Source organism: Macaca thibetana, chromosome 7 (genome assembly GCF_024542745.1).
Source record: "Macaca thibetana thibetana isolate TM-01 chromosome 7, ASM2454274v1, whole genome shotgun sequence".
Classification (NCBI taxonomy): Eukaryota; Metazoa; Chordata; class Mammalia; order Primates; family Cercopithecidae; genus Macaca; species Macaca thibetana.
In genome coordinates, this window is record NC_065584.1 from 159052810 (window position 1) to 159164674 (window position 111865).

The 111865-nt window shown below is 51.9% G+C and overlaps 2 protein-coding genes across 6 annotated transcripts; both read right to left on the reverse strand.

The window, feature by feature from the left end:
* Window positions 1-40888: 40888 nt before the first annotated feature.
* Window positions 40889-65577, reverse strand: SEMA7A (semaphorin 7A (John Milton Hagen blood group)). Of its 2 annotated transcripts, none has more exons than XM_050799843.1 (14): window positions 65333-65577; window positions 50358-50509; window positions 49829-49870; window positions 49438-49530; window positions 49152-49236; window positions 48896-49006; window positions 48136-48275; window positions 47370-47554; window positions 46406-46514; window positions 46117-46315; window positions 43462-43589; window positions 43133-43287; window positions 42872-42933; window positions 40889-42563 (listed from the first exon to the last, which is right to left on the reverse strand). In XM_050799843.1, the coding sequence occupies exons 1-14, from the start codon at window positions 65502-65504 to the stop codon at window positions 42202-42204; spliced, it is 1995 nt and encodes a 664-aa protein (XP_050655800.1). In that variant the 5' UTR covers window positions 65505-65577; the 3' UTR covers window positions 40889-42201. The 2 variants fall into 2 exon arrangements, with proteins under 2 accessions (XP_050655800.1, XP_050655801.1); XM_050799844.1 differs by lacking the exon at window positions 65333-65577 and adding an exon at window positions 65182-65313.
* An 11991-nt stretch (window positions 65578-77568) lies between these two features.
* Window positions 77569-92014, reverse strand: UBL7 (ubiquitin like 7). 4 transcript variants are annotated; one of them, XM_050799884.1, is made up of 12 exons: window positions 91514-91612; window positions 90852-90863; window positions 89810-90022; window positions 87816-87935; window positions 83863-83945; window positions 82991-83075; window positions 82357-82414; window positions 81505-81638; window positions 81195-81244; window positions 80763-80930; window positions 80063-80185; window positions 77569-77823 (listed from the first exon to the last, which is right to left on the reverse strand). In XM_050799884.1, exons 1-12 carry the CDS (start codon window positions 91590-91592, stop codon window positions 77686-77688), a joined length of 1263 nt encoding a protein of 420 aa, XP_050655841.1. In that variant the 5' UTR covers window positions 91593-91612; the 3' UTR covers window positions 77569-77685. The 4 variants fall into 4 exon arrangements, with proteins under 4 accessions (XP_050655841.1, XP_050655838.1, XP_050655839.1 ...); XM_050799881.1 differs by lacking the exons at window positions 90852-90863; window positions 91514-91612 and adding an exon at window positions 91942-92014; XM_050799882.1 differs by lacking the exons at window positions 90852-90863; window positions 91514-91612 and adding an exon at window positions 91871-92012.
* Window positions 92015-111865: the final 19851 nt, after the last annotated feature.

The window sequence follows — 111865 nt, forward strand, 5'->3', positions numbered from 1 at the left end:
TCTCTGAATACACTAAAAGCCATTGAATTGCATACTTTAAATGGGTGAATTGTATGGTGTGTGAATTATAACTCAATAGAGCTGTTACCAAAACACACACACACACACACACACACACACGAGTGACACTCTCCTGGCCTCTTCTGTTGTATGTGTCAGCCCATAGATCACCCACCATGGCGAAAGATGTCCTTACACAGCCACTTGACCCCAGACTCCAATACCGTTGAACCACTTTCAACAAATTTAGAGCAACAGTTTTTAGCAGAAAAAAAGAAAAAAAAAAAAAAGCACTTATCAAGAGTGGTTGTTGCTCTCCCTGCTGGAGTGACCGCTACCTCATCAGTCACGAACCTTCTGATAAAGAGAGTTTGGAGAAAGCCTGTTTTGCCTCACTGATGACCTTGAGCCTGGAATGACATCAGCCGGGGAAGATGTCTCACGAGCAGCTGTCTCACGAGCAGCAGCAGGGTGATGAGCTTCCACAAAGAAAAGCAGTCCTCCAAGGACTGGTTTTTCCTCCAAGGGTCTCAGCACTGAGGTGACATTTATCCATTTCTGACTTAAAGTCAATCCCGCTGTTCTATGCAGCCCCGCATTCCTCCCTCAGAAGGAGCCCTAATTGATGTGGCATGGAAGAACTTGTGGTCCTCTTGGCAGCCACCCCAACTTCTGTTCAGGCCTTTGCACCTCCCCTAGTGTTGTGGGGCACTGACCGCCTCCCCAGAAGTGGCCCAAGCTGGGGGTTATTGCCTCATCCTCCCCAATGGTCACAGTCACATCACAGCATAGGCCAGTGATTTGGTTTGGACCAATGAAACACAAGGAAAGTTTTGCTGGCAGCCTCTGGGAGAAAAGTTCCCTCACTTCTCTGAAAGAGCTTCCAGAAACACATCACTCACCCCAGACGAGGCTGAATGTATTAGCTGTTTACTGCTGCTTAACAAATTATCCCAAAACTTAGTGGCTTAAAACAATAAATGTTTATGATCTCACAGCTTCTGAGGGTGCAGCACCAGGAGCAGCTTTGCTGGGTGGTTGGGGGGCTGAGTGGCTCAAGCTCAGGGTTTCTCACAAAGGGGCTGCCGTCTCTGAAGCTTGACCAGGGTGGGGGATCAGCTTCCAAGCTGAATGGATTAAACTGGCCCTGCTTCAAAACTTTTCAGTGGCTGTTTCGGGACTATTGAGAATATTAATGAATGATATATACATTTCAAAAGATATATATTATGGGTATATTACATAATTTTTCCCTCCCTCTCTCTGTTCTTGCCAGTACCCAAACTGAAATTTTCACCCTCTCAAAAGTGATGGGAAGTTAGGGTCCAACCCTCACCAACCCCCTCACGATGGGCAAGTGAATCCTCTGCTAGGTGAGGTTAGCCTACTGCTCGACTATGCCTAAGTCCTTCTTGGCTCTCTCAAGACAGGCCCATACTTATAGTGCTCTCTCCTCCCACTCCTGCCTCCCACGTTCTGTAACTATCCTATCATTCTCAGAGTAGAGGGTGTACACATTTAGATCCATCTAAACGTTGCCTAGGATGGGGAACATGATTTTGTTCATTGCAGGGAGCTTGGATGAATAAAAAAGAAATTCCAGATCACAGACTTAAGATACAAGTGTATTCTCTCTCCCATAAAGGATGTCCAAGGCTGGGCAGTCCAGGGTGAGTATGTCGGTCCCAGCAAAACGCCAGGCTCCATCTTCCTGCTTCACCACAAAAACATTTGGTTGGCATCTCTAAGGCCACCTGATGGTGGAAGCTGCTGCTTGAGTGCTAACCGTCTTGCTGGCCAGAAGGCGGAAGAACTCAGGAAGACCAAAAGGGGCCCTCCCTGTAGAGCCAGCTTCATTTAAGCCCCTTCCTCAAAGTCCCACACGAGTCCAACCACATCTCGTTGGTGGGAACTTAACCACACTGAGGCAGGAGAATAGGGAATTAGGGTAACCAACAGTTAAGGCATGAGCAAAAGAAGAACGGGTGCAGCCAGTTCACATAAGCAAAAGGAACAGCAGGTACAATCAATTCTGGGCAGGATTAGGCAACATACAGGCCACATCTTCACTCCTGTGATAACCACAATCCAAGTCTCCACTTCAGCCTCTAATTGGTCATGGGTCAGTCCTTCATAGGATGTGACTGACTGGAGGCCTCTGGAGGGCACCAGGGGTGTTTTTGTTGTTTAGCTTAATAAAATCTCTCATTGAAGGGGCTCCTGAGCCGCTTGCTCGAGCCCACTCTTGCTCTGTGAATTGTACTTTCACATCTTCAATAAATCTGTGCCTTCATTACTCCATTCTTTCATTTCTTTGTCTTTTGTTGCTTTGTTTGTGCGTTTTGTTCAATTCTTTAACACGCCAGGAACTGGGACAACTCAGTCAAGACCTTCCATTCAGTAACCACATGACTATACCTGGGTACAGGGAGGCTGGGCAATGTCGTTTGGCTCTAGATGGCAATACACCTGGTAGCAGAGGTGCTAGCCAGACCATACACATAATAATAGTTTTGTATCATGAAACAAGCAAGGGTTTTGGAGCCAGATGGACTTGGGTTCAAATCCTAGTTCAACTACCGAGTGGTCGTGTGGCATAGGGCAAGACACTTGAGCTACTTGAGACTTAATTTTTTTCATATTTAAAATGGAGATGGCCGGGCGCGGTGGCTCACGCCTGTAATCCCAGCACTTTGGGAGGCCGAGGCGGGCGGATCACAAGGTCAGGAGATCGAGACCATGGTGAAACCCCGTCTCTACTAAAAATAGAAAAAATTAGCCGGGCACAGTGGCGGGCGCCTGTAGTCCCAGCTAATCGGGAAGCTGAGGCCGGAGAATGGCGTGAACCCGGGAGTCGGAGCTTGCAGTGAGCCGAGATTGTGCCACTGCACTCTAGCCTGGGCGACAGAGCGAGACTCCGTCTCAAAAAAAAATAAATAAATAAAATAAAATAAAATAAAATAAAATAAAATAAAATGGAGATAATCGGACCTGCCTCTCGGGGTTGTTGCAAGACAAAAAAAGCACTTAAAAGATTCATAGGTTCTCAAAGTAGCCCACCTAATGTCATTGTCTTAAACACCACCCTCTTGCTCAGCTTAGGGTATGGAGACCATACATGAAAATTAGGTGATTCTTTCCCTGTTTGTTTTCACATGCACAGCTCAGGGTATTTCACTAAGGGGGAGAAATACCCCAAGGTATTTCCCCCCGACTCCACCCTATTCCTTCCTCTGAGGGCGTTTCATCTGTTTCTGTGCCACCCCACTCTAACAGCTTAAAGGTAAGAGGGAGGGGCAAGGACCTAAGATGTTTGGAGAGAAACCAGCCCTAGAGATGGCATTCAAGGTTATGGCATTTCTCATCTTAAGTATCAGATGTGGCTGTTAAAACTATTTTATTATTGAATAGATTCCTTTTGCTGTTTGGGGATTTTCTTGTTTGTTGTTTGGCCTTGGGAGGGGTCACGTGGCCATATGGTAAAGAGACATTCCCAAGGAAGGAATGAAACACATTGTTCCTGCCCAGGCCAGGACTTATGTAGTCAGGGATTGTGAAGACTGAATGTTCTGTGTCCTGGAGGAAAGGAGACCCTGCTTTGGGGACTGTTTCTTTTTCTGGATCCTGGGCTATTCCTTCTGCCCAATGAGAGTGAAATGAAGGGAAATATGGGACAGAGTTGACATAGCTTTGGGGGCAAGAGTAATTGGGGTGAAGGAGGGAGAAGACTGGACCCAGAAGTCAAAGGCCCAGAGTCCCCAGCAGAGGAGTGCTGCCAGATTGGGGGCCCTGCAAAGGACATCTCTGAGGGCTGGTTCTGGGGGCTCACCAATTGCAGTCCTCCTATGAGAACTTACTCCACATGGTGATCTGGAACCTGAGCCCTAATCTTAGCTCCGCAGTGCAGCCTCTCGCTACTCCCCTAAGTCCTCATTACTCCTGTAAGTCCAGAGGAGCCCCCACGCCCCAACTTGAAGGGTGAATTAGTACCCCCAGAGCACTCCCTGCCTGGGTGCACACTGTGGCTCCCTGTTCCCCACTATACACTGCCCAGGCTGGCTTTGAACTCCTGGGCTCAAGCAATTCTCCTAGCTCAGCCTCCTGAGTAGCTGGGAATACAGGCGCGTGCCACCGCGTCCAGTTTCATTTTTATTTTCACAGCTTCACTTTACTTCCTCAGTGCAAACATGCTAAAATATTAAAAATTTGCTGTAAAGTTTTTGAAAGGATATTTATAATTTTGCTCTTGAAACCATTTGACTAGGAGTAACTGATTTAAATTACAATTGGGAATTCTTGTGAAATGAGAAAAACCTAGCCCACACATTCTTTCAAATGTAATGAAATTTTTATGAATACTAAATTTAACAATTAATGAGGTTGATATAATGTTACAGTTGGACACTTGATTAAGAATTTATTGATTTCAATTTTACAGTGTTCTTATTTCAGAGCCAATCATTTTTTCTTCAGCTGTCAGATATTCACATGGACCCTTGGGAGGTCCCTGCTGCGGGCTTCTCTAGCGGGAGTACATAAGTAACTAGGCCAACATCTCTTCCCTGTCCTCCCCCGACACACCTCGCACCCCTTTACACAGGCACATAAGGAAAAACATCCATCTTGGCTGGACCATGGAGACAGAGTCCAGTTCCGGAGGAGGAAGAGGATGGGGCCAGTCAGATCACAGATCGCAGAAGCCATGCCATGCCATGTCATGTAAGCAAGAAGCTTCTTACTGCAACCAGTGGCTGCGGCTGCTAACGGCACTAAGACTCAAGACCAGTGAGCCACGGAGGTTGGCATGGGCACCTCTTCCCTCCTGGGGACGGTAGGTAGTGGGGGCAGGAGGGGAAGGGCCACCTGCCTGGTTTACACAGTCGGCCACAGAGCAGTGGCCCACACTTATTCGAAGACTATAGCCTCGGTGTTCCAGGCAGGTGGGCATGGGGCCAACAGGCTAGGAGAGGCTTCCACCTGGCACAAGGACAGCACACCACAAGGAGAACATGAAAAAGCTAACACGGTGACACAGGCAAGTGCACAGTACCCCAGCCTCCCCTCGGAACCAGAGGGCGGAGAGGACTGAGACCACCCTCAGCCAGGTCTGCGGCAGAAGCTGAGGCAGAGAAATGCCACTTTGTCCTTGTTCCAGTCTCTCTCTGAGGCATTCAGATACAGCTTCCTTCACTCCAGAGCCTCAGCTGGCGCCTCTCAGATCAAACCTCGCGCCACTAGGTGGAGCCAAAGCCCATGGCAACAGCGCTGGGCTCGGACACCCAGCCGCCAGCGTGCAGGAGGGAGGTGGGCTCGCGAGGCAAGGGACTGGGGGCCCCGGGCTGAGTCTGGGCCCTACCGGGAAGCCAGGAAAGGAGTGGGGGAGCCAGCCACAGCCCACAGTAGACTTATTTGGTTTACATGGTCTATTCCGTCCGAACTCGTACTAAAGGCTAAATGGTCCCAGAGCCAACCCCGGCAGCCGCAAATCCCCGTTTGTCAGATGAGGAGGCTGAGAGCCTGAGGGGAGGATCCAGGAGAGCCAGAACAGGGCTGAAGCCAGAGTCCGCGCCCCTGTCCACAGCTCCTTCCCCTGCACCGTTTCCGGGATGTATCTCCTGCCCGTGGGGAGGGCGCACGAGAGGAAGGTACGGCTTCCAGAAGGGAGATCCTGGGAGCTAGGCCCGGGGACATGCTTGGCTCCGGAGCCTACGACTGGCTCCGGGGCCCAGGCCGCAGTTCCCTCCAGCACCTCCTGGGGCGGGCCGCAGCTAAGACGCGGGCTTCGGGGAACAAACGCCGGCGACCAGAGCAGCAGAAAGCATCCACCTGCGGAGGCTGTGGTGGAGGGGGCGGGGCGGGCGCGGACCCGGAGGCGCCGCATTGGACGAGGGGGTTGCTGGGGTTCTCGGATTGGCTGGCCATGAGGGGGCGGGACCAAGGGCGGGGCTGAGAGCCGTGAGGACCTCGAACGTGAACGCGTGGGGAAGGCGCAGAGACCCGGTGCAGGTGTTGCGGAGCCTTCTGAGACAGGGCCTGAGCTGCAGAATTGATCGAGCATCTGGAGTGGCCGTCGGCCGCGTTGCCCGCAGCCACAGGCGTGCTGCGAGAGATCAAGCTCCAGGGTCCCTCAGGTAGCCAGGTGTGCATCCTTCGGCACAGCTTTGTCCCTCCCAGAACTGTTTCCCCAGCCGGGGCCCGGGGACCATCCCAATCCAGTACTCTGGCCTGCCCCTCCCCTCGCTCTCACTGACCTCCCAGCAGCCAAACCAGGTAGGTATCCAGACCCCTTCCTATCCTGCCCCCTGCCCCGCTCCATCCTCATCTTTCCCTTAAAGAAACCTCTCTCCAGGGTCCACGGTTACATCACGTACAGCTTTGCACACCCAGTGCCCAGCAGAGAGCCCTCACCCTCTGTGGTTGTCCTTTAGCCTCTCGCAAGGTCCGTGGGAGCAGGGGACCAGGCTGGGACAACATGTGGCCCCACCCGGTTGCTATAAGAGCTCAGGTAAGGAAGTTTACAGAAATATGTTGGGGTTAAAGGTCACTGCACCTGTAAAAAGTGAAAATGGCCAATTATCGTCAATGTCAAGAAGAAAAATTGCCGTTGTTGCCCTTTCACTATTGTAGAGTGCTGCGTCAAACAAACCAGTACACAAATGCCAACGACAGGTGCATTCCGCTTTGGAGGATGGGGGAGAAACTAGTTGTTTGATTCTGTACAAGAACCAATCACAAGGTTTCCTTAAATGGCACACTTTCTTTGAAATCTGAAGCAAGAAATTACCTCTCCGGACACACCAAGTTCATCTCCTGTCCTCTCAGGACATACAGCCGGGCTCCACTAGAGGGCAGCAGAAAGATGGAGATGCTAGAGAGAAAAGGAGCCTTAAGTTAGTTCTCACCATCCCTGGAGGGTGTGAGGAACCCAATAAAAACCGTACTGGTATTAGTTCACATTCGTTGACTGGTTACTGTAAGCCAGCCATCCCTCTGACTGATCTGTTAAAAAAAAAAAAAATTAAGTAATTTGGGCCGGACGTGGTGGCTCACGCCTGTAATCCCAGCACTTTGGGAGGCCCAGGTGGGTGGATCACCTGAGGTCAGCAGTTCTAGACTAGCCTGGCCAACATGGTGAAACCCCGAGTCTATTAAAAATACAAAATTAGCCGCCCATAGTGGTGCATGCCTATAACTCCAGCTACTTGGGAGGCTGAGGCAGGAGAATCGCTTGAACCCAGGAGGTAGAGGTGGCAGTGAGCCGAGATCACACCACTACACTCCAGCTTGGGCAACAAGAGCAAAACTCAGTCTCAAAAAAAAAAAAAAATTAATTTGATCCTCCCATTAACCCTATCAAGGTGGATACAATTGTGTTAACCCCATTCTACAGCTGAGAACAAAAACAGGTTGAATAACTCGCCTAAGGTCACACAGCCAATAAGAAGCAAATCTGGGATATGAACCCTGAAGTAGAGCTATAAATCTGACATTCATAAACCTATGCAATTTTGCTTCCATTGAAGAGGGAGGGAAGGATGGAGGGCAAAGGTGGCAGCTGAGGCCCCCACAGATATTACCCTTGTGGACTCTTTAAGGCCAGTTCCAGAAGCAGGCACCAGACAGGACCCTAATTAAGGACCTTGGGTCATCAGGCAGGTAGGGTCAGAAAATCTGGGCTCAACCTGCACATACACCCCACATACCTTGCAGGAACCTGTGCTAGCCCACCCATCACCATGGGTGGTGGCCCAGTTCTCCAACACCCTGGGTGCCTGCCACCATGGTGAACCCTTGTAACCACTGTGTCCTCTCTGGCTTAGATGTGTGAAATTGACCTTGACCCACTCTTCTTTATCTTATAGGCAGCCTCGCCTGCCTGCACCATCAGCCAGGATCGGGCCTCCTCATGTCAGTCAAGAAGATGCCGATCAGCAGTAGCGACTGCTGCCAAGAAGCTGGAGTCCAACAAGGATCAAGGGGATGCTGGTGGGATCCTTTCCAGGGCAACCTTGAGAAGAGTTTCAGGCCAGAGCCTAATCCTGTCCTGATTTTCTTCCCAATTTAACATTTACTGAGCCACTACTGTGGGCAGGCACCATGCTGAGTGCACAAGGGGGACTTGTTGGGTGATCGTGAGCATGCTCTTTACCACCCCCACCTCAGCCCTTGGTTAATTTCTCTTCTGTAAACTAAGGTTGCAGAGACCAGGGGTTCCTTCCTCCGGACTGAAGGCTCCCCTGAAATTGGGTGTGTGTGAGAACATCTTTTCAGGGCAGGGGTTCTCAGCCTCAGCACTGTTGATACTTAGGGCCAGATCATTCTTAGATCCCTCTCAGAACATACCCGTGGGCTGGTATTTGCGTACTGGTTTGTTTGAAGTAGCACTCTGCTATAGCGAAAGGCAACAAAGGGGCAATTTTTCTTCTTGACATTGGCAATAATTGACCGTTTCCAGTTTTTATAGGTGTGGTATGACCTTTAACCCCAACACATTTCTGCAAACATCCTTAGCCCAAAACCTGACCTGTGTGTGGTGGAATGCCGAAACCCACTAAATGCCTCTCTGAAACCTTCCACTCCCACGGCCTTTCCACCCACCCCACCTGCTGTGGCGAGGCTGATAGGGGTGCAGGAAGGTGGCACACTGCCATGTACAGTTTGGAAGAGGAAGAGCCAGGAACCCCTCCAGGCCCAGCTCTCTGTGAGCCCTGCCAAGGCCACCTACACCTGCCTGACTCTCTGGGGCCCCTCAGCCCTGGCCTGGGAAAGTGGCTTCACCCAAATCCAAGATGCAGGCCCCTGCCACAGGGCTTACCTACACCCCTGTAAGAGCCCTGGGTGGGGGTTGGAAAATGGGGCAGAGGCCAGAGCCAGCACTGGGAGCAGAAGCAGGCAGTCCCTCCTCCCATGGCCAAGCCTGCATGCTCTCTCCTCCTGCGCAGTGGCCCTTCCCTCACTGAGCACCTGCCGGATCTGCCAGGTGCCAAGCCTGCTGTCAAGGCCAGAAAGTCAGAGGCAAATTCAGGGGCGAGCTGAACAGTGTTTAACAACCAGCTCTCTGGACTGGGGTGAGGGGCCCTGATTTGTAGTCTTTGCCCATTTCTGTGGTGCAAATATTCCTACCCTGGCAGATATAAAGCCACCAGTATTTCGTCACTGAGTGTGGGGCTGGTTCACACCATCACAAAGCGTGCACACCACCAGGTGCAAGAGACATAAAATACCTTACGAGCGTGAATAATGGTAACATATAGTAAAATAATTAGGAAATGATGAGTTTCTAGTGGGTATTTCCTTTTTTAACAAAATGTATTTAATTGTAAGCTTATATAATTTAATTACTAACAATGACTGGGCTTAACAACTCGTTCGCAAAATTCTGAAAATGTGGCCACCAGCACCCATGAGCTGGTACCAGCTGGCTGCAGCCCATCACTGGGAATTGAGTGTGGTCCCTGCTGTCTGAGGGAGACAGGTCTACCCAGGGTGGGGCAGTCTGTGGGGGGACAGAGGGATGCATGGGGGCCATGGAGAACCAGAGGAGACACTCTGTGCAGGGGTTCAGGGAAGGCTTCCTGGAGGAGGCAGCATTATAGAGAATAGAGGGGAGGGTAAATGTATCCCAGAAAGGGGTAAGGGGAGAGTGCCAGGCTAGAGAGGGAACTGGGGAAAGACCAGGAGAAAACAAAGTGTTTGGCATGGTCCAAAAACTAAAAATGTGTGGCTCAGTCTGGCTGAGGGGATGGCTGGGTTCCAGCCCAGGTTCTGCTGTTGATGCCTCTGTCACTTGGACCAAGTCCACTCCCTTCTCTAGGCTTCTCGCCTCTGTCAAATTGGGGCCCTGAACCAGATGGGTTCCAGGCCCGCTGGTGGTCTAGACCCCCAAGAAGTCCATGGAGGGGCCTTGTGAACATGTATATAGCTCATGGAGGAGGTCTGGCCTCCTCCATGACAACTGACACTTCACAACCATATCTTCCCCTCCCTCTTCCTCTCCCCTTCACCCAGTTCCCCCAGGTGATCCCGGAAACTCCTGGTTTGGCTGCAGAAAGTAACTATAATTACAGGCTTTTTTTTTTTTTTTTTTTTTTTTTTTTTGAGACAGAGTTTCGCTCTTATCGCCCAGGCTGGAGTGCAGTGACTTGATCTTGGCTCACTGCAACCTCCGCCTCCTGGGTTCAAGCGATTCTCCTGCCTCAGCCTCCTGAGTAGCTGGGATTACAGGGGGTCTGCTGCCATGCCTGGCTAATTTTTTTGTATTTTTTAGTAGAGATGGGTTTCGCCATGTTGGCCATAATTACAGTCATTTATAGAACACTTTGCTGCCTCTCCTAATTACCAAGCTGTGCAATTCCAATTACGCGTCTAAGGAAACATCTCAGGAACCCCTCCCTGGGGCCAGCCTGTCAACTGCAGCCCCCAGGCTGGCCGGAATGGAGTGGGAGTGCCTGTGGCCACTGCTGACGTCTCCCTCCTGGCTTCCTTTCATGTCAGACCAGGAAGAAAACCTTGGTTCAAAGGCCTGCTCTGGGGTGGGTGTGGGATGAAGAGAGGCGGGGAAAACCCCTCAAGATGATGAGCTTGAGACAAGGGGAGGGGGAGAGGGACTCCTTCTGGTCATGCAGAAGGCCTCCATCTAGACAGCAGGTGAGTCTTAGAATGCCAGGGTGGATCGTGGTTTCACAGCATGAGTTAGAGCTCGTTCCCCAGGAAAGGGGCTGTTTAAGTTTAGAAAGCAATGGTCCTTCCACTAGATAACAGGTTCCCTGGCCTCCTGTCCATCACCACCACTGAAGATCCCTTAGCAACAGCCTCCACCCTGCACAGCAGCCATCCAGCCCTGCCTCTGATAACTCCTGTGACTGGGAGTTAGTACCCCAAGCCTCTGTGACCTTTGGATACTCCATTAATGAGAAAGCTCTTCTTCCGTCAAGATAAGTTTCCCTCTGTGCAATTTCTTTTTTGTTGTTTTTTGGGGATTTTGTTGTTGTTGTTGTTTTGTTTTGTTTTTTTGAAATGGAGTCTTACTCCGTTGCCTAGGCTGGAGTGCAGTGGCACAATCTTGGCTCACTGCAGCTTCTGGCTCCCGGGTTCAAGAGATTCTCCCACCTCAGCCTCCTGAGTAGCTGGGACTACAGGTGTGCCCCACCACTCATGGCTAATTTTTGTGTTTTTAGTAGAGACAGGGTTTCGCCATGTTGGCCAGGCTGGTCTCGAACTCATGACCTCAGGTGATCTGTCCGCCTCGGCTTCCCAAAGTGCTGGGATTACAGGCGTGAGCTACCACATCCAGCCTCCTCTGAAATTTCTTTTTCGTTTTCTTTTCTTTTTTTTTTTTTTTTTTTTTTGAGATGGAGTCTCACTCTGTTACCCCGGCTGGAGTGCAGTGGTGCAGTCTCGGCTCACTGCAACCTCCGCCTCCTAGGTTCAAGTGATACTCTGCCTCAGCCTCCCGAGTAGCTGGGATTACAGGTGCCTGCCACCACACCTGGCTATTTTTTTTTTTTTTTTTTTTTTTCTGAGACGGAGTGTCGCTTCTTCGCCCAGGCTGGAGTGCAATGGCACGATCTTGGCTCACTGCAACAACCTCCAGCTCCCAGGTTCAAGCAATTCTCCTGCCTCGCCTCTCCAGTAGCTGAGATTACAGGTGCCTGCCGCCACGACCAACTACTTTTTGTATTTTTTAGTAGAGATGGAGTTTCACCCTGTTGTCCAGGCTGGTGTTGAGCTCCTGACTTCAAGTGATCCACCCACCTCAGCCTCCCACAGTGCTGGGATTACAGGCGTGAGCCACCGCACCCAACCTGTATTTTTAGTAGAGACAGAGTTTCACCACATTGGCCAGGCTGGTCTTGAACTCCTGACCTAGTGATCCACCCACCTTGGCCTCCCAAGGTGCTGAGATTACAGGCGTGAGTCACCGCGCCCCGCCTCCTCTGTGCAATTTCTTCCCACAAGTCCCATCTCCAGTCTCTGGGGCTACTGCTCCCTCTGCCCTGGATGTACCAGTGGATACTGCCCCCTCTACTGGTCCTCTCCTGGGCAGGTGTCCGGCTCCCCTAAACCTCACCTGGTTCCTTAGCCCCACCAGTTTCTGAGATAGCCCTGATGTGGAGGCTCCCTGGGACTTCTCACTGTACATACCCCCCCACCCAGGTGCCCACACTCAGTCCTAGGCACAGAGCTGGCACTCCCAAATGGCTCCACTCCTGAGCCCCAGCCTCCCACCTCCCACAACTCCCAGGCCCACACCTATGCCACACCCAAATCCAACTCTACCAGCTTCCTCTGCCCCTGCTCCTCACCACAAGCCCCTTTCATCCAGTCTTCAAAGTGTCAAACTGCTGCTCCCCCTGCTCCTTCTTCCAAGTGTCTCCAAACCCCACCCTTCTCTTCCCAGACCCTAGGACTTGCCCCACATCAGGCCACCATCCTCTGTCCCCTAGAATTCTGAAAAGGCCCCTCCCTGCTCTCCCCACCTGAACTGCCCCCTCCCGTGTGTCCTGAGAGCAGCATAGCATAGAGGTTAGAGGCAGGGCTCCAGTGCATTCCATCCCCTGCTCCTCCACTCACTGATTGTGTGGCCTTAAGCAATCTGCTCAACCTCTCTGTGCATCGTTGTCTTAATAGTACCTCTCTCCTAGAGTTGCCTGTGAATAGTCTGGTTACCAAGGAATTCAGAGTGGCCAATAGGGGATGGGAGGGAGGGGATAAAACAAAGCAGAAAGAGGCACAGGAGCCAGGTCCTTAAGTCCTTAAGACCTTTGGTGCTCAACTAAGGCCTGGGAACTTTCTCCTGAGATGAGTGGAGAGCCTTCAGGATAAAGTCTTAAGTCTCTGATCAATGTTGTGCCTATGGAATGTCTTGGTGCCTGTGGAATGTCGTGCTTCCTTTCCTGCAGGGACTGAGAGCCCCTCCTGCCCCAGGGGTGCTGAGAGGTCTGTCTCTGGCTCCCCCACTGCCCCCGTGTCTCTGCTGGGACCAGTAAGTATTGGAGCTATGCCTGGCAGAGTTATTTTGCCAGACTCCAGGCCTCTCTCACCACAGGAGATCAGGACTGGACTCCCAGGGGTCTGACCTGACTTCCAACCCCAGGAGGGTGGGTTGGGGCCAGCGAGGGCTTGTCTAGGTCGTCCAGCCTTCCACTGTTGGCCTCAGGGACCATCCAGGCAACCTGCCCAAGTAACTCTTGGCCCCTCCTCTGACACAGACACCACCTACAAAGCTCTTTCGCAAATATATCATTATTTTGTTTAAACCTCATAACAACTCTGAGAGTTGGGTGTTATTATCCCATTTTACAGTTGACAAACTGGATAAGTATGATCTCTTACCTACTCGTCAGGAGTCCACTCATAGTAGTTCATGCCTGAGTGGGAGGAGGATTGGGGGTGCTCATCAGCCCATCTCAGCTATCCAGGCCCATCACTGAGTGAGGGGCCAAGTGGGAGGGGAGGCGGACTGTGGCGGTGGGAGGGGGGCCCACAGAAGTGGAGGGCAAGTGGGGGCTGCCAACACTGGGACATGCCAAGTAGAGAGAGGCCAGGAGGGGCTGGGACGCCTTGAGGGCAGGGAGAGCAGGAACGGGAATGAAGAGGCAGGCTAGGAGCAGGTTCCGAATCTGAGACATTGGAGGAACCTCCTTGAGTCACCCTACTCTTTGTACAGATCAGGAAATTGAGGCCCACCCAGGCAGGAACAGAAATTCATCTAAGGCCACTTAGCCTGCCAGAGACCAAGCCAGGATCTGTGCCAGAGCACACCCAGGCTGTTCCTGGAGAACCCAGGAACCAGCCCCATGGGGCCAATCAGCTGGCACTGGGCTGACCAGCAGGCACCAGATGAAACTTCTAGCCTCCGGGCCTCTCTGGGTGGCCAGCAGGGGGCGGTACTGCCCCAGGAATGACAGCTCCCAGGCTCCCAGCCACCGCCCTCAGGCCCATCTCAAGGTCCCACGGCAGAACCAGGGCTGGGGACACAGAAGGCATAGGTAGGGGGCAGGGTTTCTGGGGTGGGAGGAGCAGCACGCAGAGCTGAGCATGGGACTCCTGGGCACATTCTGATGCCAGGTCCTTCTAACCTGAGCGAGGGAGGAAATAAGCCCTTCCTTTCTCCTTGCACCTCCACCAATTGAGAGAACATTGTAGAAACGCACCCAGCTCCATCCAAAGTCTGCTCTCTCGAGAGGGGAAGGGGCTGGAGAAGAGACTGTGTCCCAGGCCACAGGCTTCCACAGAAAGTTGTCCTGCAAAGGAGGCTAGACCTAAGGAGGAACTTCTAGAGGCCTCCGCACTGAGTATCCACCCTGGATTCTGGGATTGTCCCTTTCCCAAAATAATGCTCTAGAATAAGGATGGCCAACTGCGGTGCTGTGGGGAGACGGGCTAGATGTCCTTATTGCTATTTCAGGCCCCCCTTAGGTGGGACAAGGGAGAATTTTCCCCAGGACAGCTAAAGAGCAGGGGCATGGGGGAGTGAGGAGGGCCGCAGGGGTCAAGAAGATGAGCCACTCTGGCCCCCAGGAGAGATGGCCAGGGTGCAGGGGGCTCCGCGTCACCCCCATCAGCCCTGGGACCTTTCCCAATGGCGAGGGCTTGTATTCCTAACCAAACTTCTGGATCTGGTCCCAGCAGGAGCCCCTGCTATAATGAGTGACCCCAAGGCCTCCCTTCAAAATCCCAGGAGTCCAGTTTCTCGGAGCAAAAGTCCCACAGCAGCTGGCAATACAAAATCTAGGAGGCAGGGGACCTTGAAGCTCCGGGTCAGAAAGGCCCCACACACCTGCCTCTCCCAAGATTTAAAATGCCAGGGGGCTAGGGGTTCCCATCCCACGCTACTAGACTTCATGGTGGTCCTCAGCCCCAAGCCCACTGTGCCCTGTGCAGCATGGACAAATGACCTCCAAGGGGCTCCTTTCAACGCCACTCCCCTTGGTTTCCCATCAATGCCACCATACACTGAAGTTCAGGCACGGTCTACTGGAAAGCCCCCGTCAGGGCCAGTTGTCCTACAATTAACTCTTCAGTCCTCCCAAGCCTACCGTTCCACCGCACAGAGAGCAGACAGGGTGGGCAGGGGTTTGGGGAGTCACAGCAGGCACCCAGGGACAGAGGGGCAAGGAAAATGGATATGGGAGCACATGCAGGGAGTGGGGGCAGCATCCTGGCAGGTCCCAGGCCTGCGCCGCCTAGAGGAGCCGGTGACTCATGGGGCTGACCGAAGAGCTGAAACCAGACAGGAGAGTTCAGGAAGGAGGAAGGAACACCCACCAGGTAACTTGTATCCTCTGACATGTGCACTTCCTGACCAGCGTTTCTATGAATCAGCGTCTCTAGACACAACCACCTTGATCCCTTCAGCTGCCTCATGCTGACGTCTGAGTCTGGCCCATGCCTATCTAAACCCCCGCACTCTGGTTCAACCACCATCAGGCCCACATAGCAGCTGCTTCAGATCAAAAATCTCCTCTTCAGGGGCTTTTCACCAAGCTGATGGTAAAGGCAGGACTCCTGGGTCCTGGTGTCCACTGCAGCCACTCTGGCTTCCCCTTAGCCCCTCTGCATCCCCTGCTCACCACCTGGCCAGCGCTCCTGCTCTTTCTTCCCCCTAGCATTCCCCTACCACCCCTGCTTTGCCTAGCAAGTACCTACTCATCCTTCAGGTTTCAACCCATGTCACCTCCAGTAAGCCTTCTCTGACCTCTCAGCTAAGTCAAATCCCCCGTTACATGTGTTTGTGGCACCATGCACCCCTCTCTGAGCTCTTTGCAGAGTTTAGTTGTGTGGTCTGCTTCCTGTACTAGAGCTGAAGCTCCAGGTGGGCAAGGACCGGGGCCTGGTCTAGTTCGCCCTCCATTGTCTCTGCAGCATGTGGCACATAGTAGTCAGTGCTAGACACATAGTAGGCCCTCAGTAAACGTGCTGTGAATGAGTGGGTTCCCCAGCCAGCTGGATGTCCCACGGTTTCCCCCCACCCCACCCTATCTGGCTCTAGCTTCTCTCTATGACCCTTTTCATCTGTAGTCCTTGGAGCCTCCTAATGGTTGGGCTCTGTGGTGGGGACCAGGCAACCTGCCCCTGGGGCCTCAAGATCAAGGCAAGACTCAAGACTCAATACCCGTCCAACAAGTTACAGGGGTAGCCTCAGTAACATCAATTGCCCTGACCCAGTGACTCAGAGGAAGCCAGTCCTCCAGAGCCCACATCCAGTCCACATCTTCCTTGATGATTTTGCATCCAGCTGCTGTTCCAATCTCAGGGCCTATGGCCCTCAGGGACTATACAGCCTCTACCTAGAAATTAGATGCCCAGAGATGGTTAGGGCCCAGCCCAAGGTCACACAGCATAGTTGTCACAGAGCTGCACCAAGAATCCAGGGTGCCAACTGTAGCATAGGGTTCTCCCCGTGCTATAATAAACGTGGCTATTTTTAGGAAGTGAATTAGCAAGTCAAATATGACTTCTGCTAATAATACCACCTTTCTGCTTTTCAGAGTCTTCATCACCTTATTTGCTCCTGCAACATTAGGTGGGCTGGGCACTGAAATAGGTGGTGAGCTCATCTGAAAGGTGTGGTCCAGAGAGAGGAAGTGACTGGTCCTGAAACACAAACAGCCCAGCCTTCCTGCCCGCCCTGCTCAGTGGTACTCCCAGAGAGGGTGCAGTGCCTCAGAGGTCCCCTCCTCAGGGCCTGGCTGGCAGCCTCCCACCTGGGCAGGCTCCTCGGGGCACTCGGACCAGCCTCCCTTGCCTGTTGTCCTCTTGGCCCTCCCACTCCATCCCCCAAGCTGTGGTCAGCCTCCTGCCTTCCCCGCTCCCTGGCAGACCCTGCTCCTGTGCCAGCTCCAGCCCAAACCTGCCTTCTCACAGCCTGTGGGACTCAGGTGGCCTCAAGGCCTGGCATCCAGTTGTAATTTTTCCCCTGCAAATTCCTTAGCACATGCCAGGGGTAGCTCTGAGCAGGAAGGCATGGGCGGCCAGCTCTACAGCCTGAGCTCCCCTCAACTTGGGACCTCAGTTCCCCATCAAAAGGGACAACAGCCTCATGCCAAGAGGGGCTTGGGTTAGATCCAGCCCCTAGTCCTGCAGCCCCATCTCCTACCCCTTCCCCCTCCCCCACAGAAGCTCCTCAGACATCTGGTGGCACCAGACAGGGTTGGATGGACGCAAACATGAGGTCAGATCCTCAATTGCTTCCTGAGCGCTTCCCAGGGGAGCAGGGCGCTTCCCAACTGGGAAGCAGCTGAGCTGCTCCATAAAGGAAACCAGAGAGGCGGGGAGGAATGGAGACCATTGCTGGGAGAGGATGTGACAGCGCCCCCATTTCTCAGATGGGCAACTGAGCCACAAGCCATAGGCCAGCATGCTGTGGCTGCCATGAGCCCCCACCTCTTGTGAAAGGCTCTACTGAGCCCAGGGGCCTAGCATGAGCCAAGGAGGGGGTCAGGCTAAGGCTAAAAGGACACCCTGGGCTGGCTCCTAGGAGCCTTGACTCCCAGGACAGTGACCCGTAGAGACGGGTCCTTCACTCAGACTCACGCTGGGGAATTCTGCAGTCAGGAGGGCTTCTCAGAGAGGGGTGCTGTGGGGGGCTCATGCGCAACAAGGAGGGAGGAAGGCATTGAGATGGGCTCAGCAGGTGCAAAGGGCGGAGCAGAGGAGGCACTCAGGGATTCCCCTCAGGTGACCGCCCTGGCCTGTCTCCCTTCCCAACGTCGGCTGGCTTGCAGGGGAGGATCTGGGCTCATTGTCCATTGTAAGCTGATTATGTCCCAGTAGCTCAGGCTCCTGGACCCTGGAGGGCCAGCAGGGAGGGGCTTTGTAGCAGGAGGGAGACAGGCCAGGCCATCCCGATGAGGAGAGACGAGGAGGGGCCTCCCCAGGGTGGCAGGCACAAGCCTGTCCAGGGGAACCCACAGCTGTACAGGAGGCAGTGGGTGCCCCTCCCTCCATCCATTATCTGGCAGGATGAGATGGGCACTCTCCTTGCCCAGGCCCCAACCTGGTCCCCACAACCGGGAGCCTCCCACCCGACACTGTCCTCCCTGGGGAGCCATGCTGGTTGTGGGACTGCGGCCATGCCTGGCAGGGGACAGTGCCGATGCTGACACAGCAAGAACCAGGCCAGTCGTGAACAAAGAAACATGGGAAGGGGCCACGTCTGCAGGAGTCATTCCTGAGGCGGCAGCCAGCACCGTGGACTGTAGGCTGAGGAGGCACAGGACGGCCTCTCCCCGAGTGTTCCAGACAGCACGTTCCTGATCAAGTACTCGGTGGGGCAAAGCTGGTCAAGGCCCTCGGGGCATAGCTCAGTCCAAAATTCCCCATCACCTCTCCCCAGGGCCCAACCCCCTTCTCTCTGGACAGAAAAGTCCTCCGAATCACCTTTCAACCCCGACAGCAGGGTCCACTCACCACCCCCACTTTTTCTGCCATGATCCCCCTCAGGGTGGGAGGGGAGACTGGACAGGAACAGGGGAGCCCAGAAGGGCCCATGCTGGGCCCAACGGCAGACAGCACCCATACAGCAGGGGCTGCAGTGCCCTGAATGGCTTGTGGCAGGTGTTGTGGGGGAGGCACCCAGTATCAGGGCGGCTGGCCAGGTGCGGAAGCCCTGACATTGGACCTGTCACACAGCATCAGGGAAGGAGCTGCCAGCACCGGTGGGGTGAGGGCTGGGAGCCTCAGGGAAACGGTGGCTTTTCAGCTGAGTGAGCGAGAAACAACGTGGAGTTGGTGCCCCACTTTCCAGACACAAGCAAGGGAGGGCTGCCCACTGCCCGCAGAGCCCCCGATCAGGGCGGGAGGCACCGAGAGATCCACCGAGCCAGACCAGACAGGGTCAGCACATGGACCGGCGGAGACCAAGGTCCCAGAGAGGTGGGGGACAGGAGGCGCCCCCGCCCCTGCCACATGAGGAAAGTGGGCATGCTGGGCAGAAAGGGAGGGGCTGGTGCCAGAGAGGAGTGCCAGTGTCCAGGGCGAGGAAAGACCAGCACCATAGACTGTGGGTGGGGCAAGGTAGGCAAGTCCAGTGTGGCTCCAGGGTACCTCAGATGCTGAGATGTAAGCAGGGTAGGGACATTTGCTGCATAGCCAGGTTCTGGGAGTACCCAGGGACAGCATCACCCTTAGATGCAAGCAAAAAGGAGCCCTGCCCTGGCCCCTGCATTCTAGAGGATCCCACTCCAGCCTTCCACTGGCCTTGCCACTCCAACAGGGAAAAAAGGTCCATGAGCCAAGGAAATGTGTCCACCCAAGCCCCACGTCCCCCCCAAACACAGAACCCCAGAATTCCCTGCCCACAGGGCCCCAAATCCAACTCCATAGCCTGCATGGGCCTTTCTGCTGGGCCTGCCTTCCTGAGAACCGACCTGCAGCGGGTGTGCACACCCCAAGGCCTCGGGGGTGGCTAAGGGGCAGCCGCTGCTATGTATGTGGATGGGCCTGGGAAGGTCACACACTGCCTGAGGGGGAGCCCGGGATGGGAGCTGAGGTTGGCTCAGCCTCTGCCTGCCACACTCCAGTCCTGGATTCTAAGAGCCCAAGAATTCTAAGTGCAAACCTGGTCCTCAGGGTGTTACGAAGGTGTATTTGTCAATGTAGGAGGATACAGCATATCCTATTTAGAGGTTGTTGGCTTGATTTATAACTTTGAAATATCCAGACATATGGTGTGTGTGGACCTCCATTTTTGCTCCTGCCCTGGGCCCAGGCAATGTCAGGGGTGGGATCAGAGGGCAAGCCCTGGCCCCTGCCCCATCCCTCAGGAGACCCCTGCTCTCCAGCCAGTGAGCGCTGCCAAAGCAGGGCTGGGCAGGTGGCCAGCAGCCCATGGAGCCCAGACGCAACTGTGGACCTAGCCCCAGGGCTGGTGGGACCCAGTAGGCTGGGTCCTTGAGGCTAGAAGCAGGGGAACCCCAAAGAGCAGCTTCTCCCAGGGTTGGGCTTCTGATTGAAGCTGGGAAAGCCACAGAGAGGCTGAGTGTGTGGCCCAGGGACACACAGCCTGGATGGGGCTGCTATGCCCTCCCCTGCAGGTCCCTCCTGCCTCCAAGGCTTACCGGCCTCTGCATCCAGCTCGGGGTGCTTTGATCCCTTTTTTGAGTTCATTCCTGTGGCCAAGCCCTTCCCCCACAGTTTCCCATGCTGGCACTTCAGGAGGATCCTGCCCCTCGTTCTCTACCCAGCCTCAGCCCCTTCCTCGAGGCTCCAAGCCCCCTCGCCCCCTTCACTGCAAATCACCTTTCTTCCGTTGGAGCCAGGATCTTAGCTCAGGGAGTGACCCCAGCCCCTGGTCTGCAAAGAGAAGTCTGAGGCCCACAGTCCCAGAGCAAGGCTGCGAGGCTGAGCCCACGCTAGGACAGGTCTCCTGCCCCACCCCTTCAGCTCAGGGGGCATCGTCCATCTCTTTAGAGCCTCACAGACCCCCCGGTTCAAATCCCCACTGCCACTGACTCTCTGTGATCTCCCACAAGCTGCTCTACATTCCGAGCTTCTTCGTTTATGGAATGAAGATAATAAATTTTGCCTTGTAAAGTCGTTAGAGGGATTGGATGAAATACACGCATAGGCCAAGCCCCATGCCAAGAACACCTTAGGGCTGAGCCCTCCTTCTCTGCCTCACTCTGGCAATGGATATTAATGAGCAGCACCAGGAATTCGAGGCCCAGACAGATGTGTCTCTTGCCCTCCGGGAGCTTCCCTCATGCTGGGAAAACAGACATCAGCCAGGAATCCGCAGAAGGCTCCCAGAGAAGAGTGTCCAGGAGGGAGACGAGGGCAGGGTGAGGGGTTGAGAAGGTTGGGCAGGGAGGGCCTGAGAATATGCCCTCAGGACCTAAGGGAGGCAGTTGTGCAGTGTGTGGGAGAAGAATGTTCTAGAGAGGGGGAACTCAGGACGGTGTCTTGCAGGTTCTCAGAAACGCCTGGCACTTATCTGAGCACACACTCCCTGACCCTGTTACCACACCACAGTGGGGCCTCTGTGTGGGGCTGATAAGGCCAGAAAATATCTCAAGACTCAAGATATTTTATTTCCTTTTCTGTGAATGGCCTGAGATAGACTGTGCAGGGACACTTGGTTCATGGCCTGCCTCACAGGCCCAGGTCGGCCCCCTCCTCCCCCGCCAACCCCGCCCCGTCACCAGCGCACCACGGAGCACTCACTGCTGGCCGTCCTACTGGGGACTCGGGATTGTCCCCTGAGGGGGGCTGCTGGTCAGTGCAGGGGGCCCATGCGTGACAGGGCTGACCTGGCTCCTCTGTCGTGACACAAAAAGGCCTGCTCTCTGCTCCTCCCAGCCCCCTGCAAATGCCTGCATGTCTCTGTGCAGAGACAGGAATGCCCTACATGTCTCTGCCTGCTCGAGTGCACAGCGTACAGGCTCTGGGCTCAGAGATGAGGACTGGAAGCCAGCTATGTCACCTTTGTTCCCTCACCTATAAAATGGGGGCACTGACAGTAACATCGTCCTCAGAGGGTTCCTGTAAAGGAGTGGGGGAGATGGTGCTAGAGCCTGGCTCAGCCAAAGTGCTCAGTAAAGGCCGGGCAAGGTGGCTCACGCCTGTAATCCCAGCATTTTAGGAGGCCAAGGCAGGCAGATTGCTTGAGGTCAGGAGTTCAAGACCAGCTTGGCCAACATGGTGAAACCCCCATCTCTACTAAAAATACAAAAAATTAGCTGGATGTGGTAGTGGGTGCCTGTAATCCCAGCTACTCAGGAGGCTGAGGCAGGAGAACCGCTTGAACCCGGGAGGTGGAGTTTGCAGTGAGCTGAGATCGTGCCATTGCACTCCAGCCTGGGCGACAGAGTGAGACTCCACCTCAAAAAAGTATAATAAGAAAAACTGCTCAGTAAGTGCTACTTCCTTTCTTACAGGACCCGTGCCTCCTGGGATGACCCCCACCATCCACCCCTAGGCACCAGGACTGAGTCAGTTCTGAAAAGAAATGGAGAATGAAGCTTTGGGACTTGGTTCCTGCCTTCAGGGAGTCGATGGTCCAGCCGGTGGGATTAGGGTTCATGTCCCTTCCTGGGCCTCCAGGAGGCCATGACCTTTGTTTTGTTTTTTTTTTTTGAGACAGAGTCTCGCTCTGTCGCCCAGGCTGGAGTGCAGTGGCGCGATCTCGGCTCACTGCAAGCTCCGCCTCCTGGGTTTACGCCATTCTCCTGCCTCAGCCTCCCGAGTAGCTGGGACTACAGGCGCCCGCCACCGCGCCCAGCTAATTTTTTGTATTTTTAGTAGAGACGGGGTTTCACCGTGGTCTCGATCTCCTGACCTTGTGATCCGCCCGCCTCGGCCTCCCAAAGTGCTGGGATTACAGGCGTGAGCCACCGCGCCCGGCCCAGGAGGCCATGACCTTTGAAGCAAGAATGAGGAAGCCCACGGTGGTAGCGTGGGGCCCTGCATGAAGTGCCTGTGACGGGAGATGGAAGAACTCTGTGGTATGTCCGTGAGAGTGACAGGAACGTCAAGCATTCAAGAAACCAAACCGGCACCCAAGATAGATGGAGAGATCAGGAACTGACCAGCTCACAGAGGCTTCTTGGCAGCCACATGCAGGAGACCCCTAACACCATGGCCAGGCCCCCCACGCTCCATACCGTGTCTGTGACCTCCACAGACTCACTCCACAATGTGACTTTGGGTAGGTCACAGTACCTGCATGGCCTCAGCTTCCCCACCTGTCAGATGGGGAGAATAACAGTGCCCTCCCCATGAAGCCATCATGAGTATCACACCAGGTAAATCATGGCCTGCTCTTGTGTGTGCAGGGACGTCAACAAAGACGAGTTCCTTTTCCCTAAAGTGATGAAAGGGACTTTTAGAAAAGAGGAAGTGGGTGGATTCTTAGGAAACCTTAGTTCCACCCCCAGGCAAGTGGCTCTGATGATTCAGTAGGTGACTTCCAGGTGTGCCCAGGAGGTGCAAGCTACCAAAGTCAGGTCCTCTCACCTGAATTTTCATCCAGCCCAACTCTGCCTCTGGACCCCTGTCCCCTCTTGGGACTTCGAGGCCAGGCCTGGAGAGGATGTGAACAGCTGGAGGCCCTTCCAGACCCAAGCAGGACAGTGGGCATCTTCCATCAGGCGGAGCTCAGCCAAGATTCCAGCAGCACCCAAGGGCTGCTGAGCGACTCGCAGATGCCCATGCCTGGCAGCCTGGTCTCCATGGTCAGACCCCAGCCTCTCTCCCCTGAGCCCCTTTCGTCCTGCTCCCCAAAGCCCCACAGGTTTCCCTGCCTCCATGGCTTTGCCAAGGCCACCCACCTGCCCCCATACACTCCTGCTTCCACCTCCGTGCCTGCAGGCCTGCCCTGCCTGGAGGCCTTCCCCTGTGTTCTGCGGTTTCGCACCACATGGTCGCATCAGTTATCTGTCAAAGCAGCTGACACTCCCTCCGCTCCTGCCTCTGCCCCTTCCTGGCTCTGTCTGTGTCCCCCTCCCATCACCACCTTAGCCTATCTCCCCTCCTTCCTCAGTACTCAGGAGCCAGCAAGACTATGGGGCACCTGCTGACATTCTGCCTTGTCTCCCTGGCTTCTCAGCCTCCCCCCACTGCCTACTGCTGCCTCTGGACATCAAACCAACAGGACCCCTCTCTCAATAGCCCTGCACCCCACACCTCCAGCCTCTGCCCTCAGCTCTGGAAAGCACAGTCTCCACCCACTGCCTCCATGAAGCCCCTCCTCCCCATCCCCTTAACTCCTGGGATCTAACCCCTGCCCCAACACCCCACCGAGGCCACTGACCACCTCTCTGCTGTTATGTCTGGGGCACTTCGCTACCACCCCTGCCTCCACTCCTCAACGCCATTCCAAAGCACAGATCCTTCTTTCTCTTCTTAAAACATGTGCCCACTCTCCTGGGTCCTGAGACGCCCACCCAGATGTCCTCCCACCTCCCTGCCCACTCCATCACTGGCCCCTTCAAGGTTCCACTTCCTTCTCCGGGGTCACCCTCAAAGAAGCCCCACCCAGGAGTCTGTCCTTGGCCTTTCTCCCCTCCATCGCCTCCGCCCGGGGAGACGGACCTCTCCCACCCCTAGCCTTCCCTTCCTCCTACATCCTTAAGCCCCCCACCCTCTGGCTCCTCTCTTGAGGTCCAGACCAGATAATCTACATAACTGCTGGACACCACCTCCAGGATGTCCCTGGAGATGCCCTCCCTTCTCTCTCCCTTGTCCTCCGCCCAGATGCTGAAAGGGGCACCAGCTTTCACCCCTCCTGATTTCATCCAGTCTCAAGGCGTTAGATGCTGTCTATACTGTCCACACCCAAACAGACGCCTGGCTGTCCTCCCTCCCCCGTCCAGGCCTCTCCTCAGCCGCCCACACGACACTCCACTTGGATGTCTAACAAGCATCTCAGCCGTTCCAGCTCCCGCTCCCCACAGCACCCCAACCCACTTCCCCCACCACTACACTCTCCCCACCCCCGGCTGGCAGCTTTCTCCTTCCTGATGCTCAGACCAAAAGCCTTGGAGGCATCCCAGATCCCTCTCCCTCTCCTGTCCACTGGCAAACTCTGCTGCTCTAATCTCAAAGGAGACCCAGAGTCTGACCGCCACCCCCACCCTGGGCCAGGCCCCCATCATTTCTCACCTGGATCATTGCAGAAGCCTCCTAATTGGTCTCCCTGCTCCCACTTTTTCACTCCTGCCCCCAGGTGTTCCCAGCACAGTCGCCAGAGCCTTCCTGTTCAGATATGTCACTGGATCGCACCTCTTTGGTTGATGCTTCCCGATGGCTCCTGTGTCACTCTCAGGAAAAGCCAGGGAATGATTGGGCACCCTGGCCTCTTTGCCCGCATCCCCTGCTCTCCTCCCTGCACCCTCCTCTCTCTGACTGCACTGCAGAGGCCTCCCCTGGGGTATCAGTTGAGGCAGGCTGGGGTGTGCCACGGTGACCACCCGCAGTCACCAGGCCTTAAAACAGAGAGGGGCGTTTCTCATTCCAGCTTCATGTGCATGAGGGTCAGCAGGGAGGGCTACGCTGCATTGTCCTCTCTCGTGACCATGTCGGGGACATCTGGAGCATCACGTGCTTCCAGGCAGGGTGAAGGGAACATGGAGTCACTCGCTGGCTCCTCCATACTTCGGAAGTGGCACGCATCTCTTCACTCGTATCTCACTGGCCAGAGCAGATTACACAGCTGGGCCTAACCCCAAATGGAAGAAGTGTAGCCCTTCCCTCTGCCAAGAAGAAGAGACAGGCACTGATGGACAGGGGTGACCCTCCCCACTGCTGTTCCTCGAATGCGCCAGACATGCCCCCGCCCCGGGCCTTTGCCCTGGCTGTTCCCTCTGCCCGGAGTGCCCTTCCCCAAACACCTTCACAGCTCGCCCCTCACCTTCTTTCCGTCTTTGTTCAAATGGCCTTCTTGATGACGCTTCCCCTGACCACCTCACTTAAAACTTCAGATGTCTCCTGGACACGGGCTGCCAATCCCCCTTACCTTTACTTTAGCTTTCCATGGTTCTAACAGATTACCTAATTACATATTTCTTATGTCTATTACTATTGTCTGTCTCCATCAGCTAGAAGGAAAGCCCCTTGAGGGCAGGCCATGTGTTGGTTTTGGTGACTGATGTAAGCCCAGCTCCCAGGACAGTACCTGGCACCCAGCAGGCACTCCATACTTTTGCTACATGAATGAATGAATGGATTAGGGGCCCCACTCACCACCAGGTCTTGTTCCCACATCCTTCAAAGCTTTTCAATCTACACTTGAGACCCCATCCCAAACTCGCTGCCTTCCCTGGGCCTCGCTGTTTCTCATCCGGGTCCCCATCTCATAAAGCCCCTGACTGTCCCTGGCCTCCAGCCATCCCCTTCCAGTCCAACACCGCTGTGAAAGGCAGGATAGCAAGGTGATTCCAGCGTGGGCTCAGGGTCTTTTCTCTGGCTCTGCTGTTTACCAGCGGTATGACTTAGCCTTCCTTAGCCTTCCCGTGCTCCAGTTCCACATGTTGTGATAGCACTTCTCTCATAGAGGTTGGAGTGCTGAGAGGTTTAAATGAGACGGTGCATGCAAAGCACATTGTAAATGTGGATTATTGCTTTACAATTGCCAGATCTTGTTACCAGACAAAGTAGATCCGAATCTGCTGAAAACTGTCCCTTGGCTCCCGGTAGTTTTCAGTTTCTTCTCTGCACCCAGGGGCCCTCCCAAGCTGGTCTCCTTCTCACTTGCCTGGTCTGTCCCTTCTTGCTCCCAGTCCCACCAAACTCCCCAGGGCCTCCCAAGCCCATCATGCTGCCTCCTGCCCCGGCCTGGGCATTGGGCATTTTCTCTACTCTTCACTGACTTATACTTGCTTTCTTACTTAACAGAAATCCCAGAGCTTTTTTGCACATTCATACACAGAAAACTTTCAGATTCTTTTTTCGAGACAGGGTCTCGCTCTGTTGCCCAGGCTGGAGTGCAGTGGTGTAATCTCAGCTCACCGCAACCTCCGCCTCCCGGGTTCAAGCAATTCTCGTGCCTCAGCCTCCCGAGTAGCTGGTGCACACCACACCTGGGTAATTTTTGCATTTTTAGTAGAGACAGGGTTTCGCCATGTTGGCCAGGCTGGTCTTCAACTCCTGACCTCAAGTGATCTGCCCATCTCAGCCTCCCAAAGTGCTGGGATTACAGGCATGAGCCACCACACCCAGTCTCACATTCTTTTTTAGAGCTGTCTTGAATTCTATCATGGGGACATACCATTGGGATATATCAGTCCCAAGTAGATGGCTATTAAGAATGTTTTTGATCTTCTGCCATCACAGGTATGCAGTTAGTGTTTGTGCATCTGTCATATTCATGCAGGGTGTCTCTGTAAGACAGGCTCCCAGGAGTGGGATTGCTGGGTCAAAGGTAGCTAGTAAGGCATGACGTGCTGCTTCCCACGGCCTCGCCAGCCCAGTGTGCTCCCCACCAGACCCAGGATCTAGCCCCAAGGCTGAGTGATGCAGAATTCACGCCCTCGCCTCTGTGCCATCCTGCCTCCTTCAGCAGTAGGGCTGGAGCCCATGGTGAGGGGCCAACTCGACTTTCTGCCTCAGTCAGGGTCGGTCCACTTGATCGTGATACGTGGGGGCCGAGCTGGGAGGCGTTGGAGTTAGCGGAGGAGGTGAGGCCAGCTCCCAAACACTTCCAGAACACTCTGAGCCTTCATGAAGGCTGCGGGAGAGAGCATGGCCTCTTGCCCCCATTCTCCCCACCTGGGCTCTTTTCTCTGGCGGCTGCCTCCACCTCCCCACCAGAGCCAGAGTGGGACTGGCGGTGGCATCCCAGACACCAGTGAGCAGGCTACAGGGCCCGTCCTCAGCTAGGGCTGGGTAGTCAGATCCCTTGAAGACTTTGGGTGGAGGGCAGCCCAGGAGAGCCAGCCCCAGGCTGTGCCATGGCTCCATGGCTCATGTGGGCAGCCTCCCGCTGGCCCACACAGAGGCAGAGCTGAGTCAGCATCCAGGGTTGGGTGCCTCTGAGACCCAGGCCTGCTTCACTGGGAGGCGTCCCTGCACAGAAGTGAGAGGGCTCAGGAGGGGCCCGACTCTCTGCCTCTCCGCTGCTTCAGGAAAAGTCCTGCTCCTTGGCTGAGCCCTCAGGGTCCTTCTGTAGCCCCCTGCCCACCGCCTGCCCTCCGGTCTCCTACACCCCCTCACACTTCAGTCAGTCATATGGAAATGCTTGCAGTTCTCCACATGGGTTATTCCACTGCCTGCCTCCACACCTCTGACCACGCAGCTCCTTCTTTTCCAGCTAACTCCCACTTTTCCACAAAGACAATTCAAGAGTCCCCTGGAGCAGCCTGCTTGCACCTATGCACTCACATAGCACCTCGTTGGTTTTAGACCTGCCCGGTCCCGCACAGCACCCCCATCTGGGTTCACTGTCAGAGCTCTGAGCCCACTGGGCTACTCATCCCAAAGACATGTAGTACATCCCAATGTCTGTCTTTGCAACTGGGACAGGCCTGGCTGGGGGAGGGACAGAGGCTTCTACCTGGGGTAGCTGAGCTGTCCAGGAAAGTTTCAGCCACGTCGAGCCTCTGGCGTTGCCGAAATCCCCCACCCCATGGTGCCACAGCACCAGGGCAGCCCCTAGGAAAAGCCAGGCCCTCAGAGGCCTTGTGCTAAAGACCCAGAAACTGCCCCTGGGTCCCCGCAGGAGCTCTGCAATGGGGAAGTGAGCCCTCCTGAGGCCTGGCTGGCAGGAGGCTCTTCAAGGTCATGTGGACTTCCCCCAACCACTCGCGTTTCTGCACAGCAGCCACAGAGAAGGGCCTGGGGGCTGGTGGGAAATGAGATCAGAAGGCAATGTCAGCCTGAGTGGGCTGAAACCTTAGATGAGGAAATGAGAAGACGTCAGGCGGCTGGAGGACATGGGCTTTAGGACAGCCAGCACCCAGCCCTGCAGCTGAGGCCTCCGGAGGGAGCCAGAGGGAAAGGGAGTCCCCTCCCCACGGCCTGAGTCTCTGCCAGTGCCCAGCACTCCCAAAGGATCCACCCCAACCTGAGAGACCCTAAAGACATTGGAGCAGCCCCAGACACCTCCTCCCAGGGCCACAAAGGCCCCTGACATGCCCATGGCAGTCCAAGGCCTCCAATTGGAGCCATCTTTGGTAAATCTGGGTCCCATCAGCCCCCACTGCCCTTCCTGGTACCCTGAGCATGCTGGCAAGGGGACTGGAAACTGCATCCCATCTTGTCTCATATACCCACAGTACCTGATGTGGACATGACTCACCCTGGGGTCCTGTGAGTCATCAAGGGTGTATGAGTAAGGGGCAGAGCATTTCAACTTAGTCCCATAACACATGAGCTCATTAAGCAAATATTACCCATGCCTAGATTTGGGGCCAGTCACTACCCACTGGAGGCTGTGGGCTCCAAGGTATGGCAGCAGGGGAGGCCAGCCAGGCTCTGCCCAGCTCACCCTTCCCTGTGAGGATGGACCCAGCCAGGCCTCCCACCTCCACCCCTAGACTGGGGGACCCGGGGTGGGGGCAGGAAAGGGGACTGAAAGTGGTGTCTGGAGTTAAGCCCATCTCCTCATCCCCTGCCATAGGGATCAAGATAGGGGTTAAGAGTCACCCCACAACCACCCCAACCCACTCTGAACGCTGGGGTCTCAGGGGACAAGCGAAACAGAACTGAAACTGGGCAGAGAAGAAACAGGTCCGGGCCTGCCCCAGAGACCTCTGTCTCTCACCCCTTACCCATACACATCCTGACCAGGGCCTCTCCCCAAGCCTGGGAAAACCTTTCAAGCTTGGCCCTCTCTCACCTGGGCTGTCTCAGCCTCCTGCGCCCTCCCCCCACCCGCCCTGCCACCGTTCCCCACTCCCGGTCTCATGCTGCCCCAGGCCTCACCCCACCAGAGCTAAAAGGACCCCAGGCTGGGCATCCGGAGATCAGGGATCTGGTCTCCCTCTGCCCGTATCTTTTGGGATGACCTTTGGGAAGTCATTCCCTCCTCTGAGCCACAGTTTCCTCATCTGGCTTGGGTTGTGGGCACAGAGTCTGCAGGTGAGGGCTCTGATGGTTGAGTTTCAGGCCAGTCTGAGACTTTGCACATTGTAACACTGAGGCACCCAGCACCTTGACCACCACTCATCCTGGGGACTTGGGAAGGGGCAGAGGCTGGGATTGGGCAGTAACAGCCAAGACCTCCCCAGGGCACAAACACTGCCTCCCTGAAGCCTGCCCCGCCTGTCCACGCAGGTCACTCCCATCACTTCACCTCCTCCTTCCCTCCGCTCGGCACCAGCCACCACTAGGTCACATTTATGTCCCTTTGGCTCTGCAAGAGCAGCCCAGGCCCCTGCATCCCCTACCTCAGCACAGGCCTGACACCAAGCAGGGACTCAACAAAATATGTGTTGAAGGCCAGGCACAGTGGCTCATGTCTGAAATCCCAGCACTTTGGGAGGCCAAGGCCAACAGATCTCTTGAGTTCAGGAGTTTGAGACCAGCCTGGGTAATGTGGTGAAACCCCATCTCTACAAAAGATACACAAAATTATCTGGGTGTGGTGGCATGCACCTGTGGTGCTCCTGAGTCAGGAGGCTGATGTGGGAGGATTGCTTGAGACCAGGAGATAGAGATTGCAGTGACCCAAAATTGTGCCACCATATTCCAGCCTGGGTGACAGAGCAAGACCTTCTCTCAATCTCTGTCTCTCTCTCTCTCTCTCTCTCTCTCTCTCTCTGTGTGTGTGTGTTGAAAGAATAAAAGCAGAGCGAATAACAAGTGCTGGTGAGACTGTGGTGAGATTAGAGCCCTCACACTCTGATGGCGGGGATGTAAAATGGTATCACCTCTGTGGAAAGCAGTTTGGCAGTTGCCCAAAACGTTAAACACAGAGTTACCGTGGGATTCTGCAGTCCCACTGCCAGGTAAATAGATGTTCCAAAGAGTTGAAAACATCTGAGCACACAAAAACTTGTACATAAATATTTATACAGCATTATTCTAGATATTATAATAATAGCCAAAAAGTGGGAACACATCCATGTCCATCAACTGAGGCACAGATAAATAGCATATGGCCTAGCCACACAATGAGGTATCATTCAGCAGTGAGAAGATGGGGCGTCCTGGTTCATGCTACCACATAATAAACCCTGAAAACAGTATGCTAAGTGAAAAAAGTCAGACACAAAAGGTAACATGTTGTACAATTCCATTTATATGAAATGCCTAGAAGCCAGATGCAGTGGTTCACGCCTGTAGTCCCAACTATTTGGGAGGCCCAGGTGAGAAGATTACTTGAGCCCAGGAGTTTGAATCCAGCCTGAAAAACATAGCGAGACCTCATCTCTAAATAAATTATTTCATTATTTTTTAAAAAATGTCCAGAAGAGACAAATCCATAGACAGAAAGTACATTAGCTGGGGAACAAGGAAAGGAGAAGTGGCTGCTAACAGGCACAAGGTTTCTTGGGGGTGAGGGAATGTTCCGGAGTTAGATAGTGGTAGGTGTCATACCGAATTATGAATATACTCCAAACCACTACACTGTGCATTTTGAAAAGGCAAAATTTGTGTTATATGAATATTTTCTGACTAAATAAACAAATAGGCAACAACAGCCACCCCAGGGACATGTTTGGAAGGCCAAACTTGTCTGACTGGCTGGGTGGCTTGTCTATTTGTGTGTTTCTTAAAACAGCATTCTGCAGGACAATCATTCTTTACTTGGAAAACCCCCACCCCCTCACTCCACTCCTACCTCGAGACAAGGCCTTTGAGGAGCCGGAGGGAGGAGAGGGGCTCTGGGGAAACCTAGGGGACATTGCAGTGGGGTGGTGCCCTCTCCTTGGGCAGGTGCCCCCATGATGAGCAGACTCAAAGTCCAGCTACAGTCCCAGCTCTGGTACAGGTCCTGTCTCTTTCCTCAGTTTCCCCAACTGCAGTCTGCCTCCGAGGGTCTTTCTGAGGTCAGGATGTAGCATGACAGAGCCTGAGAACTGCCGAACTGCTGTGCCCTCTCAGTGACCCCTTTTTGGCATGCATTCCAGATGTGGGACCAGAGGTTGGGCAGTTCTTCCTTTGGTCTGACCACAGTATTCCACTTGGAGACAGCAGTGGGCAGAGCTTCCACTGAGTCACACTGACTCAACTTTCATCAGCTTCAGGCCCCCGTAGGGGTCCTTCCCCCACCGGATGCTCACTTTGCTGTAATGGGGCAGGATGTGGGTTCCCTGCTGTGGGAGAGCAGCCCCCACAGCAGCTGCTCCCTAAGATGGTTCTGGCAGGAACCAATGAGAGGAGAAGGCTGATCTCCAACCCTGCCAGGGCCCCCGCGGCCCAAACAGAGGGCCTCTCAGCCCCCCTCGGTCCCAAGTAGGACAGATTGACAGGTCACCTCCCAGTCTCAGAGCCTCAGGGTGTCTTGGAACAGGTGATCCCATCATCTTCCTCTGAGGTCCAAGCCTCAGGTGCTAGTGGACTCTGTGTAGGGAACCCTGGTCACTGGGGCAGACCCTGTCCCAGACCTGATCTTTGCCATTTTGTCAGAGTGGCCCACCTGACTGCTTCCCTCTGCTGTGTGTATCACTTGTATTAACCTCAAGCCCAGCAAAGAGAGCAGGAGCTTGGGCCAGGCGCAGTGGCTCATGCCTGTAATCCCAACATTCTGGGAGGCGGAGGCAGGTGGATGACTTCAGGTCAGGAGTTTGAGACAAGCCTGGTCAACATGGTGAAACCCCGTTTCTACTTAAAAAAAAAAAAAAAAAAAAAAAATTAGCCAGGCGTGGTGTAATCCCAGCTACTCAAGAGGCTGAGGCAGGAGAATCACTCGAACTCAGGAGGCAGAGATTGCAGTGGACCAAGATTGTGCCACTGCACTCCAGCCTGGGAAACAGAACGAGACTTTGTCTCAAAATAAAAAAAAAAGGAAAAAGTAAAACTCCTGTTTCTGGAGGACAAAGATTAGATGCATCTTTTTGCTGTGAAATTTTGGTAAACTACTTACCCTTTCTCAGCCTCAGTTCTTTGAACTATGAAATGGAGACAATAATAATAGTATCGACCTCAAACAGCTGGTGAGAAAACTAACCAAGATAATTCATATAAGGTTTCAGAACAGTCCCGGGCAGGTGCGTGACATATGCATTTGGCTTTTGTTCGCCACTATTACTACTTGCTTACTGAAGCCGAGCCAAGTGACGGGGCAATGTCCCTTTCTGGCAAGGAGGGTAGAGGCAAGTGTCACATTTCAGAAAGATCCCCGGGCTCCTGTTGAGTCTGTCCCCATGCCAGAACCTGCCCATGGGGGCTCTAGCTCCTGCCCTAGCAGCGAGAGGGGTGCCTCCTTCTCTGGTGCCCAGCCCTAGCTCACCTGCCCTTCACAAGCCTCCTTCCAGCACAGCCTGCACCACACGGGAGCTCAGTAAGGGGGTTGCTCTGAACAGGGAGCAGGCCCACATGCTGAGAGTGGTGGAGGGGTGCATGTTCTGATGACCAACTGAACCCAGACTCCAGGGCAGGACAGGTCCTTACTGACCATAAGGGCTTCCTGCCTGCCCTCTTCCCATGCAATTGCCTCAACCCTGGGACACCAGGAAGGTTGAGCATTCAAGGAAAGCCCCAGTCTGCCCAGGAAACCCAAGTACCTGGTGGGGCCTCATCCGGCCCATTGTCCTGAAAGGACAGGAACAAAGGCTCTCTCATCATGGCCACCCCCCTAGGGACGTCCAGCCTCCAGCTTTCTGTGGGTGGGGCAAATGATTGACCAGGCTTCCCTCCCTGCAGGCACCTCCCTCTGGGGCCTCCCGTGGTCCAGTCATCCCTGGTCCCCAGCTCTCAGGTGGGTCACAGGGCATCTCAGCAGGACCACCAGGAAGAGCATCAGGAGGGGAAGGAGTCAGAGAGCCCTCCAGGCCAGCGCACTGCTAACTCCACATCTCATGTTCCTGTCTCATCCCCTCTGCTCACCTCCAGAGACTCCCCTTCCCCTCTCACGCTCTTCGCTGGCAGGTTATAATGGCCCAGAGATCCCCACCAGAGTCCCAGATATCAGTGGGGATACCAGCCTATTCCTCCAAGCTCCCAGTTGCCAGTGACAGGGAGGCAGGCACAGCCTGGAAATTAGCTGTGGGTTCTCCCTGAGCCTGTGGGCACATGGAAAGAGAACTTCACCACCGCCCCCTTCTCTGAATACACATACAGGATCTGAAGAGGGAAGATTCTGTGTGGATGCCTGTGTGCACAGATGTGCATGTCTGTACATGTGTACGGGTGAGCAGGTCATACGTGTGGTCCCATATGCCCGCATGTTGTATATATGCATGCCTGTTTTGTGTAAGTGAGCATAAGAAGTCAAGCCAGAGAGAGAAACAGGAGGAACAAGAAGAGACAGAGAGAGAATAGAAACAGAGACCAGCCGGGAAACAGAATGAGACTGAGACAGAGAACAACAGAAGACCAGAGAGGTAGACAAGCCACAATTCCATCTTCCCTGGTGCTGGTTGCCAAGGCAGACAACTCTCCTCTCACTTCATTGATGTTCTGCCTGTGTTTATACCCATGATTGGGGTGGGGTTCAGGAAAGGATGTATCAGGGCTAGGACAGCCCCACCTCCATACTCACAGGGCCAGTCAGGGCCCTCTGCAGGGGCTGCCGTTTCCTCAAGCTGAGGAATGGGCTTGGATCCCTTGGATGCCTTCCAGGGTTCAGGAATGCTCCCATTGACTCTGGGCTCTTCAGGTGGCTGGGGAAGGGGAGCACCTCTGACAGGCCCCATGCCGGGGGAAACGTCCTGAGACTGACCTGTCACAGGCTGACATGCACACCAAAGAGGTCTCAGGTCTGCTGGGAAATGAGGGGCTGGTGGAGGTGAGAAAACCTCAAGTTCTAATGCCTTCCTAACACCTTTGTCTCGCCTGAGAAGCTTCTAGATTCCACCCACCCCTGTTTCCTTGGGGGAGGTGTTGTGTGGAGGTGGGAAGAGGCAGGAGTCCAGGTTCTAGGCCAGGCTCTGAGGGGCCAGGTAGCTCAGAGCAAGAGGCTGGCCTTGCACCTGCTCTGCCTAATGGGACAGTAATGCCCACGCTGGCACTCCGCCTCTGAGGCCTGTGGTGAGGCCGTGGAGAGATGTCAGGGACAAGAAGAGACCTTGGGAACCAGCTGTGGGAAGAACAGCCCATGAGCTCAGCGTTTCCCCTGGCTTCCCCGAAAGCCGGCCCCCAGGAGAGGAAGGTGACTGTGACTTCCGCTGCCACCACTTCCTACAGCTGGGACCCTGCTCACTGAGAGTGTGGAACCGTCATGGGCCAGCAGTGTCACCTGCACACTCCCTCCTGCCACCAGGAAACGCTTCTGCAGGGCAGGTCCCCAAGCCCCATATCTCAGGCTCCGACCAGGATGTGTCCTCAGCAGTGGCTGCCCGACGTGGAGGGAAGGGGCGGGTCCCAGCTGGGTATCAGGATATGGAGGGTTTGGTTCCAGCTCTGCTACCGAGGTACTGGTCGCCTCGAGGACTTTCCCTTGCTGGACCTCATTGAGGAGCCTTCCTGCATTGCTGAGCAGGCAGGAACCCCAGAAGCTCAGAGCCGGAAGGCACCAGGGCTTCCCACAAATGAAAGATGTGGAAGACCCAAAACAGGGAGACAGGCCCTGGCACCTGAGCATTCCTTCTGGACTAAGGGGCTCTACACAAGGTGTGGGTGGCACCGGAGCTACTGCAGGCTGCCAGATCCGAGGGGTAGCCCTGCTCCACCGTGGGCAGGACGAAGACATCATCTACTCCAGGGTGTCCATGCGTGGGGTGGGAGCCGACAGACCTGAGGTGCTGCCTTCCAACTTGGGCCTGGTCCCCTCACTCCGTCCTGTGCACCCAGCCCTTCGGCTCACCCTTTCCATGGCATGCTGCACTCTCTCGCACCCCATGCTTTGCACGTGCTGGTTCCACTACCTGGAACACCTTCACCCCACTTGTGTCTGGCTAGCGTCCCCTCCAGAATCGAGAGTGGACAAAGCATGGGGTCTGGAAATCCAGGGGTCAGGGTCCAGGCTGTTAGGAAAGGCAGAGTGGGAGGCAGACCCTCAGCAAGCCTGACAGCAGGGAGTGCTGAGCTCAGGGTTCTCAGGGGCCAGGATGGGACAGCAGCCGAGGAGATGGGGGTCGGTGGCTGGGGCAGATTGTGCAGACAGTCTGGATTGTGGAGGAGCTGCCGGGCGCAGGGCCCCGCTTGGCGCGGGCGGCTGTGGGGGAGGCTGAAACTGCAGACTATTTTTAGGCTCCTGCTGAATTGAGAGATGAGGATGCTCCGGGCTACAAGCCCTCATTCGCTGGGGAAAGACTAAGGGGGCCCCAGTTCCCCCAATCTGCCCCCAGAGCTCAAAGTCTCCAGAGCTTCCTCTTTTGTCTCTAGGGACCAAGGTCTGGGGTCAGGAGGCAGACTGGAAGTATCCCCAGCACCCTTGATAGGCAAACACCCACAAGAGGTGATTTCCATACCATTTGCACACTGCCCTGCTTCCTGATCAGAAGGAACAGAAAAGTTCCCTTTTAGAAGACCCTCAGCAGGGCAGTGCATTCACCCAAGTCCACTTTCACCTGCCCCACTGGGCATCAGGAGTGTCCCAGGAGGGTGACACGAACTCTAAAGTCAGAAGCACAAACGGGGGTTGTTAGCACTGTGGTGGGGCGACCGCTAGGCTCGGGGCAGCAAATACATTCCATCTGATCAATTGCTGGTGGCTCCTAAAGAGAAATGCTGGTGAGGATCCGTTCATGCATTCCACAAATAATTTATTGACCACCTACTGTGTGCTAAGTGCTACTCTAAGTGCTGTGAAATTTAGCTGTGAACAAAAAAAGACAAAATTCCCTGCCCCCACAGAGCAGACGTTCCATAGCAGTGTTGTCCAACAGAAATACAATATGAGCCACACATATAATTTAAAATGTTCCAGTAGCCACACTAGATAAAAGTTAAAGGAGGCCAGGAGCGGTGGCTCACGCCTGTAATCCCAGCACTTTGGGAGCCCAAGGCGGGCAGATCATTTGAGGTCAGGAGTTCGAGACCAGCTTGGCCAACATGGTGAAACCTCATCTGTACTGAAAATACAAAAATTAGCCGGGTGTGGTGGTGGGCGCGTATAATCCCAGCTACTCAGGAGGCTGAGGCAAGAGAATCGCTTAACCTGGGAGGCGGAGGTTGTGGTGAGCCAAGGTCCTGCCACTGCACTTCATTCTGTGCTGCAAAGCAAGACTCCATCTAAAAAAAAAAAAAGTTAAAGAAATAGGTGAAATTTTTACATTTTATCTAGCCAAATATATCTTATATCTGAAATATTATCATTTCCTTGTTTTTTTTTTTTTTTTTTTTTTTTGAGACATTCTTGTTGCCCAGGCTGGAGTACAATAGTGCAATCTCGGCTCACTGCAACCTCCACCTCCCGGGTTCAAGCGATTCTCCTGCCTCAGTCTCCAGAATAACTGGGATTACAGGTACATGCCACCATGCCCGGCTAATTTTTGTATTTTTAATAGAGACAGGGTTTCACCATGTTGGCCAGGCTGCTCTCAAACTCCTGACCTCAGGTGATCCACCCGCCTTGGCCTCCCAAAGTGCTGGGATTACAGGTGTGAGCCACCTCACCCGACCTCTAATATTATCATTTCAAAGTGTAATTGATGTAAAAATTTAAGGTCATCTTTTTCATATTATGTTTTCAAAATCCAGTGTGTCTTTTATACTTATAGCACATCTCAATTCAGATGAGCCCTATTTCAAGTGCCCAGTAGCCCCCAGAGAATGCAAGTTCTAGAGAAAATTGCTCATCTGAGCTCAGGAAAGGAATGCCACGACTGATTAGCAATGTCTGCTCCAGGCATAGGCTAGAGCTGAATCAAGCTGCAAGCCATGTGTGTGCCCACCATGATGTAGGCTCAGCCCCAAGGACGTGTTCACCTCTACCTAAGCCCTTCTGAGCTCATTTATTTTGCCCAACTTGAAGGAACTGCCAGAGTTCTGGGACCTTGACTTGGTTTGAGCGCAGCGGTTCTGGTGTGAACACCACTCTACAGAAAGGCCCTGGCATACTAAGAGGGCCAGGGCCTCCCGAGGTTGGTTCTGTGCTCCTTCCCTTGGTGGGAGCTGACTCATGGCCATTGGTGACCCTGAGAATGTGGATTTTGTTTTTGTTTTTCTCCCAAGGTCCCTTCCTCCCAGAGCTAACCAATGCTGACATAAACGTGTTTCCTGAGCCCCAGATTTAGCCATTTCAGCCCCATTCCACTGGCCCATGCCTACAGACCTCCTGTCTGGCACTGTAGCCAGGATGGCTGCACTTCCTTTTCCAGTTAGCAAGAGGCTAAAATTGGACCTTGTAAGGAGATGGTGAGGAGTGGGTCTTTGGTGTAAGAAATGGGGTGTAAGAAAACATGGATCTCAGGCTCCCATTATCCTCACCATTATTATTATTATCATTATCATCTACCCCATCCCTGCTCAAAATCCTTCAATGGCTCCCTAGTGTCTGCAGGATAAAGATCTTGCTTTAGTTCTCAGGATCGGGAACTGATGGAGTCATCCAGTCTCCCCTCTAGATACTCTCCCTTCTCTCATCTTATTCATTCAATAAGAATGGCTTGAGCACCTACTATGTGCCAGGCACTGTTCTAGGTACTAGAGATACAGCTGTGAACAAAACTGATGAGGATTTCTGGCTTCATGGAGCTCATTTTACTCCAGCCAGCCCTCTCACACTCCCAGGCCTTTGTAAATGCTATTCCCTCTCCATTCAGTCACTCCTCCTGGGGAACTTCTACACATCCTCTAAGGCGCTACTCAAAGCCTTCCCTGAGCACTCTGCCCAGTGGGTTAGGTGCCCCCTCTGAGATCCCACCTCCCACCTAGGACCGTCACACCTGTGGTCACTGTCCAGCCCACTGCCCTTCCCTACCAGGCTTTGAGTGTCTCCAGGGCAGGGGCTGTGCCTTCTCTCCCAGGGACCCCAGAGTTTGCTTCCAGGTGCACCCTCCCAAAGATCAGGAGTGAACAGGTTGAGGCATTAGTATAGGGGGGAATCCAGGATTCCTCTGGAGAATTCCAGGTCATTCTGAAATCTTTGCCAGGGAGCATCCTCCTCCTGGCATTCCAGGGGAGGGAATCATAGGAGCAAATGCATACAGTGGTTCCAGCAAAGGAAGGTAGAAGGCTGAGGAGAGATGGGAAGGGATAGCGGGGCCATGAATGCTGGATCCAGACTGATCAGTCTGCAGGTGCAGGGAGCTGTTAAATGATTTGATGTAGCAGAGAGACAAGAGGACACAGCAGCCTTCTCTCAGGGAGAGAGGATGACAGGACATGTGGACGGGGGATAAACTGTAGTGACTCTACATTCCTAAAGTGGGAGGGAGGCAGAACAAAATCTCCAGTTCCCAGCTGCTTTCCCCAGAAGAGTTGAGTTTTCAGTCTCATCCCTCTTCCTCCTTCCCAACGAGAATGCACAAGAGAGCACAGAAGGATGGGCCTGGCTCCTGCCCGTGGCCTGGCTCCTGTCTCTGTCCTGGCCCTCAAGAAGCCAGTGCTGGCACCGTGGATATCGTGTGGTTATGGCTAGAGCAGATCCTCCCACCACCTGGGCCCAGCCTAACCGTCCTGCCCACACACCGCCAGCCAGAGGCCTGCTGTGCTGCTTGTCCAGTGGGGAAAACAGGGCAGGAGGCTTGTGCCTGGCTGGCCTCCTCCCTGCTGGCTCATTTACACGGAATTTACATGGGCTCATTTCATGCCTTAATGCACACGGCTTCCCTCCCAGCCCAGCCTCTCCTGGTGCCTCCACAGAGACAAAAGAGTGGGTTCCGTCACTCAAATCCCCTGCCATGGACCCATCAGAGTACCAAGAGCATCTCTGGAAAGAGGCAGGCTGCTGAGGCCCAGAGAGGACAGGGAACTCACTGGAGACCACCAGCACTCCAGGAGGGACCAAGGCTTAAGCCCACACTTTCTCCATTTGCCACTCAGCCCATTTGGGGCTGGAATTCACTCCCATCCTTTGCTTTGCCACCAGCCTCCAGCTTGCTGAGCGGGAGCCTGTGAAGCCCCCGTCCTGCTGCTGATGCTTGGCTGTACACTGGAATACGGACAGACTGCAACAGACAAGATGTACAGGAAAGGGGTCCACAGAAGCCCAGGTCCAGCCCTGCCTTTTACACAGGAGAGAAATGAGGCTCGGGAAAGGCGAGGGTCTGCCCAGGACCACAAATTGTGGCAGCAGCCCCAGGTCTCTGCCCCAGTCACCCAGGGCTCTTCTGGGTTCCCCAAACTCCCAGAGACCCCTGTTCCTGTGTACCTGCTGAGACCTTGGTTCCCCGGGGCACGCTGAGCGTTGAGGGAGAAAAGGATGGGGAGAATCCTCAGGAATGGGCTGGCTATGAAAGTGCAGAGCAAACTGAAGTGGGAGGGAGCACTGTGGGCGGGGGCGATTCCAATCCTGTGGGGTCTGCCAGAGCCAACCAGAAGCTGGGCTCAGACAGAGAAGTCAACTGCCCCAAGTCTGCCACGGACCCCTCCAGCAGTCACTGCTCAGGAAAAACACCTAGCAGACCCCAAAGGCCTAGGTCCTTGCCTCCAGGGACAGGGGACAGAGAGAAGGGAACAAGGGGGAGGTGAGGCCTCTGGGGGGACATCTGGACTTCTATCTGCAGTTCCCCCTACTGTCCCTGCCCTTCATCCCAGAGCCACTGCCCTCATCCTGACCTCCACCTGCCACTGGACAGCCTCCTAATTCCCCTGCATCCTTCCACCCCAGCCTCAGAGGCTCCTTCCTGCACAAACGTATGTGTTCTAAAACCTATTTACTTGATCTTGGAGGGAGCCCTGAGTTTCTACAACTCAAATCCCACCTCATCACTCCTAAACCCTCCCCACAGCTCCCTCCCTACTCTCCAACCCTCACCCAGACCCCTACCCTGCCTGGAGCAAATCCCATTCCCTCATCCCCTCAGGCAGCACCAGCCTCCTGCACACACACTCAAGTCTACAGCATCCCACAGGGCTGCATTTGATCAGCTTGCCCTCCAGAACTGCCCCGTGAAGGCAGGGAATCCTGAGGCTGTTTCTAGCATGGCCCAGGCCAGGCCTCCCAGGGAAAGTGGTGGGAGGTGGAGGCTGGGAATGGGGAAAAGGGGTGCAGGTGCTATTGGGGCTCTGGGGTCAAGGCTTGGGCAAGCAGCACGCTGCTGAGGAGTCGTGGGTTCAGGTACCCATTCCTGCCTCTCACTAGCTACAGCCCTGCTAAGCTGGCTCCTGGGCCCTAACCAGGACATGCAAGAATGCGTGTGATGCTCACGTAGCCAGGGGGTGGCGAATAATAAACAGGAGCCCCCACCCTCACCCCCTGACCAGGACAGCTTTGCAGGCAAGGAACAGGCGCAGGTAAATAAATAGCTCGTTTATTAGTAATATGTTACATTATTAAAGTGCATTGAGAAGAGGTGCAGGGGCCAAAGCTGGAAGGCCGCTGGCCCCAGCCCTTGCCCTGGGCGGCCAGACACAGCTGGAAAAGGGCCCAGCTCCCCACTGAAATGGATGGACAGGGCTGGGGGCAGGGCCGCCTGCCTGGAGAGCTCGGTCCAGGCCATCCCCACCGGAATTTTCACAGTTTAGCCTAAGTTATAACATGTCCTGAGCGAAGGTGGGAGGCTAGGAGCATGGAAGCACAGCCCCTGGGGAAGGGGGCTGAGGGGAAGGGAGGAGGCCCCCCGCCCCCCAACCCTCAACGCCAAGGGCAGAGTCCTGGAACCTCCCCCTGAGGACCCGGCTCGTCCTTCTAAATGAACACGGTGAACCTACGGCTCAGTTTTCTCCTTCATTCTCCCTTGTCTCTCTCACCCCACCCCCTCCCATAACCACCCCCAACACTGGGGGCTCCAACAACATCCCCCTCAGACCGGGCTCCCAGGGCAGAGCCAGCTCATGCCACTCTCCAAGAACCCATGCCCGTCTCCAGACTCTTATCTCATCCCCGGGAGCCTCAGACTGGGATCACCCCCCTCCCCAACCCATCCCTTCCCAGCCCCTCCCTTTCCCACCCCCCCAGCATGTAGTTTTGGTATTTTCATACAGATGCAGTCGGAAGTAGCTATACATGAAATAAGCCTAACATAAAAATAGAGCTTTTTCCGTCCTTCCGTCCGGAAAGCAAACATCCTTCAATAAACATGCAAGGCGGCTGTCCTGTAGGACCCAGGACCAGAGAGGGAGCTGCAGAGGACAGGGCTGGACAGAGGGTAGCCCTGGGTCTTCAGCAACACCAGCCATCCATCCATGAGAGAGGGAGGGGAAGGAGGCAATGTGGGTACCAAGAGTCCAGAAGGACTCAGGCCTCAGCCCCAGGGTCCAGAGATGGGGTCCCAGCTCTCCCATGGGCTCTTGGGCTGGGAGCATCGCTACATTTAGTCAAGTTTGAGGGATCTGAAAAATATTTTCCAGAAGATAAAATCTTGGGTCATCGATGCCCCAGCTTCACAGTCGGTGCCCTCATTCTCAGCCCCTCACCATCCGTGCACCACCTGGGGCCCAGCAGCCGCCTGCGGCTGGACGTCTCCAGGCCTGGCATCCTCCACTGGGTTATTCTGTCCCCTGGAAGAAGCGGCAGGCAAGGAGCTCCCGGGCCAGCCGGCTCTGAGTGCGAGACGTTCTAGTGCCCTGGGCTGCAGAAGCCTGAGGCATGCCCAGCCTTGGGAGGCCCTAGTGGACCAGCAAGCCAAGAGTGAGTGTGGGCAGGACCCCCAGCCAGAGGGAGGCGGCCAGGGCACAGGCATGGCCCAGCAGGTGCTCAGCCATGATGCCATCCTCGGGCAGCAGCTGCCAGTGCTGAGCCTCGCGGAAGTAGGAGCCCTCCTGGGCCTCACAGAAGTAGTGGCCATACTGCTGCGCCGTGAGGTTCTCGATGAACAAGATGCAGTTGGGGCTCTGGTGACCAGGTTCGCAGCTCTGCTCCACGTTCTCCTTGTGGCGCCATGAGTAGGTGGCGTGGCGGGATTCCATAGGGCAGCTCAGGTAGTAGCGAGAGTTCGGGGCCAGGGAAACCTTCTGCAGTGGGGCCTTGTCTGGGGAGGCAGGGGAAAGCAGCCATGAGGAGGGACCGAGAGCTTCCAGGGAAGGATGTGTCCTCCCCACGGACTGGGATCCCAGGACAAGGCTTCTGAATGAACACAGGGAACCCAGCCCTCAGCTTCCTCCTTTGTTCTTCCGTCTCGCTCATCCCACCAAGAGGGCTCCCTTGGCAGGACTGTATCCTGCCCCATGTGCCTGGGGCCCATAGGACAAGGCCATCTCTCCCTCAGACCAGGACAATCAGGGCAGGGCCATACTCCACTCATTGGGCCACAGCCGCCAGCAGGGCCAGATCAGGTACCTGGTTTGGGGTTGGGACACTCCTTGTGTGGCTCAACTGGATTAATGGATTGCAGCACTGACCTGGAGTGGGAAGGACAAAAGAGGCTCAGCAGATACAAGGCTGCAGACCTGGCCCTCCTGTCCTCACCCCAATGCAGTTCCAGCAGAGAGGAGGTTCCCACCAGAAAGGCCCAGTACTGCCACCTCCTCCAGCCCAACAACACCTCCCCCTCTCCCACACCCACTTTCTCCCAGGGATGAGGGATCCTGGCCAACGTACCGTTGGGAACTGTAGATGGAGACGCAGCGGCCCTGGTCCCAGCCGCAGTAGGGGTCTCTGGACATGAGGCAACCGTGGCAGCCCCCGCCATAGACTTCACACAGGTCCAGGGGCACCTGGCTCACCTCCCACTGGGAGCTCACATACAGCTTCCTCTGGAAGGACAGCAGGACTGCGTCAGGCCTAGGCCCCACCCCACACTCAGTCCTAAGCGTCCAGGCCCTAAGGCCTAGAAGCTCTTAAAAGAGCACACAAATCACATGCAAAGGAGCCCTGTCCTCAGCTGCGGTCACTGCATAGACCATGGGATGCAGTGGGGGGAGGCTCACCCGCTCAGCATCCAGCGACATGGTCTGGATGGCAGCTGCGCGGCGGAAGGGCTGGATCTCCATGATGTTGAAGATGAAGCTGTGCTCCTGCTCCCCCGGCTCCACCACCTTGTGGATGGTGCCCCTGTCTGTGTGTGGTGGGCAGAGGATCAGTGGGCGGGAGCCCCACTGTGGGGCCGGGCAGCCTCCCTCTAGCCGGGGAGGGGAGGGAAGTCACAGCTCAGGCGAGGGTCACGGGACTGGGGTGGGCAGGGTGAGGAGAGCGTGACTGGGGAGGAATGTGGGAGCCTAAGGGCAGCCCAGAACCTTCCAAGGCTGGTCCAGAGAGGCCATCCTGGGAGGTCCAGGGGTCCCTGGATACGGCCTCCAACATTCCCAAGGCTGCACAGGAAGAACAGAAGCAGGAGCCCCACACCAGCAAGGACAATGTGGCTACTGTCCATGCATCACCTCATTTAACCCTCCACAGCCCCGCGAGGTAGCTGTCATCTTCCTCACTCCACAGATAAGGAAATCAGGCTCAGAAAGGCTAAGCCACTTGCTTAAGGTCACAGAGCTGATGAGCAGCAGAGACCAAGTTGGAACCCAAATCTGTCAGCACCCAACCACTCAGCTGCTTCTACAACTCCCCTGTCTCCTGGACTCTTAGGGAATATATTTACTTTAAATACATTTTTTTATTTTGGAGTAATTTTAGATTTCCCAGAAAAGTTGCAAAGATAGTACAGAGAGCTCCAATCTACCCTTCTCCAGTTCCCCCAATGTTACCATCTTACATAACCACGGTATATTTGTCACAACTAGGCAACTGACATTGGTGCATTACTATTAACAAAACTACAGACTTTATTTGGATTTCACTAGTTTTTCCACAAATGTCCTTCTTCTGTTCTAGGATCCAATTCAGGACTCCGCATTGCATTTGGTCTTAGGGGATATCTTAATTTTATAAAATCTTAGATCTAAAAAGGATCTTGGATTCTAAATCAAGAGTTCCCAAGGTCTTAGAACCGAGCTGCCTGCCTCCTAGACCAATGCTCTCTCTGTTCACAATTAGGGACCAATGGGCATCCTGACCCCTGGTCCTCCCAATCCTACCTCAACTGCTGTCCCAGTTTCTAGAATAGCCTACCTCCCTCTCTCCCTCCCTCCCAATTTCCCAGGGCATCGCCTGCCCCAAAAAAGCAGTCAGATGATCGCCTGCCTAGGACATTTCCTCTACACGTCTGTGATCCTCATCTGTGGACTCTGAGATGTGGCCAGATGCTCCTTGGGCCTGATAAGCCCCCACCCCAGCCACTGCCTTCACAGACATACTGCCCCGTACCTCCTTCCAAACCAGCCCCAGTAACAGCATCCCCCTGGCAAAATTCTCAGGAAAAGAGCCAATACGTCTCCCAGTTGTGAGAGCCTCCCATTCTCTGCAGAGGACTCAGAAAGCTCTATTTTTTAATCTATCCCCAATATGAATGCTGCAGGCTGCAAAATGTGGCCTCCTGCATGGCCCTCAGAGAGAACCAAAACACCTTCCCTAATCACTCAAGTGTGCTCACCTCCCAAGTCTGCAGGAAGGGAATCCATGACCCAAGTCCAGCCTTCCTTGTCCTAGCTCCTGCTCCCAGTCCTGCACTGTGTGACCTCTCCTCCCCTGCTCCCCAGTGCCATCCCTGGCTGACCACAACAGCTGTGCCAGCCACTACAGAAGCCAAGCAAGGACAGGGGCCCAAAGGTGCAGCTGGAATGAATGCGGGGTAAAAAGTCAGGGACTCAGGACCCAGGTCCTGCCCTGTGGGAAATTCCTCTCCCCAAGGCTTCCAGGAGCCAAACAATGGCGCTGGGGTTCCAGTTTCCTACAAGGTCACCAAAGCTGAGATAGTTCCAAGGTGAAGCAGCAACAGGAAATCACATGGAGAATGTGAACAACTGAGGATGGGCGCTTGGGCCTGAATCAAATGGCCCCAGAGGTGCTAGAGGGCCTTTCCAGTCTCAAGGAAGGCAGCTGGCATGGGAAACTGCCACAAACCCAACGCAGGACTGGCTCCTCTGTGTCCTGTGGCTTTCCAGAATGCAGAAGCATCTCCCAGGGCATTCCACCCAGCTTCCCCCAGCGGGGCCTACTCCAGGGAAGAGGAGAAGCTGCCCCTGATCTCTGTGAGACGGCAAAGCCTCTGCCCCTGGAACTCCTTCCTCATGCCTAATTTGTGTCCCACCAACTCCTCAAATGTTTCCTCTCACCTGCACAATCCCAAAGACAGGCGCAGGGCCTGAATCCCTCATTCTGCCTGGCAGAGACCAGGATCCCTGTGGTTCAGGCCCCTCCTCCTCATTTGCCACATCTCTTCCTACCATCTTCTTCCCTGAGTCAGACATCTGGACCAAAGGTGCACCTGGCTTTGCTCAGACTCTCCAGATTTCCGCCTCCAAATCCCAATGCTTTCTTTTCTCCCATCCCCTTCCCCTCTTGCCCCTACCTCCTCCAGGAAGCTCTCCCTGTCTGACTCTTCCACACCCACACACATTAACCCCCCACAATTCTAGTCACTCAATTATTCCTTCCACACGTAAAGGTCCAACTAGATGTTAACTACATTATTCCTTATACCTTTCATGCCCATTTTTACAAAGCAAACTGAGGGTCCCGGGGTAGCCTCTCACCTGTAGTTAGGTAAAGCACATGATAGGTCTCCCCGTGGCTGGCTTGCATGCGGTGGACGACCACTTTCTGGTAGTGGTATTTAGAGTGGAACAATGGCGTCTTCAGGGGCCCCATAGGCTCCACCCTCTGCGCCACCTCTGGGTGACGGTCAGCCACCTGGAAGGTCTCTGTGGGTATCGGCTGCTGGTCTGGGAGGCACTGGGCAAGGAGAGCAGGCCCAGGTCAGTGGGGTGGTGGGAGGTGAGACAGGAGGGCTGGGGCCTGGGCCACGGCTGGTGTCACGCTCACCTTGCCAGGCCGAGGGTTGGGAAGGCTTGAGTGGTAGCCCTTGAGTGAGGAGGTGCGGAAGACCTTGTCAATATCACCGAGGGAATACACGCAGACCGCTGAGTAGTTCCTGCAGTGACATGGAGACCAGCTCAATGGGGGGCCCAGAACCCACCCATCCACCTCTACTCCCCCAGGCCAGCTCTGTGCCTGGCACTGAGTTACGAAACACCCCTGAAAATGGGGAGGGATGGCGGGGAGGAAGGAGAGAAGGAGTTCAGCCTAATTTCTTTGTGCTGCAATCTAAAACCACAACCTTGTATCCTGTTACAGAATCACTGAGTCTAGAGGCCATCTGCTCTACCCGACCCCAAGGCAGGAGGAACCCCAACATGGGCTGAGCAGTTCTCTAACCCTCCCTGGGCACAGGCTGTGGGATGCTGATGCCCCAGGAGGCCAGACCTCCAACCTCTTCCCAGCCGGGGCAGCCCCACCCACCCAGGAGCCACAGAGCAGGGTCTTGGCTTCCTCCACTCTGTCCCTAACTCTCCCCCCACACACCCGACACTTTTGCCTGCTGTGTTTTCAATCAATGAGAATGATTAAGAAGTGTGAATTACCAGGCTCAGGCAGTGCCTGAGCGGGTGTAATAGCACCCAGCTCCCCGAGAGATGCTTCAGCAGCTTCCTCCCAGGCCCAGCGTCCACTCTGGGCACACACAGGTGGCGGGACACACAGGCACAAGTGCAGTCATGAGTGTACATATAGGGCATGCACACACACCCATGAGTGCAGACTCACTCATGACGGTACACACATTGCACTGGCTGTCCCCCTACCCCACACGCAGCAACAGCCTCGCTTCCTGAGCCTGCAGCCCCTGCTCATGCCACACCAGGCAGGCCCTCAGCAGGGCCCAAGGCCTCCTGTCCCTACTGGACACTGAACCAATGCCAGCCCCGGCCCCAGGACAAGGGCCACTCACCATGGGTTGGAGAAAACACCATAGACCCTGGTGTCTCTCCACTGGCCGCTGGGGTCAGGGAGCAGGAAGACGTCTTGTAGCCTGTTGAAGTTCTTGTTGGTGGCAGCGTCACTGCATACCAGCATGGCTTTCAGAAACGTGTTCCACTTGGACACTGACAGTGAGCTTTCCCCACCCTGGTCCCCCTGGAAAGGTAGAGGGCGAAGAGGCCCCTCAGCACCTGCCCGGGCTTCCCCACACCCTCCAGGAAACCACTGCCAGCAATATCAGCACCTGGGCCCAGAGGAGAAGGCAGGCTGTGAAGGGCCGGGACCTGCCAGGGGTGCCCCAGGACTCAGGGCAGGTCTCCAGATGAGACTCCAGTCAGCAGGCCTGGCTGAGCCAGAGCCCAGGACCAACGGTGCTCGGGGTAAGGGCAGGTGAGAGTGCCAGGTCCCCACAGAGCAGATGGACTCAGACACACATTTACTGACTCACACACCCACACACATGGCACAGCACACTCACACAGGCAAAACACACACACACCCACACCATCATACTTTCACATGCTCACATGCCATCATATGTGCACAGGAGCTCAGCCACCTTTACCCACACACAGACGCGTGACGCTCCATGTACACACAGCTACTCCCACAGTCCCAGACAGACCCACTCCTACATCCGCACAACTTCTACATGCACACAGACACACAGAACTCACCCTCACTCAGACCTATTCACACACAGATATGCAGCCAGCAGCCCTCACGCCCCTGCTCACCCTGCACAGCTGGGCCACACGGGACACATTGAGAGGAGCCTCAGGATTCTTGTCAGGATTGTCCTCTCGGAAGAAGTAGTAGATCTTGTCATCGTAAGCCTGGTCTTGGTGCACGATGGTGGCTTTGATGAACTGTGGGTCTGCCAGGGACAGAGGCGAGTGGGCGTAAAGCTGGGAAGCTTGCCTGGGAGACCACCCCAACCCTGCACACTCTCCTCTCTCCTTCGGGTCTGCACAAACCATGGCAAATCAGATCTGGAAGAGGACTCAGAACATCAGGTCCAACACCCCCAGGGGCCCTAGGCTCTGCACCTCCACCCCACACCTGTTTTGCCCTCCTCCTACAAAGATGTCATCAGCCCAGGAGCAATGATTTCATGCCTGGGGATTGAGGGAAGGTCCCTGGGGGCCCCTATGTCACTTATGCCCAACTGGCAGAGCCCTAATGAGGAGGGAGTTGGGGGCTGCCTCCACATGAACTCAGCAGAGGATAAACTTTGGTTCCTGGGGACCCTGCGCTGGGTCTGGGGCTCCCTCTGTTTGTGTTCCCAAAGAGGGCTGGGCCCATCCCACTGCTACACCTTGTCTGTTCCTCTGCCCCCAGCCAACCCTAACTCCTCAGGCCTGTACCAAGGTCCTGCTTTCCTGCATGGCCCCAGCGGCCCTCAGGGAGCCCTCCCAGAAACATCAGGCTCCCATCTGCCACCTTAGGTGCTCACACCCCCTGGTCCACCCTCAGCCCAGTCAGAGCCTGACTCACTCTGCATGACAGTATCACTGGTGTACAGCTCACTCTCGCCCCGGATGCGGCGGAACCGAGGGATCTTCCCATTGTATTCCTGCTTCCGGATGGTGGAATACACCTCGTCCCCTGGGGATGGTGGGAGGGGGGCATGAGTAAGGGCAGGCAGCTCCTGGAAGTCCCTCCTCCAGACACTGGACAAGGAGCTGACCACCCCTCTCCCAGCCCAGTTCAGAAGCTTCCCCCTGGGGCGCCTGTTCCAGCACTGCCCTACCTTCAAACAGAACCAGGGAGTTCTCATCCGGGCTGAAGGGGGCATAGCCTCTCATCTCGCCAAGTGGCACCACAGTGTCATTCACCTGTGGGAGATCCAGAGGGTTGGATGGTCACGTAATCCCACGGCCACTGCCTCCCATGATGGCCAGTTTCTCGGCCAGGGGCCCAATCCTCCCAGGGCAAGGGCAGCATTGGAGTCTCGCCATCTCCTTCCCACTTTGAGGGGCAGAAGCCCACCCAGTAGAAGGCGAGCTAATCAGGCACATGGGGAGCAGCCTTCTCACCAGGTTCCAGCAGCTGGGGTGCCGGGCATTGGTGCCACAGGCCAGCAGCCCCTCACTCCGCCTCTCCAGGAGAGTGATGTAGTTCTCGCAGTCCTGCCCGGGTAAGAGAGAAGGGAGGAGAGAAATTGGTTGCTGGAAGGCCCTGGCAGGTCTAGCACTAGGACCCCCAGGATCAGGGAAGAAGGTGTCGGAAGGGTTGAGCATAGGTGACAGCCTCCCAGGACAGCCCAGAGTGGGTGCAGCTGATGCCATCCCCTAAGCACAGAGGACCACGTCTCCCCATCAGTCTGGGTCTCACAGGGCAGGGCCATGCTTCCTTCCTCAGACCCTCAGGGTCTCCTCTCCCTTTACCAAGTGGCTCAGATCCCTCCATACTCCTTCCCCGACTCACCCGCTTATCCAGACAGGACCCCTTTGTGGAGCCAATGTTCACCTGGGGGAAGGGGAGAAGCATTAGTTCACTCTGCCAGGAGTGAGATGCCCCCGAAATGCTTTCCACATAGCCTCAGGATAAGCCCCAAAGGAAGCAACCATTATTCTCATCTGACAGATGAGCAACTGGGGTTCTGAGAGGGTAAGTGATCTACCTGAGGTCAAACAGGGTCTCATATCCAGAGCTGAGGCCCAGAGGGTTCAGAAGACCAGCCATGGGCTCTGGGGCCCAGCTTCCAGCCTGGGCTTTCTGCAGCAGCGCTGCCCAGCTGGCCAGGCCCATTAGCTCCTGTTTTTCTCCACACCGCCCCAGCTCCCCACTCCAATCTGGACTACCTTTAGGGAGCCTCCCCCAGGAGCCATTTATAGGATACGGAGGTGGGGGCAGTTTAGGAAGAGATGCCAGCTCCCACGGATTCCCTGAGGCCCCTCGGCAGGGCTAGAGGGGAGATACGAGGGTGGTGGGGCATTGGGGGAGAGAGGCTCACCGTGCGCACAGATGCGTTCTTGCCCTCGGGGAAATCAAAGAGGTAGACCTTGCCGCGTCCTCCCACCCACACGGAGGAGCTGCCTGGCTCATGGAAAAGCACCGTGTGCGGCTCAGTCTGGCCAAAGTCCACCCGGTCCTGCCCTACATGGCCTGAGGAGGAGACAATTAGTAGAAACATTGAAGCCAGGTCCCAAGAGAGAAGACTCTGGGTCCCCTCCACATGGCACACCGGAACCTGCTTGACAACCAGTGCTTTGTGCTCAGCGTCCTGGCAGGGCCTCAGACAAGCTCTGGGCTGGGGTGGCACCCAGACGCAGAGAGCCAAGGACAGGAGAAGTAAGAGATCCTCTGGTGGGCTCCAGCAACCAGCTGTCCTTACCTACAGCACGGCCCCTCCCCTAGTGTGGCAGCCTCTCCTTCCTTCACAGTGTGTGTGACTTCAGAATGGGGCAGGATTTAGGGACCTCTTGTGCCAGGGAACAGACCCCCTCCTCTGGCACACACTCTTGAGGGGCTGGGCTCCGGCAGGAGGACCAGGGCTCCTTGGCTATGCTCTGGGAGGCTTTCTGTTGCCCTAAGCCAAAGCAAGTGGTGCCCCCCGACCCCAGGCCTTTCAGCAGGCAGCAGGGCCTCCAAGCACCCCCCTTGGAGTCCAGGTTCCGAGGAATCACAATGCTCAGAATCCCTTCTCCTCCTTCAGGAATCCCTCTCCAACCCCTCCTGGTCCCTCCCCAGCCCCTTAGTGAGCACTAGACTAAAGGAGGAAAGGAACCTCAACATCTACTCCCTCCCATTTCACAGATGGGAAAACAGAGGCCAAGGGAGGGGCAGCCCAAGGGCACATGGAAGCAGGTCAGTAGCAGATTCTGAACCAGAGCCTATACTCCTGCCTACCAAGCTGGACTCTGCACCATGGCCCACTCTGGCCTGGTTTCACCCATGGAGATGTTAGCTCTCCTGGGGGTAAAGATCAGCTCTCCCTCCCCAGCAACTCTGGGACAGGGGGACCTTCACAGAGCACAGCCTGGGCCTTTCAGCAGAAGGGCTGACTGGAAATATTTTCCCCAAAAAAGAAACTGACTGCAGCCACTGTCTCTGGGGAGATGTCTCATCTCCAGTGACACTACTGAGGTTGTCCTGGTTGTAGGAGTAAATTATAGGGATGGGATGGCCTGTGGCTGTGCCCCCAGCAATCAGCCACAGCCAGCATCTTCCCCTCTGACCAGCCGGGGCCTCACCCAGGAACTGGGTCTGACCACTGTTTTTCCAGTTGCAGGAAACTCTGGGGCAGCCAGCTTGGCAGTGACACCCAAGCTCCAGTTCTGACCAAAAAAAACTACCATTTCCTCAGCTCTGCCCCCGATCCCTCTGACTCCCATTGGAGCCATATTGATTCTGCATTAACGGGGGTATGGAGCAGCTGGACCACACACGGTGCAACCACACCTTCATTCTTTAAGAAACATCCCTTCACGGTCAGGTCACCCCTGGAAGTGAGCATTCTTCACCTCTTCTGTGGCCTGGTGCACTGTGCAGAGGAGAATGCTGAGGTACCCTGGGAGACATGCCAAGGTCACATCAGCAGGCAGGACAGATCAGCTTGTCCAAAGGTGGAGTATCAGCTCTCAGGAGCAAGGCAGGCCACAGAAATGCTGAGCTCACTGTCCTTGGGTGGTGTAGTTCTCCTGGTGCACATCATAAACAGCCCAACTGAACAGCTCCGGGGATATCAGCCCTCCCTGGCCCCCAAGCCTCCCTCCCTGTAGGCCCCAGATGTGCAGAGCAAGGGCTGAAAGGTACTGGCACTTCAGTGGGAGGGAGGGAGGGAAAACTGGCAGGTCTTGGGTGCTGCCCTGCTCCCCCTACCTTCCTGGGATAGAATTAGAGTGCTGGGGTCACAGACACGGTATTCCCGACTCAGCTCCCATGACTCCCCTTCCACCCGCAGCCCAAGCCGCAGCCACCATCCCCTATGGCCCAGCCTGGAATCCAGACAGTCTGCAGCCCCAACTCCCCTCCCGCTCCCCTCCCATCCCCCAATAGCCAGCCTGGCAGCCACGAAAAGGTGCATGTCTGCATCTGGAGATTCTGGGCTAGGACCCGAGATCCATAGCCCCTGGGAGTCAAAGCAGAAAAGTCCCAGCCGTCAGACTGTGCTAGCCACCTCCATCAGTCACCTTAGCCCCACACCTGCACCAAGGCCACAGGCCCAGGTCTCCAAGGGAGCCAGCAAGGCCAATTTGGTACAACTACTCAAGGGGAAAGAGGCACCAGATAGGACCCTGGGCTGGGGGGTGGTGCCTCATCTAGGAGTTGCAGGGCTGTTGAAGAGAAGAGGAAAGCAGTCCTGCCCTAGGGAGTCGAGCCTGACGAGCCTGACGGCTCCTGATGGCCGAGGCATGGCTGGGTCCCGGAGAGTAAGGTCTGAGGGGGAGCCTGGCCCTACTCTGGGAACACATCTGAGGGGTCAGACAGCCGTACCACAGAAAGCTTCCACAGCTCCCCAGCAAAATTGTCTTAGCATGGACCACAGGGCTGCCCACAAAGTATCTGCTGAAGACATGAAGGGAGGGTGAGGGCTGCTGGCCCCTGGGTAGGAGCTGCGGCACTAGGGCCAGGACAATCCCATGCGGATCTGCAAGCTTGAGCCCAGTTCCCTTCAAACCCTAGCCACAATGGCTAGGGCGGAGGAAGGCAGGAACTGTTCGTCCCATTTTGCAGGAAAACGAACAGGAGCCCAGGAGCACGGCCTCCCGTGACCCCCAGGTTCCTGCCCCTCCCAGCTCACTTCTTGGTGATGCATATGGGCTAGAGGGAATGACACCAGCTCAGCCCCAGGACAAGGCCTTGGCCCATTCTCCACCCCAGCCCCGGCCTGGGTTCCCGCACCGCCCGAGGCCCTCAAAAGGCCTGATTGTGCCCGGGAAGTGTCGAGCAGCAGCAGCTCGATGAATACATGAAAGGAAGCTTTGTTTAGGTTGGCAGGAGCGGGGGCTGGGGGCTCAGGGGCAGGAGGGCTGCCTGGAAGTGAAGGCAGCACCAAGCCATCAGGGCCAGGCCTCGAGTCTCTGCGCAGGCAGGGGCTGAGCAAGGCCAGGGGCTGCCCCTAAAAAGGCCAGGCCAAGGGAGTACGTGTCATATCCCTGAACATTTTCTTTTTGCTGCTTTATGAACTCAAAGAGAGAGGAGAGGTAGATAAAAGCTGGATGGGCCCAGAACAGGCAGGGAGGGAATGCCAGGCAGGGGACACAGACTGAGCAAAGGTAGGGAAGGTGGCTGTACAGAGGGCAGAGGCCATGCGCTGCAGCCTGGCACAGTCCTAATGAGAGAAGAATCAGGAAGGTGAGCTGAGGCCCACGTGTGATGGGGGAGGGAAGATGCAGCCTGTCCAAGGACACACTGACCCACTGCCCATCACTCTCCCCTGCTGCCTGAACTCTACGAGCAGGGCCAGGAGTGGAAAATGCCTCCCCATCCTCTGGCGTCCCCCACCTCCTGGCTCCCCCTGCTTCCCATCCTGCCTGTCTAAAAGGAGCACCGTCTGGCACCGTGTCTCCCCCCTCACTACCCAGCCTGACGCATTAGTGGCTGACTAAGTGGTAGCTAAAAGCTCCCAGAATAACCAGGGGTTCAGGCAGGGGAGGGGGCTAGGGACACATGGGGAGGGCATAGCCCAGAGGCAAGCCAGGCACAAGACAACCCACCCCCCACCCCATGTGATTCCGAGCCAATCCTCGCTCCTGCTGGACCAAGAAAGCACATTCAGGCTGCCCCGTACCCAGCCGGACTCCATAGTTCCCCTGAGTCCCATTTCTCATGGTGGCAGGGCCAGCAAGGCCCAGCTCCAGTCAGATAGGCGGGCTGCAAGGAAGGCTGGGTTATAGGAGATAACCTCCACCAGACACAGCCCTGGGGCCAGGTGCTCACGGGGCTCTGATCCCATTGGAAAGAATGGGGCCTGACTCCTTGGGGCCCCTACCCTTGATCACCACCCCAGCAGCTGACCGACTGTGGCAAGTCTGGGCCTCTGGGGTGCGTTTCCTAAAGCAGGCCTGCCTGGTGGCGCATGCTTCCTCTTCTCATTCACTCCGGTGCTGTCACCGTCTGGCCCGCTGTCCCCATACTCTTGTTGTTTGTGAAAGAGGAGTGCAGCTTCAGGGGAGGGCAGAGTGGGAGGTGGTGTTGCCCATGAAGGGGCTGGGTACCATGCTCTGGTCTGGCAAAGCCAGCCTTGCAACCTGACCCACTGACCCAGTGGGCCTTGAATGCTAACCTCAAGGAGCCCTTTGAAAGTGGGCAGAGAGTCAGGCTCTGAAAATGGCAGGAATGTGGGCACCCCCCCGGAGAATGCCTAAGTCAGGCAGTCAGAGAGGCCCCGGGCCAAGGAGCAGAAAGCAGGCCGACCTCAGGTCGGAGAGCCAGCACATCTGGCAGGAGCCTCCTCCCACAGTTGTGCCCCCACCCCTGCACTGCCAGGCCTACCTCACACCCTTGCCCAACCACATGCCTGGCAAACAGAGTAGAGGGAAGGCCCACATGATGCCCAGGAATTAGCCTGCAGCCTCCCCACCTTTTGGAATCCCACATCCACATGTCAAGGTGGAAGGGAGAGGATCTGAACAGTCATTGAACTGAAGGACGTGGAGGCCAGAGAGGCTGTACCACTGGCCCAAGGACACAGAGCGAGGGAAGCTCCAAGTTTCCAGTACCCATTACCCAGCTGCTTCTCTCCAGGATCTCATCCTGGGCTTCCTGGAGAGCCTCTGATTTGCAAAAAGCTGTATATTCAGCCTCTCCCTACTTCCCTGAATCATCCCTACTCTACCCTTCCCTCTCTTGCTCACTAGGTGCCGAGTCACTAACCTGATAACTAAAGGGAATCACCCGCCCACCCACCTTCCAGGTAAGGCCCTGATCTCCCAGGGGCCTTTAGTGATCAAAGCCTTAAATCCAAAGGAGTGACTAATGGTGGAAGTGTAGGTGCTGTGCATGTCAGAGTGGTAGAGGAAACCCTTCCACTAGGGGTGGGAGTACAGGAACAAACGTTTCTGTCTCTCCTGATATGGCCAGGAAGAGAGTGTGAGAAGCCTGGTTTCCAGGGTGGCACTGGCTTGGTGCTAAGGACAGGTCATGGCTGCAGGTGGGTCCTGGCAAAATTCAGGCAGGGTTAGGTTCTAGATTAGCTAGCTGCCTGGCAGGAGCAGAGCCTGTGTGCTGGGGCAGGTGGTGGGGCCTCGAGATAGCACTCAGCTCATGGAGGAGTGAGTAGTCTACCTTCTTTATGAGCCATGAGAAGAGCGCGCTGTGTGCTGGGCCAAAGGGGAGTATCCTCCCACCCACCAAGGTCAGCTGTGGGTGGGAGGGGAGTATATCTCATGTGTGGCTCAGCCCTGACTCCAAGAAGTCTCATCATCTCTTTGGTGGCCGGACAGCTGGCTGGCTGTGACGGTGACTGAGGCTGGGCCTTCCTGGGTTCACTTTCCTCCTCTGTGGTTTAGCTGGGTGTGAGTTGGGGTAGATGCTGGTACTTGTTTGGGCCTGGGTTTTACGGCCCACCAGGATTCTTGAAACAAATCACAAAACAATCAGGGTTAAGTCCATGGGTCTTTCTGGGAAAGTGTGACTCTCTGAGTGCCACAGAAGTCAGACAGTTTTCTGGAAGTGGAGGCGGCAGAAAAAACTGACACTCTCATCTGCTTCCACTGACCAGCCCACCAAACCCCCAGCCACCCTGTAAAGAAGGCAGGACAACCTGTATTGCCGTTTTACAAACAGGAAAACTAACGCCCTTCCAAGCCACCAAGGTCTGGATGCTCTCCCCACGGCACCACTGTGCTCAAAGGACCAGAAGAAGGTTTGGCTATTGGGGAGACTGTCTGGGGCAAAGTCCTGGGGAGAAGGGTCAGTGTGGAAAGCAGTGTGATGAGGGGCTGTGCTGGGCAGGATTCAAGGACTCAGGGAAGGAAGGCCGGTAAGGAGGCCCTGAGCCCAAGCCCAGGGAAGGCCGGAAGCCCAGGACAAACACTATGTCCTGTCCACCTTCCGGCTGTTCTCCAGCCCATCAGGTTCCAAAAGCCCCAGAGTGGGGCCGAAGTCAGCTGGTGGCTCCTTCAAAGCAGACAATGGGTAGCGGTGCAGGGCCTGCCCCTGGGCCCAGAGCCAAGGCAGGGGTGGGGGAGAGGGCAGAGGATGGCTACACCACCCCAAGTGGAGGGAGGGAGGCAGGTGGAAGACTGTTGAGAAACAGAAGGTTACCCAGTCTTAGCCTTAGCCTGAACCAGCAGGGGAGACCGAGCAAGGGCAGCCAGCCAGCAAAGCCCATTAGGGAGAACTGGCAGGGGCTGGGCTGCCAGGGCTGCATTCCATCAGAAACCAGAGATGCCAGAGGAGGAGGAGGAAGATGATGACGACGATGATGATGCCCCTACCACCCAACCCTTCCATCACATTTACTATGTGCCAAGCACTATCCCAAATAAGTTTTAACTCAATCATCACTGAACTCTCATGAAGTAGGTTCTTTTATTATCCCCATTTTGCAGATGAGGACCGTGAGACACAAAGAAGCTGAGTAACTTACCTAGCATTACACAGCTAGTAAGAGGTGGAGCAGAGGTTCATACTCAGGCAAGCTGACTCCAGAATCTGTGTTTATAACATTGTATTCCAGAGACGGGCCCGTGGAGGCTTCCAGGCCAGCCATTCCCAGACAGATGAGGAGACCAAGGCCCACAGAGGATGAAGCCCAGTTAGAGGCTACTTGGCCAATGAAGGCGTGACCTCTGCCCATAACACCCTGAAGACAGTGTGTAAGTGAGCACGGGTTTGCAGGCCCAGGTGAGTGTAGTGAATTCCTATGCTTTGATGTTGTCCTGGCATCCGTTTTGAATATAATCTGGGCTTTCTTACACCAGAAGCAGGGCTGTCACCCTTGACACCGTTTCCAGCTCCCTGCCCCCTCCCGGTTCCTCAATGTGCTCAATCCAGATATCTACCATAGACAGTCATCTCCTGGTGACTGCCTCCCTGTGGGACAGCTACATACAGCCCATTTAACTGGTCCCGCTGACCCCACAGCCCGCATGGACTGTGCAGACAGGCCAGTGACCTTGTCTCAGTCACAACATGACCTCCTGGAACTCATGACTGCTTGCTGTAAACTCACCAATTAAAACTCCCTGTGGAGGCCAGGCACGGTGGCTCACGTCTGTAATCCCAGCGTTTTGGGAGGCTGAGGCGGGCAGATCATTTGAGGTCAGGAGTTCTAGACCAGCCTGGCCAACATGGTGAAACCCCGTCTCTACCAAAAATATAAAAAAATTAGCCAGACGTGGTGGTGTGCACCTGTAGTTCCAGCTACTTGGGAGGCTGAGGCAGGAGAATTGCTTGAACCTAGGAGGCAGAGGTTGTAGTGAGCTGAGATCACGCCACTGCACTCCAGCCTGGGTGACAGAGCGAGACTCCATCTCCAAAAAACAACAACAACAACAAAACAAACTCCCTGTGAAAAACTTGTTTGAATAACACCTTGGACCCCATAAAGATGCTGGCCCATGGATCCCTCCACCCTGCATGTGCTCCCTGACCTCCACGTGTGTGGCCTCAGGTATGCCAGGTATCCCTCAAGACCTGTTAGTAACAAAATCTTTATTTCCACCTGTCTCTCTCTTAATCATGGAAGGAGTGCTCTCCATCTTAAAGATCCTAAGTTACAACAGTGGGGCAGGAATCTTCTCATGGTGCAGCGTGGGGCCCTGGTCCTGAGTGACTGAGTAGGAAGACAAGTCTCTCAAGATCTCTGCTTAGAACATAAAGTACTCTGTGGGGCCGGGCGCCATGGCTCATGCCTGTTATCCCAGCACTTTAGGAGGCCAAGGCAGAAGGATCACGTGTGTCCAGGAGTTCGAGGCTGCAGAGAGCTATGATTGCACCACTGCTCTCCACCTGGGAGACAGTGAGATCCTGTCTCAAAAAAAAAAAAAAAAAAAAAAAAAAAAAAGTACTGCATGCTCTGAAGCTGACCACAGTGAAGAGCAGAGTGTGCTCACCAGCCAGGTCCCCACCCAGCCAGCCCTGGCCAAAACACTCACCTCCGCTCCTCAGCTCAAGGACCCACCATGGCTCCTATCTGCCCATCCAAGCAGGGCCCAAAACCTCAGGGCAGGGCAGTCAAGGCCCACCTCATTTCTGCACAGCTCTGCCATGGCTCATTCCCATCTCTGCACTTTGCTCCTGTTCTCCATTCCCTGGATTGACCTTTCCCCTTTTCTCTGTGCACATGGATCTTACCTGTCCTTGAAAATCTAGCTAAATCCCTTGGATCCAGGAAGTATTCCAGATTCACTGCCCGTACCTTCAACCTTGTACCACAAACCATCTGGCACTACCATCTTCACTCAGATCATGCTGTCTAATGGGATTTCATCTGGCCTGTGGGGTCCTGAAGGTGAGGACAAGGCTTCCTCTTGCTCTATGTCTTCCATTGCCAGGGAGCAGCTCAGACAATGAAGAAAGGCAAGAGTGGGGCAGGCCAAACTCCCATGCGAGAGGGACAGGTAACCTAGAACAGATGCCTGGGTCACCAATGGGGTGCAGAAGTCATCACAGTGACCTTCCTTCCTCGACAGGCTGGGCTAGAGCTCCTGCCTCAGCCTCCCAAGTAGCTGGGATTACAGACGTGTGCCACCACACCCAGCTAATTTTTTTGTATTTTTAGTAGAGACGGGGTTTCACCATGTTGGCCAGGCTGGTCTCGAACTCCTGACCTCAAATGATCCGCCTGCCTCGGCCTCCCAAAATGCTGGGATTACAGGCGTGAGACTCTGTACAAACAACAATATGAATAGTTGTCTGTGCTGTACTCTGCCCCCACTCTATGCCCTTGCCCCTAGCTCTAGCCTGGCTCCTCCTCCTCCCCCAGGAAGCCTTCCTTGATTACACCATCCCACACTGACCTTTCCTGCTCTCACCTCCTGTCACAGTCCTAGGCTACATCTGCAGGTCATTCCTGACTTTCCCAGGGGTCCACCCTACTTCACAGGCAGAAGACCCACCTCTCCAGGAATGTGGGGGGCTCCCCAAGGGCAAACCCAGGGCTTCTCTTCCTGACTCTCCCCCAGAGGAGCTGAACACAGACCTAGGCCTGCTGCCCTCCATGATGAGAAGGTTACCCAGGGGTGCTGGCACAGAGCCCAAGCCTCTGGCTGGAAGCATGGGGTGCAGAAGGCATGGCAGGATCAGCCTAATCCCAGGCTGTCATGACAGTTAAAACCAGATTAGCCCGAGCCGGGACACAGATCAACCTGTCCTTGGCACCCAAGGCCCAGACCACCTGAGGAAAGACCAGAAGGGGTATATGGAGCTGGTCCAAATTCAAGGTCCTGAAGAGAGGGCACTGATGGCTGGTGCGGCTCCTAGAACAGACAGCACTGGGGCAGGAAGAGTCTGAGCTCAGCTGAGCTAGCTGAGGAAAAAAGGCACTCAAGGAGCCCCCAGCCTGGGACAGAGTATGACGGCGGACAGAAAGCTGGAAACAGGCTGAGAGTTGGGGCAGAAACAGGCTCAGAAGACTCAGCCCCGGTCCCAGCTCTGCCTGTCTCATTGGGTGACCTCGGGCCAGTCCCTGTCATCTCTGAGCCTCAGTTTCTCCATCTGTGGAATGTTTGGCTGGCCTAGCTAATCTCTGGCATTTCTTTTCTGACATCCTAAGCTAGCGCTGTCAGGCTGTGTGGGTTGGGGTCATCCAAGAAGGTCCCTCAGAAGAACTGAGAAAGAACCAGCAACCTCCTTTCTGGGCAGAGCAGAAAGGAGGAGGTAAGTGGGGTACAGAGAGGAGTGGGGTGCAGAGAGGAATGGGGGAGCCAGGGAGCAGTGAGGGAAGAACCATGGGAGTCCAGGAGGCAGTGGGGCCAGGCCACCATGCAGGGCCTGGGGAAGGCGGCAGCTGTGTGCCGTGTGTTCCAGATGGGATGCAGCATAGGGACGGGGGTCCTCCAGGAGGCTGGGCACAGTTCTGGAGACACAGTAAGGCCAGGGCCAGGGACAGTAAAGGGCTTGGAGAGCCACCCCATACCATTCGGGGCAGACAGGGGACGGTCCCTCGAGGCCTGGCTGGCTAGGGAAGGGGGAACTCTGTCCTCTGAGGAGGCAGGGCCCAACAAGACGCCGGGGCTCTCCATTCCCTGGCTTTCTTTCTAGCCTGTCTGGCTCCCTGAGGACAGGACAGCTGGCCATACACCTAGTGGCTGGCCCTTCCTGCAAGGGTACGGAACCCTGGCTCTTCTGAAGGCAGGACAGGTTAAGGGCCCCTTCCTCCCCCAACTATGGACGAAGGAAGACTCCCGGGGCAGCCATGCTGGGCCAAAAAAGGAAATCAAGAGAAGTGGAAACTTTTCAGTGCAGAGCTGCCGACCAAAGCGGGGGAAGTACAGTCAGTTTCTTGTGACAGAGCCCTGTGAAGCTGGGGGTGGACAGGCCGTCAGCTAGTGGTCCATGCACTCCCGCTACTGCCCCCTGAGGGCTGCCAGACCTGCCCCCTGGGTTGAACTTCACATCCCACCTTGCCTGGCCCTCCTCAAAACACAGAGCCCAGCTTTCCCTGCTTCCCTCAGGGCCCCACCCTCAGCCCAGATAGTGATCTATCCACGCCACCCCCACCCCACCACCTCCATGCTCCTTCCATCTCTGCAGAGGAAGAGCAGGAGAAGACAGAGCTGAGGGACAGACCTTCTCACCTGGAGACTGTCCTGTGGTCAGGAGTCAATGCGGAAAGCCGTGGTCTCCCTGGATCCAGCCCCAGCCTCCCACCAGGGAGCTGTGACGGGGCTAAGGCCTTGCCAGCACTCGAGAGGCCTTCCCTGCCTGCCACGGCCTTTCTCCAGTGGATGCAGCCTTCCTCCCCACTGCTGGGCCAGCCATAGGATGACAGGTATCCCCTCACCTATGCCCAGCTGGACAAGTTTCAAACTTTTCGGAATCCCCCAGGCCCAGGCTGACTCAATACCTCCTCATATGGGGGCCCCTCACATGGCTTCTCTCCTCTCTGTGGTCCTTGCTGTAAATTCTTGGGTTTAAAATCCTATTAAGTGGGGTGCTTCCTCCTGTTCCTTCCCTCCCCCAGCTGATTCACTCCTCCTGCCATTTCAGCTTGCTACCTCTTCCGGGAAGCCCTCCCTGATTGGGAAAATTGGGTTAGACATCTCCTCAGTGCCCATAGCTGCTCTCTGTTACACATTCTGTTGTACCTGCAGGTTTATCTGCCCATCTCCATCTACACTGAAAAGTCTCCAAGGGCATAGAATCATCTTGTTCCATGATCCCCAAGCTCAGCCTCAAGACCAGCACAAGGTTGGCCCCAGCAAAAGTTTGCTAAGTGAATATGTCCACCCGTGAGGGCACAAGCTAATGAGCTATTTCCTCCAAATGATCCTCAGCCTTTGGCCCATGAGAGAATAAGGAAAGAACATGAAACTTAAGGGTTTCCCCTGACTTCCCAGGTTTCCATTTCTCCTCTAGATTTCTGGAAATCTAAGATTTAAACAGGCCACCACAGACTCTGTCCAGCCCCTCCCATCCCAGAGAGATAGAAATCCTAAGACATTAAATCTCAGACAAGGATAAGCCCCCTCTCCTACCCTCTTTGGGCACTTGGGGAAACTGAGGTTCAGTAAAAGACAAACACTTGCCCAGAGTCACAGAGCAAATTAGGTCACAGCCTGAACCAGGCTCCCGACCTCCCAACTCTCTCCCCTATACCACGGTCATCCTTGGACCTGTGCCAGCATCCATTCCACCAGACCTGCTCTCAGAATCTTCACTGTCCAGGACAGAGGGGTCACAGAGCTTGGTAGGAAGCTCCTGATGACCTCACCATGCATTTCTCTCGGCTTAGGAAACTCCCCCTCTCCTCCAGAGAATTGCCCCCCCACCATGAGACTCTGCAGAGGAAGTTCACCTTGAAGGTGATGAACACATCTAAGTCCCCAAGGGGGCAAGGATTTCCACTGGAAATGCTGATGATTGGGGAGTCCCAGATGTGACCTCATCCCCTGGAGGAGGTAACAAACCTCCTGCCCTGGGGAGCAGCCCCAGAATGGCTCCCCAGCAGCCACCGAGTCAACAATAACATCCCATTGTTTAATAGGACAAAAGCGAGGGAGGGCAGAACCAGCCGGGCAGGTTGAGACTGGGGATGTGGGCTCTGTTTCCCCATGGACAGGCTGGTTCACCTCTGACTTTGGGGTTCAGGACCTTCCATGCCTTCTCTACCTCCTCCAACCACTGATAAAATGGAAGAGGGGTGCACAGCTTACACAGGCATGCCAACCTCCTTTTAAGCCCCAGACCTCACCTGCAATCTACTCCCTTCCAGTCGCTGCTTGCAGGAAGATCAGGACCACACATGCACATCCTTGACTTGCCCATGTGTCAGCGACAGCCCTTGGGAGACAACCCCTAGAGCCTTTCTTGCTCTGGCAAGCTCTAAGGGTCAAAGACAAGTGCGGAGCTCAAGGGCAACCAGCAGGTACATGATGGCCCATCTCTCTCCCTGGCCTGTGCTACACTGTGCCAGACTTTCATCAGGCTGCAGAGGCAGCAACCTCCCTGATCAGTGCAGGCTGGGCCACTCTCAGAGTTCCCTGCTTTAATCTTTCTCTAGAACTTGGGGATCCAAGCAGCAGAAAATAAAGAACTTTCCATACCTATTCCAGTCCCCACAGCTGTCCTGACTCAAAACTAAAATCCCCATCTATGCCTCACAGAGAAATGGCTCCAGAACCACCACCATCCCTGATTTTGTCATTCCTGGATACCACCATACTCGCACCCACCCACTGGTAGACAGAGCTCTAGACTTCCAGCAAGACCCCCTCTTACCCTATTCCTGGGTTTGTCCTACCCAAGCCCATTCCTGTCCGATTACCATGTGTCACCCCACAGGAGACAAGAGGCAGCTGTCAGTCGGGCACACCATCACCAGCTGGTGGCCCTGGGGGTGGGGAGCAGGTGAATGGCAGGGCCTGTCTGGCCAGTGGGGCACCTGGCACTGGTGAAGGAGACCACAGACTGTCCTTGGACAAGACTGGTGAATGGTTGGCAGACCCCAGCCAGTGGGGTTCAACAGTGCATTACTAAGCAGAGGGCACAGCCAGTGTGGCTACAGCAGTGAACTGCGGGTAGGGGAGGTAGCCCATGGAGCTGGGCTGGGAGCTTCAAAAAGTGGGTAAGAGGACTGAAAGCAGCTTTAAATAGCCTCAGGGTGGGAACTAAGTGCCCAGGATGGGATGTATGCATTAAGTGCTAAGAAGCGGGTGTGCATTAAGTGGGGTGGGGGTGGGGGGTCATGGGAAGACTGTGGGACAGGCAAACAGAGCCAAAATGCAAAGGGTTTGATGTAGGGAAAGATTCCAGAACACTCAGACATGCCCATTTGTCCCTTCCAGAGTGCCCACATGCTATGATGTCCAAGACAGCCAAGGGGACTGAGGGAAGGCAAAGCTGCTGTGAGGGCAAACGAAGCTGGGGCTAGAGCTGGGATTGCAGAGTGGTGTGCAGGTCTCCTACATGCACAGGCGGCTAGAGCTCTAGCAGGGCTGCTCGGCTTCCTCCAGGAGCACCTCAGGCTGGGTAGCCGAGTTGGTCCCCAGAACACCTCATTCATAGTCCCTGAACCATCTAAATCCTTCTCCCCTCCCTAACGCAGAACCTGGACTGGTCCTGTGCCAGATCAGAGCCCCTGCCTGCACCTAAGCACCCACACTGCTCAGTGACCTTGGGCAAGTCACATTCCCTCAGCTACTGCGGCAGTTCGGGCCACTCATTTTCTGTATGTTTTTTTTTTCCCCTCTGCTAATAATACCTGCCCCAGATAATGCTCAGACTCCCGCAATCCCTGCAAACTGCCAAAGGCATCAAAAGGCTCCTGGTGGGGCTAGACCCGACCAGTCCCCCCAGTCCCCACTGCGACTCCCCCACCATCACCACAGGGGGGCCGCAGACACGCCAAATTTGGGGACAGAGCCGAGTCGGCCTGGGGGCGGGGAGGCATTTGTGTGCAATGCAGGGGAGGGGAGATCAGTTCCTCACGGCAGAAAGCCTCAAACACCCGCCTAGCCGGCTTTCTGTCCCATGGTACAGGGTTTAAACTGAGGTGCCTTGGGGGAGACTCCGGTCCCCCAGGTTCTTATACCTACCCTGGCCTAAAGGCTGCACCCCCGCCCTAGATCCAGCGCCTGGGGGTCCCAACAGCCGTGCCCCACCCAACGGGCACTGCCCCCCAACGCTGGAGCCGATTTCTGGTGACAACTGCCACGTGCGGGCAAGGGGGGAGCAGCCGGTGCCGGCATTGCGGAGGCAGCGCCCTGGTACCCCAAGCCCCCGCACCACACCACGTCCCGCCGCCTCGCCGCAGGGTGCCCACCCCCTTGCCTGGCCCGAGCTCCAGGCCGGGGCGGGGGCGGGGGCAGGCGGCGGGGTCTTTGTTCCCGCTGCCGAAGCGCGGCGGCGGCGGCAAGGGGTCCGCGCCCCCCTCGCCGGCCCAGCCTGCGCCCCGCGCGCCAGCAGAGCCCGCAGCTCAAGAGGAGGGGACCGGGGTTGGTGTCCCGGGCGGGGCAAGGGTCCTGCGCCGAAGCCCCCGAGCCAGAGAACCCAGACTGGCTCGGGGCCGAAAGAGGGGCCCGCCCCCTCCCCTGGCGCCCGGGCGTTGCGGCTCCCGGCTGCCAGAGACTTGGTGCGACTTGGCCGGGGCTCCGGCCCCGCCGCTCGCTCGCCGCAGCGTTACAGCCGGCTCTGGTGTGCCAGCGCACACACTCACACACACTCACCCAAACCCACACGCTCCACGCGAGGACAGCGCGGGGACAGCCCGGGACCCGCAGAGCCAAGCGCACGCACTCCCTCCGGGTGCAGCATACTCCGCACCCGCCCCGCGCAGCGTCTGATCCCGCGCCCGACCAGCCGCGCGGCGCCGCCTACCTTTCCAGACGGCGAAGATGCGGGGTCCGCTCCTTGAGTGGCCTTGGGCGGAGGCGGCGGCCGCCCAGAGCAGCAGCAGCAGCCGCAGCAGGAGCACCGACCGAGCCGGTGGGCCAGGGACGCGGGCGCGCGGTGCGCTGGGGGCGGCACGTCCGGGCGGAGGAGGCGTCATCCCGTGGCCCCGGGAGCGACAGCAGCAATCAGCCGAGACTGAGCCAGCGCCCGGCCGCAGGCAGACCCAAGCGCTAGGAGGCGGAGCCAGCGCTGACCCCACCCCGCCCCTCCCCCCGCCCCTCGCAGCCTTTTCTCGCCTCACTGGCTTTCCTGAGCGAGAGCGGAACCGCTGGGGGAACCTTCGCACCCTCTCCCGGGCAACTCTACGGGGAAAGCCCAGCTGCGGACAAGCCAGACTTGTGGTCTTCTGCCAGGGGCGGCAGGCCCTATCCCCTCTCTGGGCCTCAGTTCCACTCCCTGCACCCCATAAAAAGATTGGCCTAGAAGTCGTGGAGGACCTCTGTCCAAAGGCACAGAGGAGTCCAACACCCAACAACCTTGCTATGGCCAGCTAAGTGGTTCGCACCCTGAGGACTATGGTCCTTGGAGGATGAGTTCGCCTAAGTGGACACGGCTCCCTGCTGAGCCTACCAGCAGGCACAACGATGATATGTGGGGAGCACTCAGGGACCCGCTATTGCTCTGCCTGGGAGAACACTGGAAATTTTTCATCTTGGCCTGGCTCCTTCCCCTCCCTCTCCTTTCTCCTCCCTTCCCCAGCCAGCAGCCTTCTGGGCTGCCTCCCCCCCAGCCAGCTGGTGTACGCTCAGAAAATCCAAACTCATTTCCATGTGAGTGGAGGGGGATATAATTAGGAAGGCCCCTTCCCCAAGTAGAGAGGGGAGCATCCCCCATGCCCAAGACTCACTGTGGGGGAGGGAGGGTGAGAACAGCTTAAGGGGATCTCTGCCCACAAAGTACCTAGGGCTCACCTATCTCAGGCAATCTGACCATTCAGTGGGGACTGCCTTGGGGGTCCAGGCCCAGACCCTCTGCAGTTACCTGAGCAGCTCAGCCAGTTCTGCCATCAGTTCCTCCTCTCAGAACTACGTGCCTGCCCTTTGTAAAAGGGTCTTCTCTCTCTAGACCAGAGACGGCCCAGATCTACCACCTCCACTTGTGCCCCAGGGAACCATGAATGGAAAATCCACCCAGCTCAGTAAGTACTTATCTAGTGTTTACTGAGAAGACAGGATGAGGAAGGAGCAGAGGTGAATATCCAACCTTCAGAACTCACAGACGTAGATATGATTCATGCACTGCAGACACCAGCAAAGGCGGTGGGCTGGCTGCCCTCTGCCCTCTGCCCTCTGCCCTGCTCCATGGGGCCAGGACCATTTGGTTGTTGTTTTTACCCCCTGGAACCAGGAAAGTTTTGCTACCAAGAAGTTTGACTTTACCGTTCTACATTTTGCTTCCAGTTGTCCCCTCCCTCTTCCCTGAGAGCCCTGAGGCACCGCAGCAGGCCAGGAAGGTAAACTCAAGGCACCTCCAGAGACAGTGCAGAGCGAGGCTCCTGGCCCACTGGGTGGAGCCAACAGCCCCAGGATACCCAGGGGCACACTGCCCCAGAGAGGGAGGCTGTGGACAGTCTAAGAGCTCCTCCCCAGGCCTGCACCTAAGCCTGTGGCCCTGAAGCCAGCAGTGGAGCCTGGCCCAGGCTAGCCTCTAAGATGGACGTTCGGTTTCATCTGCTAAATAGGTATTGCCCCTAGTGTCTCTCCTGTCTATGCAAAGCTAGGGCAAACTAAGAAATCACCTGTCTCTGCCTTTTGGAACTAAGAATTCAAATGGATTCAAAATCAATGATAACATTGCCCATGTGCACAACGACTCACAACACATAACCCATGTTCACCTACATCATCTCTGCCGGTCCTCCACTCTCTTCCTCTCACTGAGGGAAGGAGCATAACTCCATTGCAGAGAAGAAAACTGAGGTACAGGGAGGGACAAGGATGGACCTGCCCAAGGTCAACCAGTAAATGGTAGAACGAAGATGGGTTTTCTGACTGCAGTAACAATTGCTAACACTGTGGTTCCCATGTGCTGTGCCATCTCATAGCCTCATCTGAACTCATTCAATCTTCATACTCCTATGCAGTTGGAGCTGTTAGTCACCTCCCTTTACAAATGAAGAAATCAAGGCACAGACAAGGGATGTGAAGTGCCAGGATCGCACAACTAGAGGCAGGACGGATTGAAACTCAGGTGGTTTCTCAAGGGTCCACACCCTTGAGTTCTCTCTGTGTGATGTACCCTGGCACTGCTGCCTCCTGTCTGTGGCTGAAGTCTGGATCCAAACCATCCCCAGAAGGACCTAGACTGGGCCCAGGTCACCAGGTGCTGGGCAGAAGGGCAGACCAGGGAATGGGCTGAATCTCTCAATCAACAGAGCAGCAGATGGAAACTGGGGTAGATGCCAGATAATTTTTTTTCCAGACTCGGGGGTAGGGGGGAAGGAAGTAGTACTGAAGACCATCCTCCCCACAAGCCAGCCAACCTGGGGACAAAGGGCCAGGCGAGATGGCAGCCCACTCTCTTGGTTGGCTGCAGGCAGCCAGGGGAGGAGAAAACTAAGCCCATGACTTGAGGCAGTAACTTTATAAAGGGAAAGGCAGCTAGACCGTGGGGCAGGCACTATGACCAGAGTTTAGGCATGGGTTTTCCTGCCTCAGGCAGCACAGGAAAATCAAGTCGGAATGGTATAGGTGGTGTCAGGGCCCTGCCTGCCTCACTGAAAGCCAAGGCTGGCTCTTGAGCCTGGACTGAGAACAAGGGCACAATCCCCACTCACAGCCAGTGATGGGAAGTGGACCAGCAGAGGAAGCAACAGATGTGGATGCTGATACGTCTGATGGGGAGGCACATTCTTGTCCCTCCCTTCCCCGTGATTCCACATTCAGGGGAGGGAGGAAGGAGACTGGGAGAAAGAAATGATGCAGGGCTTCAATCTATAAGAAAAATACCACTTGCTGAGCCCCATGGACAGCTGAGGCACAGCCTAATCCAAGAAGACTCCTTTTGGAATGAAAGAAATGGATACACACAGACCTGAGATTGATGGTCCTGAAGCACTAGCAGAAGCCCCAGGCAATCCCCCCAACATTCCAACTAAAGCCTCTCACTTTTCAGGGTCCAACTTAACTCATCCTTCCATTCTCCAGGGTTATGTGACCTCCTCCTCAGCCCTGATTCCATGGCTACACACGGCCTTCGCAGGAGTGACCCACCCCAAACAAGAGGCCTGTGGGAGATAGAAGGATTCCGTGAGGAGATAACGTATGCAGATGTGAGGTCACCCACACACAGTTCACTTCCTTTCATAGATACGATGATCCAAGAATCCCAATTCTTAGGATTAGAAGTAGCTCTCAGAGGGCATTCAACCCCCAACAGCCCCCTCCATGCTAGATCCCACCCCTGCTTTGAGGCTTCAGAGCTTGGTGGCCACCCAGGCCTACTGGCTACTAACAGCAGCAACAATTCCTATTGCCTTACCACCATTACCTATTGCAGGGGGCAGAGACTAGGCACTGATGAGAACGAGGGGAGTGGGTGGGCTGGGGTCTGCAGAACCCTGTCCTGTCTATAAGGCAATTTCCACTCAGCTCCAGCCCATGGAACCATGAAGAAGTAAACTCAGTAGGGAAAGGTAGTATGATTTTCAAGGAAAGCTGAAAATGGAGGGCTGGGTGCGGTGACTCACGCCTGTAACCCCAGCACTTTGGGAGGCCGAGGCAGGTGGATCACCTGTGGTCAGGAGTTCAAGACCAGCCTGCACAACATGGTGAAACCCTGTCTCTACTAAAAAATACAAAAATTAGCCAGGCATGGTAGCTAGCGCCTGTAATTCCAGCTACTTGGGAGGCTGAGACAGGAAAATCACTTGAACCCAGGAGGCGGAGGTTGCAGTGAGCCAAGTTCGCACCACTGCACTCCAGCCTGGGCCACAAGAGTGAAACTTGTCTCACAAAAAAAAAAAAAAAAAAAGAAAGAAAAGAAAAAAGAGGCTGGGCATGGTGGCTTATGCCTGTGATCCCAGCACTTTGGGAGACCAAGGTGGGTGGATCACAAGGTCAATGATTTCTGTCCTAATCATTCTATGTGCATTTTTATCTGACAAGGTCAGGAGTTCGAGACCAGCCTGGCCAAGATGGTGAAACTCCATCTCTACTAAAAATACAAAAATTAGCCAGGTATGGTGGCACGCGCCTGTAATCCCAGCTACTTGTGAGGCTGAGGCAGGAGAATCTCTTGAACCTGGGAGGTGGAGGTTGCAGTGAGCTGAGATAGGACCACTGCACTCCAGCCTGGGTGGCAGGGCGAGACTCCATCAAAAAAAAGAAAAGAAAATTGACTCTTTGTTGAAACTCTCACTTTTAAAATATTGGCAAATAATTCAGAAGTTAAGGAGGATGGATACGGGCAAATAAAAACAGGTCTGGGGCCTATATCTGGGACCCCCAACATACCATGTGCCCACTGTGACTATCTCACAGGCACAGACACAACAGTCACTGTACCTGGCCCAACTCGTGGCAGACCATGTCAGGCAAGGAGTGCTGAGAAGACACTTCTCAGGCTGCGTAGGCCATGCCTCACCCTCCCCTCAGTGCTCTGCCTGCCTCCAAACCTCAGCCAGGACATTCCCCTCAAGTGCCTGACTCTTCCTCCTAGACCAGTTCAGAGATCACCACCCTCCATACATCTGTTCAGCCCACTGTGAATGGAGAACTTCTCAGAACTGCCACCACCCTCTTAGCCCTGAGGGTCTCGCTCCCAGCAGCATCCCATGCCTACATCTCTGCTTTCTGTCCTAATCATTCTACGTGCATTTTTATCTGATCAACCCTACCTAAATTACTAAGATCTAAGTAGGGCAGGTCAAGTTAAGACAGACAAAAAAAGGAAAAATCCAAAGAAGAATATTCAGTCAGCAGAGAAGAGACAGACTTTTTTTTCCTTCTACCAGGGCACTCAGCTCACCGGAAAACACTACAGGTCCCGAGCCTTCCACAGACAAATCAGCAACATCCTTAGACCCAAGCCCCAAACTTGGCCAACTTGGCACTGGGCTTGTGGTGGGAGTGCCACCTGGTGGCCACTCTGGAACACAGCCTAGTCTTAGCAGAGACTAAGTGCATCTTTGCTCTGTCCTAGTCATACATTCTACATGTGCTTTTATGTGATAGACACTCCCCAGACTTTCTAGAGACAAATTTCTCCCTCCCATTCCTATGCCCCTAATCCATCTCTGAGCCTCTATTCTCACTGTCCAAGGCCTAAGGCAGGGCAGAATCTCATGGACGTCATATGGAATCCATCTAGACTAACAAAATTTCCTGACTAGACATGGCTGGGAGGCCAAAGATGAAGTCTCAGCCTGGATACTGACTCAAGGAAGGCCCTGACCCAGTCCAGGCCTCTGTTTCTTTGTGTACAAAATGAGAAAGAGGAGCTAAAACTCCATATCTTCTCCTGGTCTATCTTCTCTCTATATCAGAGAGAGACACAAAGCTTTCTCATTCCATCTTCTGCATTTCCTTCTGTAGGATGAATTAAATATGCTTTTAAAGTGATGTCAGCCAGGCGTGGTGGCTCATGCCTATAATCCCAGCACTTTGGGGGGCCGAGGCGGGTGGATCACCTGAGGTCAGAAATTCAAGACCAGCCTGGCCAACGTGGTGAAACCCCATCTCTACTAAAAATATAAAAATTAGGTGAGGATGGTGGTGCACGCCTGTAATCCCAGTTTCTCAGGAGGCTGAGGCAGGAGAATCACCTGAACCCAGGAGGTGGAGGTTACAGTGAGCCGAGAGCATGCTATTGTACTCCAGCCTGGGCAACAAGAGCAAAACTCCATCTCAACTAAAGTAAACTAAACCAAACTAAACTAAACTAAAATAACATAAAAATAAAGTGATGTCTACAGGACAGATGATGTCCCAGGACCCTCCCATCTCTGATATGATCCTTGGGCCTGCTGAGGCCACTTCAGTGAGGAGATACACATGCAGAAGTGTGGTCACCCACAAACAGTTCACTTTCTTTCATGAATATAATGATCCAAGAATCTCAATTCCTGGAATTAGGAGTAGCTACCTGAGAGCCACTCACAAGACTCCTTATGGCGGCCATGCAGGTTCTGCTTACATACCTCCAGTGATGATGAGCTCCCTCACAAGCCAGCCTTGCCCATCTTGTTTAGCTCTGACCCAGAGCCTTCTTCTCCAGTGGAAGACTCCCAAACAGTGGTCCTAAATTTGCCGTCTGAGGCCACAAGGACATATCTAATCTCTCTTCCTGGAATAGAGCCCTTCAGGGATTTCACAGAGGTCACATCCTTCTAAATCTGCTCTGTATTCAGGGTAAATAACCCCAGTTTCAAAGAGATCCCTCATGGGGCTTTCCTTGAGAAGCTCTCTAATCCTGGTTGATTTCTAAGACATGGTCAGTTATTTAACAAACTTTTACCGACCTCTCCTAGATGCTAAACAGTCCAGATTGTCTCTCTCTCTTTCAAAGATCAGGCCTCAGATCAGAACACAACACCTAGTATGGAGGCTGAGCAGTAAAGGGCTGAAAGACTGGCTTCCTTCCTCCTTATTCTAGCACCTCTAAAGGCACTCTTAATGGGTTGAGACACCACGTTGTTAAATCCTCTTGATCTTAGCCCAGGGTTATCCCTGGGCCAATTCTCAACCATCAGTAGTGGCTCTCTGGGATGCACATTTGAGAAAGATTAGTGAATCTGGGCCCAGGAGAAGAAATGAGACTCGATTCTGTATAAGAGCAATTAATTTTGTGGTCCCCACTGCAAGACCTTAGACTTTCTTTGCTTCTGTCCTTGTTAGGGTTACTTCATTGTCTGGGCCCTGATGCCATCTAGAACATTGAACGGCCCAGCTCTGAGTGCCTGGCATCTCTGATACACACACTCAATATCCACTTATAGAAATTGAGGGGACATGTCAAACATGGCACAACTGATGCTCCAAGAAGTTAGGTCATATGTGGAAAAGCAATCTAAACCTCAGTCTGACTTAGAAGCCTAAGTCCCCTCCAAGACCTGAGCTGCCACTCCCAAGATAAGTGGTTAGGAGACCCTTCAGTCAGCCAGGCACAAGGCCCCAGGTAGGTGCACTGATGGAATCATGCTGACACAATCCCACCCAACCCCTAGAAAGGCCATTTCCTCAGCCTACAGGAAGCACTCATCTGTATATAGGGCTAATAATATCTATTTTCAGAGTCACTATGAGGATTAACTAAGATGGCACATGTGAGTGCCTAGCTCAATGCCTGGCACAGAGAGGATAGCTTGATAAATAAGTACTACTGTGCTGTGCAGTGTGCTATTAACATTAGCTAGTTTTGCCAAGATAGAATAGGCCAGTGCCTGGGTTGCCACGAAAGCATTTCAAGCATAGAAGTTGAATTCTATTCCCAGCAATCTCAGGGCCTATGAGAGCGAGACAGGCCCAGGCCCAGGGGAACAAGCCGCACAGCTGAACTGACCTGAACTCAGCCCAGGGCCAGAGGGGACTCCACCTGCTGGAGAGGCTGGGTAAGCACAAAGAGGGAGGCCTGAATAAACTCCCCAACATCCTCAACAAACACCCACTGCCAAAGTCTGTGGCAACAGCAACAAGAAGCCACCTCAGGGTAGGGCTCTGAGAGCTTGGTCTGGGGCCCAGGCCAGATGGGGCTGAGGCGAGGAGCAGATCTGGGGCCCATGTGCCCAGCAAGCTGTGCCAGCCCAGCCCATACCAGCCCAGCCAAATTTGAGTTATATCAGGAGAACGGATCTGTTAGAAAACTCACCCATCTCTACATATTTGCATATTCTATTTCGGGGTCTTTTCCTTTTTTTCCGTCAGCTTCCTAGAAAAGTTCTTGTGATCACTTCCAACTTCACCTCTGCTGAACTGCAAAAACTCACACTCAATCCCATCTCTCCTCTAACTACTATTCTCTCCCTCACCAGCAAGGTCCCCTGCCCTCTCTGCATCCACTGCCCCTCACCTGTTCAGTCCTCAATCCCTGCTATCTGGCTCCGGTTCCATTGGAATGTCTCCCCAAGGTCACCATGGCACAAGTCAACAAGTCCAAGGTCAGCCCTTCTGTTGCTAGGTTTGTCTGTGGCATCTGACCCCACTGAGCATGCCCTCTTTGTCCAGTTCCTTCCACTCCCTCAGCTTTGCTGACTCCTGCTCTCATCTTCCCAGAAGCAGCGGATCCTGCCCCCGTTCCATGCTTCACATCTATCAGTCACCATTTCCCATAAAGCTGAACTCCTTAGTGGGTATCCCTTTTCCTCTACCTTTCTCTGAAAAGCTTAATTGCCTTCTCACATGACACAGGCCCAGTGTTCAACTTAGAACTTCCTGATCACTACCTCAGCCCAAAGACATCCAACTGTCTTTAATTATACACATCCCCACCTGGCTGTCCCAGGCACCTCATTCCAAATTGTCACCCCAGTCCCTTATTCTTACTGCTGCACCACCATCCGCCCGCTCACATCCTGCCTCCCTTCCCACTTTCAGCCCCCAGAGCTAGTCTGTCCTTCACACCTAGCAGCTCCCCTCCACCCAGCTCCCCTGCAGTAGTTCCAGTTGAGGCTCCCTCCGTGTCCCATCTGGAGGATCCAGCCAGCCTCCTAGCTGGTTGCCTACCCCCAGTCTCACCTCCCACAAATCCAGCCTCCACACAGCTGTCAGATTATCTCACACACAGATCTGGTCCCCCACGGCCCTGCCTGAAGCTGTCTCAGGGGTGCTCTTTGCCCTCAGGATAAAGCCCTAGCTCCTCAGCTGGATCTAAGCCCTCATGATCTCCCATTCCTCCACACTTAAGAGGCCAAAGGCAGTGGGAAGAAGGGCGCCAGCTCTGGAGTAAGACAGACCTGAGTTTCTGGGACCACTTGTCCACTTCCTGCCCATGAGACTGTGGGCAGATGATTTCAACCCTTGGAACCTTGGTGTCCCCACCTGTTCAGTGGAGACAACAGTGTACTTGCCTTTCCCAAAGATCTGATACCAATTCTAACTCCTAAAGCCTCTCTACCTCCTCCTCTCCTTCCCCACTGCCACGCTGCCAGGTCAGCCTACCAGCAGTTCTAAGTGGATCACTGCCAGAGCCTCCTCCCTAGCTTCCTCATGCCTGCCCTCCCTTAGCCTTCTACTCCCAATATATTCACCACACAGCAGCCAGAATGACCTTTCTGAAATACACATTGGACTCTCTCCCCTGATTGCCATTCTGTGACTCCCATTGTCCAGGGTTAAGTCTAAACTCCTTACATGCCTTCAAATGATCTAGCCTCTACCCACCCACTTGCCTTGCAAGCCACCCTGACGGACAGGGCTACAGAAGCCAGCTTTGCTCCCCACTCCCAGCCCCCTCAGTACATATACCTTCCTGCCCAATTCTCCCTTACCCTTCAGGTCTCAGTGTAGTGCCACTTTCTCCATGAAGCTTTCTCTCATCCTCACACTCCCACCCCAGCCCACGTTAGCCCCCCTTCCTGTGAGCACCACAGCCCCTAGACTTGTCTCACCCAGTTCTCATTAGGCTTTAATGTAATCATCTGTTTGTCCATCTTACCAACAACACAGCATTGTCAGAGCAAAGATACCATCATGTTTATCTGGCACAGAGTGGAGGCTCAGTCAATGGTTTTTGAAAGGATAAAAGGCGGCCGGGTGCGGTGGCTCATGCCTGTAATCTCAACACTTTAGGAGGCCGAGACGGATGGATCATTTGAAGTTAGGAGTTTGAAACCAGACTGGCCAACATGGTGAAACCTCATCTCTACTAAAAATACATAAATTAGCCGGCTGTGATGGCACACACCTATAGTCCCAGCTACTTGGGAAGCTGAGGCAGGAGCCCAGGAGGCAGAGGTTGCAGTGAGCTGAAATCGTGCCACTCAACTCCAGCCTGGGCGACAGAGCGAGACTCTGTCTCAAAAAAAAAAAAAAAAAAAAAAAAAAAAAAAAAATTTTAAATAATAAAAAGAAAAAGAAACTATGAAAGGGACAATGGTGAGGAAAGAGTCCTTGGCTCATGGAAAGCCCCAGGCTCAGTGGGGGCACTTATCAGACTCAACATAGACTACTCGACACATGGCCACAGGAAGCAAAGCCAACTTGCCAAGCCCCTGGAGGAAAAAGCCAACAAAGAAGGGAAAGGGAAACCATGGGGATGGCTCTGTTCTGGGAACTGGTATTGGGGGTTGGTCCAAGGGATAGGGCAGGGTGACCCAAATGTTCTGCAGCATAATGGGGTGGGGGAGTTAAGGAACCCCAGCATCTTTGAAGGCAGTCCTCAGAGGCAGGGTGAGAGCTGCCACAGAATGGAAACCAGCTCTGGGCAGGCTGTATCATGGGCACAAGAAGGGCTGTGTCAGCCCCATTTGACCAAGACAGACCCATGAGGATGGGACTGGCCTTTGTTTCCACCACAAACAAGCAAGAGACACTGTGTTCAAAGACAGAGCTTCCTGGTCTTTGCTCTCAACCACAAGTAGGCAGCTGGGCTCCAGGCAGACCACTGAGGCACACGGAAGCCTAGCACTGAGAAGGCCAGTTCTGAATCTTTTCTGTCAATGCAAATAGACAGACTTCTCAAATTTTCTGAAAGAGGCAAAGAATAACATGCTGTTCAGGCCATATCTGGACGTTAAGAGTATCACTGATATACTGAAGGTCATCCAGAGAAATGAACAGGATGTGCTGGGAACCAAAACCAGGACAGGTCAAAGGGGCAAGTCAATGACCCACCATGGCATTCTGTAAGTAATTAAAGCCCCGCTAAGGTAGAAGAGAAAGCGGGCTTGTTCCGAGTGGTTCCTTAGGGCAGAGAGGGGACCAAGGGGTAATGCCCTGGCAAATAGTTAAAGGACAGAATAGGCTGTAAATGGTAAATCTTTTGTTCCTGGAGGAGACAAGCAGAAACCAAACCACCATGACTGGGAATGGTGGAGATGAAACGTCTGCCAAGGCAGAGGGCAGGAACAGACCTCTGAGCCCCTTTCCACCCATGTTATTCCCAAATGAATCAAAACACCATCTGAGGGGAAGAAGTTTTTTCCCAACGAAGTATTCAAAGCACTTAAAACCCACTTTCTCAACTTGGACCTGTCTGTGATGCCGCAGGGAACGTCACAGGGAACACCATGCCAAGGGGAACGTGAGTGAGCACAGGCAGATGGAGCAGCAGCTTGGGGGTTGGTGCCCTCTCTTCAATATTAAAGCTGAGCCCTATTCATGTTGGTGTTGTTCTTTAGTATTGCTATTTAACTGCTCTTGTATTTATGCCTTCAGGACAAGGAGCGCCCTGCCTCCTGGCAAAGCTCTGAGGCCCGGATTCTGGCATCATTACAGAACAAGCATCAAAAAATGCTTGGTGGCCGGGCGCGGTGGCTCATGCCTGTAATCCCAGCACTTTGGGAGACCCAGGCGGGCAGATCACGAGGTCAGGAGATAGAGACCATCCTGGCTAACATAGTGAAACCCTGTCTCTACTAAAAAATACAAAAAACTAACCGGGTGAGGTGGCGGCGCCTGTAGTCCCAGCTACTTGGGAGGCTGAGGCAGGAGAATGGCAGGAACCCGGGAGGAGGAGCTTGCAGTGAGCCGAGATTGCGCCACTGCACTCCAGCCTGGGCGACAGAGCGAGACTCCGTCTCAAAAAAAAAAAAAAAAGATGCTTGGTGAGAGTAGGCTGGTGGGGTGGACAAGGAAATCTTTGGAAGCCATTGAGAGAGAGAGAAATGTGGAAGGCAAGCTGCCTCCGTTTGCTTCCCATGAAAGTACACCCAGCCACTCCCTAGACTGGACATCTCGGAAGCATAAGCCTCTTCTGGGCACAGCTGTAATCCAGCAGCCACCCTGAAGATTGGGTCGCAGCCCTGCCCAGCCTTTGGCACATCCTGAGGCTGCCAAACTCCAAAGCCCCAGAGTCTGGGGGCTACGGCTAGAAACTTCTCCCAGAAGTGAACATGGGTATCTCACAGCATCCCATGATGTGGGATCTAAAATCCTTCATCCAGGGCCCAGAACCAGGGGCCAGCCCTGCTCCGAGGCCACAGCATCAAGACCAGTACACCTTGTTTGCCCCACTGCCTCCACCAACTCAGATCAGCCAGAAAGGTCAAGAACTGGACAAAGCAGGAGAGTTGACCATCAGGTAGGTATATTGGGGGAGGGAGAGATGGAGGCACCTTCATGAGTGCCTCCCACGGGCAGCAGCCTCTGCAACTTGCTGGGGGTTCAGGGGAAGCAGGGAGTTCATGGGGCTCCTCCAGCAAAGATGAGCTCCAAGGCTGCTTGGATGTCCCCACCGGTGGCCTGCAGGGCCCGCAGGCTCAGCTCATCGTCCTGGATGCCCATGTCACGTAGCTGCTGTAGCTGGGGCTGCCACTGGCTCTGTGGAAAAATAGGAACGGGCAGAAGCTGTTAGCTGGGATCCAGGGAAGACTCACTTAGGTCTGTGCTTTCCGGGGAAGGAAAGGAAGATGGGGGAGTCCTCAGCAAAGCTGTTGATGCTGAGTTCCACAGAACACGGTACTTCTAGGAAGACTAAAAGATAGGCTTGAGGGTTAAGAGAACAAATCCAAAGTTTTACAATAAAAAAAGGAAATTCTTGGCATAAGGATCAAAAGAGAATGTACAAATTATTCACTGTCTGAATTCCAAGAGGCTAAATTACTTTCTTTCTCTTGCTGTGTGTACACACACATCAGCGAGATTTTGCTCTTTATGTGATGAGTGTTACAGATTTTTTTCCCAGTTTGTTGTTAGCCTTTGGACTTTGCTTTGCTTTTTTGTTTGGTTTGGTTTGCCATGCAGAAATGTTCACCTTTTTTAAAAAGTCTTAAATTTTTGTGGTATATAGTAGGTATATCTATTTGTGGAGTATAAGAGATGTTTTAAATTTTTCGCTTTTACAAACTCAAAATGCAGAACTTTTATTTAATGGCTCCTGGATACTGAGTTTCGGCCAAGAAAGCCCTTTCCTACTATAAGGATTTGAAGAAATTCACCCATATTTTCTTCTAGTACTTTCACAGCTTCATTAATATCTCTATTTCATGACAGCAGGGATGAGCACAATTTAGGGAAAACAATGTGTTCACATGTGGGAAGAAGGCAATGCAAAGGGGAAGAAAAGCAAAGTCAAAGAGGCAGGCAGGAATGAGAACGTGGAGGGCTTAAAAAAAATCCACACAAATCAATTTGAATTCATTTTACAGGCCAGGTGGAACCAGTGAAAGCTTCTGAGCTAAGGAATAAAGTAAACAGGCATCTAGCAACAGGGGAGATGCAAAAATGGAGAAGACAAGTCATTCACACATCCTGCTCCTATTCCCTTACTGTTCACAAGGACTACATGGAACACTGAAAACCACACAGGCTTGAACGCTATCGTTACAACTTCATGGCCTTTTGACCCCAGACAAGTTCCAGGAATGATGCTCTACCCATTGGCTTACTATGTGGAATAGAGGAAAAGAGATGTGAAGCAAACAGCTCATGCATGGAGCTGTGAACTACAATGCTGGCCCCTCAGGTCTGCCCCTTAGCTGCTAGGGTGACCTTTCCCCTCCTTAAAGCCTCCCATGAGCCGGGTGTGGTGGCTCACACCTGTAATCTAGCACTCTGGGAGGCTAAGGTGGGTGAATCACTTGCGCCCAAGAGTTCAAGACGAGGCTGGGCAACATAGGGAGACTCCCATCTCTACAAAAAGTACAAAAAACTAGCCAGGCATGGTGGTGCATACCTGTAGTCTCAGCTACCCAGGAGGCTGAGGTGGGAGGATCACCTAAGCCCAGGAAGTTGAGGCTGCAGTGAGTTGTGATCACACCACTGTACTCCACCCTGGGTGACAGAGTGAGACCCTGTCTCAATCAATCAATCAATCAATGCCTCCCAGGGATCCCTGGTGACTACTACATCAAGTCATCAAGTTTATTCTCCTCAGGTTGGCATTCAAGCCCCTCACATGTAGGTTCCTGCTCTCTTTCTCTGGCCCCATCTGCGGATCTTCTACACTGGACACTGCATCCTAGCCTCGTAGTTTTGAGTACATCACACATACCTCCACACGTGCACAAACAGGTAGCTGTCTTCACCTGGAAATCATCCCCTTCCTACCTCAAACACCCCCTCCCTGGTTAGCTAACTTCTAATTCTTCTGACAATCAGCTTAAATACCCCTCCCTCAGAAAAGTTTTGCCTGACCCTTACTTCAAGGAGCTGGGCTTCTTGCCTTGTTGCTCCCCAGCTCAGTACCTGCCTGGTGCCCCTCCATGGCAGGGATGAGAACCAGCTTGCCTCTAGCCCAGCATCTGGACTCCGGCCTAGTATATATATGCTCAGTCAATGCTCACTGAATGAATGAATGAAATCGCCATGATTATCTAAGCCAGGTGGTCTAGGGAGTCAAGCCATGGTCAGTAGGGGCAGGAGAAGCCATAGTGACCACTGTGAATGGTCTGAGAGTGTGCCCTTGCTGGGAACACTCTGTACCTGTCCCACTGCCATGCTCCAGCTATTCCCAGAACGAAGCATGCCAGGTGTGAAGGACCCCCAGAGAGCAAAAAAAGGCTGGGCATCCAAAATAACAAGGAAGCCACATGGAAACCAGGAAGTGGGGAAGACTGACCTGAAGGCTGGGCTGCCCAGAGGCCTGAAGGGCATGCTGTAGGGCTTGGCTGAAGAGATCATTGGTGATGGGCGTCCCTGACTGGACACCAGAGGACATTGGTGAGGTCCCTGAGGAATGGCCCTAGAGACAAATCAGTGGTCAGTGCCACCCTCAGAGCCATCTCAATCTTATAGCAGATACTTGCTGTTGTCATATCACCCCATAGTGCTCCTGAGGTACCCAACTTCTGCCTCCCAACAAAGACCTGCCATGAGACAACCAAACAAAGGTACCTAGAAGCTCTCTATGTGGGCAGGAAAGGTTCCATTCTTTTCTGCACTGAGCGCCTTGTCCCACCCTAGGACCCCAGCACTGGGAGAGATGGCCTTGAAAGCTGAAGTGACTTTTCACCCAGAAATGCTTAAGCTGGTGGTGTCTGCTCCCTGTCAGGGATAAGGAAGGGCATATTGTGTGAGGGGAGAGTCTTCTGAACTAATAGGAGGGACTACTCAGGACCATGTTAAAATCTAGACCTCTGAGTCCTCAAGGCAAGTGAAGGGGAGGTCACTCAAGCTGCAGTAAGAAATCCCCACCAGGAGTCCAGGGTTCAGCTTAAACTAGATCTAGCACCAGGGTCAGCAAAGGCAAATCTATTCTACTGCTGGGGAGCTTGTTCCTTGGGGACCCAGCCTTGATCTTCCAGGCCCTGTCTTCATACCTGGGTGCCAGGAGTCGGTGTGTGAGAGCTGCTCTCCGGAGTGCTGGCCAGGGCCAGGGCGGTGGCCAGCTCACTCTGGGTGATGGGCCGGGGCCCAGCAGCTCCACTGTACCCCAGGGAGGCTGGGCGGGAGCTGGGGGTACTGCTAGAGGGTGTGGACCTGGTGTTCTAGAGAAAGAAGACACTCAGAATCAGGCAAGCAGTACTATGAAACTCCCAGATGAACTTCACCCACCTCCAGGAATAGTTCTTGGGGAAACTCTTAAGCTCGCAGGTTCAGAAAGGAATCCCAAAGCAGAAATAGTATGACATGGTCTTGGCCCCTCAGTGGCCTGTGTCCACCTCCCAGCCTTGGGAGTGCCAGGTCCCAGGATGCAGCTCATTCCCAGCACCATCTACCCCAAATGGCAGGCAGGCAGGCAGTCCACTTACTGGGTGAAAGTCGTCCTCATCATCCGAGAGCCCTTCAAACAGGAAGCCACCTGGAGGAGGACGAACAGATTTCAGGAGGAAGAACAGAAAGGCACAGGCGCAGCTCCAGAATCTCAGCTCAAGTTACTCTCCAAATTCATATTTTCATCTCTCCCCTCGGAAAATTACAGGACAGATGCACTTCCTGACTCAAACCGAGAGTTCCCAAGGAACGCCCTCTGCCAACGCTATACATAGCTGCTGAGTAAAGCAAATTCCTGGGCCACTGCCGGCTCCTAAGGGGCCCATATTACGCTATTCAGGGGCTCACCTGGCATATCCCGGTATGAGCTGGAGGGCATGCTCCGGGAAGAGGAGTCAGTCCCTGGCATTGGGGCACTGCCTGCTACCGAGTGCAGAACCAGGACAATAGCATTGACGAGGGCTGGGTGAGCAGGCACCAACCTAGGACAGAAGCAGGAAGAAACCCAAGGGTGACTCCAAAAGAACACCCTCGACCATGACAAGAGTTCTGGGTGCCCTCTCACAACAATGCAGCCACCTGTGCCTGCCCTCAAATTCCTCGGTCTTCAGCATCTTCCGCCAGGAAGATTTATCCTCCTGCTGATCTGCCCCCAGCAACGGGAGCAAGGCCTTCAATTCCTGGGTCCACTGCAGATTCTTCACCCTCTCCGTAGGCAAGGCATGATGGGAAAGGTGCAGCCTGGGAGGCTCAGGGTTCTGGCCTGAGCACATGAGGAGCCTCTGGTCTAGGCACCACTACTACATCAGGCAACCCTGGACAGGTCCCTTCTCTTCCCAGGGTGGGGCTGTTTTCTTCACTTGCAAAATGAGGACATGTCCTTTCCAGCTTTGACACTTTATGGATCTGTACACCTGCTTCTCCTTTCACCAGTTTAAAATCCTTGGAAAGCTCCCTAATTTCTACCAAACGAAACCTAAACTGAGCCTGGCAGGCAAGATCCTTTCCCTCAGAATCCTGCTTCCTCCCAACACTCTTGACAAAAGCCCTGCTCTTGGGCTTTGCTCTTTCTCACCTCCTGACATATTTACAGGGTAGACTTGGTGACAGACCATGGATGGGCTCCCAGAGCAGACTGCAGGGTGACAATTAGCACATGAGGAGAGAGAAGGTACCCTCTAATAGGACAGGTACACTTACGTATCAAGCATATTGGGATCAGCAAAGACAGAGAAGAGGTCCTTGTCCTGGAGAACCCCTGAAAAAGAGCAGAGCTCACCTCAGGGAAAGGAAATCAGTCAGATCCACGAGGGAGAAGAGGCTTTGTGTCTCAGAGCAACCAGCTCAACAGGGACACAGGACAACAAGCCAATCTTCATCAGAAGTAGAGAAAACAAAGCACCAAGCAACATAATTCAGGTACTCTCGATCTTGCTCTAGGGAGGATGGTCCCCAGCTCTCCACCTCCCCCTGCACTTCAGTCACATCACAGACTGGCTACCAACACACCTGTCTCTTTCTCCCTATCTCTGGGCTCCTCCCTTACTCAAGGTGTGCAAGACGCCTTCCCTGATTGCTGTGATATGGGCTAACTGCTGTCCTCATTTGGCATCCTCATACCCTTAATTACGATGTTAGTTAGGCCATTATCTCTCTGTGGGACTGAGAGCTCTTAAAGCGCTGGGTATATCAGACACACCTTGATTACTCTCCCTCTTCCCACAAGACCAGTCATTCTTCAAAAGATAGTCTAAGTCTCTTTAGAAGAACTGTCTTCTCCTGTTTTCTTCTTTTCCGACAACTCCTATTTCCGCAAATTCAGTCCTGCACTTACCAAGAGCAATGGGGTCACTGCTGAGGCCTGGGGTGGCCACAATGATCTGATCCAGAGATTCCTTATTGCTGAGCATCTTAAAGACCTGCAGGAGAAATGGGGAGGGCTGAGCACTCCAACCAACTCAATGCACTCATCAAATGCCCACATTGTGCTGAGGACTTCCTCCCTTTAAGTGCTTGCATGTACATCACCACAATGGAACAATAGCCCCGGAAACAGATGAACCTCTTTTTGGTCTAAGATCGTAGCTTACTGGAGGGGAAACAAACAATTAAAAAAAAAAAAAAGAAAAAGAAAAAAAAAAGGCAAGACCACAGTAAACCTTCAAATCTCTGTGCTCCTTTTCCCCACCTACAGTTTAATGCTTCCAAAATAAAAGCTCTCATTACAAGCCCAGTAACAAAGGTTTCTCTAGGTTCCAAAAGTCCTTTTCAATCTCTGTACAATTACTATTTCATATTTGTATATATTGCTAAGTTCACAGCTGTACTAATTTTGCCTCTCAACTCTCCTACAGAGAGACATCAGCCCACTTCCCCAGTAAGGACAACTAGGTCAAGGGGCAATAAGCAGGCAGTTCAGCCAAAGTCAAAGAACAAGGTCCAGCAGAAACAGTATGTGGATCTTTTGGCTGTCACCGTACGGGCAGGTTGTATGGTTATCATTAGAGGGAATCAGCAATGCCTGACTGAGACAGGCTCTTTGGGGAAAGACAGGGCTCCACTGAGGCCCACAGACATGGCAAAAACTCCCCAAGGAACTCTTGGTTGTCATGGAAACAGGCTTCCAGCTCCCACTCCACACCACTCGCCAGCCAGCGTTCACACCCTCTCCTACAGTCCTGGCTGGGGGCCGTGGCACACACTCACCGCTTCCCTGTAAGAGGAGCTGCTGTGCAGGGCAGTGTGCAGCACCCGGAACTCTCTCATGGCAGCCACTTTGTCCACAGGTTCTGGCGGACAAGACACTCAGAGTTACCCTACAGCACAGGCCCTGTCTCTTCCACAGACATGGTAACATCATTTCAATGTGCCAAGGAGCAGCCTGGTCTGTGCATTCCCTTCCCTCATTACCCCTTAAGAATGTGAGTGCCCACTCAGAAAAACCCATTTGTGCCACAGATGTGAAAACTGCTAGTAAGCATCTTTACGTTCTCTTGTAAGCATCTTCCACAGATAAAACAAACAAATTCAAGTTGTGGCAGAGGAGAATCTTACCACATGAAAAACAGTGCTCTGATCAACATCCCACTGCAGGAATTCCAGACTAATAACATTTGGTTGTTGGTGTTTTTGCCTTTGTTTTTCAGACACAGTCTCATCTCTTGCCCAGGCCGGAGTGCAGTGGCGCAGTCTCGGCTCACTGCAACCTCCACCTCCCTGGTTGAAGCGACTCCCGTGCCTCAGCCTCCCGAGTAGCTGGGATTACAGGTGTGCAATTATCCACTCTTGGATAATTTTTGTATTTTTAGTAGACACGGGGTTTCACCATATTGGTCAGACTGGTCTCAAACTCCTGACCTCAAGTGATCCATGTGCCTCGGCCTCCCAAAGTGCTAGGATTACAGGCATGAGCCACCATGCCCCGCCCTGGGTCACACTTTTTAAAGTATGGTTATCCTCATGAAGGACCACTACTTGTGACTGTACTGACTGTGTACTGCCCTACTCCAGGGGCACCACTCCCAAAGCAAGGTCAATAGCACCCCTGGGGTTCAGTGTGGCAGCCACATCCTTATCGACAGTCCTGATCATGAGGCTGTCTTTTGAAAAATAGTCACCGTAAGTAAATTACCTAATTTATTCATTCAACAAACATGTACTAAGCATTTACTCCATGCCTGACTTTGGACAAGGAACTAGAATGTGAAAAATAAGAACTCCTGCCGTCAAGGAACTCTTACGGCAGTAGGAGAAATGAGACTACATCAAACACACAATTACAAAATGCCACACTGAGGACCTCAACAGAGATGTGGATCCCAGCTAGGGCACCAGGAACACAAAGGCAGACAGCCACCACTGAGAGGGAGGGTAAAGACAGAGAGCTGCCTCCCAGAGGAGACCATTTGAAATGGGTATCAAAGAGAGAGCTGATATTTACTGGGGGGTGAAGGTATTCCAAGCCTAAATGAGAACATGTGCAAAGGCATGGAAGAATAAAAGAATGTGGTGCTTTGAACAAACAGCAAGTCATTCTTTGTGGCTGGAGCTTGGGGTACACATCCCAGCTCAAACAGCAGGCTAATAAGGTGAGGTCCTGAAGGGATTTGTAACCTGCCATGGAGAACCACCAAAGGGATCCAGCTGGGAAGACAGATAACAATGGGTTCTCCTCCTACAGACCCTAATCTGTAGGAGAACACGAAATGTGATTCCTTTGTGAAGAAAAGCACTCAAGGAGAAAATATCTAAAACACTGTCACAAGACAGTTTCTTCACAGATCTAAGAGTTTATTGTAACCTTCCAATAAAAAGGTCATTTGTTTCAAAAATAATCCTCCAGGTAGAAGGTGGGAGGAAAAGGACTCTTAATATCTTAAGCCAGTATTCAGCTAAGAGTCATGGCTGTCACTGTAAGACCTCTGAGCTAAATTCATCCTTTGAAAGTGGAAGGCAGCCAGCCCAGTGGAAATGGTTTTCCTCTTGAGCCAGGAAAACCCCTGGTCCATATCCCAGCTCTTGCATTCACTTTCTAAGTAGCTGACCTTGAATAAATGTCTTTCTAACCCTTTTCCTCCTCCATAAGATGCTAATGCTGTTACCTACCCTGCAGGGCCACTGTAATGATTAAATGAGGTATAAAAGGGAAAAAACCTGGCTCACAGAAGCCACAAATGTTATTTTCCTTCTGTTAATGCCCTCCAGCCAAAGAGCTGAGGGGCATATCTGTATTTAAACTAGTTGGGCGTACTGCTCAGTACAGAGAGAAGAATGAACACCATAGGAAACCATGGGCTGTCTCAGTAAGAGGATATTAGAAAGGACTTCTTGATTTTTTTTTTTTTGAGGCAGAGTTTCGCTCTTGTTGCCCAGGCTGGAGTACAATGGCATGATCTCGCTGGCAACTTCTGCCTCCCGGGTTCAACCGATTCTCCTGCCTCAGTCTCTCAAGTAGCTGGGATTACAGGCATGCACCACCATGCCCGGCTTATTTTTTATTTTAAGTAGAGACGGGGTTTCTCCATGTTGGTCAGGCTTTTCTCGAACTCCCGACCTCAGGTGATCTGCCCGCCTCGGCCTCCCAAAGTGCTGGATTATAGGCATGAGCCGCTGAGCCCGGCCAGAAAAGACTTCTTACACGATTTTGGCTTTGTCTGAGTGATTTGCGGAAAAATTTAAAGAAGTGAGGTTTTACTCCGGATAGGATGCTTTCGGCAGTGGGAGTGATTTTATAATTGAGTATTTTAATAACTCTTACCTAGAAGGAAGGAAAACTAGAGCAAGGTGGAAGCTGTAATTGGCAAAGAAGCAGCTATTACTCTCATCAGCCGAGATAGAAAGATACTTGGTCACTTTTGTGATTTGGATAATGCTCATGTTTTTGTCTCTGTTCAGCAATGATAGGGATCTTGTTTTTGTCTTAATCCATAGTGGTCTCAGAGTGGCCTTGACTGATATTGGGGATCTGTACAATTGTTCATGTTCCCCAAAAGGACACCAAGGCCTGGCTGTGAGTGCCAGGCCAACCTCTGGATGTCAGGAACTCCGTTCCTCTTTCTCACTTCCCATCAGAGTATGAAAGACATTTTTGTCTTTTACGGTTAGAACTGAAAGGGGGGTAAATTTCAAACTGATAACTAGTCACAGCAATCATGAACATTATAAAAAGATGTCAACCTGCCAGTTTAACAAAGCTAATCTCTTTTACACAGCTTAGCTTTATTCTTGGGGAGGCTTTTAAAATACACATGCAAAATTTAAATCATGAATTCCAAGCACCTTCTATTTATAAACCAAAAAGGCATCCGAGGCTTTGTATATTTTCTCCAAGAGCTATTTAAATACTCTTTTAATAGCTTCAGGAAAATAAATTACCAGTATAGCAAGAGCAGTTAGCTGACTGAACAAATCACCACCTGAGGCAGTTTGTAGGAAGATTTGTTAACAAGGGAACAAACTGGGGCATTAGGAAAGTGCCAAAAGTTTCCAGTTTTTTTCTAATGAGAACAACAATAACAAAAGGATACAAAGTTTACTTTGTATCACTGAAAAATAAACTGTTAACTTAAAGGAGTTTAAGTAGACACAAACTCACTATCCCATTAGGAAACAGTGGATGACAAACTTAGAAAGTGGAGAAACAGTCAGGAATGGTGCCTGTACTTTGGGAGGCTGAGGTGGGGCGGATGGCTTGGGTCAGGAGTTCGAGACCAGGCTGACCAACATGGAGACACCCCGTCTCTACTAAAAATAAAAAAATTAGCGTAGTGGCACATGTCTGTAATCCCAGCTACTCAGGAGGCTGAGGCATGAGAATCACTTGAACCCGGGAGGTGGAGGCTGCAGTGAGCCAAGATCAAGATTGTGCCACTGCACTCCAGCCTGGGCAACAGAGTGAGACTCTGTCTCAAAAAAAAACAAAAACCAAAAAACAAAATGGAGAAACAAATCTCCCATTAGTGATACCAGCAGTAAGAAGGTCAAAATTGGACTCTGTTTATCAGCATGGTTTAATCCAATAAGTAATAAAGATATCATTTATCATCAGCTCAGTAAATCATCCCTTTGTTCCACCCAGGCTTGTGTCTCAAGAACACACAGACCTTTCCCTTGCAGATATTACAGAAACTCTGCCTGCTTAAGGGCTGACCCTCACTCACCTGGTTTCTGATCAGGTTCGGGCCAGGACTTTCGCAGAACATGGACGGTGGACCCAGGTTGAATGCCATAGAAGTCAAGTGTCTGGTCATCTTTTAGCTTCCGACCACAGTAGATCAGATCTAAAAAAAGAACTGTCCACTTACATTTTGCTCCTCAAAACAAATTTAGATAGTTTTTGTTCCCTGAGAACCTTATTTTGATTGGATAGATAGCTGGAGAATGATACATGTTTTAAAAGATACTCTTATTTAATAACTTAATACTTTTTTTTTTTTTTTTTTTTTTTCCTGAAACAGGGTCTTACTCTGTTGCCCAGGCTTGAGTGCAATGGCACCATCATGGTTCACTGCAGCTTCAACCTCCTGGGCTCAAGCAATTCTCCCGCCTCAGCCTCCTGAGTAGCTGGGACTATGGGCACATGCCACCACACCCAGCTAATTTTTGTAGTTTTTTTGTAGAGAGAGGGTTCTGCCATGTTGCCCAGACTAGTCTCTTAACTCCTGGGCTCAAGGGATCCTCCTGCCTTAGCCTCACAAAGTGCTGGGATGACAGGCGTGAGCCACCACGTCTAGCCAATTAAATACATTTTAACAACTATTTGCAAATATAAACTCATAAAATGGACTTACATAGAATCTGGCCAGATATGGTGGCTCACGCCTATAATCCCAGCACTTTTGGAGACTGGCCAACATGGCGAAACCCTGTCTCTACTAAAAATACAAAAATTAGGGCCGGGCACGGTGGCTCACACCTGTAATCCCAGCACTTTGGGAGGCCGAGGTGGGTGGATCACCTGAGGTCAGGAGTTCAAGGCCAGTCTGGCCAAGATGGTGAAACCTCGTCTCTACCAAAAATACAAAAATTAGCCAGGCATGGTGGAAGGCGCCTGTAATCCCAGCTACTCAGGAGGCTGAGGCAGGAAAATTGCCTGAACCTGGGAGAAAGAGGTTACAATGAGCTGAGATCGTGCCACTGCACTCCAGCCTGGGTCACAGAGCGAGACTCCGTCTCAAAAAAAAAAAAAGAGGATTCACATAGAATCTATCCATAGAAAAGCTCTAGAGTTTAACATTGTGGAGACTGCCCAATTTAAATCAATGGAAAAACAACAAAATAGGATGAACTCAATCCAGGTATGACTGAAAACATCTCTTTTGCCGGTTGGATCCTTTAGCTATTATAAATTACCTTTCCAGTATAATTTAATTATATTTAAATTCCTCCCTCCTCCACCTGGACTGCTCACGCCATTTTCATTTTCTTTTTTACTGCCTTTCTTTTAACCAATCAACCAAGCAAATCCTCCTAATCATCCCTTAAGACCTACCTCAAATATACTGAGGAGCCTCCCCTGACCAACTTCTCCTTCCCTAACTCACCCCAAACGTCTGTTCTTTCAGAAAAAGAATTCACAATGTTGGCCAGGAGCGGTGGCTCATGCCTGTAATTCCAGCAGTTTGAGAGGCCAAGGCGGACAGATCACAAGGTCAAGAGTTCAAGACCAGCCTGGCCAACATGGTGAAACCCCATGTCTCTGCTAAAAATATAAAAATTAGCTGGGCATGGTGGCACATGTCTGTAATCCCAACTACTTGGGAGGCTGAGGCAGGAGAATTGCTTGAACTGGGACCCGGGAGACAGAGGTTGCAGTGAGCCGCAATCGCAAAACTGCAGTCCAGCATGGGCTACAGAGCAAGACTCCGTCTAAAAAATAAATAAAAAATAATAATAATAAATAAATAAATAAAATAAGACAATGTCATAAAGAACCTGGTGATAAAGTACTTCAGTATAATACATGGCTGAAAATGGCAACCAGTAGTTTCATTATATGATTTGTGTTTCTATTTACCCAACACTCACTTCCCTGGAGTGTTAACATTATGAGGCAACAAATCCCAAGCCCTTACTTTACTCTTGTAATTTCAGAAGTATCCTCCCCTAAAAGAGATCAGAGCAGCAGCCCCAACCCCATTCCAGAGAGACTCACCAATCAGCTCAGGGTCTGGAACAGACTCCTGGAGTTTGCCAGCAATAAGCTGCTTCAGAAATGAAATACTATAGCCCCCAAGCGAGTATTCTCCCAGTTCTGTCTCTGGCAACCGAAGAATAGACTTTGGAGCAAGTGGCTGGTCAGCCAGCTTCACCGCCAAGTGCCAGTCTGAGAGAGACATCCTCTCTCTTTCGCGCTCTCTCTTTCTCCCTGTAAAAGAACAAAGCCTCAGTGGTTAAAAGACAGACCACCACCCTACTCCACCCCCACCCACCAAAGGGTTGAATAAAAGACAATTCAATGTGACACTGTTGAAGAAGCACAGGGTGCACCACCAGGAGGCCAGAACTAGAATCTGGGGTTCTCTCTCTACTCATACTGTGATGGACAGCTCTCTAGGCCTCAGTTTCTTCATCCCTAATGTGGACATAAAAACGCCATCCAACCTAATAGGAATGTTATGAAAGAGATCATCTAACCCTCTCCCTTCTGTATGCTCCTTTTCCCAATTTTCTTCAACTCTTGCTTGAACCAGTAGAACAGCTTTATAACAAGTTCCCTAACTCTTGCCTCTCCCTATCAAATATCTGTGCTGCCACCTAACAACCTATCATTCTAAAACACAGATCTGATCAAGTCACTTCTTTGCTTAGAACTCTTCCAATGTTGGGCTGGGCGCAGTGACTCATGCCTGTAATCCTAGCACTTTGGGAGGTCTAGACAGGCGGATTGCCTGAGCTCAGGCGTTTGAGACCAGCCTGGCCAACATGGTGAAACTCATCTCTACTAAAAATACAAAAATTAGCCGGGCATTAGTAGTGCACACCTGTAGTCCCAGCTACTTGGAAGGCTGAGGTTGCAGTGAGCCAAGATCTCACTTCACTGCACTCCAGCCTGGGTGACATGAGACTCTGTCGCAAAAAATAAATAAATAAAAATTAAAAAAAGCAAGCCAGGGGCGGTGGCTCACACGTGTTATCCTAGCACTTTGGGAGGCCGAGGCGGACGGATCACTTAAGATCAGGTGTTCGAAACCAGCCTGGCCAACATGGTTAAACTACGTCTCTACTATAATAGAAAAAAATTAGCCAGGCGTGGTGGCAGGCGCTTGTAATCAATCTCAGCTACTTGGGAGGCTGAGGCAGGCGAACTGCTTGCATCCGGGAGGCGGAGGTTGCAGTGAGTCCAGGTTGCAGTAAGTCCAGGTTGCAGTGAATCGAGATAGCGCCACTGCCCTCCAGCTTGGGCGACAGAGACTCCGTCCCCGCCCTCCCTCCCCCGCCCCCACAAAGACATCTTCCAATGCCTCCAAACCATCTATATAAATTAAGTATAAACTTCATCGCCTGGCTTACAAAACTCCCTACCAGGCTCCTTCCCCAACAGAGCCCTACCCTGCCAAGGGCCTCCACAACATGTAAGTACACACTCATAACAAAGCTCTCCCCTATTTTACACCTCTGCTCATCTAACTCTGCAAGTAATTTCTCTTCCCTTTTTGGCCTCTTAGCAAACTCCTACCGAAACCAACACAGATTCAACAACCTCAGTCCCCTCTCTTTCCTCTGTTGTTCCCACATCCCCTCAGAACAAAAGGGCTACAAATATCTGCCTGCTCCCTCCTCCACCCCAATTCTTGAAGGCCCTTGGAAACAAAAGACTAAAGTTTTCCTCATCCTTGTCCTCATACCTGACATATATGGACCCCAGAAAATAAATCAGAAACTCTTACGGCGGAAGAATCTTGCAAAGCAAGATAAGTTCTTGTTATAGTCATCATTATTGCTTCCAAAGAGACCTCTGGTAGGGAAGAGGAGAGAAAAGGCTGTGAAGCTGCCTAGCAGACCTTAAAGCATCCTGAAGGTACCTTCCACCTCAAGTTTATGCCAGAAGGAGGTCGTTTTATATACCATGTCTCACTTAATCCTCACAACGGTTCCCTGCGGCAGGCATTAGCCACATTTTAAGGATGAGGGAACCAAGACTCAGTAAAGTCACTGGCCCAAGGTCACAGATCGCTAGTAATGGGGCAGGGGCACTATCCAGTGGCGACCTCACCGCTCCAGTGGGACCAGCTAATTAGCTGACACACATCGAGCCCGCGATGCCCAGGGACCCAGCGCCCTCACCCGTCCCGCGGAAGGAACCCGGCCGCACTGCCGCCGGTGTAAACACTCACTCTGGCCCTCTAGCCGGAAACCGGAAATTCCGCGCTGCATCCTGGGAGTTGTAGTTCCCGCTGTGGAACCCGCCTCCTTATAAACAGCCTAGTTGCAAAGCTTCCGGTTCTAGGGGAGGGCGTGGCTTCCGCGCGCTTTGAAATGTCCGGCGCCCGGGCTACTTGGTGCTTTCGTTGGAGAGGGTCGCATTTCCAGTCATTCTTCAGCCTGGTGATTCTCGCGCTCCCCTGAGGAGCTTATGAAGTACGTCGGTTCTGCCAGGTTGGAACGCGCTGCTGGACACTCGGCCGTAAGGCGGATCCTGAATCCCCTCCCACTCCGACCCTTCCCTCCAGAAGGACCTGTTCCCAAGAGGCCCCTTAAGACACATCCCAGGGGTTTCCCACGGCCCTCACGATGAAAACTGCTGTCCGCTGGTGCTGGCAGCCTCTTCTGTGCTCCTTGCCGCTGACTTCCTGCGGCGGGCCTACCTGGGGAGGCATACCGGGAACCGGACGATGACGCCCTCCAAAAGTTGGGTCCTTGAGGAGAGCTACTAACTTGGGTTCCTGGTACACCCTCTATATGCAGTGGTGAAGCTTATCTAACAGTCATTCATAGAATCAGTTTGGGGAGGGGAATTTTCGCTGAACGCTCATAGAGAAACTGTGTTTTAGGTAACTGAGAAAGTTCTGCACGGTTAAAATTGAACAGAACTTTTTTTGCACAGAAATTAGGATTACCAAAAATACTGAAGAAAGACTACCTCTGATTGGACTCTTCTCAAGGAATTTATAATTCAAGAACTAAGGAAAGAAAGAAGTGATTATATGAAAATACTGAAGTTGATTGTAGCAACTGAAGGCTGATCCTGTGTGGGCAAATGTAAACGCTGAATTCCCACATTCCAATGTACGGCCTGGGATTAGGGCAGCAATTGAGCAGGGTAATGTTACTGAGAGCAAACAGATCGCAGGGTCTGAGAAGGCCTAACATTAAAGGCGGATCACCCCTCTGTTCTCATAAGTTATGTGGGGGGTTTTTGAAATGGCTTTCACTGTCTTCAGGGAGTTTGTCTTCATGTATGTTGTGGGCGTATTAGGAACCCAAGGGTGTTCCCAAAGTCTCCCTTTCCCATCCTACCCATTTTTAGATACACCCCCTCTTTCAGTAATCCTTCCTAACCAGATCTTTAGACTCCTTCCTTTCCTAAGTTACTTGCACCTGAGCTCCATAATTTATCAAAATTATATATTATGAATACTTTCCTCAGTTCATGATTTTTTTTTTTTTTTACTCTTAATGGTATAATTTAATCTCATTAAAAAAAATTTTTTTTGAGACGGAATCTTACTCTGTCGCCCAGGTTGGGTTGGAGTGCAGTAGTGGCTGATCTCGGCTCGCTGCACCCTCTGCCTCCCGGGTTCAAGCGATTCTCATGCCTCAGCCTCCCGGGGAGCTGGGACTACAGGCACCTGCCACCACGCCCTGCTCATTTTTGTATTTTTAGTAGAGACGGGGTTTCACCACGTTGTCCAGGCTGGTCTCAAACTCCTGACCTCAGGTGATCCACCCGCCTTGGCCTCCCAAAGTGCAGGGATTACAGGCGGGAGCCACCACGCCCAGCCTGATATTTTGTTTTGATGGTTAGTGCCTTTTGTGTCCTATATAAGAAATCTTTGTCTGCCCTCGTTGTGAAGATATTACCCTAGTTTTTCTTCTGTGTTATTTTATCTTTCACATTTAGGTCTATGATTAATTTCACATTAATCTTTGTATATGATAGGAGTTAGACATCAAGATTCTTCTCTTCCATATGGGTGTACAGTTGATCCAGCACTATTTAAAAATTTTCTTCCCACTGAATTTCAGTGGCAGCTTTGTCATAAATCCGGTGACTATATATGTCTGGGTCAATTTTTTACTCTATTCTGTGCCACGGGTGTATTTTTCTGTCATTGTGCCAATATCACACGTCTTGATTTCTACAACTTTAGAGTAGGTCTTGATATCTGCTAGCCTTTTTCCTTTAAGAGGGGCATGGCTGTTCTATCACCAGTAGATGACAATTGTTAACTTTTGTTTTATGCTTCTAAAAGTATAATTTTACTGAATTTTAAATATATGTATTCAACAAAATTTAGATTGCACTGCACATTTGTTTAGTAATCTACATACTTTACTTAGCTTGAATATTTCCCTTGTGCGCAAATATTCTTGAGACTTTTTACTTTGAAATAATTTCAAGTTTACAGTACAGTTGCAAAAATATTACAAACTAATGCCCTCATACCCTTAACCCAAAGTCCTCAGTTGTTAATGGTTTATATTTACCTCATTATTCTTTCTCTCTCACTCTCTCACTATGCATATTGTTCTTTTGTTTTTCCACCCGTTTAAGAGCCAATTACAGACATTACCCTAAGTATTTCATTATTTCCTGAAAACAAGGATGTATTCTATGCCATAGCCACAGTATAACCCAGCAAAATCAAGAAATTAATAAATACAATACTATCATGTAACTTATAATCTCATTCACCTTTCATCAACCATTCCAGTTGGGTAGAGGCTGATTATCTCTCTGCCATTTTCATAAGTTATGTCATAGATTTTCACATCTATCATATCAGTCATTTCTCCAAAGAGCCTTAGTTCCTTTTAGTGAAGAATGAATGGTATTTAGAAGCCAAGTCTGGCTGCTAGGTGTGTTTATTGTTACTGAGATGTCATTATTTCCAGTCTATCTCAGTGACTAGACTTAGCAAATAAATGAATATATTTCTATTAAATATATTTAAATATGTGTGCATATAGATGTGTGTTATATATACATATGTATGATCTATATATATGTGAACATATATGTGTACACACATATTGAAATATATGTATATATAAAATGTATATATATAAAGAGTTCACACCAGTAACTCAAATTCCAGTCCAATACCACATATTTTCCTCTAGTCTTCCTCTTCTCTATAATTTTACCTCCCTTCTGCAACAGTAAGAAACTTGATTCTCATTTTCTACGATATACTTGTATTTTCTCATGTTGAAATTCATGGTACCTGATATGGTTTGGCTCTGTGTCCCCACCCACATCTCGTGTTGAATTGTAGTCCTCAGTGTTGGAGGAGGGGCCTGGTGGGAGGTGATTGGATCATGGGGCAGACTTCCCCCTTGCTGTTCTTATGATAGTGAGTTCTCACGAGATCTGGTTGTTTAAAAGTGTGTAGCACTTCCCCCTTTGCCCTCTCTGTCTTGATGTACTTGCTTCCCCTTCACCTTCTGCCACGATTGTATGCTTCCTGAGGCTTCCCCAGCCATGCTTCCTGTATAGCCTGCAGAACTGTGAGTCAATTAAACCCCTTTTCTTTATAAATTACCTGGTCTCAGGTAGTTCTTTATAGCAGTGCAAGAACAGACTAATACAGTACCATAACAATGGAGCCTCCTCTTTAACTTGATTCTTGAGTCTTTTTGAATAACCCCGGAGATTTTTGATAGCTCCCTGCTATCTAGCATGATAAGAGTTCCTGGCTAATCTTGTACTTCCTGCCCTAGGCATAAAAAATTAACCATTTCTTCAAGAAATTAATATTGTTTTCTATGGGAAACTGTATATTAAGACCACAATCTGGGCACTAGGGATGCTTATTGCTACTGAATTGTTTGTTACTTGTAAGCCACATTAGTGGATGGAGCTAGAGGGAGATCTCTATCCATAGAGATAGAAATAGCCACTTCAAAGTCAAGACTACAGAGGTTGGGTTTGGTTTTGGTTTTTGGTTTTATGGGTTGTTTTTTGTTTTGTTTTTTGAGACAGGGTCTCACTCTGTTGCCCAGGCTGGAGTGCAGAGGTGCAATCATGACTCACTGCAGGCTTGAACTCCCCGGCTTAAGCGATTCTCCCACCTCAGCCTGCCAAGTAGCTGGGACTATAGTTATGCACCACCAGGCCCACCTTATTTGTGTATTTTCTGTGGAGGCAGGGTTTCACCATGTTGCCCAGGCTGGTCTTAAATTCCTGGACTCAAGCAATCTGCCTGCCTCAACCTCCCAAAGTAAGACTACAGAATTTTAATTTAATCTTTTCTATATTACATCTTTATTTCCTTTCTTCCACACTGAGAATACTAGTTCTCAAGAACATAAGGGACAACAGTATTTAAATATCCCATAACCACTCATTTCCTTTATCCCACATCACATACCCAGCAGTCTCAAAATAACAATACTAATGATACTATCACCACCAATATAATTACTGAGACATTTAAAAAAATATTTGCATATGCCCTTCTCATTCTATCCCCTCCATTCCTTCTCTCCATTTTAACAGATGTGCTGTGTATTATCTGAGCCTATACTCATTACTCTACCTTCCTCTTTTTTTTTTTTTTTTTTTTTTTTTTTTTTTTTTTTTTTGAGACGGAGTCTCGCTCTGTCGCCCAGGCTGGAGTGCAGTGGCGCGATCTCGGCTCACTGCAAGCTCCGCCTCCTGGGTTTACGCCATTCTCCTGCCTCAGCCTCCTGAGTAGCTGGGACTCGCGCCCGGCTAATTTTTTTTTTTTTTTTTGTATTTTTAGTAGAGACGGGTATTTCACCGTGGTCTCGATCTCCTGACCTTGTGATCCGCCCGCCTCGGCCTCCCAAAGTGCTACAGGCGTGAGCCACCGCGCCCGGCTACCTTCCTCTTTTTAACTCTCTTAATACTACAAAGAATTCTATGTTTAGGCTGGGCATGGTGGCTCATGCCTATAATCCCAGCACTTTGGGAGGCCAAGGCGGGCAGATCACGAGGTCAGGAGTTGGAGACCAGCCTGACCAACACGGTGAAACCCCATCTCTACTAAAAATACAAAAATTAGCCAGGTGTGGTGGTGTTCACCTGTAATCCCAGCTACTCAGGAAGCTGAGGCAGGAGAATTGCTTGAACCTGGAAGGCAGAGGTTACAGTGACCTGAGATCATGCCACTGCACTCCAGCCTGGGTGATAGAGCAAGACTCCGCCTCAAAAAAAAAAAAAAGGACAAAGAAGAAATGACTACCTTTACAGCTGAAGTTTTATTTCACAAATATTCAGGTGCCTATTATATGCAAGATATTGTGTCAGGAGCTGTGGAAAATGTGAAAATGAAGCATATACAAGAAGCTCAGAATCCTGAAGGGGATATGTACATGCATAAGTTTTTCCATGAATAATTTTAATATAAGAGAAAATATGAAGTATGCCCTTTTCTGTGCCCCTAAGGTGCTCTCTGATCACAGCTCACTGCAACCTCAACCTCCTGGGCTCAAATGATCCTCCCACCTCAGCCTCCCCAGTAGCTGGGACTACAGGCACATGCCATCATGCCAGGCTAATTATTTTGTATTTTTTATAGAGACAGAGTTTCATCACGTTACCCAGGCTGGTCTTGAACTCTTGTCCTCAAGTGAGCTGCCCACTTCATCCTCCCAAAGTTCCGGGGTTACAGGCATAAGCCACCATGCCTGGCCTTGTTTTTCTTAATTATTGGATGTGTTTCTCTGTATTATCATTAACTATTCACTTTTCTTTCTCCCACACTGTGGCAGACTGTGTTGATGGCCCAATTCATCACATTCTCTGTAGCCATGCCCTTTACCATGTGACTGTGCAGTGCCCTCCACCACCATGAGAGGAGTAACCTCTCCTGCCCCATAATTCTAACTTCCAGTATGTGACTTGGTTTGGCCAATGGAAAGTTAGCAGATACCATGGCAGCAGAGGCTTGAAATTGATCTGAACACTGGGAGCTGCCCTTTTGCACCTCTAACATCATGACAACATGACAGGCACATGTCATGGGGCTGAGACTCCTGAGTTGCTCCAACTGATGCCAGCCTTGGTTAACTGCCTGCCAGACCGCATATAGACATATGAGTGAGCCCAGCTAAGAAAAGGGTATGAATTATAATTATACAACTTGATGAATTTTCACAAAGTGAACATATCTATATAATCACCACCCAGATCAAGAATTAGAACCTTAACAACACCTCAGAGGCACCTCTCGTGCACCTTCCCAGTCATTACCCACTCCTCCTCCAAAGGTAACCATTATCCTGTTTTTTTGTTTGTTTTTTTTTCCCCTTTTTTTTTTTTTGAGACGGAGCTTCGCTCTTGTTACCCAGGCTGGAGTACAATGGTGCGATTGCGGCTCACCACAAACCCGGCCTCCCGGGTTCAAGCGATTCTCCTGCCTCAGCCTCCTGAGTAGCTGGGATTACAGGCATGTGCCACCACACCCGGCTAATTTTGTATTTTTAGTAGAGACGGGGTTTCTCCATATTGGTCAGGCTGGTCTCCAACTTCCGACCTCAGGTGATCCACCCGCCTCAGCCTCCCAAAGTGCAGGAATTACAGGCATGAGCCACCACACCCAGCCCTGTTTGTTTTTTAATAGGGAAAAAGTATCCTAATCAGAGACAAGAATGCTTGGCAGCTCTGGTTTTTACATTTATTTCTGACTCACTGTGTCTGCAAAAGCTCCTTTCTGAGTCTGTGTGGTTGAGAACCAGACCCTGAAGTCCTGGTACTTTCAAGGTACCTGACAACCTGTGAGTCTGTGAGCAACCAGCCAATAGATTTCCCTTGAAAAACCCTAACCCCCACATTGCCATGTGTCCAATCCACCATCTACTTCTTGGGTATTCGTTTGAGGCCTCATGGAGTTCAGTATCTTATTCTGGAATCTCATTGTATCATTCCTGATGCTGATAAGGCTGGGTTGGAGCTGATGCAAAGTTGTTTGTTTGTTTGTTTGTTTTGTTTTTGGAGATGCAGTCTCGCTCTGTCACCCAGGCCGGAGTGCAGTGGCATGATCTCATCTCACTGCAACCTCCACTTCCCAGGCTCCAGTGATTCTTCTCCCTCAGCCTCCTGAGTAGCTGGGACTATAAGCACATGTCATCACTCCCAGTTAATTTTTGTATTTTCAGTAGAGATGGGGTTTCACCATGTTGCCCAGGGTGGTTCTGAACTCCTGAGCTCAGGCAATCTGCCCATCTCAGCCTCCCAAAGTGCTAGGATTACAGGCGTGAGCCACCATGTCCAGCCTGATGCAAAGTTGTTTGTTGTTGTTGTTGTTTGAGACAGGGTCTCACTTTGTCACCCAGGCTGGAGTGGAGTGACATGATTTTGGCTTACTGAAACCTTGACTTCCTATGTTCAAGCTATCCTCCTCCCTCAGCCCCCCAAATAGTTGGGACTATAGGTGCACACCACCATGCTTGGCTAGTATTTGCATTTTTTGTGGAGATTGGGTGTCACCATGTTGCCCAGGCTGGTCTTGAACTTCTGAGCTCAAGTGATCCACCTGCCTCGGCCTCCCAAAATGCTAGGATTACATGTGTGAGCCACTGTGTCCGGCCTCAAAGTTCTTTTTCATCTTTAGCGTCTCTTGCTGTGAGCCTCATAACCTGCCTAGCTGCCCTTCTGATCTTGTAGAAGAGTCAATGAAGCAGACTTGAATCTTACATGAACAGATACGTCACAAAAAGGATATCTAAATGTTCATATGGAAATTTACTCATGCTCATTAGTCATAAGAAATATGTAAATCAAACAAAAATGAAATAATACTACACACCCATCAGAATGACTACAATTAAAAAGATCAATAATACCAAGTGTTGGCAAGGGTATGAAGAAACTGGGACTCCCATGGTTCTGGTAAGAATGTAAATGAGTACAGTTCTTGAGATGTTTGTTTGGCAATATGCACTGAAGCTGAATTTACATTTACCCTATATCCCAGCAATTCTATTCCTAAGTATGTCGATAACGGAAATGCACACATGTGCTCACAAAAGGCATGTGCAAGAATATTCATTGCAGCACCATTCCTGATAGTGCTAAATGGGAAATAACACAAATATTCACCAATAGTAGAACGAATGAATACATTGTGTTATATTCAAACTGTGGTGCACTATAAAGTAATGAGAGTTATGGAGCCACCCCTATTCACAATAACCTGGAAGAATCACATTAACATAATGTTGAATGAAAGAAGCTAGACACAAAAGGCTATAGATGGGGTCAGGCACCATAGCTCACACCTGTAATCCCAACACTTTGGGAGGCCAAGATGGGTGGATTGCTTGAGGTCAGGAGTTCGAGACCAGCCTGGCCAACATGGCAAAACCCCGTCTCTACTAAAAATATAAAAATTAGCCGGGCATGGTGGTGCATGCCTGTAATTCCAGCTACTCAGGAGGCTGAGGCATGAGAATCGCTTGAACCCGGGAGATGGAGGTTGTAGTGAGCTGAGGTCATGTCACTGAACTCCAACCTAGGTGACAGAGTGAGACTGTGTCTCAAAAAAAAAAAAAAAAAAAAAGCTATATGGTATAATCCCATTTAGAAGAAGTGAAGCAAAACTAATCTATGGTATTAGAAGTCAGGATAGGGATGGGCGCAGTGGCTCATGCCTGTAATCCCAGCACTTTGGGAGGCCGAGGCAGGCAGATCACCTGAGGTCAGGAGTTCAAGACCAGCCTGACCAACATGGAGAAACTACTAAAAATACAAAATTAGCTGGGCGTGGTGGCGCAAGCCTGTAATCCCAGCTACTTGGGAGGCTGAGGCAGGAGAATCGCTTGAACCTGGGGAGGTGGAGTTTGTGGTGAGCCAAGATCACACCACTGTACTCCAGCCTGGGCAACAAGAGTGAAACTCCATCTCAAAAAAAAAAAAAAAAAAAAAAAAAAAAAAAAAAAAAGCAGGCTGGGTGCAGTGACTCATGCCTGTAATCCCAGCATTTTGCATTTTGGGAGGCTGAGACTGGTGGATCACTTGAGGTCAGGAGTTCGAGACCAGCCTGGCCAACATGGTAAAACCCCATCTCTATTAAAAATACAAAAAAATTAGCCAGGTGTGGTGGCAGGTGCCTGTAATCCCAGCTACTTGGGTAGCTGAGGCAGTAGAATCACTGGAACCCAGGAGGCAGAGGTTGCAGTGAGCTGAGATTGTGCCACTGCACTCTAGCCTGGGCAACAGAGTGAGACTCTGTCTCAAAAAACAAACAAACCAAACAAAACAACAAAACACATGGAAAGCCAAATATAATCACAAGCCTGCTTGGAGAGCTGGATTCAGAGCACCACAATGGGAGAGGGGGTCAAGGGAGAATAGGAATGTGCTTTCAAGACCTTCACAGTAAAGATGGATCTGCCACTAGAACTGCACAGGATGTGATCTTGGCCCAAGGCTCCCTCTCCCCCAGCAGTGTTCAGATGAGCATCACCAATGTCACCTCAGGGACTGTCCTGTTTTCAGCCTCTCCAGTGGTAACTCATCCCCTTTCTTGTTGACTCTTTCCTCAGCTATGCTGGAGGACATTTGTTGGTTGTCTTATCCATTTTCCCACATCACTCCCAGAGATCCCTGGCCTCTTTTCAACAGACTATACTTTCCCTTTGGGGATCAATCCATGTAGTTCCTGGCATGTGGCATCACATAAGCCAAGCCATTCAGCACAGTCCATCCTTTGAGCCCAGTGATGGGTTCAGTATGTTAGCCACAAATACTAGGATGCTGAAACTCTATATTTTTCACTGGGCGTGAATGAGAAAGCACATAGCCATGGGTGCTTTCTGAGGACTGTAAGGGGAGCCAGCCACAGAGTATTCTGACATGGACTAAGGCAGAGGGGAGGGCTGGAAAGAACCTAACTTCTTGATGATTTTGGTAAACTGTTGGATCAAGTAACCACAACCCCTCTGAACTTTTCAGTTACTTAAGCCAATAAATTACTTCTTGTGTATAAACCAGTTTGTACTGGTCTGGCAGACCTAGTTGACTGTGCAATATCTAATCTCCTTTTTCTTTTCTTTTTCTTTTTTTCTTTTTTTGAGACAGGATTTTGCTTTGTCACCCAGGCTAGAGTGCAGTGGTGTAATCACAGCTCACTGCAGCCTTGACCTCCTGGGCTCAAGTCATCCTCCCACCTCAGCCTCTCAAGTAGCTGGAACCACAGGTGCACACCACCATGCCCAGCTAATTTTTAAAAAAATTTTCTGGGCCGGGCGCGGTGGCTCAAGCCTGTAATCCCAGCACTTTGGGAGGCGGAGACGGGCGGATCACGAGGTCAGGAGATCGAGACCATCCTGGTTAACACGGTGAAACCCCGTCTCTACTAAAAAATACAAAAAACTAGCCGGCCGAGGTGGCGGACACCTGTAGTCCCAGCTACTCGGGAGGCGGAGGCAGGAGAATGGCGTGAACCCGGGAGGCGGAGCTTGCAGTGAGCTGAGATCCGGCCACTGCACTCCAGCCTGGGTGACAGCGCGAGACTCCGTCTCAAAAAAAAAAAAAAAAAAAATTTTCTGTAGTAGGCGAGGCATGGTGGCTCATGCCTATAATCCCAGCACTTTGGGAGGCCAAGGCAGGAGGATCACTTGACCCCCAGGAGTTTGAGCCCAGCCTGGGCAACATAGCAAGAACCCATCTCTATAATTAATTAATAAATATATGTTTTATAGTGATGGCATCTCACTATGTTGCCCAGACTGGTCTCAACCTCCTGGGCTCAGGAGATCCTCCTACCTCAGCCTCCCAAAGTGCTGGAATGACAGATGTGAGTCACCACACTACCTGGCCTATTCTCTCCTCCTTGCAGAAACCCCATTTTATTCAGAGTTTTTAGATATTTATCTCCCCACATTCCTCCAGAGCTAAGGGTGTCAATGTGGCCAATAAGGTGCAAGTGAAAGTCACTGGGTGGTACTTTTGGAAAAGCAACTGATTAGCTGATTCAAAAAGAAGAGAAGCCAGTCTCAACTGGAACATGCATTCTGCCTTCCCCCACCCACTTCTTCCTACCTGCAAACCAGAAGAGTTACAGCCACCTTGTGATCATGAAGCCAAAAGACACACACTAAGGATGACTGAAGAAAATAAAAAGAACCGGCCGGGCGCGGTGGCTCAAGCCTGTAATCCCAGCACTTTGGGAGGCCGAGACGGGCGGATCACGAGGTCAGGAGATCGAGACCATCCTGGCTAACACGGTGAAACCCCGTCTCTACTAAAAAATACAAAAAACTAGCCGGGCGCGGTGGCGGGCGCCTGTAGTCCCAACTACTCGGGAGGCTGAGGCAGGAGAATGGCGTGAACCCGGGAGGCGGAGCTTGCAGTGAGCTGAGATCCGGCCACTGCACTCCAGCCTGGGCGGCAGAGCGAGACTCCGTCTCAAAAAAAAAAAAAAAAAAAAAAAAAAAAAAAAAAGAAAATAAAAAGAACCAAATTCCTTGAGCTGCTATGAGAGCCCTGGACTGCCTATCCCAGTCTCCTGGTAACATAAAAAAAAGTAAACCCCTTTCTTGTTAAGCCTTTGCTTTGCTGGGTTTGTTAAGTGCAGCCAAGTGCATTCCTATCAAATAGAGAATTCAGTCCGCTGAAGTGGGGTGCTGCACATAATATCTGAAACGTGGACTTCCTTGAGTGGTAGAGACAGAGCTGTGGGCAGTGGGGGCACAGATACTGCAGACAGGAATGCTGACAACCCTGCTATGCTGTGGGGAAACATTTAGTCAATCTGCTATTTTATGGGAGACACCCCACATATCAACCAAGTCTATAGTGATACGGTAAATGGCTAGAATAATTCAGAATGTTGGCTCATGTTGGTGACTTCATTCCACTTTCAATGAATTCTTGAAGAAGACCAGTGAACTTGAGTTACCCAGGCTGAAGGAAAACAGGAAGGCAGTGCTACTTCACTAAGTAGTACTTCTGCCTATGGCCTGCAAATCTGCTTTGAAGGAGCATTTCATAATTTGGAGAATTGCAGGGCTGAAAAAGACAATTGCTGTGGGCCAGGCAAAGTTTCTCATGCCTGTATTCCTAGTACTTTGGGAGGCTGAGGTGGGCAGATCACTTGAGACCAGGAGTTTTAGACCAACCTGGGCAACATAGCAAGACCCCATCTCTACAAAACATACAGAAACTTAGCCTGGTGTGGTGGCATGTGCCTGTAGTCTTAACTACTTGGGAAGCTGAGACAGGAAGATCACCCGAGCCTAGGAAGGTTGAGGCTGCAGTGAGCCATGATCACACCACTGCACTCTAGCCAGGGCAACAGAGCCAAACAAGACCCTGTTTCAAAGAAAAAAAAAAAAAGATAATTGTTCTGTTCTCCATATAGGAGTAGTGGCTGCCAAGCAATATGGTGGAAGAAGGTAAGACTGGTTGGTGTCTTCGGCCTTTCCTAAGCACCTTCCTCTAAGAACTCATCACTCAACAGAGGAAGTGGAGTCCGCAAAGTGGTTTCTTCCCACTAGAATCTTTTGTTTCAAATTGTCTCAAGTCAATAATCATTAAGTTAAAGGCCAGAGGGACAGGCAGGACACAAAGGCCAGTAGCTAACAAAGGAAGGTTTTCAGGCCTAAAAGACTATGCCTATATAGGCGATTTGGCTATGGTGACTCAAACATAGGATCAACCAGAGGCAAATACACTGAGAGCCTGCAACAATTTTTAAGGAATCATATCACCAAAAACGAAAATTTAAAAACCTGGCCAGCAAAAGCGTATAATTTTTCAATCCCAGGCTCCTGGACTCACACAACAGAAAGCATATTCTCCCCAAAGTTCACTTCAGATATGGTTAAAAAGGATAATGAACAAGAAGCCGTCTCAAAAGAAGATGGAAGTTGGACCACAGAGTACAATAGAGAAAGGAATTCCTCCTAGAGAGTAGGTTGACTGAACAAGGAAATTACTCCCTGCCTGGAAGGGAGTCATGGCCACTCCTGTCTAGCAGGATCTGACATTTGTTATAGATCCAATATTTGCAATAGCTTTGACATGCTTAGAACAGAGAGATTCTCTCCTTTATTCACACTCTTCCCTGTCCTACATTGAAGTTTTATTCTGTTCCTTCTCCTCCATTATTGTATATGAGACATGCTGGGGGAAGATAACTTGCCTTTTAGTTCACAGATTACTGGACTCTGAAGATTCACATCAGGACTAAAGGGAGAAAGCTATATGTCAGCTGGAGATTCTGGGTTTTGAGATGGATGTAGACTCTGGGTGAGACTTTGGCACTGTCTCCCTTAGAAAGGGAGTATATTCTGTGCATGTGAGGATGGATAGCCAAGGGTGGGCTATGGCAGTCACTGCTTTCCTTCTACCCAGTGACCAGTCTCCTTTTCTTCTTGACTAGTACAACCCTGAATTTGATGGAGGAAGCAATGTGTATTTGTCCATTTTTCATGCTGCTGATAAAGACATACCCGAGACCAGGCAATTTACAAAGAAAGAGGTTGATTGGACTTAACAGTTCTACATGGCTGGGGACAACTCACAATCATGACAGAAGGTGAAAGGCACATCTCACATGGCAGCAGACAAGAGAAGGGAATGAGAGCCAAGTGAAACAGGTTTCCCCTTATCGAACCATCAGATCTCGTGAAACTTATTCACTACCACAAGAACAGTATGGGGGAAACCACCTCCATGATTCAGTTATCTCCCACCAAGTCCCTCCCACAACATGTGGGAATTATGGGAGTACAATTCAAGAAGAGATTTTGGTGGGGACACAGCCACACCATATCACAGTGTGTCCAGCAAAAACATTACAATTCCCTACCTCCCTTGCAACTGGGGATGACCTCGACCTCTCTAGCCAGCAAAACGCTGCCAAGGTTATCTGGAAAAGCTTTGTCTTCCAGTTGTAGGTGCTACTCCATATCTCCTTTGCACCCCTTTGCCAGAACCAGATGGAAACTGGAATTTTCAGAAAAGACTGATGAGCATCGGAAATGGTTAATATGTGCCTAACCTTGTTTAAACAAAGTGAGTGAAGTAAGGACAAATTTATAAATATGTAAATACACATTAAAAACTACTTTTTCCTCTTAGTTTCTTTAAAATGCATGCGGCCGTTTAAAAATAAGTAGAAGCTTTCTTTTTTTATGCTCTGTAACATTTTAAGTAGCTGTGAAGGTTTGGTAAATTCTCCTGTGAATCCATCTGGGCCTTGTGACTTGTTAAAGAGCAATTCGTTAATTTATTTAAATTTTCTGTGTTTACCAGGGTCAATTTGGGTAAATAATATTTTTGTAGAAAATTATCTATTTAACCGAGGTTTTCAAAGGCATTTGTCTAGACTTGAGAAAAGTAGTGTCTTAGGATTTGTAAATTGTCTTCTGTTTCAGTGGTTGTCCTCCTTGTCATTTCTTATCTTGCACGCTGATGCCTTTTTCTTTTGTTCTTTTTTTTTAAAAAAAAATTTATGAATACATAATAGTCATACATATTTATGGAGTACATGTGATATTTTCATAAAAGCATACAATATGTAATGTTCAAATCTGGGTAACTGGGATATCCATCACCTCAAATACCATCTCTTTGTGTTGGGAACATATCCTTTTGTTCTTGATTAGGTTAGCTAGCAGTTCGTCTACTTGACTGATTTGTTTTCTCTAAGAAACAGCAGTTCAGTTAATTTATGTTTTTTATATATTTTTTCTTTTTTTTGAAACAATCCACTTTTTATTCAAATGGAATCATATTTAACAATCAAGGTCATATGACTTAAACTCTTCTGAGCTGGGTTTAGGATTCAGATAGATAGTTTATTGTCAGTTGACATTAAAACAATGTTCTTGGCCAGGCACAGTGGCTCATGACTGTAATTCCAGCACTTTGGGAGGCTGAGGCAGGTCAATCACCTGATGTCAGGAGTTCGAGACCAGCCTGGCCATTATAGCAAAACCCCGTCTCTACTAAAAATGCAAAAATTAGCTGGGCATGGTAGCGGGCATCTGTAATCCCAGCTACTTAGGAGGCTGAGGCAAGAGACTCGCTTGAACCCGGGAGGCAGAGGTTACAGTGAGCTGAGATCACACCATTGGACTCCAGCCTGCACAACAAGAGCAAAACTCTGTCTTGAAAAAAAAAAAAAGAGAGAGAGAAAAAGAGAAAAAAATAAATTATTTGCATCAAGTTACACAGTTTTTTTTTAGTTTTAAAATCAAATTTATGGCCAGACACAGTGGCTCATACCTGTAATCCTGGCACTTTGGGAGGTTGAGGCGGGTGGATCACCTGAGGTCAGGAGTTCAAGACCAGGCTGGCAACATGGTGAAACCTTGTCTCTATTAAAAATACAAAAATTAGCTAGGCGTAGTGGCTCACATCTGTAGTCTCAGCTCCTGGGGAGGCTGAGGCACAAGAATCACTTAAGCCCAGGCAGAGGATGTTGCAGTGAGCTGAGATCATGATACTGCACTCCAGCCTGGGTGACAGAGTGAGACCCTTTCTCAAAAACAAACAAACAAAAACTTTATTTAGGCCTAATTTCCATACAATAAAATTTACCCATTTTAACTGTACAATATGATGATTTTTGACATATATACACTATAGTATAAGTACTACCACAATCAATATTCAATTATAACTCATGCCTCTTTTTCAGCACTCTTCATCCCCAATTTCAGCAGCTGGTAACTTTAAGGTTTTACCTTTTCCAGAATGTCACATAAATGGAATCATACATTATGTAGCCCTTTGAGTCTGTTTTCTCTCACTCAGCATAATGATTATATTTGTCCATGTTGATGCGGGCATCAATTTATACAAACAATTTTAATGCAAACGTTCAACAGGGCTCCTTTCCCATTTTCCCAAGATTTCATCTCTCTCTCTGCTGTGGACACAGATGGCTTCACTCCATCCTGTATTCTCTGGACCATGATAGAATTCCAGAATCTCGGTAGTTTTTGCATTCCAAGAAGTAGAGCCCAGAGTGGTGGCCTATAATTACAGTTACTCAGGAGGCTGAGGCAGGAGGATCCCTTGAGTCCAGCAGTTTGAGGCCAGCCTGGACACCACAGCAAGACCACCAATAAATAAATACATAAATGGAACATGTTTCCCTATCATGGTCATTTTCATCCATTCCTCCGGTAGAAGCATCAGATCCTTCAAGCAAGGGTTTATGTTGGGGTCTCTCAATCTCTGCATTAGCACAGGCATCCAGTCTTCTTATGGAGGAGGATGGGGAGGTGGAATGGAAAAACAAGAGAGGTGAATCAGAGACCTAACTGCCTTCTGCCCATTGGTACTGCCCGTGGACAGCTGGCACAGGGGAACACCCCATTCTTCTGCCTTCAATGGTGTGGAGAGGGGCAGAGGACGAGGAAACGCAGGAAACTAGGAGTGAGGCAGGCAGACATGCTTCAAAGGCTGGAGCCAAGGAGGGTGCAGGGAGAGTTGAGAGTTCCTGGACCGGGCAGGGGTCACCTCCTCACCACAGCCAGAATGGTTCTACCAGTGCCCATGCCATCTCCAGCTCCAAACACCATTTTTCCTGTTTCCTAGCTCATTAATTTCTATCTTTCTTTTTTTTTTCTTTTTTGAGATGGAGTCTCACTCTGTTGCCCAGGCTGTAGTACAGTGGTGCAATCTCAGCTCACTGCAACCTCTGCCTCCCAGGTTCAAATGATTCTCCTGCCTCAGCCTCCTGAGTAGCTGGGATTACAAGCATGTGCCACCATGTGCCTGGCTAATTTTTGTATTTTTAGTAGAGACACGGTTTCACCATGTTGCCCAGGTTGGTCTCGAACTCCTGAGCTCAAAGTGATCACCCGCCTGAGCCTCTCAAAGTGCTGGGATTACAGGCGTGAGCCACTGCCCCCGGCCCTAACTCATTAATTTCTATTTATGTCTATATTCATTCCTACCTTCTACTTTCTCTTGGTTTACTTTGCTTTTTTCCTAACTTTTTAGTAGATGTTTACTTTTACTGATATATGTATTTGATGTAACACATTTCCTGACAACTGTAAGCAGTACGTCATAGATTCAGATAAGCTGTGTTTTCATTATTGTTATTTTATGAAATTCTGCAATTTTGGTTTGCATTACCCTGTTGATTCAAGAGTTGCTTAATCTAGTTCTTTAAAATTTCTAGGCCGGGCAGGGTGGCTCACACCTGTAATCCCAGCACCTTGGGAGGCCAAGTGGGGCAGATCACTTGTGGTCAGGAGTTCGAGACCAGCCTGGCCAACATGGTGAAACTTCGTCTCTACTAAAAATGCAAAAATTAGCTGGATGTAGTGGCAGGCACCTGTAATCCCAGCTACTTGGGAAGCTGAAGCTTGAGAATTGCTTGAACTGGGAGGCGGAGGTTGCAGTGAGCCGAAATTGCACCACTGCACTCCATCCAACCTGGGTGACAGAACGAGACTACATCTCAAAAAAAAAAAAAAAAAAATTCGAAAAGTCTTTTTGCTTCTAATTTTGTTAATTTGTCATTGTATTGCATTTTGTGATCAGAGAATGTTGTTTCTGCTATTGCTAATTCACGAATGTTTCTTTAAATTACTCAGTAGACAGTTCTCTGATCCACCAAGTCTCAGGATAGGGTCCTCTGGGGCTAATTCTAGCCAATGTTATCAGTGTGCCGCCACCTCCAGGACCTGGCTGCACTCTGCTGTCTTCCACACAACCCTCCTGACTTTCCGGTTCAGAAGTGAGCTCTAGACCTAGCTCTGCTGGTTTCAGATATTTATCTCCCCATTTACATGTAAATTGAAGTTTGAGGTATGCCTTGTCTCCTAGTGACGCCGTGAGGGATGGGGTGATTTAATTTGCTTTCATTGTCAATCTGTATGGTTTGTGAAGGACTGTGAAGGGATTTTAGGCACCTGCCATTATTCCACAAGAATCAGGAAGCTTTGTGCTTTCTTTTTATTGTATCTTTGCTGCTTTTTCTTCATTCCTGCCTCCCATTGGCTTAATCAAATTTTCTTTTTTGCCCTTCCCTTCCCATCCACATTGAAGTCATAGTTCCATTGCGGTTCTCTCAGTGGTGTCCCTTAAAAGCACAGCATGCACATTTAGCTTAACAAACTCTAAAGTTAATCAGTATCACCACCTCCCTCCCAAACAGTATAACGATCTTAGAATGTTCCAACTCCCAGCCAGGCATGGTGGCCCATGCCTATAATCCCAGCTCATTGGGAGGCTGAGACAGGAGGACCTCTTGAGGCCAGGAAGACTCCTTGAGACCAGCCTGGGCAACATAGCAAGACCTTGTCTCTACAAAAAATAAAAATATTAGCTGGGTGTGGTGGTATGCATCTGTAATGTCAGCTACTCGGGAGGCTGAGGCAAGAGGATGGCTTGAGCCCAGGAATTCAAGGCTGCAGTGAGCTATGATAGTGTCACTACACCTCAGCCTGGAATCCTGTCTCTTACTGAAAAAAAAAATTTTTTTTTGAGATGGAGTCTTGCTCTGTCGCCCAGGTTGGAGTGCAGTGGCATGATCTTGGCTCACTGCAACCTCTGCCTCCCGGGTTCAAGCGATCCTCCTGCTTCAGCCTCCCAAGTAGCTGGGAGTACAAGCATGGGCCACCACGCCCGGCTAATTTTTTAAAAAATTTATTTATTTATTTATTTATTTTTTGGTAGAGACAACGTTTCATCATGTTGGCCAGGCTGGTCTCCAACTCCTGATCTCAGGTGATCCACCCGCCTCAGCCTCTAAAAGTGCTGGGATTACAGGTGTGAGCCACTGCACCCGGCCAAAAAGAATGCTTTGACTCTCATCATCTCCCTCTCACCGTATTATTAATTCAACAAACATTTGTGAGTGCCTACCACATGCCAAGTTGATACAGTAATGAACAAAAGAGGAGGAGAGGGAGGGAATGGGAGAGAATCTCTGTGCTAATGGATTACATTTTGGTGGGAGAGATAAACAAGATGCGATATTAAAATCTGTAGTGTGGGCCAGAAGTGGTGGCTCACACTTGTAATCCTAGCACTTTGGGAGGGTGAGGCGGATGGATCATTTGAGGTGAGGAGTTCAAGACCAGCCTGGTCAACATGGTGAAACCCTGTCTCTACTAAAAATACAAAAATTAGCTGGGCGTGTTGGTACGTGCTTGTAATCCCAGCTACCCAGGAGGCTGTGGCAGGAGAATCACTTGAACCTGGTAGGCGGAGGTTGCAGTGAGCCGAGATCGCACCATTGCCCTCCAGCCTGGGTGACAGAGCAGAGCTCTGTCTCAAAAAAAAAAAAAAAAAAATCTTTAGTATGTTGCACAGTGAAAAGTACTAAGGTGCAAAACACTAAAGCAGGGTAGGAGAATATGAAGTGGTGTAGCCACGAGAAGCCTCACTAGAAAGGTAAATTTTTGTTGTGTTTTGGAGATGGGGTCTCACTCTGTCACCCAGGCTGGAATGTAGTGGTGTTATCACAGCTCACGCAGCCTCAACTTCCCCACCTCAGCCTCCCAAGTAGCTGGAATTACAGGCACATGTCCCACACTGGGCTAATTTTTGTATTTTTTAGAGATGAGGATTTCCCCATGTTGCCCAGTTGCCCAGGCTGGTCTCAAACTCCTTTGGCTCAAATGATTTGCCCACCTCAGCCTCACTGGGATTACTGGCATTAAGGAAGGAGACCACTACTACTCCTGCTGCCCTCCTCCCCACATCTTGGAGGAAAGATACAAAGCAAAAAGTTGGAAAAAAAAAAACAAAAGTAAGATAAATAGCCAGACAACCTTGACACCACCACCTGGCCCTAGGAGTTAAAACAAGTAATAATAATAACGTCAACTCCTGACCTAAACTACTTGTGTAATCTGTAAATTCCAGACACTTTATGAAAAAAGCACTGTAGGCCGGGCGCGGTGGCTGAAGCCTGTAATATCAGCACTTTGGTAGGCCGAGATGGGCAGATCACGAGGTCAGGAGATCGAGACTATCCTGGCTAACACGGTGAAACCCCGTCTCTACTAAAAAATACGAAAAACTAGCCAGGTGAGGTGGCGGGCGCCTGTAGTCCCAGCTACTCGGGAGGCTGAGGCAGGAGAATGGCATAAACCTGGA

What these genes read in the sequence shown, in the direction of transcription:
- UBL7 (XM_050799884.1), bottom strand. Translation starts at nt 91,592, where the DNA reads ATGATGACTATAACAAGAACTTATCTTGCTTTGCAAGATTCTTCCGCC. An exon ending in CGAACCTGATCAGAAACCAG is followed by an intron (nt 83,946 to 87,815) that starts GTGAGTGAGGGT and finishes CTTGTCCGCCAG; the next exon opens with AACCTGTGGACAAAGTGGCT. An exon ending in CTGGGCAGCCCAGCCTTCAG is followed by an intron (nt 77,824 to 80,062) that starts GTCAGTCTTCCC and finishes ATTTTTCCACAG; the next exon opens with AGCCAGTGGCAGCCCCAGCT.
- SEMA7A (XM_050799843.1), bottom strand. Translation starts at nt 65,504, where the DNA reads ATGACGCCTCCTCCGCCCGGACGTGCCGCCCCCAGCGCACCGCGCGCC. An exon ending in GGTCCTGTCTGGATAAGCGG is followed by an intron (nt 49,531 to 49,828) that starts GTGAGTCGGGGA and finishes TTACCCGGGCAG; the next exon opens with GACTGCGAGAACTACATCAC. An exon ending in CAGTGATACTGTCATGCAGA is followed by an intron (nt 48,276 to 48,895) that starts GTGAGTCAGGCT and finishes TGTCCCTGGCAG; the next exon opens with ACCCACAGTTCATCAAAGCC.